Below are 144179 nucleotides of genomic sequence, written 5' to 3'. Positions count from 1 at the left end.
CGTATTATTATTATTCCTTTATCTATATGTAGATAAATATATATCCGGGAAAAAAGTACTCACTTTTTTCCCGGGGAAAAAAGTAATTTCGTGAAAAGTCATATTTTATCACCTGTCAACAGAGATAAAATGTCAAATTTTTTTCCCGTCACAGAAAAAAGATTATTTTTTCACATGTCAAAATCTCACATTCAGCTGATTTCAACTAATCCCACTGCTTTATTCCAGCTTATCATTCGGGATTATACTGATTGAACAACGCATGTTCTGATGAACTAGTAGAATCCGTAAATTTTCTATAGTTACGACATATTGATAAGTGAATATACTACTTGACGACGTGGTATAAACGTTTTGGTGTTTCGCCTCCTGCCATATTGTGATCATTTCCATAGTAACATTCTTGGACGTTCGCCAAAAAATAAAAGTCAAACTCAGTGAAACGTCATTGAATTATCAAAATGCAGTGCTTTGGTTATAGTTATCGAAATTATTCGTTATATAATCGTAACCAATACCACTCGAGCATAGATAATATATTTCGGTTATACGAACTTCTTCACTCGACGTAGTTCGCGAAACAGAACTCGAGCTACACTCTCGTGATGTTTCAGTGTATAATCGAATATTGTCTATCTTGTAATATTATAAATGATAACACTGCTTCCCCGTCGATAAATAAAATAATACGATAAAGAAATAAAGCGAAATCCTTTTAAAATGTTGAAAAAATAATATTCCCAAATACCTTCAAATTTTATCGAATAGTTTTTTATTTTCAGCACTCAAACTTGTTAATTCGGGGCAAAAACATTCAAACAAACCGAATATAGATAGAATCGCTCGTCCTAAAACAGACTAGTGAATTTATCAATCGGTTTGTATTCACATTTTTGTGAAATGAAAAAGTTTTCGTGGAAAAGAAAAAATATAAACATTGAAAATTCAATTTAATTTTTTCAAAATCGATGTCAAACATATATAGAAGAAATACACTGCGCAAAAAAATTAACGCACATTCTGAAAATCTCAATTTTAATGAAAGTTAACTCTACATTGACTTTATAACTTATTTTTTATGTTCTCTCGGGAAGGTTTTGAACGAAACAAGACACATTAAATGGAAGAAAAATTCAGGATTTCACCGAATCTTATGTGAAAGAATAGCAATAACAATTTTCAAAATACTGGAATGCTGATAAGTGCTTTACATTTATCTATAGACAGGGACCGTATTCTCGACAAGTGATCTTTCAAAACGTAGTTATACGTACATTAATTGTCAGAGCACTGAAAGTGCGAATATACGTTTTGAAAGATCACTTGTTGAGAAAACGGTCCCAGTGTTCCCCCTAAGGGCGTTTTAGGTGCATTAATGAATAAGCCCTCAGATGCTTCTGACTGCACATCGGTGCTTTCCTCATTTTTCAAATACCTATGTTTGTGACTAGCCTTATCCTTACTTTTTTCTTATAACGTGAAAAAATTAATTGACAACAATAAAACAAAGTTCCATCACTTAATCAGAGGAAAATCCTCCAGTGATCGCGATAAGAGGGTTGCTTATGTAGGATTTCACGTATACCTACTTATGCGTTTCGTCCCTGGCACACACACCGGACTCATCAGTGTGACTTTGGTATTATTGTGTGTGCCGTGTCACAGACGCTTGGGGAATTTATTATTATCGGGAGCCGCCGGGATTCGAACCCGGGACCTTTGTCGTATCTCGATGCGTGAGTCTACCTCTTAACGTCTAGGCTACCGAATGCTGTGTATATATTGTTGCTATGTGGAGCTTTATGAGAAGCCGCCACATGACTCCCTCCCCAGTGACGGAGGAACGAAACTTTGCGTGTTACGAGGTCATCGGTGCAGCTGGGTGATTGCCGCCTAATCAGAGCTGCACCTCGCAGGCATCGTACGGACGGTGAATGCCGCCTATTCACGTCCGGCATACCGCGGCAGACCAAGGAGCACGTATTGCACGTCATGGGAATGGGCGTCTAGAGTTCCGTTTGGAAATTGCAGATATATGGGAGCTACGCATCAACCTTCTGCTTTCCAGGACACATCGTTTAGATGGCCATTCCCATCACGTCGGGCTTGCTTGCTGTGACGACGGAAACTCGAGGCTTGGCGTGCCATCGGCTCTAGTGTCCGATGGACACCCCAGTAGCCGTAACGTTGAGCGGGGCAGTGAGTCGCCTCTGCGCTCCAACGCCGCAGTTTTCCGCCATCACGTCGGGGTCACCAATGTAGGATTTCACGTATACCTACTTATGCGTTTCGTCCCTGGCACACACACCGGACTCATCAGTGTGACTTTGGTATTATTGTGTGTGCCGTGTCACAGACGCTTGGGGAATTTATTATTATCGGGAGCCGCCGGGATTCGAACCCGGGACCTTTGTCGTATCTCGATGCGTGAGTCTACCTCTTAACGTCTAGGCTACCGAATGCTGTGTATATATTGTTGCTATGTGGAGCTTTATGAGAAGCCGCCACACTTATTACACCACAAACTCAAAATATAGATAGATCACCTAATTCATTCATTTCGATGAACAACGCTAAAAATACTTCGAAGACGTCGAGATTTCGAGTTTCCAGCTCCCTTTGTCACCGACCAAGCTCGAATCCACGATTTATAAATTTAGACGTAACAGCATTACATACCAGCCTGAAAAATGCAGACGACGATTGTGTAAAAGGTCGTTTCTATTTGTTGCGCACTAAAAATATTCTGTCTGACTTAAGGCGCCGGGACGCTCCCCTGCGGAGATCGCCGACTTCCTATTCTCGTCTCGCTCCTGCAGCTCCGAGAATTATTTGTTGTCTTTTTTTACTATATACAACGCAATGCAAGCGGACTCACGGAATCCAGATAAGATTTTACATTTCGATCACTTTGTTTAATTCTTTCGTGTTTTAAAAAAATCTGTTCAATTGAGAATATTTTCTTTAGAATATAGATAGATAGATAGATAGATAATTTACTGATGCTCCTTTACAAAAATTCATTGTATTGCACACGTCACAGGATTCAGTAAAAAATACAACAACTTCGAAATGGTTTAAAGTATTTCTCATCATTGTCAGAATATAAATATAGTAGAAATAACTCAATAAAGTTATACAATTCTTAAATGATACAGAGTATCATTGTCAAAATATAAAATATAAATGCATTACTCAATAAAGTAATACGGCTATGAATGATATAAAATACCATTCCTCATGACAACATTACAACACAAAAAATAAATTAATTTAAAAGAGATTAAAAATTCAAACAACTGGACAGGAACTCTTGGACACTCCAGAACGCATGCTGCCGCAAAAATTCACCGACAGCTTGCTCAAACTTTTTGAGACTGAGCCTTTTCACCTCTTCAGGTATCTTATTGAAAAGTTTATGAGAAATGAAATTAGGTCCATTCTTGTATTTTTCTAGTCGCATATACTTAGATTTTATGTTGTTTCTATATCGTGTGTTATAATCATGGGTATCACCAAACTTCGGAAGATCCCTGTTATTTTTATATGCATGAACAAGACATTCATAAATATAAATAGAGGGAAATGTCAGGATTTTAAGTTTTTTGAAGGGACCTACGCAATCATCCCTGTAGTTAAAACCAGCAACTATTCTAACTGCTTTTCTTTGCAATCTGAAAATACTTTCCCTACTAGAACAGTTACCCCAGATCAGTAATCAGTAAACAGATGTGACTCGACCAGACTATGATAGGCAACCTTAATAACATTCTTTGACACAATGTTGGCCAAGTTACGGAGCAAGAAGGTATTTTTTATTATTTTGGATGCTGTTTCATTGACATGAGAGATCCAGGTGAGACTTGGATCTAGATGAACTCCCAGAAACCTTACCGATTCACTGGTATTATGATTTGAAATCCCTCTCAAATTGAACAACATGGTTTCTGTCTTTTCTGCATTGCGAACTGGCATGTTTGATACAAACAGGCTCTCAGCTCTCTCAGCTCTGCCGCTCTCGCAAGCTGTTCAACCCCATGCAGTAACTGAAGTTTCCAGTAATAATAATATAATTTATTTTCCCAATCTAAATACAATTCGAAAAGAAAACAAGTCAAACCAAATATAGAATTAAATATAGAAATGAAATGAGAAATGACCGAAAGAGACCATGGGCGCCCGCAGAAATTTTTCTCAGGGGGGGCAAAATGAAAAATTTCAAAAACGATAAGGCGTCCATGATTGTCATTGAAAACCGGAAAATTGTTGAGAATCCATTGTTTTCCTTTTTTCCATGCCTTTTGGATTGTGAAAGTAATATTGAGGGTGTTGAGCTGAAAAATGAGGCAATCAAAATCTCAGGGGGGCCTATGCAGGGTTAGAATCATTTAGAGGGGCACTACAGGTATATCGAAAACCGTTAGAAATGTGGCTTAAATTGCGTTATCTTCGTTTATCTTCGAAAAAACTAAAAATCGAGATTTTCTTTTTTCTGTATAGCTAATTTGTTTCTGGAGATGACTTCACGAAAAATTCTTCAATATAGAGATTCTAATGGTGAGGTCAGATTTTTTTTGTTTTCCATTTTTTCATAGACGCGATAGTCAATTTTTTTTCTTTTGGACGCCATATTGGCTCTCCCCATGGGGTAATGAAGAAAAAATTACGAATTCAACAACACTCAACACTATAAAAATATTTAGCCGAGCTACGCAAATTTGAAATCCCTTTTATTTTTTTGTTTGAGTAGTAGGCTGGTGCCAGAATGGTCAAATGCTTGTAGTAAGACCTCTAAGCTGACTCAGAACAGGTCTTCAAACGTTCTGTTGAGTCTTCGTTTTGCAGATATAAGTTATCTTCCAAAAAATCCGATAATTTTGAATCGCTATAATTTTCGAACGTATGATGTTAGTATTATTAGTTGATATGCGTATGTAAGTGTTGATAATTGTTGAAGAAATTAGACAAAATTTCGCTGAGAACATTTCGAAGGGCACAAATTTATCCACGAAACTACTATCTTTCGAAGATGTGCTCAACCAATTTTCCACGAATTCCCATCTCACCCATATAATCATAAAATCTTATTTCTGATGAAAATAGCATATGCGGAATCTGATATAAATGTTTTTCTTCTTTTGTAATTTCATTTCAGTTTGAATTCGCAATAAAATATTGTTTTTATATTTGAATTGTAATGTTTCTTTGCTTACTCGAGAGATGGCTGCGTATTTCTACAGTGACTTTATTACCACAGTGGCGACAACTCCTGTCTCATTTTCTATTGGTTGGCCGCCATGTTTCGTCGGAGTTGCGCAGATTGCAGATTTAGACTGTTTATGTTTATTTGTCAAAACGTGTTCAGCAGTTGAGTTGTCAAGTTTGTGGAAATTACCGGCTTCGATTTTCGATTATACGAATTTTTCATATTTCAAAATGCCTGGTTGTGCAAGTTAGAAGTTAAAGATAACCAATATTTTCGATCTGTATCTTTGGAAAAATAGATAGCATGATTCAGTTAATTTGCAATGTCGTACCTTGGATAGAATTCATGAAACATAATGCTACTTTCTAAAGAAATTGAGACCCATAATATGAAATATTGCCGTAAGTTACAGATATATAATTCAAAAATACCGCCAAAAACGTCTTGACGAAACATGGCGGACTCTTGACTTTTTTATGGCCAGTTGTCGCCACAGTGGTAATATAGTCACTGTACGTATTTCTCTTGGGACCTACCGTTCTACCGTCAACTCGCCATGCTCCATTCTGAAGATGAAAGGTGCATATGGCAGGAAACATACTGATGATCGGTGTTACCGCCACAATCTTCAAAGGGAGAGCCCACCTTCAAAATTGACTGAGAACTCCTCGCCAAAGAGTACTTCTAACTACTACTGAATCTCAAACGGTGTTTCATCAACGGGAATATGACAAATCTTTGTGGTGAAGCATGACGTTATTTCATAACAGGTTTGAGCCTGAAGACTTTTTTGAAATGATGATAAATTTTTTCTATCAACTCCAAACTACTCAATCTAAAAGAATATGTGCAATAGTTTCGGAGATTGGCCTCTATCGGGTGTCCCAAATTCATTGTCTAGTGAGGGGATCTTAGAATCCCTTTGAGCTAGAAAAAAATTAATATCTCATTTTCGGGATCGATTATTGAGAGAATTCATTTGGTGAAAACCGCAACCTCATAAATTCAACCGCTATCAAGACATAAGAAAAAATTTGAAAATGGTATTATCAACATGAAATAAAAACATTCTACAGGCACTTTTATCCATTAGTGTAAAAAAAAATTTTTAGTGCAATTAGTTTAGAAGTTATAATACAAACTGAAATTTTTCTGAATATACATTTCTGTAACGAAGAAAATCGTTTTTTTCCTTTATCGAAAATATATAACATGATATATAAATTTCTCATCAAACTATATAAACCAATTCTTATCAAGATCGATTTTCACAGTACAAATCACCAGGTGTCTATCTATGATAATCTGTGAACTTCAGTTGATTAAAATATTTGGTGGCCACTGAGGTTTCCGAATTTAACACAAAATAACTTCAAAACTAATTGCAATAAAAAAATTGATTCTACTGAAAAAGGTGCCTGTCCAATATATTGTTTCATGTTGATAGCACCAGTAGAAAGAAGTTATGAGAACTTTTCATTTCACGCCATTTTCCAATTATCTCTTAAAGCTTCAAAATAATTGAATTTATGATACGATACAGACAGAAAAAAATTTTGAAAAAAACTATGTTTGGTTAGTCTTTTATTCTCGCCCGCTAATGCTATCATCGATTTATGCAATGCACAGACACATCGGTTTTTACTTCTCCAATATTATATCCATCAATTATAATTTCGAATTCATAGAAACAGCGAAAAAATCTTTACCTAATTAGTTCGGTTAGAAATCAGCCAAACACACACGACCCGATTTTCGATGTAAATATACAAATTCCAAACATCGCAGACACATTCAGCTCCCCCTTGTATCTCGATTGGTCTAAAAATATATGAGGTTAATAGATCCTCCGGGAAGTCGAGCACAATGTGACACATTTCCCGAATGCAAGCAATATTATTATTATTTGTTCCCCAGTATTCTTCTCTCACTCTACAGGAAAAAGGATGCAAATAACGAGTCAAATCATTGTAGCTAGCAAGGGAATCAAAATTAGTGAAGGAAAAGTTAGCAACAAGAGATCTGGTGCATTTGATTGTCTGCTACTACCAAAAATCTAGTTTGAGAATTCCAAATATCCAAGTTATTTCTCGAAATGTTCGAAGAGAACAGTAACTCATCTATACAGGGTGAGTCTTTGACTTGTACATATATTTTAACCGAAGATTTCTGAGGTCAAAAGAAACACTTTTTTCCTTTCTAGTTTTCTTCCGATTCGGCCTGGTTACAAAGATACAGGCTGTTGAAAATCGATAAAAGTTACCTATTCAAAAACTATTCTTGTTGAACAGAACTATGAAGTTTTTCATGTAGATGTAAAATAACATATTCCCATTTAGAATATAGAATATTCTATAGAACAAAATCGTGCGAGAATATATCATTCTATGATCATAGAATACTGATTTGAAACGCACTCTAGAAACAGATTGAATGAAATTGACCCTTCGTATAACATAAATTCATTAAATCTCGAATAACTCTTGAAATATTGAATTTGAGAGCATAATCATGTTTGGACACTACCCTTATTTATCACCGTAGAATCCAACGAAATCACAAAAAAATAGGGTACTAATTTGAAAATCGAAAGTTATGATCAAATTTTGTTCACAATTTTTGGCACAATATTTGAAACATCCTGTGATTATATACCCCTAATTCAAGATATGCACGATATTCCAACATCATTCTAGTTTGAGAAAAAGAATTGAGTATACGTATAGGATATTCACAGTAAAAATAATTCACGTAATTGTGACTAAGGAAATTCTCTCTTTTTTTCGGTTTTTTCTTAATATTTTGGAAACTATGAGGACTAACGCAATAATTTCAGCAAATAGTAATTGAGAATGGAAATCTTGATGATATCTGAAACATAAAATGAAAAAAAAGTTTTTTTTGGAAATTTTTTTTTTAATTCTTAGGCCATCATAAATAATGTCATATTCCGAATTATCAGATTTCAAATCGCCCCGTTCTCCAGAAACGTCTAATAGGCCGTCGAACTTGAAACACCCTGTATAATCACTAATTGAATTATTATGCATCTAACAGTGAACAACTTCTGGGAATAATTTGGATCAATTATATTGGTGAGTTTTTGAACTTTCAGTTTTTAAATTTTTCAGGAGCAATTCTCATTTGGTGGTGATCGTCTTATTATCGTGAGATAAACACATGCTCTATTCTGGTGGATTTAACACTATTTTCATTATTGGGGTATTAGGGGCTGTTTAATCAATGATTTATTTTATTTTTACATTTTAGATGGGCTGTTTTGGGGGAAAATGGTTCATTATGACGGGTTCAGCTTGTATATTCTGAAGGGTTTCAAATCATAAGATCTCACCGAGATGTTCAGACAAATTATAATAAAATTTTAACAGATGGTGTTTGCATTTTGCATTTCAAGATGTTTCGCACTGCTGGATATTTCTATTCGGTGTGCACTATTTTCGATGAATCTTGATTCTGTTCAGAATTTTACTTCTGGCAATTAGAATTATTTCCATGAGTTCACGTTTGTCGTGTATGCGAAGAGATCCAAGAAAGAATTTTAACAATTTTACGGTCACAAGCGTTTTACCTGGCTCAAGAGTGCGGTCGACGACATGGGACATAATGAACGTGATGGAATTCGCAGTTTGTACTTACTTGAAGGAGTCTCTGATATCTCATGGATATTGTGATACTTGTTTTGATTCTCCTTCCTAAATTTTATCTAATATTTTATTTTCGAGTACCATCTTTTTTTAAAAATCGACCTGAGAATGATAGATTAAAAGCTATAAAACTCATAAAAAAAAGTTATTCCATTAGACTGACAAACATCATTAATAATACTCACATATAATACAGGAAAAGAAAACAAGCAAAAAGGTAACTACAATAGAGGCATACCTAATATGAGAAAATGTTAGATAGAAAAATCAGATATGAAATAGAGGAAATGCTTAGTGAAGAAGTATTCAGGACCATATTTCCACAAATGTTACAATATGAAAATAGATAAAGATGACAATATGTATAGCAGCATAAAAACATTTAATAATTTAAGATTGAAAGGCTTTTGACAGAGTTCAAATAGAGGAGCTGAGGAAATTGCTGGAAGGACAACCAACAATGATGAAAACACTGACGTGAAGTCAGAAACTCTTGGAGACCACCCAAATATATGAGCCGTAATTGGCGCATGAATGACTAGCACTCAAAAGCTCCTCAATTCAAGTAATTCAGGAATTCATTTGTTATTACATATTCTGCTTCAATTTTCTATTATTATGATGGTGAGATCAACACAAAATTTGACATGAAGCTTGAAATTGTTATTTATATATCTTTTGATAATAATGATAATATTATTTGCTCGTAAAATCGTAACTCCGTGGGATATGCTGTCCCTGAAATATTAGGTTTTTTTTCTGATGATGCTTTCAATATGAACTTTCACTCTGAGCTCGAAATTGTTATCCTAAATATAAATAATATACAGGGTGTTTCCTAAACATGCGGCAAAAATTCAGGGGGTTGTTCCTTGGACTATTTTAAGCATGTTTTGTCCTTGGATGATTTTTGAAAAACCTCTTTGTTTCGAAGATACAGGGCGAACAACATTTTTCATATTTTTAAAATTAATAATAGTTTAAATAAAAATGCGTACCGCACTGTGTTTACTAAGTAGGTACAATTTATTTTTAAATTTGTTTAACAACATTCCAATTACTAAAAACGGCCAGTTTTTTGACTAAAAATTGATAAGTGCAGATGGTAAAGGAATACAGATTAAACACGGTTTTCATTTGAATTCGTTTTGTGATGTATTAGCAATTAACATTTTATCTTTGACTATTATGAATCGGCAGTCAATGAGGAGAAGATTGGATGCTTGTATGCTGGCTAGAGGTGGTCATTTTCAACAGTTTTTGTAGGTTGAGTTGAATTTTCATGTAATTTTTCATAATAAAATGTTATTATCTGAAATTTTGTTTCCCCTATATCTTCGAAACAAATAGGTTTTTCAAAAATCATCAAAGGACAAAATATTCTTAGAATAGTCCAAGGAACAACCCCCTGAATTTTTGCCGCATGTTTAGGAAACACCCTGTATACTATAAATCATGTGCCAATCCTTATCCCGATCACCACATTTTTCGCGAAAATATGGGTATTTCTTTTACAATTTTTTTTTTAATTTTCTATGGTTCTTATTTGATCAACTTGAAATTTTTATTTCATATCGACAATCAAAATCTAAACTCCTTTTTTTGTGTGGCCACGAAAATATTGGGTTTTTCTTTTTCTTTCTTTAGAGCGATCTATATGAAATTTCGCACGAAAATTGAAATTATTTTTTTACTTACTATAGCAAATTTTTATTTTGAGCAAATTCAAAGTTTTGAAATTAACAGGAAAATTTACATTTTAGACGACCATTGGGCATCTGAAAATTTCGAGTTTTTAAGCCTTCATTTAGTAGATATCGTCTTTACGTAAGACGGACAGAATACAGTTCGTCATCAACGTATCAAACCTAATTAAAACTTTAAATAATTAAAAATAATTGAAACTTATCTTTTCAAACCATTACCGACTCAAAATTTGAAAATGAAATTCATTTTGACAAAATTATATCTGTAGTTTTGACAACAGATTTTTTCAAATCTGCTACAATTTTTGAGGAATAAATTTTTTTGAAAATTTAGATTTTTAGAGAGAATTGTTTGTTTATGTGGTCTCTAAGTCGGCCCATTTGTTTATAGGATCAACTGATTTTTAGATAAAGCAAGGTGAGAGTGAAAAACTTATTGTTAAGAGAATAATTTCAAGCCCCAATTGGGGCTTCAAATGGAACCCGGGAGGATATGAAAATGCGAGCCCAAAGCGCGTCCGCCATTTTGAGTCGGACTAAAAAAAAAATACGAATAACTAATTCATTGCCTTTGCATTTCTGTTGCCGAATTGACCTTTCCTTACACTTTTAGTTACCAGATGCTTTTGGGTATGACGATACATTTTAATTTCTTGGATAGTGTAAAATAATGCTGATAGTTATCAATTTTCTTATTTAACTATTTGCATCATCTAGGTAATTGTTCTTGCTGTTCATTGTATATTTATTGCCTATTAATTAATTTAATTCACTTTTACTCTTGCCAAGATGCACTTTCTGCGAATTGTCCAAATATATTGGGATTAACGCCATGTCAGAAAAAGCTTCAAAATGAATCAAAATTACTTACAACCTTATCATCCAAGATTTCCTATGTCAATATTTTAGTCCGGGAGCCAGTAACAAATATACATGACCAAGTACCTCTCCAACGGTAATTAGTAGAATGCATCAACTATGACTCCGCTGGGGGGTGAGCGGTAGCAGCCTTCCAAGCACGAAGAAAAAAAAATACATTCAATAATTTCTTTCCAACTAGAAATTTGTCAAAGCTTCTCCAAAATTTCGACGAAAAACAACAATCAGCTGGCTATAGCATAGTTATACCTACGTCAGCAGCCTCGAACATGCAGGAAAAAATTTATATTTTCAATGATTTCCTCTCAAACAAAAATTTACCGGATTATAGTTTATACAGGGTGGCCACTTTTTCAATGGGATTGTATTGGTAACTCTTAAACCAAAAGAGTTAGAAGGTCGGTCAAATGGAGAAAAAGTTGCATGCATAGAAGCATTATCAAGCAGTTCAAACAAATCGAGATTATCAGGGCCGGTTATTGAGATATCATAAAAAAAGTAAATTCTGTCATTTTGATTTTTTTTCCCACTTTATTTCAAATATTATCAAAAAATTTTACAGGAATTTTTTATTCGACAATAAATTGTTCTCAATTTGACGTAATCAGATTTCGTATCCAACGTTTCGTGCTCTCTGGGCCACCCTCAACCTCATTTTTTTCAATACGGACCTGTATATTTTATGACACTTTCCGAAATAACTTTTAACGCTGAATTCAACGATATATCATACAATGTCATTCAAAGTTGATTTTCAGATGATTTCGACCCATATCCAAGTTTCCTTGGGTCGGATCTGTATTACATTTCGGTACCTTTAGTTTAATTAACAACAAGCAATACATTTCGATGAGAAAATCAACTTACTCATCTTGAACTAAATGGAACATATCAGAATCAAATCAAGAAACAAGTAATAATTATTAACATATTTCTATTCATAATAATTAAACGAATTATCATTTTATGAAAGAAAAATCGAATGATTATTCGAAAGTAAATGAAAATGAATGAAGTAAGTGTTCGAAATGTCCACCATTTTGTAAAATGCACTTAACGGTTCTGGAACCCATACTTCTCATACATTTGCTTATTTCGTCTTCTTGAATACCTTCCAATACATTCTCAATCTTCTCGCGAGAAATCACTATTGTTGGATTTGTCATTTGTTCCAGAATCGAACTTTATTTTGATATCATTACGATATAAGCTTTGCAAGGCTTGGTATTCAAATTTAAAATCATTGTATTCGCGTCTCTTTACTATTTTATTAACAGCAGTTTTTGATAAATATGCAAAGAAAATTGGATAAGGGATAAAATCACCTGAAAATCAACTTTGAATGACATTGTATGATATATCGTTGAATTCAGCGTTAAAAGTTATTTCGAAAAGTGTCATAAAATATACAGGTCCGTCTTGAAAAAAATTAGGTTGAGGGTGGCCCAGAGAGCACGAAACGTTGGATACGAAATCTGATTACGTCAAATTGAGAACAATTTACTGTCGAATAAAAAATTCCTGTAACATTTTTTGATAATATTTGAAATAAAGTGGAAAAAAAAGACAAATCAAAATGACAGAATTTACTTTTTTTATGATATCTCGAAAACCGGCCCTGATAATCTCGATTTGTTTGAACTGCTTGATAATGCTTCTATGCATGCAACTTTTTCTCCATTTGACCGACCTTCTAACTCTTATGGTTTAAGAGTTACCAATACAATCCCATTGAAAAAGTGGCCACCCTGTATGCAACTATGGATAAATATATAGGTCAGCTGGCTTTATCTTGGTGGAAAAACCGCCAGCTGCTTTGAATTTATTACGCATGCATGTATTGCCCATTTAAGTGCATCAGCTGACCAGGTTTCCTCGACTTACATCTAGCTGATTTTTTTATTTATCACAGCACTATATAAATAATCAGCTGAAAAATAGGGAAGGTGCCTTAGTGGCAAGCAGGCCTGTTTTTCTATAGAATCAAGGATAGTATGTCAGTTCCTCACAGTACCGATGAAGAGGACATATTCCGCACGCTCGTATTTTCATGATATCATCATTGTTTATTTTTATTGCCTTTTGTTCCTACAGTCTGCATAATAAACATCGGATTGACTGAGAATATCATTAGACCCGAAGCACAGGGATAGATCATCATCCATTTTAAGGGGGGACGGATATCCCCGATGTAAGGGGTTGTCCATTGATCACGTGATCTTTTTTTAGCATTTTTTAACCCCCCCTCCCCCATTGGTGATACGTAGTGAGGTTTAAGACCACCCCCCCTCCCCCTTCTCAACATCACGTGTATTTTTAGTACCTACAACGAATCTTAAAATTTTCTGAATATTATCTTAATTTAAATACAGGTATAAACTATAATCTTATTTTCTCTAATTCTGTGGTTATTCCGTTCATTCTTCCACATCTTGTAGAACAAAATCGTGCGAGAATATATCAGAAACGCACAGTTTTCATGTTTATATTTTATTATTCTATGTTGGTACTCCGAACTTTCCGCCACGGCTTTATCTGTCAATTCATCAATTTGCCTTAAAGAAATCAGTTCTGCCAACCAACATTTTTCAATGCAAAAATTACTAAAATATATTTATGGAAATATTTCATTAATTTCAATGAAAATGCAATGAATTAGAGAAAATAATGTATAATACTCGTACAGAAGGCTCATTCTACCACTCGTTCATTCCAAAACTCGCCACTTCGTGGCTCGTTTTTGAATTTTGAACTCGTGGAAGAATATCAATGCCTTCTGCACTTGTATTATAAATAACTATTATTCTGAAATTTAGGACTATAATAAAAATGTCTACACCTGGTTGCAAATTTTTTTTGATTGCCATAACAATAATAATAAACGAAGAGTGTCATCAGAGGAAAAACATGTATTGTACTAGTACATGAATATATTTAATGTATATTGTCCTCGGACCACGGATTAGCAAGACATTCTTCAACACTAACAACTGGATAAGCATCTTGCAGGTCAGTTGTTGGCACTGTGCTTTGCACTACACGCCGCGCCGTGTCGCTTAATATTTGTTTAAAAATCGCGCGTTTGACGAAAAAATAAATACACGTGATATCTTACTACACCCCCCCTCCCCCTTGTGTTATTTTCGTGATTTTTATCAAACCCCTCCCCCCCCTTTCAAGCCTCACGTGATTAATGGACAACCCCTAAAATAAATAATCCACGTTGTTTCATGAGATGAGTGAAAAAAATTCTATAGGTATTTTTTGTATATATGTATTTCTATATTTCGAGATTATCACTCCCATCCCCACTTCACGACTGTCCTGCCAGCACGAGTCACGTCAATATTACCATTCGCTCTATATAGGTAAACTACTCGCTCTGCTCGCCGAATACGATATTTTACAACTTCCAGATGAAGGAAGTGCTCGGAAGTCTTGAAGTCTTGGAGACAAATATCCAGAAAGATAAAGATTCGATGGAAATTCAATTTCGAATAGAATAATTGCAAACTTTCGTGCGACAAGAAGTCTATAATGAAAAAGAAGAAAATTGTACCTCCAATTTTCTGATTTTTTCTGAATGCCCGATAGTTTTTTTTTCTTACATTCCAATTAATTTATTATTATTTATATCCAAATTGGGCAGAGTTCTGTGATTTACGAACATTCAATTCGTGTATGTTTTCAATTCATTTGTGAACTGTGAATTGTGGGTTTTTTTTGTAGATAGGCTGATTCATTCTAAGTCGATTTCTCTTCTCAATAAAAGTTCAATGATGACCCGAAGTGGGACTGTAAACAATACTTAATAATTTGTATTGGACGCATTCGCCAATTTGGAAACATTCTGCTTGTATTCTGACTTGGCAAATATCCGGATTTCATTCTCGAATTTTCTCTGGTTCTGGTTACGCAGAAATTATTTTGTCACATCTTAATGCAGTATTTCATTTAGATCCAATGTTTCGGTCGAATTATCAGGAAAACAATATTTTGAATGGAAACCCCAAGTCAAATTATGCCCATTAAAACATGCAAACGCGGCATTCAAAAGATACGAATCTATCCAGGAAATTTCGAGTTCTCATTCTCTCAAAAATGATTGTACAGGGTGGGCAAATTTCGATGTTTTAGCACTACAACTTTTGAACCAGAGGAGATAGACAAAATCTGATACCCACTTCTCGATCTCTTTTTCTGAGAAACTAACAAGGGTAGTATTCAGTTTTGGCCACCTTATTTTGTTTTCGAGTTATAAGCGAAAATTGGAAAAATGGCGATATCGAAAAACATTTATATCTCCGCTAATACTGATGATAGAGCTCTGAAATTAAAACATTATACAGGCACTTTTTTACGTAGAATCCAGTGGCGTGCTCGTATTTCCAAAAGGGTTTTTAATTACGAAGCTATGACCCAAAGTTATGTTTTTTCGAATGGGAACACTAGATTTTTGTGTCATTTTCTGAAAGCTTGATTTTTCCTGATTTCAAAAATATATAACATCGTATGATTTGGATCAATATAAATAATAGAAAATGGCCAAAAAAGAGTCTCAATATTTCTATGGTTTCAACTGTTGATGAACACAGAAAAATTGAGCTTTCTATAACAAGAGCAGTGTCCTTCCGTCAATCTGATTATTTCTATGCTTTTCACTTATTTCTACAAAATTCGAATCTAGATATGTTTTATAAATTTTTTATCTAAAACTTGATTTGGAAATAACGAAGAAACCCCAAGATCGAATTTTTCAATCGAAAGAGTTGTATTGAGATGCATGTATCAGGAGATTATTTACATAGGTCTCCAGAATCAATACGCACAAGTACCAATCCATTTTAAACAGCATATGAAACAATGCATATATGATTGAACTTTCAATTACGAAGGGACAAACAAGAAATAATATTTAACCTAATAATGATAACAATTGCACAATGCACAGTCGACACCTCTTCTCGATATTTCAATAGATGAATATTTGAAACTGTGTTCAAGCTACCTAGGAAACTTTTTCCAAGTTCGTTTATCTTTTCGAAACTATTTGTATAAAATAAATATAGATTCGAATTTTGTAGAAATAAGTGAAAAGCACAGAAATAATCAGATTGACCGAAGGACACTGCTCTTGTTATAGAAAGGCTCAACAACAGTTGAAACCATAGAAATATTGAGACTCTTAAGTAAAAAAAGGTTTTTGACCATTTTCTGTTATTTATTTTGATACGAATTATACGATGTTATATATTTTTGAAATCAGGAAAAATTAAGCTGTCAAAAAATGGCACAGAAATCTAGTGTTTCCATTTGAAAAAACATAACTTTGGGTCATAGCTTCGTAATTAAAAACCCTTTTGAAAATACGAGCACGCCACTGGATTCTACGTAAAAAAGTGCCTGTATAATGTTTTAATTTCAGAGCTTTATCCTCAGTATTAGCGGAGATATAAATGTTTTTCGATATCGCCATTTTTCCAATTTTCGCTTATAACTCGAAAACAAAAGAAGGTGGCCAAAAATGAATACTACCCTTGTTAGTTTCTTAGAAAAAGAGATCGAGAAGTGGGTATCAGATTTTGTCTATCTCCTCTGGTTCAAAAGTTGTAGTGCTAAAACATCGAAATTTGCCCACCCTGTACAGTGCATCCCATTTTGGGCGAGACAGCCAGGTTTCTCGCTTGTTATTTAAGATAGAGCCTTGCGGTTTTCACGTTCCTGTCCTACTTTTTCGTGAAACTCAAGTTGGTCTAACCAGATTTTGCATAACTGTTTCCGTTCAAGAGATACAGGGTGATTTTCAAAAAATTGATACTTTTCGGACCCCTCCTTTATCTCCGAAGTTAGTGGAAATAATGCTGAGGTAAAAACTACATCTGAATCAGAATTCTGCGTAGAATCCAGTGGTGTACTCAATTTTTTTTTCGGCGTATGGTTTTGAAGATTCAACACAAACCTATATTTTTTTAATGGAACACCCTGCATATTATTACTTCGTTGGATTCGTAATTTTTTTCGTTCGAAATGATGTATGATACTATGTAGGTATGACGTTCAGAAATATAAAAAACACTAAAACATCAAATAATGATGGTTTTTTTGTTAATGGGTCATGAATTTCCCAAGTTTCAATAAGAGGATTATTACTTTTGATTTTCAAAAAGTAGTAGGTCATTGATGATACAAACATTCTTGTTGTTATTATGGCTACTATGCATTTGGCAGCATTGTTTTATCAAGCAAGCATTGGAAAGAAAAAACCAATCTGACCTAGCTGTCATCGCAATGCATTATTATTATTGATTCTTTTTTTAAATGGGAAATCCATTGCCCATTAACAAAAAAACCATCATTATTTGATGTTTTAGTGTTTTTTTATATTTATGAACATCCTACCTACATAGTATCATACATCATTTTGAAGGAAAAAAAATTACGAATCCAACGAAGTAATAATATACAGGGTGTTTCATTAAAAAAAATATAGGTTTGTGTTGAATCTTTAAAACCATACCCCGAAAAAAAAAATTGAGTACGCCACTGGATTCTACGCAGAATTCTGATTCAGATGTAGTTTTTACCTCAGCATTATTTCTACTAACTTCGGAGATAAAGGAGGGGTCCGAAAAGTATCAATTTCCAAAATCGCCCTGTATCTCTTGAACGGAAACAGTTATGCAAAATCTGATTAGACCAACTTGAGTTTCACGAAAAAGTAGGACAGGAACGTGAAAACCGCAAGGCTCTATCTTAAATAACAAGCGAGAAACCTGGCTGTCTCACCCAAAATGGGATGCACTGTATGTACATAAACTATTGCTGGAATAGGTACAGCACCAATCTTGCGTCAAAATATACACATTTTTATGTATATTTGGTTGTGTAGTGATTGCATCAAATTGTTTTGTTTTTAACAGTTATAGTTTTTTAAAAAAGTTCTTAATATTTGTGCTCTTTTTATGAACAATCGTATATATAAATTTTGAAACTTTAAAATGAGCCATTTCATCTAATTCTAGTTCATAATTATTGCGATCATCATTGTGGCGTTCTGAGCCAATTTTAAAGGTACGCACTTTCTTAGAGGATCACGGTGTACGGTGTCTAATCCCGGGATATCTGATGGAATCATCAGTTTAGCACTAACTGATGCCTGCCAAATACACCTACACCTACCATATCCGATCTCCATAGCCGATAGTGGTGACTTAACCGTAGAACGGTCACATTTTAAGGTCAATAATTATCATTCAAAAATGTTGAAATGTTGAAAAACCTAACGGTGTTAAACCCGGAGATCTTGGTGGCCACTGAATATTTCAATTACCTGAAGTTCACAGATCATCTTAGATAGGAACTTGGTCCATTTGCCATGTGAAAATGAAATTTTTGATGATTTTTGTAGTTTGATGAAAAAATTTTATATCATGTAATATATTTTGAAAAGGAAAACTTTGAGTGATTTCAATTGTTATATATATTTATGGTCACTTAGAAACACAACATTGTATTATAAATTCAAAACTGATCGCAATATATAACAAACGATTACACGGAAAAAAGCGGCTGTAGACCGTTTTTGTTATATGTTGATAAAACCAGTAATTAAGAAGTTATGAGAACTTTTCATTTCAAGCCATTTTTCAATTTTCTCTTATAAGTTGAAAATAATTGAATATATGAGGTTGCCACGGGCGTAGTAAGGGCGGGGGTTTTGGGGGTTCAAAGCTATAAGGGGACAAAATAAAATTAGTCGTTTTCATACGTCATGAAGTAGGCAGGGGCGGATCCAGACGATGTTTGAGGGGGGGGGGGGGGGGGCGCATAGAAAGTCACGGCTCATATAGGTTACCAAAATAGCGGATTTTTTGTTGGTCAAGTGTTTTTTTTATAGAAAAATGGATTTTAGTAAATCATATCACATTCAGTTTCCAAAATTTTTGTAGGACAAAAACAAGGAAAAATTTCAAATATTCCATAAATATATTCCGTAAATTTATTTCATAAGAAAACCCAGGCGCAAGAAAGTATAAGGTGTAGTAAAAAGAAATCCATTATTATTTCATAAATAACAGGGCTTCAATTACCATAGTTAACACAGTTGTGCTTTAGGTGAACAGCTCTTGGTAGATAATTCCCTGCCAATCTCACTTAATACATAGCAAAACCTTCCTGGCCGTTTCCGAAGGCTCATCGCGTTTCGACCACGACCGTTTTTGCTTGACGTTGTCATAAATGATCCACTTTTCACCACCAGGTACTAAGCGTTTCAAAAATAGGGCGATTTTGATCCATGTCAATTGGCCAGTGGCCTTTCAGTGCGTGGTGCATCTTTGACATCGAAATTACCGGAACGGAATCGACGAAACCAAAACTGCACGTGATTGGCTATTACAGTATAAAGGCAAAAACACTATTTACATTTTCAGCCGCCTGACTGGTATTTTTGTCTTTCTTCTTCTTCCGGTCCCATATACAGCTTGTACGTTGGGGTCAATGTCCCATCTCTTCAATTAATGGCTGCCAAAGTTAGCATGTTGTTCTCCGCCATTCGGAATAACGTCTCTGCATCCTGGACTCTACACCAATCTCTAATATTTCGCAGCCAAGAGTGTTGTTTTCTTCCGGGGCCTCTCCTTCCCTCTATTTTACCCTGGATAATAAGTTTAGGGATAGAGTAACGGTCTCCTCGTAGGATATGTCCCAAGTAAGACACCTTTTTCTGCCTTACGATGTTCAGCAGTTGTCTTTCTCCACTCCGGCTCGTCTCAATACCTCCTGATTTGTCAGATGGTCAGTCCAAGGTATTCGTAACAATCTGCGCAACGTCCACATCTCAAATGCTTCTATGCGGTTAAGGGATTTGACTTTCAGAGACCATGTTTCTGACCCATATAGGAGCACTGGCCACACGTAGCAATGAACAACTCGCAGACGTAGTTCAAGTGGTAGAGTCCTCTGAAGCAGGAGATTCTTAAGTTTTGAAAAAGTTTCCTTTGCCATTCCAATCCTTAGCTTGACCTCCTCATCGCAGTCCCATTTTTCGTTAACCACAGCGCCCAAGTATTTAAATCGAACTACTCGTTCGATATCTTCGCCATTTGATGATAGAGTAGTGTCTTTTATATCTTTTCGGCTGACAATCATCATTTTCGTTTTGGTTTTAATGTTCAAAGCAAATGCAGTGCCTACCTCGTTAAGCTTGTTGAGTAGAATCTGCAGATCTTCTATGCTATTTGCTAGAATGGCGGTGTCGTCAGCGTATCGGATATTGGTAATAGGTTTTCCGTTGATCTTTATACCTCTTGTTTCATCTTCTAATGCCAGTTGAAAAATCTTTTCTACATAAATATTGAACAAGATTGGAGACAAGATACATCCCTCTCTGACACCCTTAAGGATTGTGAAGGATTCCGTTGACAGTGTGTTGTTAATTTTAATTTCAGCCGTTTGGTACAGCTGTCTAATTATTTGGATATTCTTTTCCTCGACACCAATCTCACCCAGTCTCCGCAGTAACAGGTCATGTTTTACATTGTCAAATGCGCGTTGGTAATCGATGAAGGAGACAAACACACTTTGCTGTTGGTCATAGCATTTCTGTATGAGAAGTTTCATCGAGAATAGTGCTTCTCTCGTTCCCAATCCTCTCACAAATCCAAATTGTGTTTCCCCGCTCATTTCCTCGCATTTACTGTATATTCTGGCGTGTATTATGCGCAGGAATACTTTTAGTGCATGACTCAACAGGCTAATAAGCCTAAAATCTTCACATTGCTTAGGGTTATTCTTCTTTGGAATAGCGACGAAGGTTGATTTCAGCCAATCAGTTGGAATATGTCCTGATACGTAGATTTTGTTAAATAGGTACGTAAGCTGTTTTGTATTGACTTGCTTCAGAACTTCCGCATAGACGTTGTCGTGTCCTGGGCACCTATTGTTTTTCATTGTGTTCAAGGCTTTCCTTACCTCAGCTTCAAGTATTTCCGGCCCGTCTAATTGGTGTGTTATTGTTGTTAAATTATCCCTGTTGTCATCAAACAGAGTTGAGGCGTATTTCTTCCATGTTTCTGTCAGTTCTCCTTCCTCTAGAATTAGTTTTCCGTGTTCGTTATGGAGGGCTGACAGCGGAGTCTTCCTTCTTGTTCCTGTGATTTGTCTTGATTTCTTGTGGAAGTTGAAACTATCATGAAGTATATGCAGGCTCTCTGCCTCTTCGCATTCTTTGGCGATCCATAGTTCTTTCGCCTCTTTAATTTTCTGTCTTATAATGCGATTAATTTCTTTATAACGGTCTTGATGGTTTTTGGCAAGGCGTCGGATTTCCATTAGGCTCAGAATCTCCTTTGTCATCCACGGTTTGTGTTTTGTCGTCTCCTCATAACCTATTATGGATTCAGTGGCTGCTTCAATGTTTGCTCTTAATTTTGTCCAGATGTCGTTGGGGTTCTCTTCTGTTGTGGGGTCAGATATCAGACACAATCTGTTGAGCTCCTGTTTCAAATTTTCGCGTATATTCGGCTCATGCGTTTTTCCTATATCAGGTTTTCTCTTTTTTGTTGGTTTTTTCAGCAGTTTGCATCGCAAGCTGATGTTAGCGACAAGTGGGTTGTGGTCAGATCCGATATCTGCGCCTGGATATGTTATTACGTGAGTTATGCTGTTCTGAAATCTCTGATTAACCAGGAAAAAATCAATTTGGTTTCTGTATCGATCCCCTGGCGATTTCCAAGTGTAAAGACGTCGTGGGGGGAGTTTAAAGTATGTGTTCTTGATCATTAAATTTTCTTCACGACACAAACGGATTAGTGTGTCTCCACGTTCATTCCTTTCTCCTAGTCCAAAAGAACCAGACACTCCCGCGACAGAGCCCTTTCCAACCTTCGCATTAAAATCACCCATAACCATGATGATCTCCTGTGGTTTCAGTGACCTCTTGACCTCCTGGATTTGCTCGTAGAATTGCTCGACCTCCGCATCGGGCTTATCTGATGTAGGCGCATATACCTGTATCAGGTTTATGTTGACAGGTCTTGCGCTTAGTTGAAGGAGCATTATCCTGTCAGAACACGCCACCACATTTCTAACGGATTTGTTCATTTCATCAGTCAAAATGAATCCTACTCCGTTTCGGTGATTAGGGTCGTCATTGCCCGCGTAGTAAAATACTGCACCGTTCTTTTGACATATGCCACTACCTGGCCACCTGGTATCACTTACGCCTGATATGTCTAGTCTAAGTCTAGTCATTTCTTGGATGGCATTGTCTAGTTTTCCAGATTCAAATAATGTTCGAGTGTTCCATGTACCTATGCGTTTTTTCATCATGTTAAGCCGGGGGATTCTTAGCACCCTCTGGTGATTTAACACCTGCCCGGGACTGAGGGCCATATTTCTTGATTTCCTTACCATGATGAAGAGAGTGGACAAATGATGTCCTGGGGATATCTACGTAGATCTTTAATGCAGTAGTTTCCCGTGGCTTTCTGCATTCCCATGCCGTTGACAATTCTTAGTTCTTCCACCTTTTGAGGTGATTTCTCACCTCAGGGACAAGAGAGTGCCCCAAACCTTAGTTGTTCTTCCACCTTCGATAAGAAGCTGTTGGCAATTCTAAGGGGAGTCGCTTTTACCGGCGACCACTCGGTGGGCTGATTGCAAGAGTTGTTAGTTCTTGGGCGGTGGGGTCGCTACTTCCCTACGCCCATATTTTTGTCTTTATCTAAGAAAAACTATAAAATATAGGGTATTTTCTTTTTCTAGTATCCATCATTGTGGCGCGCTCAAACTTAATTGAGTCAACTCATCACAAAAACGTCAAAATGCTTTTGTAGTGCGAAATCTCATCTTTTTAACGCCATTGTGCAACCCGATCGGACTTGTACAACGCAAGATACAGATAACTAAAGCCATCTATTGAACAAATAATGAATTCCTTTTTACTACACCTATTAAATTAAGACATATCATCAAATATTAAAAATTCTAGTCTCGTATTTTTTTGACTATCGTATCTTTCAACATTAAGACTGCTGCAAATGGTTCTATGTATATGCATTAATGCCAATACATCCAACCTGTCTTCAACCATTCTAGTTCATATCCAATCTTTCACCCTTGTGAGTGCCCACGCATATTTTTCGATTTTTCAGGATACATTTTTATATTTATAAGGTCCGCGATTGTACCGAATAAAAAAAAGGAAATGGTTTATGTTAGAAGTGTCATTTTGATATTCAAAAGTGCAAAAATGATGGGAGAGTGAAGAATTATTAATTGTAACCTATGATTTCTTATACATATATTAAGTGTTGCATATGACATGGATAATGAACATCCACCCACATTATCTAGTGGTTAATTACATCAAATATAGGGGAGAGTTGGGTAAGTGAGCCATAGGGAGCAAGTGCGTCTTTAGCAATATCTCTTATGACTGGCTTTATATCTGGCAAAAATGAATACAGTCCACGAGTGTATCAACTACTGACAAATAGTAAAATAGTTAATATGGAAATTAATCGTAATACAACTCTTGCTCTGTTATATTTCAGATGAATTAATTAAATAGAGATTTTTCATAATTTGCATGAAGGGAAATCCTATATATTTCATGGTGTACATCATACAACATCCAACTTTTTTTGAAAACATTAATTTCAGTTCAGATTGGGGCAAGTGAATCTTGAGTTCTAAAGAAATCACTAATATTTACCCTAGAAAGACCAACTCGAAAAAAAAAGCAAAAACAAAGCAGTCAAAGGGAGACTACACGAGCATTGATTAATATTACTCTAAGAAAAAATTCAGAAAGATGGTGCTGGAAATTCTGAGTGGATAAGTAGGTGGAAATAAAGATTGAAAACTGGATATAATTCGTTGATATTTCCAGGATATGGGTATAATTCTGAACTTTGAATTTTGTTTTCTTTCTGTTTTCTCTTTTGCACCTTTCAAATTGATTTTCTTTATTTTTGGCGTCATATGTAATTATTGAGTTCATGTAGGGTTAGTTGAACAGACGTTTGGGACAGTGACGTACCCAAGGGGGGGGGGGGGATAAGGGGGATATATCCCCCCCCAGGAGGAATATCCATTATATGTATCAACCTCATATATCATATATCTTATTAGATATGAGTAAGCAAAATTCTTTAGAAAACTTTTTTTTTTATCCCCCTAAGGCTTATGTCTGGGTACGCCACTGGTTTGGGGTATGAAATACTCAGAACGAACTGAACCTCGCCCTCTACATATAAATGTTAAAACAACTGTAATCAAATTTCTATTCAAGAAAAGTTCTTCATTATTATTATTTAATAGGGCTGAACCAAAATCTTCGAATGAGAAAAAAAAATCTAAGAAAGAAACTAACCGGCCAAACCACCATTAAAATCAGATGAAGAGAAAAACAAAATATGCGTTTATCATAATGGATCATAAGAAGATAATTTTCACGAAGAATGAATAATTGTTTTATTCGTATTATTGAAGAATTGAACTTAAGGTGTCTCAGTTGGCCCACCATCCCCTATCAAGTATTCTAACAACGATTTGCAGACTGTGGTTTTAAATTTTTTAAATTTCTTGTTTCGTGTAGATCTGTGAAGTGTTAGGTTAGGTTTTTTTGCTACATAAGGCACTTTGACATGTAGTTCTTGTTTCATTTCCTACTGGCTAAATTCATCATGAATGTAGCCATACTATAAGATCCACGAACAATCTGCAAAGAAAAGAACATTAGAGTGGTATAGGTTCATACATATCTATGCAATTGTTAGAAAAAATGTTTCGTGCATTCTGTCAGTCATTTTGGATAAGAATATTTCAGGCTTTTTATTCATGGTTTTTCAGTTATTTCATCTCATCTTTCATCCTTCCCTTTTAACACTCATTCATCACGATAATGTATTTTTGAGTCAGAAATGATCCCAAACGATAAGTTTCGACTCACTGATGATGCAATTAAATTCAATTATGTCCATTTGTCCGTCCATCCGGTCGTAAATTTTTGTCTAGGTATGGATTTTGATTTTTTGAATGTCGCGAGGGTAGTTCAGAATGTTGTTTTCCTGTTCGTGAACATTTATAGAAGTACTTACAGGAAGAATTTTTATCGAATTCTTTTCGAATATATCTCAGTATTCACAAAAGAGCACAAAGAATATAACGATTTCTGAACATTTTTGAATTTTCATGATTAAATGGCATAAACTTCTAAACACAAATGAGATAAAAAATGTCAAAAGATAATACGCAGTATCGCCATTATAACCATTTTTAATTATCAATAATAATATCAGTAGATCTTTTTTGACAATAACTGGAATATTTGAAGCAAAATGATAAACTAGTGAAAAATTGAGCAAGACAGTATTTGTTCTGCGCGTATTGAAATCAGAACTAAGCCTTGAATTTTTGAAAGCAATTTATTTTTCCAACTTTCAGTCGGTAATGAGCTATGGTTTTATGTTCTGGAGGAATGGTCGGCATGTGACGTCCATCTTTCACCTTCAGAAGATGGCTGTTAGGGCTCTCTTTGGCTTGAGGTACCGCAAATCCTGCCGTGGAATATTCAGAGAAAATAACATGCCTACACTTATAAATGTTTGCAATTCCTGTTCCGAAATTAAAGTCTTTTCGACGAGTTCAGGAAGAGTAATGCATATAGGACTAGACATCAATTCTTTACGTTACCGCAACATTGTTCATCTCTCAGAGGAATTGTACATATATGTACTTGAAACTAAATGAAAAACTTGCAACCAAATTACTTCAATTATTTTCAAAAGGTGTGATCTACAGCTTGTGGCTACGACTAGAACTATACTCTGTTTACAAATTTTTGAGCAGTAACATTGAATATTGATTTCATTTTGTATTATACACACATATGTATGAATTCTCTTGTGTGAATTTTGTCATTTCCATTGTTTGTACAGTTATTATTGGTGAATAAATGTATATCCTATTCTAATCGTATGAAAATAAAATATAATTAATTTCAATCACAGGACGGAGTTCAGGTGTTCTGTTATATTGTATAATTCCTATTGGAAAACCCTATCATACTTCATGAATGTACATTTCTAGGCCTTTTGATAGAAGAAAACTAGTGACGATCTGCTACAATGCACAACTCCACTCAATGAGTTTCGGCCAAGCTTAGAGATGACACCTCTAGTGCCATACCGCCCATACCCAATGTCTATATATATATATATCAGGTGTGTGAATAAGTCTTTCCCGTTTTTTGTAAGAGATGGCGCCACCAATACTGTGCGAGTATTTAATGGTTACATATGTCATAATCAAAGCTTATTCATCTGTCAACAATTCCACACTAACACATTAGTTGAAATTTTTTCGCATCATAAATTTTTGAAATCGTGAAAATGTCGAAATTTGAGCCGAGTCGACGTCATTTGCGGGAAGTTTCACTTTATTGGTTCAATTTGAAGAAATCTGCTGCCGAGGCGCATCGGTTGCTTCAGGAAGCTTATGGAGAAGGTTGTGTCGATGATTCAAGTGTTCGCGGATGGTTTCGACGCTTCAAAAGTGGCGATTTCGACGTGGAAGACAAGGAGCGTTTATTTGTAATTCTGATTAGTTTTCGAAGTAATACTGAAACTTTGCATTCCCTACCACCCTCTGTATCGTGTGATGTGATGGAATGATAAATCTTTCGTCGATCGTACGCAGGAACATTATTTATCAGCGTTCAATATTCTTCATCCGTTAGAATTTTTTTACGCACTATTGCAATATAATTTATCAGAAGAAGAAATTTCTGTATTATCATCGGAGTAAGTGCTGGGTACTGGGGGTAACCACCTTCCCAACACAAGATATTTAATTTAAATTTGGCATATATATTCCAATCTTAAGTTTTCATCATGTGATATGCTAATTTTGAATGCAAATCTACAGGGTGATATTCTTTCTAGAAGGGTGCCGCTTCTTTCCACCAGAACTTTCTTTGGTGAACCACTGGTAGAAAAATGTAAAAAGAAACTGTGGTACAGTACTACACTTTATGATTTCTTGTCGGTTCTTGTCAAACAATTCTTCAGAAATCTTCAGGAAAATTCAGATCATCATAAGATCCAGTGAACTGTGATGAATAAATAATTAATTATAAGTTTTGGTACATATTTACCCAATCTGTCGAGAAGATCAATAAAGATTCGATGTTGTTATATGCATCACAAAATAGTAGGACTACAAGAAGCACCCTGTATCTCGAAAACAAAACATTTGCGGGCTCATGTATAGGAAATTCTATTCTTAAAATCATTCAAGGAATTTTTCATTTTCTTCGTATTTCGTTATCAAACCTTTCTTTCACATATTACTGATATGAGTAAACGTTGTCTTAAAAAAAAAGTTTCTCCGCCCCAAGAAAGAAGATTACGCCCTTGTAAGAAAGAGTGCATATTGAGATTCCCATAATGAAAAATTCGAGAAGCTTTTGAGTGCAATATAAGACATTGTGCTTTATTTCGTTTTGTTGTCGGTTTGTTTATCTAGATAAGTGTTCTGATATTCTCCTGATGAAATTCAGAATGTTTTTTGGAGAGGCTTTCAGTCACTACAGATCAATCAAATGATCATTTGACAGGTATAATATAACTAACGAGGACAATGAGAAAAGATTAACAGAATAGGAGAAAGATCAATTTTTCAATTTTGTTCTATCTTTTTGAACACTTTAACACGATTTTTACAAATATATTCAGCTCATCTTAGACCAATATCTAAGCTTTGTTTCATCGAAATCAGATGACAACCTTAAAAAAAGAGTATATTTCGAGAGAAATCGATGAAAATTTATTTCATTTTGAACAGTATGCCATTAACGATCGAAAACGATATAAGTCAAATAGCCAACACCGCTACAGTTGCAGCACCATATTCTTTCAATGAAATTTTCGAAAATTTGCGGATGTATGTCCCCGAAAACTTCAAGAATGCCATCTTCAAGGTCTTGAATTGATTCGAATCGAATCGAATCGAATATCGTCATCGATCTCATCTTCCACGTGGCCCGAAAGAAAACAGACTAAAGTTGTTGAATCACAAGTAGTCGGTGGCCAATTGTGATCACCTCTTCAGAAATAACACGGCCAGGAAACTTTTCTTGCAAAATTTCAATTGTTGCGTTGCTTGTTTTGCACGTAGCATCGTCTTGTTAAAAATAAACGTCGGCGTCGTCAACACCAATATCTTCCAATTGCTGTGTAGTGTCGATTGTGGAGTGCTAAATTCCAAGATCGCCGAGGAATCGACAAACCTGGGTTCGTCTACGGTCTAAAGTAGCAATATTGTCAGTTGTTCATGAGCGACACACACCGTTTCAATTCTTCACGTCGCTAACTTGTACCAACATCTCAAAATTTTCCACAAGTTCCACTATTGCCAGACAAGAGAATGATTTGGTATGGCGAAACGTGTCTGCTAAATTTTTAAAATTTTCATTGTGAATTTTAACAATTTCACCACGTTGTTGAAGTTTGTATCCTTCTATTTTTAGTAATGGCGTAGTTTTAACTTGTCAAATGTCAAAAGATGAAGGCTTCAAAATGACTATACAAAACGAAACCTCTTATTTTAAAAACCTTTACCTACTAGTAGTTAACTATTTTCAATACTATATCATTTATCACTTCACTTTGTTGGAAATATTTTACTGAGAAAACGACACAGCTTATACAAAAAATTCCGGAAAAGCCACGGTCATCTCGTAGTATTTCTCCTAGCTGATCGTCAGTTCAACCACATGAGTGTGAAAAAAATGATTATATATCATATACGTTTTTTACACTCATGTGGTTGAACCGATGATCACCAATTCATTGTTTAAATTAAATATTTATGTGGAAAAAATTTACTTACAAAAAGTAAATATTGTTTGTTGACATTGAGAAGAGGGTTTATTTTGAAATGAATCGGAATTTGAACATTCCCAAGAAACAACATATAGTTTTGACGCATTCGTGGTGGAATTTTGTACCAAGGTAAAGATTTAACGGTTTCCACAAGTTTTTCATGCTGCAATTTAGATTTAACGTCAATTAACGATTACATCATACTGTTCGCTACTGACCTCATCTTCTAAAAATTGCCCAACGCGACAAAACATATACATATAGAAAAAACAAGCCAACGTCATTATCATATTTGCATATGGGTCAGCCTACAAAGTAAAAGAATGATCATTTTCTTCAATTTAAGTGAAATCAACAGAACTTACGATTATAGTAAGGAATACCTGTATTGCCATCAAGAGTGTCATAAGTATAGCTTGGGCAAGGAAAGTATACCCAACACACTCATTCATATCTTTCACACACCTGTAAAAACTGAGGAATAATCTGAATACTTTTTAGATTATCTTATTATAATTGTATATGAAATGAATATCGACTGAACGAACACTACCAATAACGTGAAAATTTTCATTAGTTTCTTCACAATTATAGTTTCGGTATTCTTATATTACGACAATAGGTGAAAACAATCCACTATATTCAGTAGTTATATCCCAAGCACTTGCCTAATATTCGATAATTTTACAAGCTCGAGGGGTGTGTGAAGGACTATTTTTCGGAAAAAATTTCCATTAATTTTAATTGTTCAAATACTAACTATAGTTTGAATAAATAAAATTTTTTCGAAAATCATCCCTAATGTTTTCGATCCCGAATATATTTTTTTTTTGGGCGTCTACTTGTAGTTCGGTAGACAAAGCAAAAAAAAAAAGGCTACTGGAAAAAATTAGGAACTTTATGAAAATTCTACAGGTTGTTCGGGGGTGCTGCGGGATGACTCTGTCAAATTATCCTGTGTTAACTTGAGGAGAGCCGAAAAACCTCAACATTATCGAACTTTTTTCGGGTTTTTGCTCATAACTTCTTATTCTTCTTATTAGTTTTCGACCAAAACGTTCATTTTTAAAGTTTTAGAGCATCAAAATTAGATGTATTCTCTTAAAATGGCAGAAATTGGCAAAAAACAAAGGTTTTCCTCTATCTCGTTGTCAGTATCAACTTCGTAGGTATCAGGCCGAGGGAGGCTTCCTCAGTGCTTGCATACTGCGGAGCACATCAGACCAGCCTTTTCACAGCTAGCGGTGGTGCACCTAGTTATGACCATATGCAGCGTACTTTTCGGAGCTGTTGTTGTTGTGGTGTTGGGAACCATCATCTGATACATCTATAGCATCATCTTCTTCCCAATACCAAAGGGTGCTGAGGTGGTGTCTCAAAGCGTGCAGGAAAAGTATGACCTGGGGCCCATGTTTGAGATAGTGGGAAAATAAAGGACATTTGGGGTATCTGGAAGTAGACACTCTTCTTTGAAAACCCCAAAGCATTCAGCAACACTGGAAGATCAATATCTTCCTCCGTAATTACTACAATGTCGTACTCCTCGGAAACTGAAACAGCAGTCTGTACGTTCAAAGTATCTGCGTCTTCTACTGCCTGCTTGACTTGGATTCCCTTGGTTTCCAGTTCACCCTTTAGTATACAATTCATCTTTTTTATGTCATTGGAGCGAAAATTTTCTTGCGTGATGGTATTGACTGGGGTTGTCTTGGAAAACACAAACTTAGTAGAGGGGTTCAGCAAGGAACGCCGATAACATTCTACTATCTTGGTGCTTTGGTAGCTGATCCCACTAGAATAACCATCAAGAAAAACTGATATTGCTCCCAAAGTGCTTTTTGATGTAGTCCACGTAATTTTGACAGACTACCTGGAATGTTGCACTGACGAAAGGAAAGAATACAACTTCATTTTTTACCAATTTGTGCCACTATGACATTGACCTACACTTCACAAAAACAGGCACTTATTGGAAGATGCATCCCTCCTTCCTATGTTTCAGTATGTCGATATTGATGAGTGATTAGTAAAATTACCATAGAACCGATGGTAATTGATAGTTAAAGGGCCAAAAACTTCGTTTTTCGCCAATTTTTTGCCAATTTGAGAAAATTCCTCTAATTTTGATCGGCTGTATCTCGGTTAATATTAAGTTCAGGAAAAAGTTTCTGAATATTGAATTATAGGGAATTTAATGCTCAACAACTTTGAAAATGAACTTTTTAGAAAACTAATTAGGTTAGAAGTTATGAGCAAAAAACCATAAAATATATATAAAAACCGGAAGGTTCTTCGGCCCTCCTCAAGTTAACACAGAATCCTTGTATTGGATAACTTGACAGAGTTATCCCTTAGCACCGCCAAACAACCTCTAGAAGTTTCATTAAGTTCGGAATTTTTTCCAGGTGAAATGTAAATGTGACTATTGATATTTCAAAAATAAATTCTATATTCAATTCTTCAATGGGAATTAAAGCAATGCAAAATATTGGTAAAACGATCCCATGTCCTTTTTATCATTCTGAAGAAAATTAAGAAGTGTTTTCCATTCCATAATTATCAAACCACAATCAATTAATCTTTATCAATCATTTTATGTATATGCGAAGTGAGAGTTATCATATTATTATTTTTTAATTCACCTTTGGTTTTCAGGACTTCAAATTAAGTTTATGATTTTATATCATTCAAGAACTTTTTTGGCACTGGGTAAAACCTACGAAGTCATGTAGAATAGGTGACATTTTATTATTTTGTGAATGAAGGCGAAAAGGGAATTATGAGAATTAGGGATTCATTTTATGATTCGTTCCTTAAAAAAAACGGCTAAAAATGTTATAGCCAGTGAAGTAAAAAAAAAGTATCTATCACTCAGAAATATGAGAGTAAAAAGGACAAGGATACGATATTGCGAGTATTTTAAATGGAAAACACAAAGTTTTTTCTATCTTACCAATCCTAAAATGAATCCAATTTTTTGTAAATCAGTTTTTGAATTGTTGGTTAATGAATATTTCAAACATTTTTCAAATAGTTACTTTGAAGTATTTCATCTCTTGGTAAAAGACCCCCAATGCCCAATACTAATTTTTTGCATTCTGCAAACTTGACTTCCCGTTAGAGCGGCCTTTTAGTCTTTGCCTAGTTGAAACGATTTCATATGTTTGATGGAAGTAAACCACACGAGTTCCCTCTACCAGGACTGAATAAGTTCCACGTCAAAAGTTTTGAATCTTATGTGTAATTGGTAGTATCCGTTATCAGCAGATACTCACCCAAATATCTCGGAGTAATATTTAATCAAAGGTTCAAAACATCCTTCGGAGTCGATGTTCATTTCATCGATTTTATTTAATTGATATCTAAGATCCTGAATTCTCAACGAAAGGACCAGAGGAATATGAAGGAACCCTGTATAAGACGCGATATAAAAAGGCACCACTATCGTATGGCTGATATTGGTATGCAAAGTTATCAAAATTTCAAATAAACTATCCTCGACATCAAGAGGATACCATAAATAGTGAAGCAGTCCGCAAATGTAACCTTTTCCACCTGTCTTTTTTCTTCCTTCGCAGTGTCTTTCAAACAAGTAATTGCCTAATCCCACAACTACGTTAAGTGCCATAACTCCATAATACGAGATCCAAATGGTGTTATTGAGGATTATATACATCCTGGCTAACTTCTCGGGTACCTCATTGGTAATCTGGTTCATCTTATCCAGCAATCTTCTAAATCTGCCTCCGAAAACCAGAAAAGTAGTAAACATGAACTGGAGAATAATAGCACAAACGATCGTTAGGAATGAATCCATTAGCTCTTGATGTAGACCATCTGAAATTTCAGTTATATATCCTTGATTATGAGTTCGAAAAAACTCTTATCGTGGTGATGGACACAATCAAATCAGTTATTTATGTATTTGATTTTATACTGAAATCGGCGATTTCAACAGTTAACTAAAGTTTAATGATAACCTATACCCAAAATAGAATTCACAGGGAGTAAGTATTGAAGTCGATTTCTGAAAATGCGTTTAAGAAATGTGAGTATATTAGGAAAATTCGGTGGCGTAAATGTATTAGGTAGGTTGGAATCTTTTTTGTTTGCGATCCAATTAATTTCGATAAATAATACATATTTTGTTTTTCATTGTCTTATTCCCGGAATGTGTGCAGAAAGCAAACATTTTGGAATTTAGTTCAATAACGATTTGAACAATTCTGAAGAGCGCCACCGTAACGAACTCTGGTGAGTTCTAACCGAAGCAACAGCTGGACTTTCTCAAAAAGAAAGAAAATCGAATCAGTATATACATCAGGGTTTCTAGACATTTTAATTACGAAGGGTTTCACAAAACTTTGATTGACCGATGAACTCGTTGATTGCAGTTTGAAATATATAGAAGTATCAGAATGAGCTGAAATTGAACACAGAAATGATTTGATTAAGCGAATCACCACGATAAAGGTTTTATGAACCCACCCTATGCTCTTTGGATGCACAATCCAAGACGGTAAAACTTAAAGTTTGAGGTTATGTTTAAGTTTCGTTCATAAATATTACGTAGGAGATCAATATCACATTTTCTAATGCTTTCGTTAAATGAATTTTTTATTGCGATGTTATTTTATGATTTATCATGAATCATGATATAGACATAGAATAGTTTTTCAAACCTGTGTAACCCTTGTAAAGGAATCCGAAGACTCCGATGAAAAAAGGCATCGTTAAGATGGACCAAAAAATCGTATATTTCAGTGCAACATTGTCGTAATCATACTCATCCCCTTTTTTGAAAAATGCAATATGATGATTATGGATCTCATATAAAGCATCGAAGATTCCAGTCTGATTCCAAATAGGAAATATGTATACTTTCTTAACCATACTGAAATATTCAAGATGAAAATTTTCCTATCTTTCCCAAATCATATATTAGTTCAACCTTTTTTTTCTCTAACAGGACTCTGTGTGCCCCTTCAGAGTCTAAGAACTTGTGCGAGTGAGAATAAAGTTGATTTATTGGTTGAATCAAAAATCCATTAGGTACTTCGATATCTTTCTCAATATGCGAATGGAGAGTTTAGAACATTAGTTAATTGATATTATCAAGTCTTCATATGTTGAATTCTCACGTTCTAATGATTTTTAATGGACTGTGAATAGATGAAGCTACTATTGCTTCTACTTCCTGTCGATGGAAAATAAGAAGTTCAGCATACGCAAACAGGAATATCAAAAATTAAGCCTATGGGGAACTAGTAGAATATTCCAAAGGAAAATTACAGAATGAAAGAGTAGATGTAAATTTCTATTTGGCTGATATCGTTTTCCATCGTTATTGACAAATCTTCCTCTACATTGAAATAAACATTCATTAATTTCTCTTAAAATATACTCGTTTTCTTTGATATCAAAATGATGGAATGCTGATAAGTGATTTAATACTTGGTATTTCCACTCCTTGCGTTAATTACAGCTCGGCAACGACGGTTCATACTCAAAATGAGTGATCTTAAAATGTTCTGATCTAATCCTTCCCAGATTTCTCTGAGTTGGATTCCTAAGTCATTAAGAGTAGCTGGATGATTGTCTGAACTTCTCAGCCTTCTATTGAGGTTGTCCCAAACCTGCTCAATCGGATTGAGATCTGGACTTCTTGCTGGCCACTCCATTCGAGAGACTTCAACCTCTTCAAGGTACTCCTGAACGATGCGTGCACGATGGGGTCTGGCATTATCGTCCATAAAAATGAAATTTTCACCAATGTATGGGGCAAATGGCACTACATGCTCTTCAAGAATGTTCCTTATATACCTATCACCATTCATAGCTCCATTATCAACGACCACTAGGTCTGCGCGAGCAGTCAAAGATATTCCACCCCATATCATGATCGATCCTCCCCCGAAACCAGTAGTATTCAGCGGTTGCAAACCGTTGTCTCAACGAAGAAACTCTCAAGTAACGTTCTTGAATGGCAGTTGTTACCCGTGGTCTACCCTGTCCTGGTCTTCGGACTTTCATACCTGTCTCCCTGAATCGCTGCAACATTCTGGACACACTTGTATGGAAAACTCCAAACCTTTCTGCAATTCTTGTGTATGTCCACCCTTCTTCTCGCAAAACTACCGCTTGGGCACATTCCTCTTGGGTCAAATTGCGTGTTTCGCATTGCATAGCGATCGAGTGTAGAAAACCAAACGAAAGAAAAACTATTGATCACAAGAATTGATCGAGATCAACTGATTTCAGAATGCAGCCAATACATTCAAAATCTGATAATCTCATCTTTTTTGATTCCTGCTGGGAAAAACATCTGTATTGAAGAAAAACGTTGAAAGTGGATAACATATGCATGGATAATTCTGATGAAATTAATTATCATTGAGGACACCTTCAGTTGTAGAATAAATTTGAGATTTCCATAATGTGCGTTAATTTTTTTGCGCAGTGTAGTATTATCAGTTATTTTTAGCATCCTATATAATCTAAACAGTTGATTTTAGAGTGGTGATGCAATGAAGACATTTGATCAGCATCACGATTTCTGAAACATTTAATAAATTCGAGCAAATTCGCCAAAGTTCAATTTCTCTTTGATGTGGTGCGTGGTCCTTTTCATCTCGATCGAATGAGCAGTAAAAATTAAAAAAAAAGGAACAAACCTTCTAACAGCCATAATAGAATGTTGCGTCATATAATAAAATCAAATGAATTTAGGTTTTCCACATTGAAGGCCGTATTTAAAATACTAAAATAGCATTTTCATTATCTTATTTCTCGAATCCAATTTAATAAAATTGATTTAAATTGTGTTTATTCTTATCGACCAGCACGTGACTGCGAACACCAATTAGGGCAATTTGACGTCATAGCACTGAAATGTTTAGAACATAGACAAATTAATCTTATCTAGAACTAGTTTATCTATGGTTTAGATGATACAATAATCAAACCCACTTGACTGTCAATATCAGCTGATTTTATTTCAGTTTGACAGACCGTTAGCATGTGGTGGTCATAGATAAACTAGTTAGTTTGTCTATGGTGGTGACTCTTTTATGCCGTGGCGTCACCATAATATCGTGACAGAATGAAGCGTTTCAGCAGGAATTTTGAATTTTTTTTTTATTTATGTATTGTTTATTGGTACTTTTTATATTTTTCCATGAAAATTTTTTTTCGTGTTTATATAGGGCTTATCTACAAATTAAAAGCAATTTCAAAATATAGGCAACATCCCTATTAACAAATCCCTAGTCGGACTTTGCCTGTTAACGATCCGAACCTACTATGCAAATTTCATGTTTCTAGGTCAAGTTTTCGTTCGAAATTTATTATACAACCGAATACGATCAATATCTTCCAATTCCGGTGTAATGTCGTTTGTGAAATGCTAAATTTCCAAGAACGGTGAAAAATCAATAAACCTGGGTTTCCATCAACTACGGGCTACAACAGCAATATTCTCAGTTATTCTTGAGCGACACACACGGTTTCAATTCTTCACGTCACTAACTTGTACCAGTTGTACCAACATCTAAAGTTTTCCCACAAGTTCCACTATTGCCGTACAAGAAAGTGGTTTAATATTGCGAAGCATGTCTCCTTATTTTTTCAAATTTTTGTAGTGAATTTTAACAATTAACGTTTTGAAGCTTATATCGTTCCATTTTTGGTAATGACGTAGTTTTTACTTGTCAAATGTCAAAAGATGACAGCTTCAAAAATGATACCTCTTATTTTGAAACCATTGACTGCTGCGTAACTACTTTCTATACAATATCATTTTTCACTTTGTAAGAAATATTTTGTTGAGAAAACGAAAGAGGCTATACAAAAAATGTCGAAAGTGCCAAGGTAATCTTATAGTAATTCTTCCGGATGACCATCAGTTCAACCAGATGAGGGTGAAAGAAATAATATACTTTTTTCACACTCATGTGTTGGAACTAATGATCACCAATTTATTTTTTAAACTAAATATTTATATAAAAAGAGATTTACTTACAAAAAGTAAATATTCTTTGTTGACCTTGAGAAGAGGTTTTATTCTGAAATGGATCGGAATTTGAACAGTTCCAAGAAAAAACCTATAGTTTTGTCGCATCCGTGGTGGAATTTTGTACCAAGGTAAGAATTTAACACTTTCCACAAGTTTTTCATGCTGCAATATAAATATTTAACGTCAATTAATAATAGCATCATTCTGTTTACTACTGACCTCATCTTCTAAAAATTGCCCAACGCGACAAAAAATATACAGATATAAAAAACAACCCAACGTCATCAACGTTGCATACGGATCTTCCTAAAAAGTGAAATAATGATAATTCCCTTTATTTGAAGTGAAATCAACAGAACTTACGGTTATAGTAATGAATACCATTGTTGCTGTAAAAAGTGTCGTAAGTAAACATTGGGCAATGAAAGTATATCCAACACTCTCATTCATATCTTTCACACACCTGTAAAAATTGAGGAATAATCTTATTACTTTCATAGATTATCTTATTATAAATATGAAATAAAAATCAACTGAACGAACACTACTAATAACGCGAAAATTTTCATTTCTTCACAACTATAATTGGTATTCTTACAATAAGTGAAAACAATCCACAATATTCAGTAGTTATATCCCGAGTGCTTGCCAAATATTTGATAATTTGGCAAGCAGGGTTATAGGAAGGACGATTTTCAGAGAAAAATTTCACTCAATTTTAATTGTTCTAATACTAATAGTCTAAGAGCCAGTGGACGGCAGACCACACATATTTTTAGGAAAGCCTAAAATTTCCTCAGTGAGTCTGTTGTACGTACCAACCATGATGTGGGGGCTAGCTAAGCGCGGTTGCGGTGGCCTCAGTTACAATCGGGAACGACAGATGTGAATTTTATAGACTGAAAAAATAATTTAGGAAAGCTGAGGTTTGGATATGTCAAAATACACACTTATAGCTAAGATGCATAGAAAACCTGGTGTGTCTACTTATACCTGTAAAACTTTCAGACAAAACGGGAGATTTTCAGATTTATACCTACTTGATTTCAAGGGATCGCGGTCTGTTTCAGATGGCGCATACATCGTTTACATGTACATTTGACATTCCTCTCAATTCTCGACTCTCGTGAATCAAGGGCGAAGATCTTTTTTTTCTTGGGGGGGATAATCGAAAAAAAAATTTTTGACGACAACTTTTACTCATATCTGTAATGTTAGAAAAAGAAGTTTGAACCAAATTACTCGAAATAATTTTTTTTTATTACTAATTCGGTTTGTTCTTACCTTATACTGGGTGTTCTCAAATAAGAGTTACGAAAGAAAATGAGAAACTACTTGGATAATTTTGAAAAAAAAGTTTCATGAATATGAGCCCACAAACGCTTTGCTTTCATACAGGTTGTTTCTAGTGTGTCGTACAGCTTATCAAATATTTATTAATCTTCGCTACAGATTGGGTAAATACATACCAAAACTTATAATTAATTCATTCATTAGAGCTTACTAGCTGGATCTTTATAATAATTTGGATTTTCCTGAGGATTACTAGACATTTTTTCTCGAAATCGATAGCAGATACGACAAAACTATAACAAACCAAAAAGTGTAGTACTGGACCAGAGTTTTTTTCTAGATTTTTCTAAACTAACAGCCTTTCACCAAAATATAGTTTTGGAGGAAGGAAGCAGGCATCCTTCCAGAAAAAATATCACCCTGTAGATTTGCATTCAAAATTAGCATATCACATGGTGAAAACTTTAAACTGGAATATCTATGGCCAATTCAAATTAAATATCTTGTGAAGGGAAGGTTATACGAGAAAAACACTTAAACTTTAACACATGTATCTCAAAACAAAATGTTTGGGGACTCATTTTATAGGACTTTTTTTCTTAAAATGATCCGGAAATCTGTCATTTTCATATGTATCTCTAATTTAGGAACACCGTGTAATTACCCCCAGTATCCCCCATTTCTACGCTCTTGTCGTGAACTTTGAGTATAGAACACTAATATTTTATATTCTATGGTCTGTCATTATATTCCATTCATTTAAGTAAAAATTCCATATGAACTGAATTGTAATTTATTGTGAATGTTTGCAGTGTCTAAAATCAGTATTTCCTTTTTAAACGGCACCTGGCAGATAGCGGGAATTCGAAAATTTTTGAAGAGCGCCCCCTTACAGAACTCTGGTGAAGCAGAACACCAAAGCAACAGGGACCGTGTTCTCGACAAGTGATCTTTCAAAACGTATACGTTCTTTCAGTGCTAATTACACTGAATGAACGTATACGTTTTGAAAGTCTCTCTCTCTCTGGGTCTCTCAAAATGTCTGAAACAAAATCGAATCAGTAAACACACCAGGTATTCTATGCATCTTACTTATAGCTATTCAAAACTGAAACGGCAGACGATTATCGCGGTTCAAAAGTGGGGGCAGAAATTTTCAAAATTGAAAAATAATTTGTGTCGAAAGTATATTAAGAAACTTAAAATTCATATATATTATACTTTGAAGTTCCAGAAGTTTAAACTTCTGAAGGCAGACCGGTACGTCGGTTCCTTCGATCTGGCAGACAGAAAAATCTTTCTCCCCGCGAGTACTTATAAAAATACAGGTGGTCCAGATTTAGTTCAATTACTTTGGCTTCGGATGGAACAACTTTTTTCGTGAAAAGAAATTCATATAAACATATATCCTAACAAGCTTCGTTTTAGAGATACAAGGTGTTGTGGCGGCTTCTCATAAAGCTCAATAAAACACAGCTTTCGGTGGCCTAGAGGCTAAGAGTGTAGACTCACTCACCGAGATGCGACAAGTTTCCGGGTTCGAGTCCCGGCGGCTCCCGATAATAATAAATTCCCCAAGCGTCTGTGACACGGCACACACAATTATACCAAAGTCACACTGATGAGTCCGGTGTGTGTGCCAGGGACGAAACGCATAAGTAGGCATATAAGAAATCCCACAGTGTTAAAGCTTGTGGAGCAGGATATTTCTATGGAATTTAGTGAAATATCGTGCCACTGATATGCTTTCATTTCCGCGACCCTTATGTCAAATTTGATGGTTCATGTTGGGACAAAATTCACTAGACGAAGGACGCTTGTAGAGACGTTTTGATCATTTTAATTCAAATCCTATTCAAAATTATTGTGTGAAACACGTTGGCAGTAGCGACGCCAGCTTTCAAAAACAGGGGTGGCCAAGAGGGGGCCTGATTTTTTTTGGGGGGGCCAAAGTAAAGCGGAATTAATATTCTGCTAATCTTTAGCCTTAGTATGTCAAATTTTCAACTCGCGTTCTTCTGGTCATTACGAAAAATTATGCTTTTCCCAATTGGTTGCACAAATAACTATTATGTGTTGGTTCCATTGTTTTTTTCAATGTTTTTATGGTGGCAAGATTTGGAATTGGCTTTTCAAATTCAATTGAAGAAAGTTTATCTTTTCTCTTTATTTACCCTTCTCTACATTAGTCCTCTGTGAGAAATTTAAAGGTTATATAAATAATTGTAAGAACCTGTTGTCCTATCGCTGTTTCATCGATATTATCTCCCAATTTAATTCAACCTTCAATATTTCTAGTGAATAAATGCATTATTAGTGCTTATATTTCTTTTGAATTTTTTTCAAATATTATTTCATTGTTGTTGATTTCAAAAACAGGAAGTCATTGAGAGGAAATTGTGTGCAATAAGAATAATTTCTCAATAAAATATGAGTATTCTGTATGTTGAGAGTGAGATATGATTACTTCAAACATTTTGTTTTTCTATAATGTTTTTGGTGCAATTACTCGCGAATAGGCATTGCGCCTAGTGTAACGCAGCTTAAGAGAGCTGACACTACCCAATTCATTTTATGCAGGTTCGAATCGGAGAAAAGGAAACGATTTCACATTTTGTTTGATGGGAGGTTAACCATACTAGTTCCCTCTATAACGACTGAAGAAGTCTGTATATTGACAGTGAGTTAAAGATTTTTATGAGATTATGTTCTCCATTATGTTTTTGTATGTGTGCAACGAGATTACAGTATATTCCGGTTATAACGACATTGAGGGGACCGTGAATATTAGATCGTTATATCCGATGGTTGTTATATCCAAACATTTATATAAAGAACGCAGAAGTAGGATTTATCTGTGTATTTTATTTTGAGAAAGTTCACTACACACAAAACGACAACAAATATGTACATATGAGTATATGGATAATATCATCATAATACATAGTGTGAATACATGTTATTGAACTTATACATATACAATTCAACAGTAATAGGCTTAAAAAAATTAGTAATTTTGCTTTGTTTTTCAAATCTATAATTTTCATAGAAGACACGTTCTAGTCTTTGGTCAATCATAGAAATACTGTTTAATAATTTCTGGTCATTTAGTCATTTATAAGTAACGAATTTTTTCAAAATTGATACTGCTTGTAGGGCCTCGGCACATGATGGCACTGAACACAAAAAATTATCACCTTCATCGTCGTTTTCATCTACTGGCTCGCCATCGTTCTCAATATTCTTGACAATATCCGCTTCATTTAAGTCTTCGCAGGTTTCTAATTCTATGTCAACATCTATAAGCTCCAAAAGTTCATAATCTGATAATACTGTATTAATACAACGTTGCCTAAGTTGGGCCAAGGGAATGTTATCTTCTTCATCAGAATCATTTTGATCTGCCATTTCATTTGTTGATATAAAGCCTGCATGACGAAAACATCCTTGAATGGTTTTAGGTGTTACCTTTTCCCACGCAGCCAACACCATTAAAACTGCGTCTAATAGTGTTATAGCAGTTTCTTTTTCCAGTTCTATATTTTTTATAGTTTCCAACAGTTGCATTTTACGGTAGTGAGTTTTTAGTGAATTGATTACACCTTGATCCATCGGTTGTAAAACTGCAGTGCAATTTGGAGGCAAGAAACACAACTTAATTGATTCCAAATCTTCAACCTTTGGATGCGCAGGACAATTATCCACAACTAACAAAATTTTTCTTGAAGATTTTTTCAGTTCATTGTCCCAGTCATGAAGAAATTTTATGAATAAATCGCTGGTCATCCATGATTTTTTGTTATGTTCATAAACAACAGGCAAGTTTTTCACATTCTTAAAACACCTAGGATTTTTCAATTTTCCAATAACAAGCAATTTTCGCTTTTCACTTCCACTCATGTTTGCCGCAACCATAACAGTAATTCGGTCCTTACTCATTTTTCCTCCAGAGCATTTTTCTCCTTTGAACCTCATTGTTTCATCATAAGTCATTTTATAGAAAAGCCCAGTCTCGTCTGCATTGAAGATATCATCGTCCGAATATCCCTTTCTGATTTGTTGAAAAACATTCTTCAACCATGATTCTGGAACAGCTTTACACACGCTTGCCTCTTCTCCTGATATAAGGTGTGTGAATAAGTCTTTCCCGTTTTTTTTCAAATTTTGAGCCTTTATTGTGAAAAAATGGTTACAAATGAATTATTGAAAATATTGGCCATCGCTAGCTACAACTTTTCCCCATCTTCCTGGCAACATACGAATCCCGTTGCGAAAAAATTCGACCGGTTTGGCCTCTATCCAGTCATCCACCCATTTTTTGGCTTCCTCGTAGGAATGGAAGTGCTGGTCAGCCAGGCCATGCGTCATCGATCTGAAGACATGGTAATCAGACGGAGCAATGTCTGGACTATACGGCGGGTGGGGTAGGACTTCCCATTTGAGCGTTTCTAAGTATGTTTTCACCGGCTGTGCAACATGTGGGCGAGCATTGTCATGTTGCAAAATAACTTTGTCGTGCCTGTCGGAGTATTGTGGCCGTTTTTCTCGCAGTGCGCGGCTCAAACGCATCAATTGTCGTCGATAGACCTCGCCTATGATCCTTTCATTTGGTTTCAGAAGCTCATAGTCAACCACACCTAGCTGGTCCCACCATATACAGAGCATGAGCTTGGCGCCATGAATATTTGGCTTGGCCGTCGATGATGATGCATGGCCGGGTAGTCCCCATGATTTTCTTCGCTTCTGATTATCGTAACGGATCCACTTTTCATCGCCAGTCACGATACGATGCAGAAAACCCTTTCTTTTATGTCGCTGAAGCAGCTGTTCGCAAGTGAAAAAACGCCGTTCGTCGTCTCTCAGCTTCAGTTCGTACGGCACCCAATTTCCTTGCTTTTGGATCATTCTCATGGCTTTCAAACGCTTGGAAATGGTTGTTCGGTCAACTCCCAATGCTTCAGCAAGTTCTTCTTGCGTTTGACACGAATCTTCATCAAGCAAAGTCGCCAATTCTTGATCTTCAAAGATTTGCGGCCGCCCGGAACGCTCCTTGTCTTCCACGTCGAAATCGCAACTTTTGAAGCGTCGAAACCATCCGCGAACACTTGAATCATCGACACAACCTTCTCCATAAGCTTCCTGAAGCAACCGATGCGCCTCGGCAGCAGATTTCTTCAAATTGAACCAATAAAGTGAAACTTCCCGCAAATGACGTCGACTCGGCTCAAATTTCGACATTTTCACGATTTCAAAAATTTATGATGCGAAAAAATTTCAACTAATGTGTTAGTGTGGAATTGTTGACAGATAAATAAGCTTTGATTATGACATATGTAACCATTAAATACTCGCACAGTATTGGTGGCGCCATCTCTTACAAAAAACGGGAAAGACTTATTCACACACCTGATATTTTTCCAAAGATAATGTTATGGCGAACTCGGAATCTATTAATCCATCCCTCCGAACAGTGGAAGTTTTCTTTTTTTAAAAGGATACCAATCTCGTTCGCTTTTTGCCTTAAAATCGGGCCAGTTATGGGAACATTTTTGGCGCATTGATTTTTAAACCACTCCAATAGGCACTTGTCCAAGTTTTCATGAGGTATCCGGCGGAGCTTTTTTGATTTCAAAGTGCACTGATTAAATGCTTCTTTAATTTTTTTTTTATTTTACCACATCGTTGAAATTGTTGAATGTGCAACGCCAAATTCCAAAGCCAACTGGGTATTACTCTCTCCATTTTCTATTCGAGCTACTATAGCTCCCTTCTCTTCAATAGAGAGTGAGATTTTGAATATTAAACGAAATGCTTTGAAGAACAATGTCATAATTACCGGGTTGAAGTTGGATGATTCGGATCTGCTGGGCTCGGTTCTCGGTCAGCTGAATTCTATTCTTGGTATTAATCTGACACATATAGAGATCAACAATATATACAGGCTGAGTAAGAATAAGTCGATAGTAAAGATAGAATTTATATCTTTTCTGGCCAAATCGAAAAAAAATTGAAAACCGCCGAAATCTTAAAGGTAGCAGTGTGTATATTAACGAAGATCTCTGTGAAGAGGACCGTGCTGATTTCAGGTTGCTCAGGCAACAAAGAGATCTGGCCAGGGCAAAGAACTATAGAGCTCATATGCAAGCAAGGTGTTTGATAGTTAATGGCAGAAAGTTCACCATCGAACAATTGAAAGGACCGGCCGCAAGTATACAGTCTCCCCCTTTTGAAGAGGACTCCAGCGCGGAATCCACAAATCTACCTACAATAAATTCTGAATTAGTGTCCAACGCATCAAATAGTCCTGCTCCTGTGGCGGTATATAACACGTTGTTGAGCGAGCAAGAAAATCTTTCGGTAGACGAGGATCCAGGGATCAACAAAGAAAGTTTGTCCACTGATCGACTCTTAGACAGGCAAAATGACCTAGCAGAGTTGGGACGAACGAGATCACAATCCGTTGGAAGCACAAAGAAGACCGATGGCACTAAACTGAAGAGAGGTGGTTGAAGACGCTGGTGAGGCTTCATACCATTGTTCTTGTTTGTTTTCTTCCTGTATTAGAATTTGTTTTGTTTTTTCTTATTCAACTCTTTGTCCTATAAATCCTGAAGAATATACATAAAAAAAGATTGAAATTCATCAACAGCAAAGTAAGTATGGAACAAGAAATTATGAGAAACATCATAGACCTAGAGCCCTCAAAAGAATTGGACAAAGAAATTAATTATATCTTGCGCCCAGAATTTATGATGTATTGCCAGCAAACCTTAAGAAAAACTGCCACCACAAGAAATTTATAAAACAAACAAAAATTTGAATCTACGAAAAAAAAAGATTGTTCTGCAGGGATTTAGTTAATCAAGCGTGATGTAATCAAAATATCCCTGGAAATGCCTTGGGATTTTCATTTGGTTGGTCATTGATGATCATGATTTTGTTTGATAGTATATATGTATATATTCTTTTGATTGAGAATAATGTTTGATAATAATATAAACATTACACCTACATACAAGCTACCTATTTATACCTAATGTCGACATCCTAGGAGATGGCGCAGATGGGCCCCAATCGAGCAAATGCCTTTGGATCGGACAGGAATTCCATACAATTACTTTGGGATATTTAAATATATTTCTTTTCTTTTATTGGAAAATTGCAAGAAATATTTTTTGGTTCATTATTGTATCACGCACAGATAGATTATCTATCTCTGTGATTAAGTTTATTTGTAACAGAGAGTTCTCAAATAAACATTATTATATTATGTTTCTCTGTTATGTTCTTGGCAATTGTTGAAACGATTTCATATTTTGTTTGATGGAAGTAAACCACACGAGTTCCCTCTACCAGGACTGAAGAAGTTCCACGTCAAAAATTTTAAATTTTATGTGCAATTAGTAGTATCTGTTATTAGTTGAAACTCACCCAAATATCTCGGTGTAATATTTAATCAAAGGTTCAAAACATTCTTTGGAGTCAATATTCATTTCATCGATTTTATTTAATTGATGTCTAAGATCCTGAATTCTTAACGAAAGGACCAGAGGAACATGGAGGAACCCTGTGAAAGATGCGACATAAAAAGGCACAAATATCGTATGGACGAGATTGGAATGCAAAATCATCAGAATTTCAAATAAAGTATCCTCCACATCAAGAGGATACCATAAATAGTGAATCAGTCCGCAAATGTAACCTTTTCCACCTGTCTTTTCTCTTCCTTCGCAGTGTCTTCCAGACAAGTAATTGCCTAATCCCACAGCTATGCTAAGTGCCATAATTCCATAATACGAGATCCAAGTAGTGTTATTGAGGATTATATACATCCTGGATATCTTCTCGGGTACTTCATTGGTCAACTGGTTCATCTTATACAGCAATCTTCTAAACCTGCCTTCGTAAACCAGAAAAGTAGCAAACATGAACTGGAAAATTATTGCACAAATGATCGTTTGGAATGAATCCATTAGCTCTTGACGTAGACCATCTGAAATTTAAGTTAAGCTATATATCTTTGATTGTGATTTCCAAAAAAATCTTATCGTGGTGATGGATATAATCAAATCAGTTATGTATTCTATTGTATACAGAAATCGACGATTTCAACATATTACCAATGTTTAATGATACCTCAAAATAGAATTCCAGGGAGTAGTTATTGAAGTCGATTTTTAAAAATGCGTTCAAGAAATGTGAGTATATTAGGAAAATTCGGTAGCGTAAATGTATTAGGTAGGTTGAAATCTTTGTTTGCGATCCAATAAATTTCGATGAATAATACTGTTTTGTTATTCATTGATCTATTCCCGGAATGTGTGCAGAAAGCAAACATTTTGGAATATAGCTTAATAACGATTGTCTTATCGTGAATACCCGTAAATTCAAAGAGATCGGAAAATCAAATTTATTTAATAATTAATTTCACTGCAAGAGTGCAAGGCATAAAGGCAATCGTGGTATTCATAACATGTGATGCTTGTAAGGTATTAGTGGCTTTTCATGGAAAATACCAAGTGTACTTGGTATTGCACTCAAAATTGAAGTACCTAACAAGTCTTTCAGTGCAAATTTTCATTTGCGTATCTCCGTATTACACTAGATCTTTAACGTGCGTTCATTTAAATTCGTGGTCAACAGTGCTGTGAAGAAATTACTAATTAGAGTTGATTTTCTGTGATTACAAGTAGCGCCTAGTTTGTATCTTGTACCATATCACTAAATTTGTTTACTTACTTCAAATCTGGTACAAGCGAAGCGCTACTTGTAATCACAGAAAATCAACTCTAATTTCCCCACAGCACTCTTGATGGCGAACGCTTGTCATAGGTCTGAGCTGATTTTTGATAGATGACTGGCACTATTACGACTAATATGCCTAGAAATCCTGGTGAGCCTACCTACTTATAGTTGTAAAAATAAACGGGAGATTTATGCCTACTTGATTTTGCGAGATCACTAGAGTTTCAGCTGGCGTTATTCTCGACGTTTGTAACCTTTGAGTATAGAAAAATAATATTTTATATTGTATGCTCTTGACAATCTTCTATACTATGTATAGACATAGACCAATAGCCGTCTGTCCTCATAATCCAATAAATCCAATAAACTTTGATTGACCGATGAACTCGTTGATCGCCGTTTCAATCTATGAAAGTGTCAAAATGAGTTGAAATTGTACACATAAATGATTTGATTAGACCTAAGAACATTAATAAGAGGACCGGAAATCGCCTTGTAACTGATGCATTTGTTTTGATGCCAACATTCGTCGCTCCTTGTCTAACGGGACACTATAGCAGTAGCGTAACATAATTCGATTAATTTCGAAATTATCAATTCATGCTCAAAAATAGTTTGCGATGTGATTCATTCATAAAATTATTTCGTGTTTCAAAAGTGTCAATGTTTTTCTCAGTTTAATAATTTAGCTATTGTCAAGTTATGAAAAAAGAATTCCTGATAAAGCATTCAACAATCAAATCAGGATTCTCCACGCCTATGATTCGCACACACAATTGGCTAGCTCGATTGTGATTGGTGACACTAAACTTCCATCTCTCTTTTATTCGGAATTAGGCAAATCAACAGGATAAAAATTTTATGAAACCCACTATTAGTCTATGCTTTTTTGATGCTCATTCGAGGACGGCAAACCTTGAAAGTTGAGGTTATATTTAAGTTTTGTTCATAAATATTATGCAGGAAATCAATATCACATTCTCTAATGCTTTCTTTTGATGAATTTTAGATTGCGATGTTATTTTATGGTTCATTATTAAGATGTCTAAAAACCTGGTGTATGGACTGATTAGCTTTTGTTTTGCCAATCTTGAGAATATTAGTTTAAGCTTCTGATTGGCTAGGATCGGGTTTTAATTGATGTATCCTGTCAAAATCAAAGGAAAAAAGATCGAAAGGAAAGGTATGATATTGCGGCGCCGCCACGAAATAAAACTAATATTTTCAATTTGGTCGAATGTCATTCAAAATTTCGAATGTCATTCAAAAATTGATGAGTGCATTCACCATGTTTTTAGACATCTTATTCATTATGAATCATTGATGTAGACATAAAATAGTTTTTCAAACCTGCGTAACCCTTGTAAAGGAATCCGAAGACTCCGATGAAATAAGGCATCACAAAGATGGACCATAAAATCATATATTTCAGTGCAACATAGTCGTAGTTCTCCCCTTTTTTGAGAAATACAATATGATGTTTATGGATCTCATATAGAGCTTCAAAGATTCCGCTCTGATTCCAAATAGGAAATATGTGTACTTTTTTAGCCATATTGAAATATTCAAGCTGAAAATTTTCCTATCTTTCCCAAATCTTTTATCAGTTCAACCTTTTTTTTCCTACCAGGACTCTGTGTGTCCTTTCAGATGCCTGGAGCTTGTGCGAATTAGAATACAGATGATTTACTGGTTGAATCAAAAATCCATTACGTACTTCGATTACTTTTTTTGGTAAAACATAGATAGTATAGCAAGAAGTGGATAATTGAGTATTGGAGAAAAAAATGAAGGGTTCACAATTTTTTCCAAAAAATTTGTTAATAATGCAGCAAAAAGATCGGTAGCGTAAGTAGCTCCGCTGATGATAAGTATCAGTTTGGTAACGTTAGTATACTCTGCTGGACGGGTTGCTCCTTTTCTTGACAGCAATATGTTCTGTGGGCCCTTCTTGAAGGTTACTTTTTGATGAGAGACAAATTTCTATTAAAATATCGATTTTTATTTCCAAGTTTGCTAACGGTATTATTACTATTTTCTTCTTCAATATATGTGAAATTCATTCAGAGTAACATTTCAGAATGTTAATAAACATATATGTTTCAGTTCCCATCATTATTATTATATTTGCAATTTAAATTTCGTCCCAAAATCACTGTCACAACTGTCCCTAATTCAAAAAGTAGCATAAAATAAATTCGCTACCAAAGATGGCGACCGCTCCGTAGCGAAAACTGATAGAGTGCGTTCAGGAGATAATTCATAGAATATTGACAACTGTTGTTCATAAATATTATGCAGAAGATCAATATCACATTTTCTAATGCTTTCGTTTGATGAATATTAGATTGCGATGTTATTTTATGGTTCATTATGAATCATTGATGTAGACATAAAATAGTTTTTCAAACCTGCGTAACCCTTGTAAAGGAATCCGAAGACTCCGATGAAATAAGGCATCACAAAGATGGACCATAAAATCATATATTTCAGTACAACATAGTCGTAGTCATCCCCTTTTTTTAAAAATGCAATATGATGATTATGGATCTCATATAGAGCTTCGAAGATTCTGCTCTGATTCCAAATAGGAAATATGTGTACTTTCTTAACCATACTGAAATATTCAAGATGAAAATTTTCCTATCTTTCCCAAATCATATATTAGTTCAACCTTTTTTTTTTCTCTAATAGGACCCTGTGTGCCCCTTCAGAGTCTTAGAACTTGTGCGAGTGAGAATAAAGTTGATTTATTGGTTGAATCAAAAATCCATTATGTACTTCGATAACTTTCTCAATATGCGAATGGAGAAAAGTTTAGAGCATTAGTTTATTGATATTATCAAGTCTTCATATGTTGAATTCTCACGTCCTAATGATAGAAAAAATATTCATTTTTCTTGGACTAATAGATTCTACTTTCGGAATGAATAAAATTTTGAGTTTCCGAAATCTAAGTTCCGTTATCAAAATGCATTTCTAACTATTCTGAACAGATTTGATTTCGTGTTTGTCAGTCCATCTGTGTGTACCCAAACCCTTTTAACGGCTTCAATTTCTACAATTCTTATCAGAATTTTGTGTCGCTATTGTGTTTCGGTCCCATCCAAATTTCAGCCTTTCCGGATAAAGAGTAAAAGTTGAATGCGCAAAATTGTATGTTTATGAATTTTTTTTTGTTTGATATGGGTATTGGGACCGAGTCATATCATAAAAATTCCCATCATGATCTCAATATTCCACCAATTGTAGTTCAGCAAATCGAAGTTCTATTTCAGAAAACGGAACATACATTTCAGAATAGGAAAGTATAATTCAGAAAAGAAAAATTGGATTTCAGAATAGTTAAGAAGTTGGGATTCAGAAAAGCAAAGTTGTAATTCAGAATAGTGAATTGAATTTCAGAAACAGAAAATTATATTTCAGAAAAGGAAAATTTCATTTCAAAAGCTATCGATTCAATTTAATCAGTTATATACTAACTGCCAAAGAAACTGCCACACCCAGAAGGAGCTGTTTAAATTTCAAATTTTTTTTGGTAAAACATAGTAGGTATTGCAAAGAGTAAATAATTGAAAATTGGAGAAAAAACTAAGGGTTTACAATTTTTTTCAAAAATAAAATAGCTCCGGTACTGATAAGTATCAGTTTAGTAACGTTAGTATTCTCTGCTGGACGAGTTGCTCCTTTTCTTGACAGCAATATGTTCTGTGGGGTCCTTCTTGAAGGTTACGTTTTGATGAGAAACAATTTTCTGTTATATTATCGATTTTTATTTCCAAGTTTGCTTACGGTATTATTACTACATATTTGCTCCTTCAATATATGGGAAATTTATTCTGAATATCATTTCAGAATGTTAATAAACATATATGTTTCAGTTTCCATAATTGCTATATTTGAAATTTAAATTTCGTCCCAAAATCACTGGCACAACTGTCACTAATATCAACATGTTATCAAAGATGGCGACCGCTCCGTAGCGGAAACTGATAGAATGCGTTCAGCAAATAATTCAATGAATATTGACAACTGTTCCACAACTGTTGAGTCTGCTTAACGCACCCATTGCGTTCGTCCAACACTTCTCGGCATTGCTGCGATAGATGGTCTATTTCTTCTTGAGCGATACTATCCCAAGCTACCTGTACTTCATCTCTCAGGGTCACCAAAGTCCGTGGGGGCTGGGGTAAATTTCCAAGCCTTCTACTAATGATGTCGCAAACAAGGTCTATGGGCGAAATATTGGGGGATCTGGGCGGCCATGGAAAACGATTCACATGGGTCGCTTCGAAAAAGTTTAAACAACTCTGGCAACATGAGGTCGGGCATTATCTTGATGAAATATTGGATTCTCGAGCCGGTTAAGGTAAGGGAGTAAGAATAACGCATCGCTGTCGAGGTGTCCTACTTGCATGTGCAATAGCACCCCATACCATAACTCCTACTGTTCTGTGTACATGACGCTCAACATCAAACTGAGGTTCACATCTTTCACCCCGACGTCGTCTAAACTTCTTCGGCCATTATGTACACCCAAAGAGACTCGAGGTCTGTCAGAAAAGACGACCTGATGCCATTTCATATTCCAAGGTAAACGTTCTCTGCACCACTGTAATCGTTGCCGGCGATGCTCAACCGTCAGTGGTAACACAACATGGGGTCGATAATGCTGCAGTCCAAAAGACCTTATCCGGCGGTAAACCGTTCGGACAGTTACAGGATGGCCTTGTTCTCCTAACCACTCATCAGCCAAAGATCGAGTTGTCGCAAATCGTTCTCTAATGGCCATAAGTCTAAGACGTCACTCTTGAACATCATTTGGGACCCTTCGACGTCCGGTGCCTAATCTTCTTCGATTTTGGGCATTATCTAACCACGCTTGACAATATCCCACAACAGTAGTTAGATTTCTGTTCGTACGGTTAGCTATTTCTCGAAAGGACAACCCCGCCTCCTGTAGACCAATAATTCGACCTCTTTCAAATCCACTTAGCTGATGATAAATTCCGCGTACACGTGCTTTAGGCATTTTAACCACAACTAAACATCAACTTCGTATCTCCTCGAACAGCTGGTTTATTGTAAAATTTAAACAAAAATTAGCAAAAATTGTTTACACGAAAAAACCTTCACGTTGTCAAAATTCAATCATTTACTCCTTGCTATACTATCGATGTTTTACGAAAAAAAATTCGAAGCCTATTTGTGGGCTTGGAAGAGACCAATATTAAGCAGCGGTGCTACAGTAGGAGTGGGATAAATGAATAACCCTATTAAGGGACACTCCTGGTCTTGCTAAGGAAAATAAATTTGTGATGCTTTCACCGAATTATACCAAGAAGCTCTTGAAGCTAGGACGAGCTGAGCTTCGGGTAATGGTGGGACTACGGACTGATCACTGTCGGGACAAATTCCTTTTGTACCGCATGGGTAGGTCACTAGATATGAGTTGCAGGCTCTGTGGAAAGGAGGTAGAAACAGCCAAATACATAGTGGGCATATGTCCAGGATTGACTCGCCTAAGAACCACTTATATGGGAAAGTCAGTCCTGGATACTCATTGAAGAAGCCCTCCAACATAAATATGTCAGCGTATTTCGTAAAGAAATACACAAACTAATCACCTTGTTACATCCACCTTTCGCCTGAGTGTTTGATTAAATTTTATTTCATTGTTTTTTATCGAGCTCACAAATAGGCAACTCGATTGCCTCTGTGAGATTCACATCATTGCATTGTGTATTTTCGATCAATAAATAAATAAACAATCAATACATTGGCCCCGTATATGTTTAGATAATATCACGAAGTCGAGCGAACGCAATGGAAACTCAGATTTTCATTAGAAAAAGAAATGTTTGGATGTTTTTGTTCATTGATATGGTCGAATGCCTCGGTAGCACAGTGGATCAACAGTCGACTGTGGTGCCGAAGGCACCGGGTTCGAATCCTGGTTAGGTCATGGATGTTGTGTATGTCTGGTGGTGGTAAATGAATTTGATAGAAGTTTATATAAGAAGTTTATAGAAAAAATTTGGATAATGACTGGATGGTGATTCTCCAAGGTCAAAAAACTAAAATAAAAAAAAACTGATATGGTCGAGAGGATAATGCGACACCAGTTTGAGAATAGTAGTCGGTTGAATTAGAAAAAAGTGAAAATTGAAGAATCTCTCCACGATAAGAATCCCATTGAAATTACATTTTTGGTGATTTTTGGAAGTTATTACAAAAAACTTGGTGGAAAGTAACCTAAAAAAAAAAGATTTGAGGAATTCTAACCTTTGATTTTCATATATTGCAACTACATAGGAAAAATCGTAATTGGATCTATTGGAGTAGCAATCGAGAATTAAATCTTCCATCGCCTTTATTGGTAATCTCCTGGAACAACCTGAGGATGGAATCTGGATTCAACGAGTACTTTCAGGCCTGATGCCGGTGATATTTTCCCGTGATCGGCCCGGGCTAGATAGATTCATTCACCTGCTGGGACGACGACTGCCGCTAGAGACATTTTCCGGTAATCGTCGGACTCTCCGACATTGGAAATCAGGTCGTACAAAGTTTATTTGTATTTTTCTTTTGATATTTCCCAGATAATATTTCGAGGCTTGATAATGAGAATTGGTTCGCCGATATTTACTTTATAGTGGAGGATTCCACTCCTTTTCGTTCAGAATCATTACATATGGAGAAATGAAGGGTGTTGTCGAAAACCCCCCCAATGTGACCAAAAATTGCAAGCATAATTTTCTTTGGTGACAGTATGCCTTCCACCTCTCTAAGGAGATGATGAAGGGCGTCTACAATAGATCTACCCGTCCTATAGGCGAACTGTTTTTTATGGAGCTCCAGATTTCTCCTTATATTGTTATTATATTGTTGAGACGAGGTGTACGACAGGGAGAAACAATGTCACCAAAATTATTTACATTGGCCATGGAAGACGTGTTCAAGGAACTCAACTGGCAAGACAAAGGTATAAAGATAGATGGTGAATATCTTAATCATCTACAGTTTGCTGATGATATAGTGTTCATTGCATCCAGTGAAGAAGAACTGAGAGAAATGTTGGAAGAACTAAATAACAAATCCAAGGCTATCGGTTTGAAAATGAACATCTCAAAAACGAAATACATGACTAATGAAACCACAAATGACAGTTACATACTAAGAATAGGCAATGATGTCATAGAGAGAACAGAATCGTATATTTATTCAGGTCAAGAACTAACACTATCGAAAGAAAATCTCAAAGCCGATCTAGCGAGAATATCATTAGCTTGGTCGGCGTTTAGCAAACTTCGTAATATTCTAACATCGAGAATACCAAACACCTTGAAAGTACGCACATTTGATCTGTGTATTCTTCCTGTGCTTACATACGGATCAGAAACTTGGGCACTGAACAAAGAAATTCTCTACAAATTCCAGGTCACTCAAAGAGCCATGGAGAGACGAATGTTAAATGTAAATCTACGAGACCATATAAGAAACGAAGAAATCTCAATCTCGGGTGACAGACGTAGTCACCCTAATATGTAAACTGAAGTGGAGTTGGGCTGGACCTCAAAGGAAAGAAAAGATAGAGGTGCCTTATAGCATTTGTTGACATCGCTATAACATTTTTGTTTACAAACACTTATAATGTACTGCGTTGCCATTCTGAGGAAGAAGTAAACTTTTCTCCGTTCTGTCGCATAGATGTTTTGCGAATATTCTGTGGATTTGGCAACACGGTTCTGTTGTTGTTATTGCACGTGACAACTAGAGGTGCGTTAAGGGTTAACTATTCATTTTAATTTCACGTTTGTAATCGGCGTTATTTCATAGAAGTTTGTGAAGTTTAAGTTACATATTGTTAATTTTAATCATGGTAAATACTCGAAAAACATGTATAGTGTGTGAAACATCGGAAATGAAAACCTAACCTATCATAGGTAAGTTCATGTTTTGAGTCCATAGGCGTAGAATATATCTCGTCTATGGCGTAGTATTTGTGAGATATCGAAAACTTAATTCAATGCTAACATTTGTAGGTTTCCTTCAAATAGAGAATTCAGCAAAATATGGTGCCACGCGTTAAGATTGCAAATGAACAATTTGCCGAAATATGCATATGTTTGTTCCAAACATTTCAGCACCGAAAACTTAATAAGAGGCAGTAAGAGAACCATTGACTACGCCACTGAAATGTTTACCGCCCCTCTAGTTGTCAATTTTGCAGATTTGTTGTTGTCCTATCGCACTTTATCATCATACTGTTGCAATTGATTACAATACAACGCCATTTACTTCTAAGGGCACCTCTATCTTTTCTTTCCTCTGAGGGCTGGACACTTAACCAGAGTGTCAGACAATCGCTGGACTCGCAGAATTGTGGAATGGCGGCCACGCAGCAATTCGAGAAGTAGAGGGCGACCGCAAACAAGATGGACTGATGATATAAAAAGACTTCTGGGCACAAACTGGGGACAGCTAGCTCAAAACCAGGAAACTTGGAAGAAGTTGGAGGAAAAATATATAGAGAGATGGACAAAGCTAAGGGAGGCTTAATCCGACAATGGGTTGTTAGCTGAGAATGATGATGATGATTGTTGTCTATTATTTTCTCCATGGTCTTCAGGAGAAATGGGGTGAGACATAAGGGCCGATAGGATTTTGACTCCTAGGAGTCCTTCGTGCTTACTTTGGGTATGAATAGCACCCTAGCTTCCCTCCATGATTTTCGAATATAGCCCCTCACATAACTAGCCTTGAACATCTCAGCTATCAGGGGTATAATAAATTCAACCCCTTTCTGGAGCATGGCCGGAAAATTTCAAATCTTTGTGATTAGTCTACCATTCTTTTGATAATTCCATCTCGAGGGGTTATATACTTCCCCAGCGTGAACATCATCTCTGGTTCTAATTCGCATAGATCCAGAAAAAAAGAGTCTCCACTACTACTCTTAGGTTCTCTTTAGGATCATTCATGAAGTTCCCGCATGGATTCTTAATTTGGCCAATTGGGCTGGAGTAATCTTTAGATAGTGTCCTTTGAAGTCTGGCTGCAGGGGCTGTTTTGCCTATTCCCTCATAGAAGCTTGTCCAGGGCTGACTTTTGGCCTTTCTAACTTCTTTGTTGTAATCAGTCAGGGCCAATTGATAGTCATCCCAACTGCCTGTCGCTTGGAACTGTTGAAGACTTTCCTAGTCCCTCTCTTAAGGTTATCCAATTTATTATTTCTCCCAGGGGACGTATCTGGAGATCGTCTTTTTTCTGAGTGGACAGCTACTTTAATATGCTCGCCTCAAACACGATGTGTACATTTTACTTGATTAAAAAACTGAGAGATATTGCGTATTTTTGAAACAGCTACGAATACTTTACGACGCATTGGTACAATCTCAACTCTCATAAGGCATTTAGGATGGGGTGGTGACTAATCAACTCTTCATTGGTGGACTTTTTAAAAGATGAGATGATAGCAGAAAATTACCAAGATAAGTCAACTTCCCGATTAAGAAAACAAACTCCCGATTATGAGGAAAAATTACCGATTATGAGAAAAATTTCCCAAATGAGACCAATTAACCAAAATTGATTGTGGAATAATCGTGGAAAGAACCGTATTTTATTTTATTACTGTTGTTAAAATCATATTTTTATTTTATAACTGTAAACAGGTATTCTACAGACAACTCTCACTTTATTTTAATTTGAACTTGCACTTATCGTATTTGAATAAACTTTTTATTATTATTACTGACCCATTACAATAGATCGTTTGATATAAGGTATTTGGGAGGCCTGTAATTTGGCCCCCTTTAATCCAGAGCTCTTGTATCAGCCCTAGGTCAATGTCCCTTCACGATGTTCTTCCACATAAGGCACTGGAAGCTGCCTGGAGATTTAGCTGAAGGCAGGTCGTACTTTCTTGGTCCTATAACGTCCCACGAGTAGCTAGGGAAATCCAATCACCAGAAGAAGAGTCCCTCATGCTCCTGGAGGGCATTACTAAAAACCAGAGGTTTCCTGGTATCCAGAGTTACCTTCTAATATGGCTAAGAGCCACCTTTGAAATATCAAACAGAGAATGGGTTCGAATGGGAACTCATTTTCACGACTTAATCACTTCAACAGCTTCAGCCTTTTGATTATGGAAGGTCAGGTAAAACTGTTGCTATAATTCAACATATTTCTTGTTAAAAAAATACAATGTTAAAATGATTTTTTATTGATATTTTTCTAATCTTAATATCACAGCAGTAGTTGATAAATGCGAAAATACTCTTATCGATAATAATAATCATAAATATATTCTTATAAACAACTACAGAACTGCATCATAAAATTAAAATAAATAATAATGCAAATATAAGTAAGCTTTTAGGAATCTGGGTTTCTAAATTTGGATATGGGTAATATCATAATTACCTAACAGTAATAAACTTTTTTTTTAAATAAAGCTTTTGACTTCAAAAACTCATTGAACACAATAAGAAAGGACAATAAAACATCAACAAAACATATGGCAATTGGTATCAAACACTTTCAGAAACAAAGATATTTAAACATAACTGTTATGAGTTTCAAGAAACATCTTCAATGTTCAATGAAATCTTCCATTTGAATTGAATCGAATGAACTACAACTTTCCATGATTATTGATTCGAAATCAGATTTAAATTTTATACTAATTTCACAAATGAATATCTTTCATACAGAAATAATTTTGAAAAAGATAAACAGTTAATAATAATTCAAAAGAGTCAATACATAATCGGAATTAATTATATCTACATATCCACAAACTTGTTTTCTTACAAGATTAAATATAAACTTTTAACCTTAAACAAATTCTCATCTGAAATTTCAGAACTATTTTATTATATGAAAATAAAATCCAAAGTTTTGACTGTCAAGTAAAAAATATATCATCATGATATAACAACTGTCTAGAATAATGTGTAATGAAATTCAATTCTGGAGAATGATACAATAATATTTTCTTGAAATGTAAGTTCCATTAAGTCAAATGAAAAGTCGGAACAATAGTATACAACATGGACAGAAAACAGAGTTTGGAGAAAAAACAAGCAGATCCGAAAAACAAGCAAAATTTTCAGAAAAAAATGTCCACAATAAAAGAAGGTGAAAGTTTAATGATGTAATAAAATATGAAGATATGAAACATATGTACTATATTAAAACTCCCATATTGATTGATACTCCTAAGTTTGATTCCGTGCTACATCAATTGATTATCTAAGATAAATTCTGAAGGGAATCCATAGTGAATATTCATATCAAATCCCTCCGACATTATATGTTTTAAATCACAATACCCTTTTGGAACCCATATTGAGCCATATCCAAGTAAATGATAAAATAAATGAGATTTGTCATTGCCCTGTGATATTGTCCTTATTACATTTTAATTGTGGTAATTAATTATATCTATTTATTATTGCCCCAAAGAGATGTTTACATCTCTAACAATTCTCTGAAAAGGTAAACTAAAAATATGAAAACATCAACGTATAAATAAAAATTTAAGTTAATATTTGATCTGCAGTAAGTACCTACTTCGTACTAAGATGCAAATTGATAAGTCGAAAGTCAAATCGGCAGGTATGGGGTATTTGTCATTTGTCACGACCCAATTTGTTTTCTCTTGCATACCACCATAAATTTTATCCTAAGCCGACATCCAGAGACATCATGACCAGAAATCCAAGCATTGCACTCCATGTTGCCAGTTTACCATTTCCACTGAAAAAATTAAGAAATAGGTTGAGAAATCTCAACCAAGCACTGATAACATAAAAATAAAATTTAAAAAGCACTGATTGTGCGTTAGGAGGTTTCGAACGTTCGTTCATCATACGCCCATTGCGCCCTTGCCGACCCCATAACTGCAAATACTTATGAATGATATGCGATTTATTATGATTTTATTGTCAACAACAATATGACATAATAATATATTACATCTTGAAAAAAAACTCGTCATCCATTGCCGACCATCATGACAGTTTCTACCCCCTGCCTGACAGCCTTAAACACTAATAATGTAATAATACCTTTCATATTGAAATGAAATTTTTCATTTCATATAACATGGCTATGAACGTAAAAAAAAAAATTCTTTAATGGATTTCTTAAAAGATCGCAATCGACTAAGCACTCGCGCTCGCAACTACAGCGGACTTTCAATGTGTCTGGCAAGATGTAAAAACCATTAAAACTGTCCAGCTATTGAGGTTACATTTTTTTTAGGTCACCAAGTAACATATATAAAATTTAGCTTTTAGATTATAACGAAAGTAATTATAAAAGTTTAGGTGTATCTATCAGGGGGTAGCAACTGTCATAAACCGAGTGCTAAATAAAGCTTATTTATTATTATTTATTCAAGTGTCCGGCCATGGATGACGAATTATCCCGGAGAAAATATTAGAAAATAAGCTTTACACTTTAACACCAAGGAAGCTTTCTCGGCAGCTTATTGGTGAAAGTGCTGCACTAGTAATTCGGAGGTTATGAGTTCGATTCCCGCTCGCGGAGGTACTTTTTCCGGAATTAAAAATTGTCTGTCATGCTAATATATTTTCAGACGAAAAATCATTGTTTCAAATTCATCTTTGCTTGATATTGTTCGGTTGGTCGAAAGATTAAAAAAAAACTGAATGGACTAGTTTAGTGATGTTGATAATACTATATTTGACACGATAGAATTAAAATATAGAGCAAAACTGATAAATCAGTGAAAAAATTTTGAAAATCCATCAATAAATGACTGAGAAATAGATTATTTAAATTTACGTATTTTAGCGCGGAACGTCTTTGGTCTGTGACGTCACGGCTCTTGCCTGTGATCGCTACACCATAAATTACGTTTAAATACTTAGCCGCGCCAAGGCCGTCGCGCCGTTTGTAGTTGTACAGTGTAGTTTTAACTCGAGTTTTGTTTTTATGTCACCATAATGGAAGAAGGCTTCGTGGAAGGACAAAGTGACAATTTGCCTAAAATAGATATATTCGCAGTGATGGAGTTTTTTTCTTCAAATCCATCTTATGTCAGTGCAGAAATAAAAGGAGTTAAACTTTTCAAGTAAGTATCTACTTTTGAGTTTGCTTCATCATGGTTCAACTTATCGATGATTTATTCAAAAAACGTTTCATAAACAGTTTGTATTTGAGTACTGGTTGTTGAAGTCTATCAATGGCAAAACATATTTATGTGAGGAGTAAAAAGTAAAAAGAGAAAAAAGTAATTTATATGTATGTATAAAGTAAGTTATTTCAGCCATCGTGTAACGAACAAAACACGACACGAACGGTACAAGTGATTGTACACCAATGAATTCGTAAGCACTCTGCGAATACCAGTCGTCCAGTGTGTGACGTCACGACACTTACACGTACTATGAAATTATTCTTCCAAGCGCAACTTCAAAGTCCCTTAACTTTTTCATTCTAAAAGATATTTCAATGATTCTTCCACATTTTTGTTTCATTTTACTTAAATTTTTAGAATTAATCCTTAACAAAAAAAATTAAAACTAGTCCATTCTGCAGATGTTGCAATATATTGATGATGACTTGGAGGAAAGGTGAATAGAATCATGATGATCACCGATAGTGAAATTAGTTCCCTTTCAACATCAATTTTCTATTAAATTTGATTCTGGCAGAAGCGGTTCATCGATATGCGGGTGGAACTTTCAGCTTCCTCGGTAGTTATTTAGTGAGAGCGCTGGACTAGTAATTTGGAGGTTGTGGGATTGATTCTTGCTCGAGTAGGTGCTTTTTCCGGAACTAAAAACTGTCTGACAATATATAGGTAAATTCTCTTAATTATTTTCTGATGAAAAATCATTATTTCAAAGTTATAATTTAACGTACCATTATATATTATACAACTTAATGTTACCTGCCAAAGTAACCACAACCCAACTATATGGCCGCTGGTCGTTTATACCAGTACAGGGGAAGTAAACAGAAAAATTTTCAGCTTTTATGAAATGGCAAAGGTCTGGTCGTCATGGGCACTTAGGCTAGTATATTGAGAAGACTTGCTCTAGAATCAACTTGAATATGACGGTATAAAAAACAAGTACCAAGCGCTGTGTCCCATATCTGGAACCTATATTCAATGTATTATCGACTCATTTGCGCAATATTTATTTATTTATTTAATATATACAATGTTCTACAGGTTTAAACCCAGCTACAGAACAAGCTATCACAGCTGAGGGAAGATTTGGGAGTTTATAGTGGGAAACTTCTGTGTTTTTAACGATTTTTTTGCTTTCTCTTAATTGTTTTTCCTCTTCCTTTATTTAGCTTATCCTTGGCATTTCACTTTGGCTCCCCCCATCTCTTTAGTATTATATTGTATGAGCTTAATTTTTGTATTCGATTTTTTTTTATACAAAATATTTTTATGGTAGATACTGAAAGGGTTACCTTTCAAACCTTCCAGATTTAGAGCTTGGAAGTACACTATGTACGTAACGTCACAAATCCTGAAAGACTGGCCGATTTTCGTTTCATACACCTGTACAGATTTGTCGAAAGTACTAGAAAAAATGCCGTTTCTCCTAATATTATATTAAGTCCCCGAAAAAGGAATTGTCACTACTCTACCGTCAGGTTTCAGGGGAGCTTTCATGAAGGAAATTAGCGCCCGCAACTTAAATCATCAGGTTCTAGACATTCACGAATTTTGAAATTTCTGGTCATAATTCGAGTGTAGACTGTGTAGAGTGAATATTATTTTAAAGTAATATAAGACTTGGATCAATGGTAGCAGAACCCATTATTCAAATGATTATTGAAGTAACAAAATAGTCGTTGATTATGTTACTCAAAATACGCTACTTACATTTGACGAATAATTTCCTACAGAAAAGTATAATTCCAGAGCCGTTCAGCATAAATGTAAATAACGAAACGTGAATCCTTACCTTCAAGCTAAACGAAGACTTCTTCAACGGAGAATAAGAAATTAGTGTTGCAGAAAACTATTCAGTTAATACCAATTTAAAAAAAATCTAAATCACAGAAAATATTTCGAAAGCTAGAACTTATCAACAGATCGAGGAATATAAAAGTTGCCAATTCGTTAAAAGATTCGTCGTAACAGTTCTTAAAATGATATTCATTAAAAAAAAAAACGAAATAGTACTAATGATTAAAAGATTGTATGAAGATTACTCTAATAGTCGGACTGCAACAAAAAAAGAGCATAAGTATAAGAAAGGAATTTTATTTACTGAACTATAATTGTAGACAGAATTGGAAAATTCCATGGGCTAGTTTTTTTTTTTTTCAAAAAACAGTTTCTTGAATAAGCAACTATACCAGATTATTTGTATCAACTTACTTTGTGTTAGCTTCTGGTATTATGTCGTCGATCACAACATATATCATCGCTCCTGCTGCAAATGCTAAAGCATAGGGAAGGGCAGGTCGAGCATAAGCAACCGCCATTGCCCCAAGTACTCCGAATATAGGCTCAACCATACCGCTAAGTTGTCCATACCTGTAAAATTTGTATTTATCAACAAATATATTTTGTGATCATTCCGTTGCATTCTAGTTCATTATTTCTGATTATGTATTAACTATTAAAAAAAAAAAGCATGAATACTTCAACTTTGGAAATGAAAAAAAAAAGTCAAGTGGCTCTGATGTTAAATTATGAGAGTAGGTTAACGTAAACAATTTATTTCGTTTCATAATCGTGAAAGAAAGATGAATATGGCTCTTTCAGGCCATTTTGAGGTAAACCTTTGATTTTATTATTTGATTTTTCTCTGGAATATTTGAATTTATGGAAATTAATTTTTCTTCATTTCATTGGATAATGAATTTTCATTCATTATACAGGGTGTCTACTTTAAAAAGTCCAAAACTTCAAGGCGGAATTCTACAAGTGATTTTCAACAAAAAATCTCATTTAACACATGGTCGAAATATTGACGATATTTCTTCAATTTAACATTTTGTGTTTTCACGAAATATCTAAATTTTTTTATAAAATAAATCACAGTACAGTTATCCTTGTTGCCGTATCAAATTTGATTACATATCTCAAAAAACATGAAATTGTATATAACACAAGAATTTTTTGTGCCAAAAATGTCTTACTTTGGGTGTGGTAAGCCGATAAACATTACGATTCTTAGTTGAACAATATCAATCAAATTGTTTCAATAGATTTATCGATGGAAAATGAATGATGTTTTCTTTTCAGCAAAAACTATCCCATTTAGTGACATATGAACTTTTGTACTAGCTGCTTGTTTTCGGTTGGGAAGTATTTATTTTGTAAGTTTCGCTTTACTCAGTTGGGTGACTTTGAATATGTGCAGGTTTCTTCATGATGACCCCCCCCCCTTAGACCGCGCTTGAGATCATCTCGGGTTTGAACGCGTATTTGTAAACTTTGACTTTTAATGTGTTCCAGGCATAAAAATCCAAAGGAGTAAGATCAGGGCTTATTAGTGGAAATCTTACTGGACCGTACTTTCCACCATTGTTCCGTCTATTATGAGCCACCAAGGAGCCCTGATCTTACTCCTTTGCATTTTTATTCGGTGACCGTTTAGACGATGTATTGCTGAAGGCGTTCTTGGAAGTTCGTAGACTACCTCCTCAGAGTGATACACATAGATAGAGGGAGCATACGTCATTTTCAGTAAGCGAGTTTTGTCTCCAACTGAAATATCAGATTTGATATAAGGGGCGCGGAAATAATGATAATAATAACTTCATTGACAGAACTAACGTTATTTACAAATTATACGGTCATAGCAGAATACGCATTTCGACAGCTGCAGATTCAGTAGTAGACAAAATCGCTTAAGTAAAAACTTGTCTGCGAAATGAAAATATATCAGTGATATGATATTTCACACAATTCCATAGACGTATTCTGCTCCAGTAAAGTTAAGGAAATTCAGAGCTTCGAGACTGTTTCAAAAGTTTCAATTTTTTTTCAGCAATTTTTCAAATATGGTAGATCAAAATGTTGACTCACTTATCTAATTTTTTTTTTTTGCTCAACTTTTGTGGAGCACTATATACATTCCACTCAATTCCATATTCCATTCAACGTCTATGCTCAATTCAGAAAACAAACTTCAACCTCGCCAAAAAACGTGAAACAACTGATGGCACTAGGCGCGCAATAGTTGCCAAACCTTGTATTTCAGCAGGTACATAGAGAAGATAATAAATATTCTGCTTACTATAAATTTGACAATTAGGAAAAAAAATCGTATTCTAAATATTCAAATTTGAATATTCAATCGGGAATCACTCAAATATATTTCATTTAATATAATATACATTCATAACGATATAGTGAAATTGGTGGAGTTCAAAATACATCACAATCCGACAACTTAATCTAACCATGTTGGGGACATGTAAAAATATATATGTATGTTTATTACTCTAAGAGAACGTTCACATGACAAGCGCTCAACGCGCGTTGAATGAGCGCTGGATAATTGGATACCGTTCACATGGTACGCGCTTGCCAAGCGCTGAACGCGCGTTACCGCATTGAAAATTGAACTTTTTTTAAGTTTTGATAGGTAATTATAGAACGAATAGTTTCTATTATTCATCAATTAAAACTGAGAACTGGCTTTTTACTGAGCCGTATTTGAAAAACAATTGAAAACATGTATTTCAGTAAAAAAACACTCATTTTATGAAAATAGAACTAGAGTAACTTTTTCTAGTTACATAGAAACATAGCATATCTTTCAAGACAGAGAAATTCCAGCATCCGTTGGCAACTTCGTCGACTTTCTTTGTATCGTAGTGTTCAACTACTGAATTAATACCTAAAAGGTGGTGGAAAGAAACCCCTTGATCCCTAGGGAAGTCGATGATTTTTTTACATATAATTCACATCGCTAAAAGTAATCTACATTCCAAATATGGTTATGCTCCGACGCGAACTTCCGGAGATACGAATTTTCGAAATTTAAGGGTTGAAAAAACTACCCCTGGATCCCAAGGGTAGTCAATAATTTTTCCACAGTTTATAACATCGCTAATAGTAATCTACATGCAATATATGGTTATGCTCCGACGCGTACTTCCGGAGATATAAATTTTTCAAATTAGACAGATGATAATTTGAATAAAAACGTTGCTAAAATATCCCGATGTCTATAGAAAATCCATATTTCCTCCAACGGATACAGCAGGTAGAATACAGTTGTTTAAAGTTTTTTAATAGACTGCTTGATGAAATCAAAGAAATAAATAATTATAATTAGAACCATATAGTATAGAAGATTTCTGCTGTTAAGTGGTAGGTGAATGTTATTTCGATACTATTTCCCTTCATTTGTATTTGTCCTACGTGTATCTCATGATTTCTAAATAAAGAACTATTATCATTTTAATGTGGTCACATAATACATTTTTTTCTTCATTAGCATCTCCTTCACAGGATATGATGACGAGTTCTTCACAAGCCCGTCTCCTTGAGTTTTTATCTGAATATACACTACATGTCATGTCGCATATTGCAGAACAATTCTCAATTTCATCTATGAATAATTCCATTTTGAAATATTTCTGACCGAACGGATCGAAGGAATAAACGCAAATACGTCTCTGGCATCTATCAGCTCGTGCAAGCGCGCTCATCAGAACGGTTACATTAGAAACCTATGATCTCAAAGCGTGAGCCAACGCGCGCTTACTACGGTCAAGCGCTAGAACAGCGCTCTACGCGCGCTCCATAAAAACGCGCGTTGGCATGTGTACGCTTCGAAGAAAATTCATGTACTCGGAAACGCGCGTTGTCAAAACACGCGTTGAGCGCTTGTCATGTGAACGGGCTCTTAGACTACCTCCAATATCGCTCTGTCAATTTGAGTTAGAAACGGAATCAAGTGCCCCTCATTTAAATATATACAAAAAATTGGAAAATATAAAAATATGGAGTAGGTATATACATATTGTTAAAATACTAAGGCTCAGATCTAATTTTATTCTTCACGTTGAAAAACGTAGGGTTTCCCACACCAACTTTGCTCTATATCTCTAAAACGATAATTACTTTCTATGATACGTTACGACTATCATATCAACCATAAAAATTACTGAAAAAATGTAGGGGGAAGCAAACAAAAGTATAGAAACATTTGGCTAATTTCAGGGCTGACACGTACACGTTTGTCCACCCAATAATTTCATTTGTTCACCCCCCAGAAACCCAAAAAATCTACCTTTCGAAATTACGTGTGAAGTTGGCACCCCAAAAGCGTAATTAGATTCATATTATTCTCCTCTTCTTCTTCATTAGAAGATAGATTTATATAAAGATTACAATTATTTTTAAAATATGTTCAAAGTTCAAATGTTTCAACTCTTTTCTATGCTATGCAAGTCTGTTAATTCTCTACGTTTAGACAATGCCTTTAAAATAAAAAAAATGCATATATGCATACAATATTGAAACAAACAACAAAAAGTCCAAAGAAAAGTAGCATTCGAAGAGAAAGAATAAAAATTTAAAAGAAATTCACACACGATGTAACCAATCGTCATAACCGTTTTTGAACGCGTTGACAGTCACTGAACCAACCACTGATGAAGGCAAACTGTACAAGTATCAAACACCCAGTTCACCAAAAAATGCCACCTCTGCACGGTCCTGAAATTCTCCTTCTTCAGCTTCTAAGCGTGTCCACGTAGTCTCCGGTCAGTATTCATATCGAACAGATGGTTCAGATTAACACCCCAAAAGTTATGTAGGACTCGGTAGGTCATCTCGAGCTCTCCTATCAGCGAAAGTTGGCAAATCCATAATAGCAAGCCTCTCGGAATATGATGGACGTGCGGGACCATAGGGCAGTCGCGTAGCTCGGCGCTGGACATTCTCCAGCAAAGACAGGTCACGGCTCAACACCGAACTCCACACAGGACCAGCGTACTCCAAGTCCAGGTCTGGGGGCACACCTACCAAACGCCTTATGAATCAAGAACAAAGATCTCTTGGCTTAATTCGTGGCGTAAAATATATGATCCGACCATCCCAAATTCTCCATCACAATCACCTCGAGATCACAATGGCTACTAACAGCTGAGATGAAATGGCCATTCAAAAAATATGTCTGGCGGGGATTTCGAGCACCTAAGAGTAGGACCACACATTTTGTAAAATTCAGTGGCAGATGCCACTTCTCACACCATCGCAACAAAAAATCAAGATCTTGCTGAAGCTTGTTGCCTGCTATTGTCGGGTCATTATATGTATAATTTGGTGTCATCAGCTAATTGGGAGCAAAAAGACTTTATATTTCTTGGTAGATCGGATATGTAAATGAGAAATAGTATAGGGCCTGAAACTGGCCCCTGAGGTACTCCACTAAGCGCGAACCCTGAACGTTCGGTTGGAAAGGAAGCTAAGAATCCAGGAGAGAAGTTGTCCTCGAATACCTAAGTGGTCCAGTTTTTTCAAAAGGTGTTCATGCGGTACCTTGGGGTTGCATCAAAAGCATGAATCAATGAGTATTGAAATATTCATTTAGAAATTCATCGGACAATTGCATCAAAATAATTCATAACCTCGGTCAATAGTCCAAAAAATTGTTGATAATACTTCTGAATTAATAGACAATATTTTTGAAACATTGATTTATTCGGCTTCAGAAGGAAACAATATCGTTTTATCAAACCCCTTTGAAAGCTTCAAAACAATATAAACGGCTAAAATATTCAGAGCAAAACAGCTATTTCATAAAACCAGATAATTATTGCATTGGTAATATTTAAGATAACAAAAATCTTAGTGGCAATGTTGGTGTGTCTATGAAAAAGTGTGAACGGCAAATTATACCTCATTCTGGACCTCCCGAATATTCTTTCTAATATGCTCAACTACATGAATTATGAAGAAAATGGTGACAATATTTCGAGCATTTCCAACACTGCTTAGTGGGAAAAATTAAGAATAATTATAGAAGTAATACAGTATTAGCATTATTTGTCTATTTCGACGATTTTGACACGGGTAATCCCCTTGGCACAAAAGCTGGGGTGCATAAATTAGGAGATGTTTATTTCAAGTTTGCTGGAGTACCTCCTGCTTATGCTTCTCGTCTGGAGCATATACAGGATGTCCCATAAGTGGCACGTCACAGTGACACCGGAGGTAGGTCAGCTAAAGAGGGACCTAACTAGCTTAACATGACCCCAGTAAAAGTTGCATGGTTTTCGAGTTATTACCAAATTACGTTTTTTAGTGAATTTTCACCTTTTTTAACATTGTCAGGGTCAGAATTCTGCTGGAAAGCTCTCGAAGCTTTTTTTTTTTGTTGTAATGGAATCTTAAATAGTTATTTAAGATGACATGAGTATGATTCTGTCAAAAAGTTATGTGGATTTCCGTAAATTAATGGATAAATCTTGATTTCAATTGCTAGCAAAACGAGAACTTCGACTTTGGACACCTGCTGTGAAAAAAAAATCCTTGAAACAAAACGACCAAGTAACATAAAAAAATTGGGCATTTTAGACAGATTTAGAAATGGTACAATACACGAATCTTATGCCCATAAAACTAGGTATTTTCATCATTTTACCGATGCCCTACTTAACTAAGTTGAAACTAGGAACCCCGCTATCAGGTATTTTTGCCGCTTGCTATGACATTACATTTGATACCGGGCTTTGTTATTATTTGTTAAAGTCACAATAGGGAGAAAGATGGATTAGGGGAAGCGAAAAAGGAATATTATTGAAAAAAAAAGGTAAATTAATTAAAAACAGACTTAACTTTCGATTATTTATTTAATTCTTGAATCTAACTTACAGTAAATGTTCAAACTGTTTCCCTCGGACTCTAATGCATAAATGACACCGTTTTATAAAATTACGATTCAATTTTCTTGAACTAATTTCCGATATGGTCCGGGCTGCGTCGAATACGCGTTCACGCAATTCTTCCTCGCTTCTTATTGGTTTTGCATACACTTTGTCCTTTAAACATCCCCAATAAAAAAAATCCAGTGGATTCAAATCCGGGGATCGCGGTGGCCACAGTATGGGTCCTAATCGCCCAATCCACCTGTTATATTTAAGAATTAAATAAATAATCGAAAGTTAAGTCTGTTTTTAATTAATTTACCTTTTTTTTCAATAATATTCCTTTTTCGCTTCCCCTAATCCATCTTTTTCCCTATTGTGACTTTAACAAATAATAACAAAGCCCGGTATCAAATGTAATGTCATAGCAAGCGGCAAAATTACCTGATAGCGGGGTTCCTAGTTTCAACTTAGTTAAGTAGGGCATCGGTAAAATGATGAAAATACCTAGTTTTATGGGCATAAGATTCGTGTATTGTACCATTTCTAAATCTGTCTAAAATGCCCAATTTTTTTATGTTACTTGGTCGTTTTGTTTCAAGGATTTTTTTTTCACAGCAGGTGTCCAAAGTCGAAGTTCTCGTTTTGCTAGCAATTGAAATCAAGATTTATCCATTAATTTACGGAAATCCACATAACTTTTTGACAGAATCATACTCATGTCATCTTAAATAACTATTTAAGATTCCATTACAACAAAAAAAATAAGCTTCGAGAGCTTTCCAGCAGAATTCTGACCCTGACCTTGTTAAAAAAGGTGAAAATTCACTAAAAAACGTAATTTGGTAATAACTCGAAAACCATGCAACTTTTACTGGGGTCATGTTAGGCTGGTTAGGTCCCTCTTTAGCTGACCTACCTCCGGTGTCACTGTGACGTGCCACTTATGGGTCACCCTGTATTATTGTGGGAACTCTTTTTTTCTCCATACTGAGTTCTTTTCTCTAATCACAGCAGTGTTCACTCCGTACATTAAAGAATTAAAATTTCTGGAAGATATGGAAATTACTGATTGTGAGAAAGAGATATTCAGGGTTAGAACTATATAGAGGGACACAACAGGGATATCAAAACCATTAGAAATACATGCTTAAATTACAAAAACTTGATTTATTCAGGGATGGGTGTATGAGGTATGAACAGATCTGAAATGGTTCCCGAGATATCTTCAAAAAACTAAAAATCGAGATTTTTTTTTCTGTATAACTCATTTGTTACTGAAGATAACATGAAGATTCTAATGGTAGCATCAAATTTTTCTGTTTTCCATTGTTTCAGAGACACGATAGTCAATTTGTTTCTTATTAGGGATTCACGGCTTGGATTGATATTCAAGCTACTTGGTTCAAGCTCAAGTAGCTTGACCTTGACACGAAATCAACTCAATTTCTAGCCAAGTAGTAGTTGACTACTCAACTTGAACTCGAGTTGATTTCAAGGCAAGCTCAAGTTGCTCAAGCTACCTGATCTTGAGCTCAATGTATCACACTCTACAAAATTATGGAGTCTAGCTACGCAAATTTTAACTTCCTTTTTATTTTTTTGTTTGAGTAGTAGGCTGGTGCCAGAATTGTCAAATAACTTTTTACTTCGTTCAGTTGTTATGTGAAAGCATCACTTAATTTTTGTAAAAACCTGAATCCTGTTGGATAAATAGCGTCCTATCAATTACATAATCATGCTGATACAAACAATCTACGTAGCGTACAACTGGCAATGTCTCTAGAAATGGTTCTACATGATTTAAAAAACTCAAGTGAAGGTTTCAACATTACTTTGTAATTCTTCTCACATTGGTTTTCCTTTTTATAGCTGTTTACTATTTTAGTTTCTATTAATTGATAATTGAGTTGCATTAGGTTGATATCGTATATTTTGAAACAAGAATGAACAAAAAAAAACATAATAACAAAATAATTAGAAAAATAACTACAAAAACGGCTCGAAATGTCCTCCATTTTGATCTGGACATTTTCTTGCTCGTTTCTTAATATCTCAAATTGCTTTCCGAATCACATTTGGATTGTTATCAATTTTCTGGCTAGCCTCTTCTATTTTTCTGATTAGCTGATCCCGAGTATTGATTTCAGAGGAATAAACCAACGATATCATGTGACCCCAGACATAATAATCCACGGGATTAAAATCAGGGGATCTTGAAGGCAAATTAAGAGGGCCTCCCGACCAATCCATGAATTACCGAAATTGTTATTTAAAAAGTCTCGAACGATTAGCCTATAATGTGGCGATGCACCATCGTGCTGAATGTATATGCCAGCAGTCTTCACATTCTCATCATGGAGCAAAACTGGTAACACATTTTCCAAAAATTCCATGTTTACTTCGCCAGTTAAACGTGCAGGTAGAGAATATGGTCCTATTATTTTATTATAAACACCGCACTATACGTTCAAGGAAAATTTATGTTAAGAATGAGATTGTCTTGTGAGAAATGGATTTTTTGTTGCCCAGATATGATGATTTCTAGAATTAAAAACACCATCACGCGTTAATTGGGCTTCATCTGTGAACAGACATCTATTCAATATTTGAGGATGTCCTAGTACCCATCTACTGAAGTTCATTCTAGGAATATTGTCCGCATTTTCTAATCTCTGTACTTTTTGAATGTGAAAAGGATAAAGGCGATGTTTTTTCAATCTACTCCGAACTATGGTATGAGGAATTAAGGGCATTACTAGTCCTTCCGGTACTTATTTGTGGATTATTTCGAACTGTCTCCTTTCATGATTTTCATTACATTTCAATGTTGGAAATCGCCCATGTCTTCGTATGTAATTGGAAACTTCCCCAAATGTTTCATTATTCGGTACTCTTCCGTCAGGAAATCGCCTTTCATACTCCCTTTAAGCTTCTACTCCATTTCCTCAACAAAAACCATAAACAGATATAATGTCGGCATATTCCCCATTTAAAAATGCATAAGGCATTTTTTTAATTCAAAAAAACACTAAATCACTGATAACATGAGGAAACTATGAATATGATCTGAATTATCCTAAACAACAATGGTCTTCTGTCAAAGTGATGGTTGTCAACCTACTTGATTGAATACGAAATTTGATGATTATTCGCAGTAGTGAAAACGGATCCGCTAAAAAAAAAACAATAGACTTTACACACAAAAGGGGATTATGCTCTCAATAACTAACTTATAGATTCATCACTAAAAGTTATTTTAAAACACTTCCAGCAAACCAAATTCTTAAAAACTTCACGTTTACGTTGAAACGGGCAGTTATGAGAAACGACGAGAGAGTAACTCAAAAATTAAAACTGAAATGGTATACAGCTATAAAAAGGAAAACCAATGTGAAAATGAATTACAAAGTAATGTTGAAATAATTATGGATTCAATATTTTTGATAATTCATTGTTAAACGTCACTTCAAACCACTTTCAGGTATCCAAGTTCTCAAAAACTTCACTTTTATGTTGAAAATTTGTGCAGTAAAACTGTCTGCGCGGAAATTTGAAGTACACGTCCCACTTTAGTTTTTAGTGGTGTTTCCGAATATTAAAACAGATTCCGATGTAAAGGAAGTTGTTTCAAGGATTCAAACGATTCATAATTTTTTGTTAACCCGGACCTGGATTTCCAAGGCGGTTATCTATAATAATAATAATATTTATTGATCCTTTTTGACAAATAAATGTATAGGATAGGTCAAGAGAATTAACATTGGCAGTTTGAACAAAACTCACTAATTAGTACATCAGAAAGGTAATCGCTCACCGAATAATAACATTTCCTCATCAACATTTTTAAATGTCTTTAGACTAAGAGACTGAATACTATGCGGTAAGTGATTGTAAGTGACTTTTATGTATTGATATATGGTAGAAAATTCAAACTTTTTGGCATGATATTTTGGGATATACAATATGTCCTGATTTCTGGTGTTGTAAGCATGAAAGTTTGATAGTTTCACTATATCTCTTTCATTTTCCTTTACATACATATAGGTTCTCAACCGTCAACCGTCTCCTTATGGTACTATAAGTACCACAAGGAGACGGTTGCATTCCTCAAATTTTAGGGCATGAAGGCCTCAAAGAGTACCTCGGCTATCATCGGGACACGCAGCTACCAGTCGGTAATGAGCAGAATACCACCAAGACTGTCTTTTACCACAATGGCGCAACGTACTTTTTTCGGACAAGTCACGATTCGGTTTACAAAGGGTTTGGAGAGGTCCAGGCAGACTAGAGAGACTCAATTTCGCCCAGGAAGTTGTGCCCTTTCGAGGCGGATCAATAATGTGCTAGGGAGTATATTGTTCCGTCGCCGTATCCCTCTTATTATCGTTGAAAAACAATAACTGATGCCATCTACGTAGAAAACATCATTGAACCAATCATTGTTCCTCTGCGCAACGAATTTGGGGGTAATTTCATTGATCAGGGTGATAACGCTCCACCCGCACACGAAGGTTTCAAAACATTCATCAAGAGAACAATATCCACAGAATGAACTGGCCAGCAAACTCACCAGACATGAATCCAATTGAGCATGTATGGGATTACTAAGGGAGAGCAATAACCAATCGCCAAACACACAATTTTGTGTGTTGGGGATTTTTCAGGAATTCAGTTTAAGCCTTCAGGAAGAATATAATAGACCGATATGTCTGATTATTTCATTAATGACTTGATTCGTGGGATGTCAGGCGTATAGGGCAGTTGATTGAAAATAGAGGTGATAATACGGATAAGTGAAATTGAATTCAGTTGTGAAAGAACTATAATCAATCAAAAATAAATAATCGATAAATTTAGATTTTTTCTTATTTTTCCTATTCTGTCACATCCTGCATGAAACACAGAGTAACAAACAACGATGTTCTACCAAATATATTGCAGTTGAAATGGAGGAAAATATTCATCTCATTTCCATTTCCAGAACAAAGATTGTTTATTTCTTGAGAAACCTAGGTAGGGGCAAGACGATTGACGATGTGTGTATATGAACAGTCAAATCGCAACTTAAACGGTTTCGTAGTCAGGAAAATAATAGGTAAGTAAACTTTTTTCTTTTTGAATTTTCTATGTTTTAGATGAAATCATAAAGAAGCCCATTAAGAAGGATTACCACCACGTGGCTTTCCGCGTATCAGTGAAATATTAGGTAACCATTCATTTCCACTCTAGCGTTCCTGCGATGACCAAACTTTGGACGGTGTACGAAGTTGTACATTCATTTCCTCTTCTTTCTCTTTACGAAGCATATAATTAGAGGGCAGCACAGTATGATGGTCGATTATTTTGTCACAAAATTATAGTTTTACCTATTTTGTAATGATTTTTCACAAACATTTTAAAAATATATCAGTGCTTTGTACATTGAACATATCATCAATTCTTTTGCGAGAAACGAATTACCATTTATAAATTTGACCATAAATCACAGATATATTGTGAAGAAATTAAAGAGTTCGCTCAAAGATCGCTCAAAAAGTACATTCTCATATATTGCGACATGGTTTTACATATTGTTGAATCAAGGTGGAGGAGATTAAAAAAGAAAACAATTCCAGCATAACCCGGAAAAATGTTGATAAGACATAAAAATTTCAAGTTTCGTATCAAATTTCAAGCTGATCACTTCATGAGAACAGAAAATTCAAGATGAATATTAAATTATGAATCCCCTATATTTCCGTAACAATATATTCGATCGGGATGACATTTCACGTGTATATTGCAAAAATAGAACTATAGACAATTCATATAGAAATCAACAAAAAAAATTTTGTGAATAGTTAAATAATAGCAATTTCAAAACAAAATTTTGTCATCAGAAAATTAAAAGAATATTGAAAAAAATAAAGAAATCATTTTTCCATTCGCCAGTTGCGATTTTGGAGACCACATACACTGTGTCCGTAAAGTATGGAACAAATTCATTTTTAGCTAAACAGATCATTTTAAGAAGATTTTGAGAAATAATCCTGAAAAACGTCGATTCTTTATTTTAATTTACCGTATTTTAAAATAATAATCAAATATAAAGGGTGAATTACTTTCGAGTAGTGACGTCACCGTCATTTTTTTTAATGGAATACCCTCATTTTGTGTCAATTTTCCGATTACTCTAGCTGAGCTGATTCCAAAAATGTATCACATATCACATGTTGATTGCAATTGGTACAGGATGGACAAAATACAATAGTTTTGTGTGTGCTCATAAAGTAACGCGTAATATTCTTTATTAGTTAAATAAACAATATTATCAAAAGTACTCATTGTCTAGCGGCAATAAACAAATAATGACATTTCAAAAAAAAAAAACTAGACGACTATGTTTTTTTTTAAATTGATAAGAAATAATGTCTTTCATATTCTGTCTGCTAGACCAGTACCAAACATGTTTGGAAAGAGCTCATTTTTATTAATCTACAAATGTAACAAACTACAGGGTGTTACATTCAAAAAGATTGAAATGGTCTGTTTAGCTAAGAATGAATTTGTTTCATACTTTACGGAGACAGTGTATATACCCCCATATACCGTTATATCGTATCCAATGTCACAATTGTAGAATAAATGAAAGAGTGTCCAAAAAGGTCCTGACTTCACATCAGTGCTCATTAATTTTTTCATCAATTTTTGTATTTTATACATTCTACAATGTAAAATGTGAAAATTTGTTTTCTTTGATCGATTACAAAAATTTATCATTGAAAATAATAAACCAAAATAAAAATTATCTATATTGATTTTGGTATTGATATTTGGCAATTTTTTTTTGCACATGTTATAAAACCATGAAATGAATATTTTGTAGTGAGAGCAATTCCTCCACTAACTTTCGGAATTAACGCTTCAAGAAACTGTTCTTTATTTTTTATTTTAGACCCGATGTAGCAACAAAAAAAATTACGAAAAAGTGTCTTCTTCATCTGTAGATAGCCCATAAAATACAAATCAACATAAATAGAATCTTTTCATGAAATTAATATCTGACATTATCACGAACGAATTTTTCCGCGGTCCCATTCAACACATGTTTGTGTTATTTACTACATGAGCATTTATTATTAACAATATCTTGATCGAACTATGAAATTTTTGAGCAATCAGAAGAAAAAACACGCGATTTACAACATTTGCAGGTATAAATTGTTGATTAATGGAAGTTCGGAGTAATAAAAAATGTATTAAAAAAATTATACATTTTTTATGATAGCCATAAAAATCCATATGAACTATAGAATCTAGAATCATTCAAAATTTACTCACCATAAACTTTTCCAAGTTGAAAATCCAGATGCTTGCAATGGCAATGCAACCGCTAGACCTTCAGGAAAATTCTGGATGCCTATTCCAATTGCAAGATTCCTGAAAATTCATAGAATTAATGACAATTGAAATTATCCGATAAATTTGTAAGGATGACATAAACTAACCGATTCCACCAAAAAAGATACAAACTGTAGATATATAACTGGTATGATAAGTTGTCATCGAATAAGAAATAATGTTATAATTCTCAGTATTCACTGTTTTTCATTGGTAAATGTACATACGTTACAACGAGGTAGAGCTACCCTAGACGAATCCAAAAACCCCATATAGGATAGGGAAGTTATATCTTCCCATAGCCGAGATACAGGATGGTTTATGAATTCACCAATATTTTCAATTCTTTATAACTTTTGAACCATCTAGTATATTTGATTGATATTTGGAACGCACATTTCACTTCATTAGTTGCATCGATTGAAATAATTTAAAAAATTAGTTCCGTATTAGAAAAATATGGAACTTTTCACACCCTGTAAGTGGAATATTGGAATTTGATGGAAATATTCGAAAAGAGCGGAAATGTTTCAAGGAGGATTAGTATATTTAAATGTGCCGCACGTCATTCAACTCATCGAAAATTTCGGCCAAAAATTTAGTACAATACTGGAATTTTACTAACTTATCAGAAAAATCGTACATTGAAATTAAATTGGAAAATTTTTTGTTTCGCTGATTGAATATTTGTATTTCCTGATTTCTGACAAATTTTCCAGAACTGCATGGCTTGTGTTATGACAAATAAGCTACAATGAATAAATTACTAAACACAAATAAATGAACATTTATCATTTCAAGAAAGTCTTCATCGATGTTCAGGTTACAAATTTCTTGGGAATCATTCAGTTTTGATGTTGGAAACTGACCATTTTCACGAATATAATCGAAAACTGAAGAAAAAAATTAGTGATGTGGTAATCTTTTTTTAGGGAATTTTGTTTGGAATTCCCATACATCCGCTCTACCATTACCGTCACAAAAACCATACACAACACAAACAACACATCAGCATATTCTTGATTCGAAAATTTATGATGCATCATTATGTTCGATTTCAAAATTGAAAACAAACCCCAATACCTCAAAAAAATGTCTGTACCATAGTGTAATAAACATAGATAGAGGGAGTATACGCAATTGTTACATATCCCCAACATGATTAGAATACGTTGTCGGATTGTGATATATTTTCAAATCCGCAATTTTACTATATCGTTATGAATATACAGGGTGTTTCCTAAACATGCGGCAAAAATTCAGGGGGTTGTTCCTTGGACTATTCTAAGAATATTTTGTCCTTTGATGATTTTTGAAAAACCTATTTGTTTCGAAGATATAGGGGAAACAAAATTTCAGATAATAACATTTTATTATGAAAAATTACATGAAAATTCAACTCAACCTACAAAAACTGTTGAAAATGACCACCTCTAGCCAGCATACAAGCATCCAATCTTCTCCTCATTGACTGCCGAACCCTTTCAAAAACACCAGGATCATTTCTTATTAAGTTACACCCAGCAATGATCCGATTTCGCAAGTCTTCCACATTTTCTACTGGAGTGGTATAAACTAATGATTTTAGATGGCCCCATAGGAAATAATCTAAGGGGTTTAAGTCCGTTTTTAGTAATTGGAATGTTGTTAAACAAATTTAAAAATAAATTGTACCTACTTAGTAAACACAGTGCGGTACGCATTTTTATTTAAACTATTATTAATTTTAAAAATATGAAAAATGTTGTTCGCCCTGTATCTTCGAAACAAAGAGGTTCTTCAAAAATCATCCAAGGACAAAACATGCTTAAAATAGTCCAAGGAACAACCCCCTGAATTTTTGCCGCATGTTTAGGAAACACCCTGTATATTATATTGAATGAAATATATTTATTAGAGTGATTCCCGATTGAATATGCAAATTTGAATATTTGGAATCCGATATTTTTCCTAATTGTCGAATTCATGATAAGCAGAATATTTATTATTTTCTGTATCTATCGGCTGAAATCCAAGGTTTGGCAATTTTTGCTCTCCTAGTGTCATCGGTGGCCAGACGTCGTTTAGCGCGCTCGAAGTTTGTTTTCTGAATTTCTGATATATTTAGGTATTCATTTCAATATATATTGAGTTGATATTAAACGTTGATTCACTATGGGACATAAGTTGTGCATTCTATGATATGTTTTCATTTCTGCGCGCTTTATGTCATATTTGATAGTTTATGTTGGGGACATAATTTGCTTACTGAAAAAGACATATGCTTCCTCTATCTATGTTTATTAATCTGAGTGAAATTCCACTATTGAACTAAATTTTTGGCCGAAATTTTCGATGAGTTGAATTACCTGCGGCACATTAAAATCTAGTAATCCCAATTGAAAATTTGTTGCTTTGTCCGAATATTTCCATCTAATCCCACTATTTCACTATATATATAGGGTGTTGAATCTCAGCTTGTGAAAAGTTCCATATTTTTCTAATAGGGATTCAATTTTTTAATTAATTTACAGATTAATCGATGAACCTAATGAAGTGAATTTTACTTTCCAAATATCATTCAAATTTACTGGGTGGTTCAAAAGTTATAAAGAATTGAAAATATTGGGGATGATTAGACCTATCATATACAGGGTGAGTCTTTGACTTGTACATATATTTCAACCGAAGATTCCTGAGGTCAAAAGAAACACTTTTTTCCTTTATAGTTTTTTCCGATTCGGCCCGGTTACAAAGATACAGGCTGTTGAAAATCGATAAAAAAAAGTGATTTTCAGCTATATCTCGTAAATGGTTCTATTGAAGGAAATGATTTTTGGAATATAGCTTTTCCTTGATGTGATACATCTTCTCCGAACACAAGATTCCCTACACATCTTTCAGTTTCTTCATTATGAACATTACATCACATAAAAATACCAGAAATTCGAAGAACCCAACTCTTAAAAGTAATTTGAACGTTCATTGAACAATATTTGGCTAATTTGGAAAATAAAAGTATTCTTCATATTTTCTCCTACAAAGCGCCGTTTTCGAGTAACTTGATCTTAAAAAAAAAAATTATCTGTGAAATTCGAAAAATTGGGTACTTTGGCTAAATGCAACTCTGTTCTGTTGTGGAAAAAAAACCACAGAAATGAATATTTACTATGATGTCATGTCTCAGATTTTAGAATTGAAGTACTAGCCAACTTAGTTTGAAAATGAAGTTATTTGAATAAGCTCCCCTCAACTCTTCTATTTGATTACAAATTACTGAGCTTTGACACAGCTCTTATAATAAGAAGATACTTCATTAAAATCAACATTCTATTTTGAAAAGTCCAAATCATCCATCAAGCCAATGTTCAAAAAAGTTTTCACAAAATAGTCCTATTATAATGACAACAGTCAATATCCCACTAAAGACTGCTGCTATCGAACAATACTGTATTCTTCGAGGGTCATTCAAACTCAGATCGAAACATACCACTAAGTACATACTGGACAAATTTTCATGTGATTGAGATTAAATACTTTTATTCTTTTGCTGTTCCATGAATTCATCCTAGAGCATATGATTGACATACTTCCAAGAGTGCCATAATTGTTTTAATATGAAAACAAATAGGTGAGTTGAAAGAAACAGGATATTCAACTGTGGATATTATTGAATTTATTTTCAATGGCAAAATCAAGAAGAATCAAGTAGTAGAGTTGGCTATAATGTAGGTACATATTATAGAACAAATTTGATTACAAATGGAATCTAACATTTTCCATTGATTACAGAGCCATAAAACTTCATTTCCATATTTTCACACTGATGGCTCCAAAAATATTGAAGCAGATCATTATTTTTATGAGATAGTTGGAACAAATCAAATGTTTCATTTCATAAAGGAATTACTTTCTATCAGAATGCACACTTATTTATTTTGTATCCACACAATTATTTTGGAAATTGTTTTTATATTTCTCGGAAATATGTATGGAACTTCAATATTCTGTTGGGATTCTTCAAATCTTCGATGATTTTCATTTCATGATAGCATAATATCAAAATCATAATAACAACAACAGTGTAAATGAATATTTTAGGTTAGAACATAGATTATTCGAACTGCTGTGTTTAAATTTGCAACACTCGAAATTTGAGGTTCAAACTTAAAACCACAGACTACTAGCACAGATTACTAGTTAGAGTAGTTAGTCTGTGTTAGAACTCAGATGAATATTATTTATTTGAGAATGTGAGGTTAAATTGTACGGAATGAAATAAACAACGATATATTATAAATGCGATATAATAAATGAATGGATATAAATTATGAATATCAGAGCTAAGCTAATATGGGTGGTAGCGAGCTCAATTCGTTGTGATTATCGAAAATGAAATGGATAATCAACAGAAAAACATTTAATCTTTATCGTCAATGAAATTGGGATAACTCATTTATTGTATTATAAATACTACTTTGTTCAACAAATGGAATGTTAAAAGTGAGTTTATGATGGTTTTTCCAATCTAGTATCTTATTTCCAAGGTTCAAATTGTATATCTTATACTTGCGAAAACTTCAGTGTTCCGGGTACCAGGGGTGAATTAGCTCATTATTAAAATTTAAAATGGCTATATCTTTTTAACAGGGCCGAATCGGAAAAAATGGTAAATGAAAAAAGTGTTTCTTTTGACCTCAAGAATCTTCGGTTAAAATATATGTACAAGTCAAAGACTCACCCTGTATAGATTTTTTGGACTCGTCTAGGGTAGCTCAGGTTAACCTATGTACATTCACCAATGAAAGACCCTGTATATTGGATCCGTAAAAGTAAAGTGAGAAATTTGGTTTATTTGGAATGACTAAATACAATACCGATTAGATATAGGTACTTCATAGAAATATATAATACTCCATGCTAGTAAATAAATAAATATTCAAAATGAATTCAATAATTCATGAATACTGCTAAATTTTTTCGAACCATACGATATTTCAACTTCGAGAATATTATTTTTGGACGATAGAACGACATTAGTCAAGTACCGCGTTTATTGCTAGATTATTTTTCTGGTTGCTAAGATATACAGAACAGTAAATGAATAAGTTCAGCGAACGGTAAGTTATAATGATATATATTTTTGAAATTAGGAAAAAGTAAGCTTTCAAAAAATGGCACAGAAATCTAGTGTTCCCATTAAAAAAAAACATAACTTTGGGTCATAGATTCGTATTTAAAGACCCTTTTGAGAAGATATGCACGCCACTGGATTCTACATGAAAAAGTGCCTGTATAATGTTTTAATTTCAGAACTCTATCAGCAGTATTAGCGGAGATGTAAATGTTTTTAGATATCGCCATTTTTCCAATTTTCGCTTATAACTCGAAAACAAAAGAAGGTGGTCAAAAATGAATACTACCCTTGATAGTTTTACAGAAAAAGAGACCGAGAATAGGGTCAGATTTTATCTCCTCTGGTTTAAGAGTTTTAGTGCTAAAACATCGAAATTTGCCCACCCTGTACAGTATATCGAAAGTCACTTGGAGTAAGCCGTAATATTTCGATTATACAAGGGTTGTCCAAGTTTCCAGAAATTCCTTTTGGGGCCAGTGAATTTATTGCCTAACAATACTTTCGAATAAACCCCGGTATTTAGCGGATCGCGGTATCCACTTCAAAAGGACATCTGGTCAAGCGTTTTTATGGACAACTTCATGTGACTTTGGATATACTATACCCTCGTAACGAAGTTTAGAATTCTGGGGAATAACTACAGAACAGCCGATTTCCCAAGCACTTTGAATTTATTTTTCTTCAGAAGATTCGATATCGCTCATTTTTGAATTATATTATAGGTGAATTCAGTTAATTATTGTCGCCTTGACAATCTACAATCAATAAACTCTCATCACCAAGACAACGACTTCTATTATACTCCAACAAAGCATTGACATTAAAGACTCGAATGACTATTTTAATTTTTTGGATAATTATTCTGTAGTTTAAGTCAAAAGTGGTATCTATCATGCAATGAACGCTATAAGTATCTCGAAGTTAAGGACTATCGATCTCAGACAAGAATTGGAAACGTCGCTGCGCTGCTCCTCCAAATTATTGCTTTCGATCGGTAAATAAAAATAATAGAGATCAGTGATCGAGAAAGTAGATCAGACATCTACAAAATACTGTGTGAAGCAGAGGAATCAACACCTTCACAACTTCACAAGGAGCAAATTTCATACAACCACCAGACAAACCAAGAAAAACTGTAAAGATGAAGAGAGAAGCCCCTGCATGGAAGACATTTCAACGAGGTGAACCAGGATCATGTCGACATTGAAGCGTCGAACTATTGGCTCACATCAGGTGCGATGTATCCAGAAACGGAAGGTTTTTTTTTTAGCCATCCAAGATCAAGTGATCTCAACGTTACTGCGAGCATATCATTAAGGATCGAACTATTACTGACGATTGATGCCGATATGGGTGTCCAACGAATGAGACAATCCAACATATCACGGGAGGATGTCCAATGTTTGCAGGAAATGAATATAAAAAGAGACACGATGCAGTAGGAAAAATACTACACCAAGAATTGGCAACCATGTTAGAACTAATTCATTCTGAAAAAGTGTCATACTACAAGTACCAACCGGAGACCATCCTGGAAAACGAACGCTATAAACTGTACTGGGATCGAACAGTTTTGACTGATAAAACAGTCCCTCACAACAAACCAGATATGCTACTAGTCGATAAAAATCAAAAGACAGCAATACCAAATAACAACAACATGCGCCAAAAGGAGGTCGAAAAAATTTCAAAATATAGGGACCTCGAATTTCAGATAAAGCTTAAAGAAAAAAATGATGAAAAGGTGAAAAGGGAAATTTTGCTCCATTGTTCTTGGAAATATCAACGAGAACTATTCCCATTTTCATCTCAACAACTGGAATAGTACCCACAAATCTCAAGAGAAATATCAAGCAATTAGGACTTGGTGAGTATATTTGTAATATAATGCAAAAAGATGTTCTTTTAGGTATTGCAAGGACTGTGAGAAAATTTCTAAGAGGCGACGGACAGGTCCAAGGATCGGCGAGATCGCGTGTAAGAGGACCAGAAGTTCGACGAGAACCAGGGGGACCTCAAGGTCCGGACACGGCCGAGCTCTACCCTTCTGATATTTTAAATATTTGGGATTGGGTGAATGTTCCTCTAAGCGAGGAGTGAGAAGCTGACGGCCTACTCATATAGGCAAAAGTCGGGATAATAACACACTTTATTTCCGAAGTAATGACATTGTCATTATGGAAAATATCAAATGTCCTCAACGTTCTAGTTACATAATACAGGGTGCGGCACGGAGGATGGATGGTTTTAAAAAAATAATAAAAGCGTTAATTTTTACTCAAAAACACATTTATTGACGGAATCAGATTCTCAAGGAAATAGCATTTGAGACAGTCAAGTGTGGAAAATCACATCAGGCATGTGGTGGCCGAAATCGGTGATGCAGTGCTGGAGGCGCTCTTGGAAGTTCGCGTAGACTCTCTCTCAACTTGGGCAACTTCCACGCGAATAGCCCTTTTCAATTCGTCCAGAGTTCGGGGCTTGGTCTCGTATACTCTAGCCTTGAGGTGTCCCCATAAGAAAAAATCGCATATGGATAAATCTGGGGACCGGGGAGGCCAATGAACATCGCCAAACCTGGAAATAAGGCGACCAGGGAAGAGAGGGCGAATAACGTCCATTTATGCTCTGGCTGTGTGGGCGGTCGCCTCACCGAACGATCACTGAGGCGAAGTGCAGCAGCATGTTTCCGAGCAGATCTCGACGGACTGCGAAGAATGGCTTGTCGAACGCGTTCAACATTTTCAGGCGTTCGAACTGTTCGCACAGGTCCTCTTGGTCTTCTGTTGATCAGTTCACCACGTCTGCGAAGTGATTCAACCCAACGAAGGATGGTGTTTCGAGAGGGAATAGCTCTATTCTGATGAATGTGGAAATGGCGACGAAACTCACGCTGCACGACCGTGACTGACTCATTATTTCGGACGAAACTATCATAGGCGAAAACACGATGCTCCACCGTCCAAGGCTCCATGACGACAACTGGTAAATAAATGCTAGGAACACACGAGTCTAACGGCACCTTCCCCACTTCTCTCGTCCTCAGTGGGGGAAAGTTATGCCCATCTGAAAAACGTCCGCCCACCGTGCCGCACCTTGTATATGATACTATTTTTATGAAATTGAAATCTTTCCATTTCATATAATACATATTTCGAAAGAATTGGTTTACTCATTACGATTATTTCGAGTGATATACTTTAGGTGCAAGGAAAATATGCCCTAGTCATAAAAATGCATTGAATATCTGTTTCCTCATTTTCTTTGTTCAAGGTTCAAGAATATTCAATCATAATAATACCACAAATATAAAATTTTGCTGATCAAATTTCTCCATAGTAGGTACTATGAAAATTATATTACCAGTCAATTTCCAAGCATTTGCATGATAATCATGAATGAGTCTTCAGGAAAAACAATATGTTATGACTGAAACGGTCAAATTGCAATGGATTATATTAGACACATTTCATTCTGATTTTTAAATCTCAATAAACTTGAATATAAGGGGATTTGAATGTTGAAACAGGGGGTGAATAACCCACCTGAACTCCTTCTTGTGATTGATTTTCTGCGATATGAATTTTATTTTTCCTTCTTATGTTAATTGTAGCTAACAAAGGCCATTATTATTACAAGAAGGAAATTTTGAAATTTGCTCTGGTAACGTGATATAAAAGCGAAATACACGATTTGAAAAATACTAAACAATTTGTTAATATGCCGTTTCGAAATGTATCCAATTTCTGATGCCGAAAATGTTGTCATAGCATTACCATATTGTTTTGGTGGGTTAGGTTCCTACTTGTTTTATAGCGGTGAAGTAATGTTCATTAAGGTGGTTTTATTATTTTTTTTTGTGTAAGCGTTTTGAAATATATCAATAATATATGGAAATATGAGTGGAATTGATTTTGGTGAGCACTCAAGTAACGAAAACAATATAATAACGACAAAATATTTCATCTTATTTGAATTTGGACTAGTCGTTAGAAATAACTTTTGACTCAACATCCGAAAATGACTAACATTTGTTCAAAACGATAGCACCATGTTCTCTAGAATAAGCGTGTAAAAAACCCATAGGTATACAGGGTGGCCACTTTTTCAATGGGATTGTATTGGTAACTTTTAAATCATAAGAGTTAGAAGGTCGGTCAAATGGAGAAAAAGTTGCATGCATAGAAGCATTATCAAGCAGTTTAAACAAATCGAGATTATCAGGTCCGGATTTCGAGATATCATAAGAAAAGTAAATTATGTCATTTTGATTTTTCTTTTTTTCCCACTTTATTTCAAATATTATCAAAAAATGTTACAGGAACTTTTTATTCGACAGTGAATTATCCTCAATTTGACGTAATCAGATTTCGTATCCAACGTTTCGTACTCTCTGGGCCACCCTCAACCTCATTTTTTTCAATACGGACCTGCATATTTTATGACATTTTTCGAAATAACTTTTAACGCTGAATTCAACGATATATCATACAATGTCATTCAAAGTTGATTTTCAGGTGATTTTGACCCTCATCCAAATTTAATGGTGTTTATGTAAGAAAAAACAAGTCTATTAACGATATCAATGTTCTGACCCAAATTCAATCGAACCCAGAAAAAAAATCGAGAACTGTGGCCAGTGAATGGAATTTTTCAAAAACTGCTGGTAATAAAATAGTCAAGAGACGCGAATACAATGATTTTAAATTTTAATACCAAGCCTTGCAAAAATTATATCGTAATAATAATAAAGTTCGAATTTGTAATTTGTTTCAACGATTCAAATGACAAATACAACAATAGTGATACCTCGCGAGAAAATTGAGAATGTTTTGGAAGGTATTCAAGGAGACCAAACAAGCAAATGAATAAGAAGTATGGGTTCCAGAACCGTAAAATGCATTTTACAAAATGGTGGACTTTTCGAACACTTACTTCATTAATTTTCATTTACTTTCGAATAATCATTTGATTTTTCTTTCATTAAATGATACTTTCGTTTAATTATTATGAATTGAAATATTCAAATGATTATTATAAAAGTAGAACCAAGAAACCAGTATACTGGTTTCTTGCTTTGATTCTAATATGTTCCATTTAGTTCAAGATGGGTAAGTTGATTTTCTTATCGAAATTTATTGCATATTGCATATTGTTAATTAAACTAAATGAAGGTAATACAGAACCGACACGAAGAAAATTGGATAAGGGTCAAAATCAACTGAAAATCTACTTTGAATGACATTGTATGATACATCGTTGAATTCAGCGTTAAAAGTTATTTCGAAAAATGTCATAAAATATGCAGGTCCGTATTGAAAAAAATGAGGTTGAGGGTGGCCCAGAGAGTACGAAACGTTGGATACGAAATCTGATTACGTCAAATTGAGGATAATTTACTGTCGAATAAAAAGTTCCTGTAACATTTTTTGATAATATTTGAAATAAAGTGGGAAAAAAAGAAAAATCAAAATGACATAATTTACTTTTCTTATGATATCTCGAAAGCCGGCCCTGATAATCTCGATTTGTTTGAACTGCTTGACAATGCTTCTATGCATGCAACTTTTTCTCCATTTGACCGACCTTCTAACTCTTATGGTTTAAAAGTTACCAATACAATCCCATTGAAAAAGTGGCCACCCTGTATAAGCTTCAAGCAGAGAAACTTAATATCATTCTCCTCAGACCTCAATCGGTCCGAGCGTCAAAAAAATGTTATGACAGGTGACCAACCAACCGACCACCAGGTTAACAGCTAAAAAATTCCTGCACGGTTACTAAGTATACATCTTGCCTATTATCAGCTCGGATTTAAGGTCTGAAATATATTTTAATATATTCTCAATTCGGATTTCGTTTCAAATAATTTGAGTAATAAAAGTTGATTTTTGAACAATTGAAATCACCTATAATCTGAATTATACGGGAGATTCAAACTTCAGTATCAAGTGTTCAGGGGCGTATTTTCAAGGTAAAATAAGATTATTTTTCCATAAGTCTGCAAACGCTTCATTACCCAACTACAGGGCGTAAAAATTTCAAGATTCTTTGCAATTCTATACAATTGAAAATCAGCTTGATATCTTTGCATAATTGTTTTGAGAAGTAGATATTTTTGAAATGACATCTTTATCTGAATTTTAATTTTTTTCGGAACAAGTTGAAAATACTCTATTGAGTACTCTTGGAATGCGAAAATTGGTTTTTATGAATTTTATGGATTCCGAAAGAGGACTAGGTAATTTTTGCTATCGTTAACCTATGAACATAGAACACCTGTGAGTATAGGAACAATCTTTTTACTTTTGAGAGAAATATATAATTATTTCCGAAATAAAAACGCTCATTTTGAATACAACCTATTTATAAAAGATGAATATTAATTGCATTTGATTCAGTTTTAGAATATGGGCAATGGTCTTGATTAAAATCAAAATATAAGCTGCAGTAGTTCATGAACAATTGGTAGTAGGTTATTATTCGCTGATAAAAATGCAAATGAATGGAGCTATATCGATATTAGTGAGATACTAGAGGTAGTTCAAGGATTTAATTTTCAGGACAAGGTAGTATTTTAAATTCGAAAAAATCCACTGTAAAATTTATTAATTACTGATTGTTATCTTTTTTTCTGTATATCTTATAGGTGATATTGGACAAATCATTCAAGAGCAGAAAAATAAAACAGCACAGAAGAATCCAACCGACTGAGTATCTAATTGCGCCGAAAGATTTCAACATTGTTTTAAATGAACTGTTACAACTGTGTCTTCGGTACGTAAATAATTTATTCTTTTGGAGATAACTATATTCCTCTGTAGTACAATGGTCTCTAATGAATTTGTAATTTCAAATGTAATACAATTTTTTCCATTGTTAATTTGTTGCTTTTTCTCTATTATATTTCATTTTGTTGGGAAGAGTAATAAATTTGTTTTTATACATGCTGTATTTTGATTATTTGTAAAAGGAATATTTCAATCGTATTCAATGAATATCCAGCAACGGAATTCGAACCTAGAATCATTACGAATAAAAATAAATTAAAAGAACTAGAACTTAGCGTTGAACATTTTTTGTGTTATCAGTATCATTGTGGAAATTGCATGATTATGTATGAAGGAAGTAGAAATTGTGAAATTTTTTTTCGCGTTATTCGATCCGATCGCTCCATTATTTCGTCATAATATCTGTAATTTTCAGATTCAGCGGGAATTTCGTGCGATCATTTGTTTTTGGATAAAACATCACCATTGTTGTGTGTGTGTTGTTTTTATGGGTCACAGTAACAAAGCCTACAGAGATCATAGCCGTCTAGTATAAGCTCTTCTAAGCTCAATGAATTTCAAGTTGACTTTTCCTCGTATTCATATTCAAATGAATTATTTTGTTTCTTGGGGTAAATGTTAAGAAGGAATTACACGACGCCAATAAAATTTGCGCTTGTAATGCAGTTTCCATAGGTAGGGTGATATTAGTATTTTGTAGGAATTTCCAGTTGGCTCAACATCTTCATAGCCAAATGATTTCATTTGTTTTTTTCTTTTTGAGATTTTTTCTCTCGGTGAGGGCCGAATAGATCAGCGCTTATAACAGATATTCCTCATAATGATTTAGATGATTTTTCGTTCATAATATACAGGGTGGTTCAGATTTTAATTCAATAACTTTGGCGTCGGATAGAACAGTTCTTTTCGTAATTCACATAGACATATCCTAACAAGCTTCGTTTCCGAGATATAAGTTGTTAAAGTTTGAAAAACGTTATTCACTTATAACTCTAGTATTATTACATTCATTGTTTTAATTTTTAGGTATTGTAGTCTAGATAATGTAATGTTTTTAATTAGGTAAGAATCACCTGCCAAAGTTATTCAGTAGATGATACTTTTCCTATTGAAAATCCACACCACTGTCTTTTTTCGAAAAAATTATTTCATTTATGAAATCAACAGAGTTCATTAACAAAAAAGTCCCTGAATATTTTTCGTAGAATGTACCACTTTCGAGATGATCGAAATAATAAATAATGACGAGATGATCGAGTACAAAGCAAACACTACGAAAATCTACAAAAATTAATTTTTAAAATTTTCCCATTTCAGTAGATAAATACATTTTACCTGGAAAAAATTCCGAACTTAATGAAACTTCTACAGGTTGTTCGGGGGTGCCGTGACATGACTCTGTCAAGTTATCCAACACGACGACCCTGTGCTTACTTGAGGAGGGCCGAAGAACCTCAACGTTTTCGGACATTTTTCAGTTTTTTGCTCATAACTTCTAAACTAAGTAGTTTTCGACCAGAACGTTCATTTTCAATGTTGTAGACAATTAAATGTTATACACATTTTTGCGATTATTTTCAATTATGTCTGATAAATCCTCTTTCTATACATCATTAGTAGAATCAACACTGAAATTCTGTATATCCATTTGGTGATGTGCCTACGAAAATGTCTTATACAGGGTCTTAAATTTTCCTAGTCCGGATCTGATTTACTCGGTTTCAGAAATATTGAAGAACGGCGATAGTAAAGGGAGACAAAACTTCAAAAATTGAAATTATTCGGTGGATTTCTTGAAGAGTTATTGAAATAAAAAAATTTCACTCATAATGGAATGTTTATTGATCACCCTGTATGACCGTGCCGAGCAGAGATTTATAATTTTTATAATGAATTGATTCTTTGTGGTTTCGAAAATGGGAAAAAATCATGATGTTCACGTACAGGGTGATCCAATATTCACGAAAATAGGAAATGTCTGAAATTTTTCTAGTCCGGATCTGATTTACTCGAATTCAGAAATATTGAAGGAAAGCGATAGGAAAGGGTGACAAAACATCAAAATTTGAAATTATTCGGTCGATTAGTTAAAGAGTTATTCAATAGTGAAATTTCACTCATAAGATGAACATCACCCTGTATATCCCAAACGAAGGCACTCAGGCGATTGAAACCTCTTGATACGGCTCCTCCTTGATGACTTTAATTCATGGTATTCGTTTGTCGCATTCTTCCCGGGACACCCTGTATAACTCACAGATCTCTCAAAATTCAGCTCTACAAATATTGTCCAGGAAACCACGGTTATATCCCACTTTTTAATTATATTTCAATCTCAGTTATTTAACTTGAGAAATCTATATATTTCGTCCAGTCTGTACATTTCAAATCGACACTCGAGAGTTCGAAGAAATCCAATGACCACGGCTAGAAAGCCTTTGGCATAATATGAATTTTATATTATTTTGAATTATTCTGTGAGAGAAGTGGAACCAACATTGGTCAATATTAGGTTTTCACTATTATTCGTTTGTAAGAGTTCGTCATTGCGGAATGTCCTTATTTATTAATTCTTTTGGAATGAAGGATAATATATGTATGATATAACTTTCCGAACAAACATTTATTTTTTATGAATTTTCACTTAAAAATATACAAAAAGTTTTGGCAAAGGCTAAAAATGTGATTCTTTTAAAATTAAAAATAAAGACGTAAAAAAGTATTTTGAATTCTTACATGTGGTTGAAAAGGACGGTAAATCAAAGGAACGTTTGATATTGCTTCACTCATCATAGAAATGTTGTGGATTTTCGAACACGCTGAGAAGATGGGAGCGGTTCAACTTTATATGATCACGAAAAAGCCACGTGGTATAAACCCCTCTTAAGAGTACCCGGCAATTGCCGAAATGGAAAATAATGAACCCTAATACATAATAGTTCTCTAACTTCCTGAATATGCCCAATAGGGATGGTGCCTATATTTTGAAATTGCTTTTAATTTGTAGATAAGCCCTATATAAACACAAAAAAAAAATATTTTCATGGAAAAATATAGAAAGTACCAATAAAAAATACGTAAATAAAAAAGTTTTCAAAATTCCCGCTGAAACTCCCCATTATGCCACGGTATTATGGTGACATCACTGCATTAAAGAGTCACCACCATAGACAAACTAACTACATAGTTTATCTATGAGCACCACGTGCTAACGGTCTGTCAAACTGAACTAATATCAGCTGATATTGACAGTCAAGTCGGTTTGATTATATCATCTGACGTTCTAAACCATAGATAAACTAGTTCTAGATAATATTAGTTTGTCTATGTTCTAAACGTTTCAGTGCTATGACGTCAAATTGCCCTGATTGACGTTCGCAGTCACGTGCTAGTCGATAAGAATTAACACAATTTAAATAAATTTTATTAAATTGAGTTCGAGAAATAAGATAATGAAGATGCTATTTAATGTGGAAAACCTGAATTCATTTGATTTTATAATATGACGCAACATTCCTATTAGTCACCAAATAAAAAAAAAACTACCATGCATTCAACCTCAAGGTGGCGTAGAAACGAATGCTTGAATCTCGAAATAGACTATGTATCCATTCAATGGTTCGTATAACGTGTAAAAAAATTTTGAAATATAGGGGATACAAAATCAAACCTGTATAACTTTGCGAGTCGCTGATTTTTTCAGGGGTTTATCACATCGGAATAACGATTCCGCATGCCAAATATGGTCATGCTCAGGAAAACGGTTCAAGTTATAAAAATTTGAAATATAGAGGATGTATTCCTTTGTGAGCCGTTGAGTTTTTCAGTGGATGTTCACATCGTAATAACGATGTCAAATGACAAATATGGTTATGCTCCACCGGCCTGAACTTGGCAGCCACTTTTCAACAGCCAAATGACCAGTGGCGCTGATAGAAATTAAAACTTAGGAAACTACCCCTTAGACAGCCTGCAAATCAATGTGCTTCGGATATGTTATTCTGTAGCTATTGAAGAGTAAGTATGCCAAATATAACCTCGGCTAAACATTTTTTAATGTTTCATTCGTGAAAATACTGGTATGTACCTCGTCGTTTCAATTATCAGCATAATTCATATTCATCTATAATAAGATTTGTGCATTGAATTGTCATAAATACTTGATTGAAGTCGTTCAAGTGTACTCAAGAATCAAATTCTTGCGTTGCACCCCAAAAACAGATCGTTTCGTTAGTTTTAATTTCTACCGACGCCACTGGTCGTTTGGCTCCTGGAATGAATTCGGCTGCTGAAGAGTGGCTGTCAAGTTCACGCCAGTTTATGCGCCGGAAAACAATTTCAGAGTTATAAAATTCTGAAATATAGAGGATGAAAAATCAACCTCTGTATTCCTTTGCGAGTAGCTGATTTTTTCAGTGGTTTATGACATCGGAATAACAATTTCACATGCCAAATAAGCTTATGCTCCGAAAAACAATTACATAGTTAGAAAATTTTGAAATATAGGGGATGAAAAATCAACCCCTGTATGACTTCGCGAGTCGCTGTTTCTTTCGTGGCCAATAATATCGGTATAACGACTTTACATGCCAAATATGGTTATGCTCCAACGAAATAAAGAAATTCACGAATGAAAATTTCATTAATTCCCTGAAATAAATTCGATAATCAATATTTCTGTATTGCATTCCATTGTTTCGCTCCAAAATCATCCACTCTGAAATCTCCATGTCCTCTTTTGCATGATGTAACTTTATTTCAATACAGAATGATTCAACACCTCTTCCGAGGTCAGCACCCTGTCGTGATGGAAGGGCTTGTAGTTACTGCCTGCTGTAAGGTAGACAGTGAAACTAAGACTGACCAGAAAATGTATGTGGCGTGGCTAATCCCAGCCTGGTAGCTTCCCCATACTTCATGTTCCCAAACAGTGCATTCCTGCCAATACCTTGCCTACTCCTAAGAACATCCTATAATCTCTACCCTTCCAAGCGACAGGTTTAAGCAGAACGAGCAACACGAGAAGAGAAGGTGTCCACTAAAGAAGAGATAGAGGCGCAGAACCGACCAGACAGAGGCCATAAAGTTAGGTGGAAATAATTGACAGGTCTAGCAGAACGAGACACAAGGGCCGAGAAGAAAGCAAGAAGATGCAACTTTTGGCTGTGAGTACGTGGTAGAATAGGGGCTACTTATGTTGTCGCGAGCGCCAGTTTAGGTCCTCAAGTGTAATTCTTGGTACACTATTCGAGGAGTAACTATGACTTTAATGACCTTGAATCTCAGGAAACGAGGATAACCAAAAAGTATGTTAGTACTCTGCTCAACCCCACTGCTCACAGTCAGAACTACTAAACACCCTTTAAAAAACCCCCCATCCTTATAATTTCCCTGCACAAACTAACGCTGATCCTATGCTGTGAGGTTTTACTTAAGCTGTGCAAGTTCACAAAGGTCGCAAGACTCTTGGGTCGAGACCAGGGTCAAGAGGCGTCTCCTTCCCTGTGATTAAGTTCTAGGGGAGGAGGCTTGCCGACCAAGTCTCTGCGAGGAACTACCTCAGGCTTGGGTTCCGCAATCAGAGCTATGGGGAAAACCACAGAACGAGGCAGCTCATTTATGGGTAGTTGCCTTACGCTTTTTTAGACTACCTGTTGAATGACATTCCGCCGTAGAATACCAAACCTTTGGTGACGCGGCCGCACTGAAGCTGAACGCGTGAGAGGAAGATTGGCGTCCTTGGAACCTTTCTCTACGGGTTCGGCGGAGGTGTAATGGAGGTTTTTAGTGAGTATGCCCCCCAGGAGAGCCTCACACTACCCAGCAGGTGCCGACAGTGTTTTTACACTTGCCGAGATTTGTTAGGTGTCCATAAGGTGGATTTCCCTCAAATAAAAAAAAAAGAAGAGGGATGAATCAACTCTATGACCTATTAGACGTTTATTGAAAATAAATCATAATTTTGAACTGAAAATTTTCATATTGGGGTTTGAGACAATTATCTTTCTCCCTAAAATATTTTCAGACCTTTACAACTTCCGGTTATAACAGAAACATACTACTACTTTCTTATTTCAAATGGCACACAAAGTATATACAGATTCAGCAATATGCCATAACATGTGTATAAACTCAACAGTTTCTTCGAAAAAAAATTTTCAGCCATCTGTTTCGGTAATAGCATAAGTTAGAACTCTTTCATTCGGTGTGATAGATCTTTGTTATTATACAGAGTGTTCCAATGGAAAGAATCGACCCCTTACATTTCTCACATGTTACTGTACAGTAGATGCTTGAAAACACAACCCCCTATGAGGAGCTACAACCCCAAGAATTGAATAGGGAACAGGGGTCGACTGATACCTCATATTAAAGGGTTCCAAATTCCTTTGTACAAATGGCCTAGTCAATATTTTAGAGCAATGGTTTAGGCGAAAAAAAATATATGTTTGTTGGACCAAATAAGACGTTGTGGGACCAAATAAAAAGCAAGGTATAAGGGAAGAACCGGAAGCTCAGGATATTGTTCGGTTTGTACCTTCAAGATGGCGGAACTGGAGAGACCACGTGGAAAGAATGAGCAACGATCGATGGGCAAAGTAGGCAAAGAAAGCCAATTTCAAAGCGGCCGACCACCAAAGGGATGACATGAAAGTTGGACGTCCATATCGCAAGAGGTTGGATGAAGAGAAGATAACAAGACATGATCTTAAAAATAAGGAAGAAGAAGAAGCATTGAGAATATGTGACGTACATTCTGAAAGACTTCGTACATCACAATTTCCCGTATCAACATTCACCGACGAAATACATTGTTGCCTTCTTTCTTTGAGGTACCTTAAGGTTTCCTTTACATCTAGATTTGATTTGATTGGATAGGTCAACAGCTGTGAAAATGGTGTTCTCAGTTGCAGAACGTGTGAAATTAATCGATTTGTACTATACCAATGGAAAAAGTGCGAGGGCTGCCCAAGACTTTTTACCCAAAATCATCCCGGTCATTCTTTGCGACACCAATAAGATGTATGTTTAGCGGAGAAGTTCAGGTAGAATGTTTCTGTGGCGGCTTCTCATAAAGCCCACTTAACAACAATAAACACAGCGCTCGGTGTCCTAGAGGTAAAGAGTGTAAACTCCCTCACCGAGTTGCGACAAGGTGCCGGGTTCGAGTCCCGGCGGCTCCCGATAATAATAAATTACCCAAGCGTCTGTGACACGGCACACACAAATATACCAAAGTCACACTGATGAGTCCGGTGTGTATGCCAGGGACGAAACGCATAAGTAGGCATATGTGAAATGCTACATTTCCATTCAGTGATCAGATCTGACGTTGCTTATCTTTTCTATGGGGATACCTGAAATCATAAATTTATCAAACAGCACCTACTAGATGGGAAAGAATACTTCAGGAAAGCACTCACTTACGACCGCAAGTCTTCCAAAATGTTTATGAAATGTTCCAATTACGTTTGTATATCTTATGTAAGCGAATTGTGCTCAGTTTGAATATTTAATTTGAAAAAATGTTTCCTTGCGTACATTAAATACAAAGCGAATAACAAACATATATTTGGTTTTTATGGCTGAACAATTACTCTGGAACTGTCGATTAGGCCATTTCTACAAGGGAAATTTAAAGCCCTTCAATATGAGGAATCATTCGACTCTTATTCCCTATTCCAATTCTTGGGGTCCATCCTCATAGATGGTGCCTTTTTCAAGCACCCACTGTACAGTAACATATGTCCCCATAAGAACATTAATGAACGTATTCATGTAAATTCCGCCATTTATTATATTAGGAGAAATACCAGGGGTGGCTCCTTTTCATTGGTTCATCCAATTGTAGATTTTTGCCCTCTAGTGTTACAGAAAGAAGGTGTACTTATGTTGTTGATATCTGTGGGGAAAATATGTGTTGTTTATTCTCATCTCGTTTCTTTTACAAAAATCGTTTAATAAGTCTCCATTTTCTTTCAACAAGAATTCGTTTGACTCCAACAATTTTCTCCAATTCGATCCCGGCATTAAAATCACCAACAATTATTATTTACAGTACAGTAGTGTTACGGTAGTGTTTTGTAGCATTCTATAGAAACTATCTGATTCTCCTCTTTCTTCTTTTGGCTTAGACATATCCGGGGAGTAGATAATTACAAAATTCAGATGCTCCTCGGAAAAGGTGAGAATCGCCCTTAATATTATGTCATCACATAGTCGATGGTTTCTATGAGGTGTAGTAAAAATAAATCCATTATTTTTGCACGAAAAACAAGGCTTTAATTACCATAGTTAGAATGATTTGATTCTTGTCAAATATGCGCCGTTTTATTCCACAAGTTGTTGTCATTTTGAAGCTTATCTCATGATAACTCTCTCGTAGAAGCCCCCATCCCAATTAACAAAGTATCGAGACAGACAATTTTCACAATGGAATGGAACACACCCAATAATTAATAAATATCTCAAATTTCAGTTGTTAACATGTTTTCAGCATAGAGAATGAGCACAAAATATATTTCGAGCAATGCATTTTTTATCTTTGGGCATAATTTTTCAGCTTTTTTTGCTTGTTTCACTAATGAATTAATAATAATGATAATAATAATAATTTATTCCTCCTTTAAGACATCATACAAATGTATAAGAATAGCCAACAAGAAAAAAAATAAAACAACACATTAAAAATTGAAGAGAACTATGCTAGTAAAAGTGAGTATTAAAAAAGTCTTAAATGACAGAATTAGTAAAGAACTCTTAAATATTATAAAAGCAATTGTCAATCAACATTGATTTTACTTCTTTCTTAAATTGTTCTTCACCAAGTCTCTTAAAATGTTTATGCAAGTGATTATATAATTTAATTCCTGTGAAGGTATGTGACGAATACTTTTTAGTATTATGCTTGGGAATACATAAAATATCCCCATGCCTAGTATTGTAGCTATGAAGATCTGTACATGTTTTAAGTTTTTTTGAATTTTGGTGAACATAAATTAGACAATTTAACATTTTCCCTGAATATAGGGCGACATGAGTCTCGAGGACTCAGGTTGAAAATGAGACGAAGTATTCTCTTCTGTGCAACAAATACACGCCCAGCATCTGGGGATGAACCCCATAGAACCACGTTATAGCAAAAATGACTATATACACTGCTAAAATACACCCCAACGAGAGAATCTAATGATAGTGAACTCTTGAGGCGAGAAATAGCAAAGTAGGATTTACTTATTTTGTTACATACGTGATCAATGTGGAAGGACCATCTCAACCTACTGTCCACACGTACTCCCAGAAAACTGACACACTCCGATGACCTGAGGCTGAAGTCCGAAAGGTCTACAGTAAAATAAAGACCGTCCCTTATCTGGAATTTGATGATCTTGATTTTATCCAAATTCACAATCAAAGAGTTCCCTCGGCACCAGTCAATAAATCGTTTGATAAGAGATTCACAAATCCTCATCAGTTCTTCAAGATTGCGAGCTTTAATTGCCAAGGAGGTATCATCAGCAAAGAGAATTATAATGCAAGCCACAATATTCTGAGGAAGCTCGTTGATGAATAAGAGAAAAAGAAGTGGCCCCAAGACTGAACCCTGGGGGATACCTAATTTTGGATAATATCTTTGGGAATGGGAGCCACTCTGCTTAACCACCATAGACCGGTTTGAAAGAAAACTGAGAATCCAATCGAGGAATACTCCTCGGAAACCCATTTAATACATTTTCTCAATAAGAAACGCTGGTTGAAGGCAATCAAATGCTCGAGTTAAATCGAAAAATACTCCGGCAACCTGATACCCATCATCTAATGAGGAAAAAACGAATTCGAGAAATTCACAGCAGGCACTCTGGGTGGATCTTCCAGCTCTAAAGCCATGCTGACAACTTTAGGATGGAAAATCTAGAAAGATAATCATACATTCGACGGCAGACTATCCTCTCTATTACCTTCGATAGCTGACTTAATAAAGGTATTTTCCAAGTCATTAATACTACCCCTTTTATGAACTGGTTTTTCCACTGTTTGCTTTAAAACTACTGGAAATTTACCCAAGGAAACAGAGAAATTAATTAAATCCGAAAATACTCCGCAATAAGGGGAGAAATGTATTTGAACACTTTAGAAGAAATATTATCGGGCCCAGATTAGGCACGATTTTTCAAACCTGAGACCACAGATATGATCTTCGGGAACAACAGGAAAAAAAATAAAAATTCGAGTTAACTAATTTTTGGGTGGTGTATGAGTTCGAAATTTAATTTCCATATCCACCTCGTAATGAGAGCTCACCCATTGTGGAAAAATAGTTCCCAAATGCGTTGGCGACCTCATTGGGAGCTGAAATAGTCTGTTCATTAATCGTAAGCGTAATATCATTGACACGACTTCGGTTCTTAGTACCTAATTCTTTATTTACAAGGGTCCATAAAATTTTGTTGCGATTGGTTGATTCAGAAAGAATATTATCATTATAATTTTGTTTAGAAATTTTCTGTAACCGATTGTATGCTGTTTTAGCTTTCTTGTAATTTATCAAAGCATCTCGGGATTTCAAGTTCTTAAAAACCCAGTGAAGATTCCTCAAATGGTCTCTTGCTTGAAGTATTGAGGAATCTATCCACCTCGGTCGACACCGAGAAGAAGAAGGCAATGATCTCAAGGGACAAGTAGCTTCAACCGAAGAAGTTAATAAATCCAAAAATATTTGAAATCTAGTATCTATTGTGTCGAAATTATACAATACTTGAAAGTTTGTATTTGAAATCATGGAGAAAAGATTCTCCAAATTTGAGTGGGATATCAATTTGAAATTTATAAAATTCTTTTCAACAAGTTTGTCATTACAAAGATAGTCGAGAATGAGAGCTTTATGGTGACAAATAAAGGGCTCGTGAACAGACACCGAAATGCTCATCCTGTTAGCATTAGTAGCTATATAGTCAACTTTGCTAGACGAAGTTTTTGCGTGTTTATTTGTAAAGACTCTCGTAGGCTCCAAGGAATCCTCTATTAAACCAAAAGTGAAAAGTTTCTCCAAGAGTCATTAACTGAAAGGAAATCAATATTCAGATCACCACACAAAAACAAAATTTCTGAAATGGAAATACAGTAGTTAAGAACATATTCTAATGTCTTCAAGAATAGGGGAATATAACCTGACGGAGGTCGATAAACACTCAATACGCAATAGGTAGTTTTTTTAGTCTTGATTTTTGTAGCACATAATTCACAATGCATCTCAATAGAGTACTTATCAATATTCAGGCGTTGCACCTTATATCCCGATTTAACATAGATAGCACTACCTCCATGTTCTCGACCAGGTCTAGAGTAAAATGAAGCGACCTGATAACCAGATAAAGTCATATACTCAAAACGATCCGATGTGCACCAGTGTTCCACGACACTAATACAATCGGGATCTGAAGAACTGAGGAAGGGCTCCAAGTTGTTCAATTTATTTGGAAGACTTTGTACATTTAATTGTACAATTCTCATTGAATTAATTTCTTCAATGGTGTACTGCTGTATTGAAGATTCAGACTTACCAATATAAGTATCATCTATGTGATATTGTGATTCATCGTTCTTCCCGCCAGAGCTGTGGATCTATAAGTTTGGTTTCGTATTCAGAAGGAAAAGATATCTTGAATGATGAGTATATCATTCGAGGATCATCATACGAGAGCACTTGGTAATCCCACTTTAAGAATAAACGCTCATTCCACCAATTCTGTTCGTAACTGCTTCTCTGTGAGATTTCCTCAACTTTGGAACCGCATCCCCGTGGAGATATCTCATAAGCCTACTTTCAGATCATTCAAAATGAGCCTCAAAAGATACTTAAAACAGACCATCGGTTGAGGTGTTTTTCTTCCTGGTTGTTGTTTCGTCGATATCTTCCCTCATTTTCCTTTTCAATTCATCCCTCCTTTATCCCTAACAGGTAACACAAACATTATATGGATTTTCTTTTTTTTCAAATTATGTTTAGTGAACTCATACATGTAATGGAAATGCTGATTTGTAGAGGGTTGGCAGGAAGACATCGCTCACCGATATGCCCACCCATTGCACATTTTTATACACACTTCTGTTATATATGAATTTGCAATAAAGAGTTCTAATAATAAATAATAATAATAATAATATATGTCAGGCTGCTTAGATTTTAGTTTTTCGCATGTTAAATTTGTAGCAATATCACCGAGAATAGTTATTTATAATACAAGTGCAGAAGGCATTGATATTCTTCCACGAGTTCAAAATTCAAAAACGAGCCACGAAGTGGCGAGTTTTGGAATGAACGAGTGGTAGAATGAGCCTTCTGTACGAGTATTATACATTATTTTCTCTAATTCATTGCATTTTCATTGAAATTAATGAAATATTTCCATAAATATAATTTAGTGATTTTTGCATTGAAAAATGTTGGTTGGCAGAACTGATTTCTTTAAGGCAGATTGATGAATTGACAGATAAAGCCGTTGCGGAAAGTTCGGAGTGCCAACATAGAATAATAAAATATAACCATAAAAACAGTGCGTTTCTGATATATTCTCGCACGATTTTGTTCTACAAGATGTGGAAGAATGAACGGAATAACCACAGAATTAGAGAAATTTATTTATATCTTCAACTGACGTAGAGGGGCTGAATCTAGAAATGTGATAATAATTTCTTGGAGCACTTTGAAGAGCAGTGGAATTAAACGAACCAATAATTGGCCTGTTTAAGAGTAGATTTTATTTGATTTTCATTATCTTTACTCCTAGTTATTTTTTTTTGCTTAGATTTTTTCTTATTCTCAACTGTGGTCAATTGAGAAGAAACACTACGAGGCAGTTCCAAGGCGCCAGCCCCAGCAGTGCTCACCCGATAAGGTGTATTTGTAGCACCCACGTCTGCTGGAATCCCCATCATGTTTATCGATAAGCGAATTAATTTGTTTATTTTGTTTTACCACTAAATCTTTCAAGCTGAATATTTCAGAAACAAGTGGTGGTAATGCCTTTTCGACTGCAAGCTGAACAATAGAATTCAATTTACTTGTTTGATCTTTCAAGTTAGCTTGTACCGGGTTTTTCACCATAATTTGACCCCCCCTTTAACTTTGTCACTAGAAGAGGTACAAAAAAATATTTTCTACAAAAGTTTCACGAATTTGACTAGTGTTTTTTTAAATGAATTCACAAAACGAAATATATACAGAGTAAGCAACATATTGATAGCAACTTCATTTTTTCAAATGGAACACCCTGTATATTTTTCTATATTTGACTAGCTGTTTTTCCCCTGATTTCGAATATATAACATATGTTTGGCCTATCTCTCTCATTCTGAGTGCCACAGAGTTTCAAATTATAAAAACCTGCACCTGGCAAAAGTAATCAATTTTCAAGTGGAAGGCTGCGATAACCCAAAATGCCCTTTTTTGAGTTATCTCGTTGGCAACGATATGACATACGTTTTTCACTATAAATTGGAATTGGATCATTTGGATGCAACTCCATATATTCTCTCCTTGTAGCTTTCTTATTTTTATTGTTCTCCACATAAAGCTTAAATATTTCAATATATTTTCCGCTTCTGTGTAGTGCATATTCGATGAATAGTTTTATTCAATGATAAACGTATGTTATATATCGTAGCCAACGAGATAACTCAAAAAAGAGCATTTGAGTTATCGCAGCCTTCCACTTGGAAATTTATTACTTCTGCCTGGTGGTTCTTAGAATTTGAAACTCTGTGGTACTCAATCATCATCATCATCCAAATTCCAATTTATACTGAAAAACGTATGTCATATCGTTGCCAACGATATAACTCAAAAAAAAGCATTTTGAGTTATGGCAGCCTATCACTTGAAAACTGATTACTTAGCTGGCCTGGTGGTTCTTAAAATTTGAAACTCTGTGGTACTCAGAATAAGAGAGATAGGCCAAACATATGTTATATATTTGAAATCAGAGGAAAAAGAGCTAGTCAAATATATAAAAATATACAGAGTGTTCCATTTGAAAAAATGAAGTTGGTATCAATATGTTGCCCACTGTGTATATATTTCGTTTTGTGAAATCATTTCAAAAAACATTAGTCGATTTCGAGAAACTTTTTTAGAAAACATTTTTTTGTACCTCTTCTAGTGACAAAATTAAAGGGGGGTAAAATTATGGTGAAAAACCCGGTACATGTAACGTTGAACCATGGAAATCGGAAGTCGATTCACAATTTTCACACTTCCACTTATTTTGCGTTCCATCTTCACGCATTTCATAGAACTTCTCATTTGGAATGCTAGAGCACCCGATATGATAACTAAGGCTGATGATACAGTATCGTTCATTCATAAAAAAAGGTACTCTTGAATATTTCATATAATAGCAAATTATGATCATCTACTAGACCTTCACTATATTTTCAAGAATATTTTCACTCTTTATTTATTTATAAATTAAATTTTTCGAACTTTGTCCAACTGATTTCATGCCCTTCTTGGAAATATACACAATGATTTTAAATACGAAATACAAAGTGATATTTTCAACCTGAACCCTTTAAATGATTAATAATGAATCCGGTCCTGGAATATTGAAATAATTAATATCTCTCTATTCTCGACCTCGGCATGTGTCAATAACATCCCAAGGTTCAAAAATTTCGCCGATGAGTTTGGTTCTGCTGATGGTTTATTATTTCCATGAATTGCAGGTTCCTGAATTTTCTATAATTAATTAATTTTCTTCTGTTATTCCTCTTTTCAACTTTTCAATTTCATATGAAATCGTATTTTTTAACTCAAAATTACCTTGTCCAATTTATCATAGGATGTTTTGTTGATTTGATCAAAAAACGCCCTAAATTATTTAAAATTATCAACAAGCTCTATAGTAAGAAGACGACGCAGTACTTAATGTTCTTAATAACTAGTTGAAACCGCCTATTCAATTTCGATAAAATTAACGCTTGGCAATTTTTTAATTCACTACAAATAGAAAGCACGAGATTCTGGTGGCAAACTTCAAATTCAGATTCAGCACCCCAAAAACATATAAAATCGAAGAAATCAAAATCACTCCGAAAAGTGGTTTTGCAGAGACAGTTAAAATAAGTCAATTTAAGTACGTTTAAGCCAGAATTGTTAATCGGATTTGTAGGAAGTTTTATATACAACTTTGTTTCTGTATAGGAAGGTCATACACGAAAAATTGATATTTTCCGGGTTATATGGATAAAACCGCCAAAAATTTTTCACCTTTTTTAGGCATTTTGTTCAATGTTCCGTCACAAAATTTTTATGGGAAACCTCAGATTCGGATTCAGCAGCCAAAAAAAGCCCATAAAATCGAAGATATCAAAACTATCCCAAAACTTTCTTGTGGAAAACATATATTGACTAAACATATTTTCTTAGGAATATCCTCGCGTCTACTAGGCTACAAGCCTAAAGCAGAGCGAGTTTAATTAATTTTTTTTTAATTATGGACTTTCAACTATTTTTCCACAAGCATTTTAAGTCACAAAGAGTAACATTCACACACAGTGCAGGAAAACCCCCTGCTGAAAAAATAGCAGGGGATTTTTCACAAGTATTAAGAAATAAATCAAATTCTGTTATGTCTCTATGCAACGAACGCCCAATTAAGGTCAAGGATGAGATAACTATGGTAACGACATGCAGAATTACGTCTGCCATTCATGTGTATGTGAATAATTAATCAAATCTTTTGAGTTACAGTTTATTTCAAGCGCTTGTAGAATAGTATATTGTGCAACAAGTGGGGAAAGTCCAACTTTTCTCGCGAGTGTGGAAGTTTGTGGCACGAGCCTGAAAGGCGAGTGCCGCAAACACACGAGCGAGAAAAGGACTTTCTCCACATGTTGCACACTATACTTTTCCTACAACTTCACAAATTTCAATAATTCAAGTAATGGACTTGATTCAAATCAAAATGACCTTCGTTGACAGTATGTGCTAATTTATTGCGTTTCCATAGAAACGACTCAAAAGCCCAATTTCATTGGTCTTCCAAGCGAGGTGTGGGCAAAGTGCCGTGGGGAATAATATTTCCCACAGTATGAGCAATACATAGTTTTGAAATTGAGTAAGCTATGAAGAAAACGCTACTTTCCATAGCAATTGTAGGAAAAAAATGTTGTTCCTAACTCTTGCAGAAATAGTCTTTCTCTAATTCTGTGGTTATTCCGTTCATTCTTCCACATCTTGTAGAACAAAATCGTGCGAGAATATATCAGAAACGCACAGTTTTCATGGTTATATTTTATTATTCTATGTTGGTACTCCGAACTTTCCGCCACGGCTTTATCTGTCAATTCATCAATTTGCCTTAAAGAAATCAGTTCTGCCAACCAACATTTTTCAATGCAAAAATCACTGAATGATATTTATGAAAATATTTCATTAATTTCAATAAAATGCAATGAATTAGAGAAAATAATGTATAACACTCGTACAGAAGGCTCATTCTACCACTCGTTCATTCCAAAACTCGCCACTTCGTGGCTCGTTTTTGAATTTTGAACTCGTGGAAGAATACCAATGCCTTCTGCACTTGTATTATAAATAAATATTCCAGCATGAAACTGCCGTTAAAGTACCACTTTCTGCACTTGGAAAATAACTATTATCGAACGATGGCACAGTGGCACACACGGTTTGTATTGGAAAATAATAAACTAATATTGTAGACTAAATCTACGCAAAAAAAAGTTTCGCCTAATTCGTTGAATATGAAAATATGAACAATAATAACTCACCTCGCATTTTCGAATGTTGCAGAAGGAGAACTTCCAATAGCAGCAAAATCCACCCCCACAGCCAATCCTTCTGGAATATTGTGAACTGTGATGGCTATCACCAAAAGGAGAATTCTCCTCCATTGTCCGTGCTGTATTTCTTCAATAACAGATGCATCCTCGAAACTCTGTTTAGAAACTTCTTTTTCAATACTTCGAGTTGTACCTTTCCGATTACCTACTGAAATCGAAAAAAAGACCAATTCAGTATCATCGATCGGACTGAATGTTATGATTTATAACATTTAATGTTAAAAGAACATAAACTTGATTAATATGAATATGTGCATAGGTATTTAATTCCGAAATATAATCATGAATAGTTCTTACGAGTCTCTATATAATGTTTTTGTTGTTATCAATAAAAAACACCAAGTATGTGCTATCGTTGTATTCCATATAGAAATATAAACTGAGGGGTAGGTACAACAGGGCTGTCAAATGTGAGAACCTTCTTTATATATCATTGGAAAGGTACTTTGATATTATTCAAAGCAATTTTTTTATTATATTATATTTATGTTGTCAAATAAGCTAGATATTGGCTGTATACGATAACTTGGGACACCCAGTATACAATTAATAATAAGATTTTTCTTTGTTCCTCGCATTACTAATAAAACTAATAAACGGAGTCATTAAAGATTCTAGCATTCTCGAAAAACTAAATTTTGCTATTCCAAGACCATCCTCTAGAGTTAGAAATACATTTTATCATTTTATATGCCGACACCTCGTACGAATACATTGAAGTATTCACCTCTTTATAATTTGTGTGATGCCTGTAATACTGTAAGTTCTCACTTGGATATTTTTAATTATAATATATCAGATCTCATTATTTTGACTGACTGAGCATTTTTTGTTATCTTTTTTTTTAGAATATGTAACATTATTTTTCTTATGCTCCTTGTTCTGTAGTTGGGTTTAAACCTGTAGAACATTGTATATGCATTAAATAAATAAAATAAATAAATAAATAAATTACATTACAGACATAGTACAAAACATCGTAAATCTAGGTTGACATGGCTAGTGGATCACAGCTGTGGTTCAAGAATACTTGGAAAACGACCCGTGTCAACGGAAGAGTCGAGCGAATATTCACGAAATGAACGATTTATCCTAGTTGACATGGGTAGTGAAGCTCAAGCGAGGTTAGTTATGTGTGGAGATCGACTCGTGTCAACGGAAGAGTTGTAAAACTATTCTCGAAACGGACGGTTTCGAACGTAAAATCGGATACCAAACATGTTGGATATTTAACGTGTTCGTGGTCTTGGAGCGTAGTGGAAGAAGACAAGGGTTATTTTCGATTTTTTTTTTGTACTGAATTGTACTGTACTAGTTTTGTGATACTTTATAACATTGATTTTTTTTTGTTACATACGACTTTGAAAATATTTCCCAAAACATGTTTATTGGGTTTCAATGGATAAAATAAATTTTCAATACATGTACTAAATATCACAAAATTCAGTTAAAAGCCAGGCCAGCACCTGTCATAATTTTTTTGGGTTTCACAGAAATACTCAAAAATTAGAAAAAAACTCATCCCAGCACATCTGTATTTCGATTTTGTGCTGCACTTATGGGAAGTTGTGCTGCTGACATTTCCGTAAAAAAAAATTGAAGAAAGTTAGTCGTGCACTTTCGTTTTTCTTCGGCGAAAATTGCTTCAGATACTTTTGGTACATTTGTGCAGTTGCCTTGTTCTGGTCAGATTTTCAGAAATAAATCTCTACTTTTTCTTCAAAGGATGTAAATCAACACACAGGGTCCTCGTGTTGTATAACTTGACAGAATAATCCCACAGCAACCCCCATACAACCTTCAGAAGTTTCATTAAGATCGGAAATTTTTCCAGCAGACCCCACTTTTTTTGATTCGTCACCGGACTATTATTTTGATCGACTGTATATCAATTGATATTGGGTTTAATAAAAAGTCTGTGAATACAAAATTGTAGATAATTTGATGGTCTACAACTTGGAAAATGAACGTTCTGGTTGAAAACTACTTAGTTCAGAAATTATGAGCAAAAAACTGAAAAAAGTCCGAAAATGTTGAGGTTCTGTGGCCATCCTCAAGTTAGCACAAGGTCCTCGTGTTGGATAACTTGACAGAGTCATGCCACAGCACCCCCGAACAACCTGTAAGTTTCATTAAGTTCGGAATTTTTCCAGGAAAAATTTATTTATCTACTGGACTATTATGCTTGGTTTATTAATTTCTATTTGTAACGTTCGACTCTTCCGAAGGTTCTAGCATGGGGCAAGAACTCCTCTGTTTTCCTGATTTGCGAGTCGATATAAGTCTTCGTTTGAAATCACTCCGACTTATCGGAATCGAAGCTCCGTAACATACCTAATATTAACCCAGTTCACTCTTTCCGAAATCCGAATAGAACAAGAAGCAATTTGACTCGTACTTCCTCAAAGCCTCTCCCGATGTCATCAAATTATTATTATTATTAAACAAAATTACAGAGTTGAGGTACATTGAACCTATAAACTCTAACTGAAAATTATCCATAATACAACTGTAGAGAAAGAGAAAAAAAAACTGAGATAAGTGAAATTTACAAAAAGCTACAAGAATGATATTATCAACAACCAAATTCAAATGCAACTCATTTCAGGTGGTTTGAATTCGATACCAATCTACAGAACTCTCAACTCTCGATCGAAACACTTTGAGGAGGCTTGCGATCATCAGATAGCTAGCGTAGATTTGGTGAAGAATAAAACTTAACGAACGGGCGTGTGTGACGAGCTTTATGACACTTGTTTGTTGTTCATTTTAATTAAATTCCAATTTTCAATAGATGGTTGAGGCCAGCTCATAAGGAACAAGAAATGAAAAATATGTAGTTCTGTAGCCTCAACTCAATAGGTGCTTTCCAGCCAACGTCAGGAGCTCCTCGGTACAGCTCCAAAGCGTACCGAAGCGCACTTTTAGTGTTCAAGTAAACAGGGCATCGAGCCCTCGCGTTACCTTCCCCTTTCCCCTGAAGCACCCCCCGCATTTGCGGGGCTTCGAGCCCTGACAGATGTGAGAGAGAAAGAAGACCGTTACCACGCATAAAGTACGAGACAGCTGCAGAACGCTAGTTTGTTTACGTTCAATTTGACAGTTTCGTTTTGGCGCGTTCCACTAGCTGCTTTCCAGTCAGGTGCGTGTCACCCCGGGGCTCGGCGCACTAGAGCTTCGAGCCCTTTTTATGAGTGGAACGCGCCAAAACGAAACTGTCAAATTCAACGTAAACAAACCAGCGTTCTACAGATGTCTCGTACTTTATGCGAAGTAACGGTATTCTTTCTCTCTCACACCTGTCAGGGCTGGAAGCCCCGCAAATGCGGGGGGTGCTTCAGGGGAAAGGGGAAGGTAACGCGAGGGCTCGACGCCTTGTTTACTGGAACACTACAAGTGCGCTTCGGAGCTGTACCGAGGAGCTCTTGATGTTGGCTGGAAAGCACCTATTCATAGCAAGGGCTCAAAGCTCTAGTGCGCCGAGCCCCGGGGTGACACGCACCTGACTCGAAATCAGCTAATATCGCCGATTGTTACAATCACTCTCTCTCTTTCTCATCCCTATGTTCACAGTGGAAAGTTGTACATACAGCAATAAGCTGATGCATAATCACAGAAATACAGTCCGCCAAAGACGCTCGGTAGTACAGTGGATTAAAAAGTCGACTATGGTGTTAGAAAGTACCAGGTTCGAATCCTGGCTAGGTCATGGATGTTGTACATGTCTGATGATGGTTAGGTTAGCAGTCGATGCCTTCAACAACAAAAAAAAAACAGTCCGCTAATTCGTAACTTGTTCCATTTCACATTAGATAGATAGATAGAATTGTTTATTGTTGTTTGATTATTCAGTATAAGTATAAAAATCCAAGTATTTTATCAGAAACTACGGGTATCCCAAACCGTGGTAGAAATAAGATATTACTTTGCATCCCACCAAAGTTACTGCTTTGATAAGCGTGCCCTTAACAACACTACTGATCATTATGACCATTACGAGGGTGGTCTGATAAGTACGGCCAAATGGTGTGATTATCGAAAATCAAATTTACTATCGTGGAGTACATCGTCTCAGATGGCTATTGTTAAAATTTCAGCTGAATCGGACTTTTGGTTTTGTTTTGATCGCGTGTGGAAGTGAGCGTATCCGGGAATTTCAGAGAGATGGAAAAAGAACAATATCGATCGGTGATTTGATTCTTGATTTTGGAAATTAAAACCCGCAGCTATGTACAGTGACTCTTCTCCTTTGATGGCGACCGTAAAAAATTGGTTCAACAAGTTTCAACATGATCGCACATCGGTTTTTGATGAGCAATGTCCAGGTACCCCGAAAAAGGCTACTACTAATGATAACGTGATTGATGTCAGTTTTCTGGTTTTCACAAGATGTGATCTACATCGACTATCTGGAGAAGGGCAGAATAGTAGTCCGGGAGCCAGGTGCAAATTTGGTTGATTATTTCCTCTCGAGAGATACTTGGTGAGATGCATCAGATAATAGTAATGAAAAGCCTCGTGAGCGTCAGCTACGACTCGGTTGGGGGGGGGAGAGCGGCGGCAGCCCCCCAAACACGAAGAAAAAAAAATACATTCAGTCATTTCCTCCAAATGAAAATTTGTCAAATTGCAACTAACCCAATATCTAGACGAAAAAATACAATTAGCTGGCTTATAGCATGCTGGATTATACGTCAGCTGGTGCCTCAAACATGAAAAAAAAAATTATATTTTCAATGACAGCTCTGACAGCGACTCTGATACTGAATCAGACAGTGGAAGTAACTAAATATTATTGTGCAACATGTGGAGAATAGTTATTTATAATACAAGTGCAGAAGGCATTGATATTCTTCCACGAGTTCAAAATTCAAAAACGAGCCACGAAGTGGCGAGTTTTGGAATGAACGAGTGGTAGAATGAGCCTTCTGTACGAGTATTATACATTATTTTCTCTAATTCATTGCATTTTCATTGAAATTGATGAAATATTTCCATAAATATAATTTAGTGATTTTTGCATTGAAAAATTTTGGTTGGCAGAACTGATTTCTTCAAGGCAGATTGATGAATTGACAGATAAAGCCGTGGCGGAAAGTTCGGAGTGCCAACATAGAATAATAAAATATAACCATGAAAACTGTGCATTTCTGATATATTCTCGCACGATTTTGTTGTACAAGATGTGGAAGAATGAACGGAATAACCACAGAATTAGAGAATAGTTATTTATAATACAAGTGCAGAAGGCATTGATATTCTTCCACGAGCTCAAAATTCGAAAACGAGCCACGAAGTGGCGAGTTTTGGAATGAACGAGTGGTAGAATGAGCCTTCTGTACGAGTATTATACATTATTTTCTCTAATTCATTGCATATTTATTGAAATTAATGAAATATTTCCATAAATATCATTTAGTGATTTTTGCATTGAAATATGTTGGTTGGCAGAACTGATTTCTTCAAGGCAAATTGATGAATTGACAGATAAAGTCGTGGTGGAAAGTTCGGAGTACCAACATATGATAATAAAATATAACCATGAAAACTGTGCGTTTCTGATATATTCTCGCACGATTTTGTTCTACAAGATGTGGAAGAATGAACGGAATAACCACAGAATTAGAGAATAGTTATTTATAATACAAGTGCAGAAGGCATTGATATTCTTCCACGAGCTCAAAATTCGAAAACGAGCCACGAAGTGGCGAGTTTTGGAATGAACGAGTGGTAGAATGAGCCTTCTGTACGAGTATTATACATTATTTTCTCTAATTCATTGCATATTTATTGAAATTAATGAAATATTTCCATAAATATCATTTAGTGATTTTTGCATTGAAATATGTTGGTTGGCAGAACTGATTTCTTCAAGGCAAATTGATGAATTGACAGATAAAGTCGTGGTGGAAAGTTCGGAGTACCAACATATGATAATAAAATATAACCATGAAAACTGTGCGTTTCTGATATATTCTCGCACGATTTTGTTCTACAAGATGTGGAAGAATGAACGGAATAACCACAGAATTAGAGAATGTCCTTTTCTCGCGAGTGTGGTACTCTCTGATTCATTATCAGAGTCGCTGTCAGAGCTGTCATTGAAATTTTTTTTTTCATGTTTGAGGCACCACCTGACGTATAATTCATCATGCTATAGCCAGCTGATTGTATTTTTTCGTCTAGATATTGGATTAGCTACAATTTGACAAATTTGCAGATTTTTTTTTTCTTCGTGTTTGGGGGGCTGCCGCCGCTCTCCCCCCCACCAGAGTCGCAGCTGACGTTCACGAGGCTTTTTATTACTATTACCTGATGCATTCTACTAATTACCGTTTGAGAGGAAGTTGATCATGTATATCTGTTACTGGCTCCCGGACTAGAACGATCAGAGGCAGACTTCCCAAAAACGCATGAAGTAGATTGAGATTTAGCTTAAGAACTCTCTGAGATCTCTGAGCTCGAGACTTATACTGATAAGATTTTGTCATATGGAGCTTTCCATACTAGGGCCAACAGTCCGTTATGCACTTGGCGTGTTAAATGAGGTGAAAAAACAATATCAAAGGAGTTGGTACGAATGTAATTTAATAAGGAATCCTACTGGTCCTAAAATATAATGAATGCTCGACTCTGGGAACCCCTTTACTTTATAACTTTGCGACCTCTAAGATGTTGTATCATACAGCAGTACTGGCATGGTGAAACATGGATTGAACAGGTGGAATTCTTTCATACTGAACTTGATGTTATTCAGTTCTAACTATATCATGAAAACCTGGCACTTGATATGAATAAGTCAATCTTCATTAATTTGTATAAGCACAAGGATTCAATACTGGCATTGCTTTTAATAGCCAGGCTTTGTGCTCTAATAGCACCCACTCATGTACGTCGGACAAGCATGAATAACCTAATTCGTCGGAAAGTTCATTCATAAGGTCTCTTTTAGGTTGAACAAGCTATATTCCAAATTGTCCTCGCATTTTAAAGGAGTCCTTGCTCAAATTCATACATTTGTATGAATACGGGGATTTTTTATTTTATTTTTTTTCAATTTTGGGAGAATACGTAATTATTAAGGTAGTGAAAAAAAATTAAAAACTAACCAAACAATCCTCTGAATTCATATTCATATTTCTTAGGAAATAATTGATCATTTACATTTTTAACGACAGGATTTAAGTATGCCTGAGCACCGAAACTACATAAATCTACAAAGGAAGTAATTGTTGTTGTATAACAGAACACAGTTTACGAAGGATATAGTTGTTATTCATGTCTTGGTAATTCTTTACTTTAACGCCCCCTCGTATTTTTCACTTACTATTTTGTTTCATAAATGAATATTTAATGTATGTATATATGTAGCATGAGACTCATCCGGGTGGAATGAATTTTGGAAAAATCGCAGTAATTTGACTGTAACCTTAGTATGAACCAATATCTGCCTGCAAAGGAACCTATTGATTTACAAGGTTTTCCAATAAGAGGTTTGATTTCGAATAGCCGCTATCGGAGCAGCTGTCACTTTTGAAGCTGTCATCTTTTGACATTAGGCTTTCCACAAACAACAGTATTATACAGAGTGGGCCAAATTGGAGACTATCGAATTAGAAGTCCTATTTCTTTACTAGATACCGATACTGATACCTCATGAGATATCACTATGAAAATATTTTTCTGATCATATTTCGAAAGGGCTGAAAATTATTATTCTAGAAAATACTTGATATTTTTCCGAAGTCCCAACAAGTGGCCGGCTAGGTGGCCTGACCTTATGTAAGATTATATCTTATAATCTTCCCCAAAGGTAATAGTCCATGACGTTAGGTCAGCCGGCCACCTGTTGGGACTTCAAACTTGACTTCAGAAGAATATCAAGGATACTACATTTTTAGAATGATAATTTTCAGCTCTATCGAAATATGTATTTAGAAATGTACGGGGTGTCCCATTAGAGAGATATTTCCATAGCGATATCTCATATATCAGTTTGCGGAAAATTCAATTAACGTCATAGAATTCTACATAAAAACATTATTGGAATGTTTTTAAAGAAATGAAAAATTTTCAAAAGAAAAAATATAAAGCAATATTTCGAAAATGAAGATTCTCGAAAAACACTCTGTAATTATGTAACGGTGATAACTATAGAGTTGCAGTTCTCGCGAATGAGTTCATGTTATCTGTATCTCGCGTTGTATAAGCCCGATCGGATTCCACTAGATGGCTTTAGAAAGATGATATTTCTTACTACATTCTGACAGTTTTGTGATAAATTGACTCAATTAAGTTTAAGCGCGCCACAAAGATGGACACTGGCAAAAAGACAATACGCTTCATTTTACAGTTTTCTTCGATAAAGCCAAAAATGCAAGCCAATGAAAAAAAATACTGTAATAGCCAATCACGTTCAATTTGGGACATTATAGAGTCCTGTTTCGATTGCTCAAGAGTGCACAATAAACCGTTTGGAACACCATTTGCATAAGGCTGGTCTCAGGAAGATGCTAGATGTATGAGTACCACACGAGTTGACGCAAAAAACCGCATGGGCCGAATTTCCACTGCGAATCACTGCTGCATCGCAACCAAATCGCCCCATTTTGAAACGCTTAGTGACTGGTGATGAAAAGTGGATAATTTACGACAACGTCAAGCAGAAACGGTCGTGGTCGAAACGCGGTGAGCCTACGGAAACGACCAGGAAGGTTTGGCTTTATGTTTAGTGGAATTGGCATCTACGAATAGCTGCTCCCATAAAGCACAACAGTTACCTCGGAACTGTAGTTATCGAACAAAACAGCGCATATTTGACATAAATTGGATCATTCTAATTAAGGTTTTTCAAGCCTTGTTCTTCATGCAAAAATAATGGATTTTTTTTACTACACCTTATACTTTTTGGCGCCTGAGTTTTCTTATGAAATAAATCTACATATATTTATGAAATATGTGAAATTTTTTGAACTTGTTTTTGTCCTACAAAAATTTTGGAAACTAGATATGATATGATTTACTAAAATCCATATTTCTATAAAAAATATGATATGATATTCATAAGAGATCATAGAGTGCCAGAATGGTCGTCACGGTGAGATGACTACTTTTACTCACATCCCGTTTTGGAGCTCCATAGTGCGAAAGAGTCTTTTTGTGAATAATATTGAAGCGTTTGTGAAGTTGAAATTGTAAAAATAGTTTGTGATTGTTGAGATTTTTTGTGATTTTTGAGTTTGTGTGGCAAATTGTTTCATGTGTCGATGGTGACCAGCCAAGTACATTGTTAAAAGATGGATGATAATGATGATAACAGATCATAGAAATGAAGTGAAGTGAAAACTTTTGTGGAAAGAGTAAATCAGATCAAATCTTCGTGCGAAAAAACTGAAAATTGTATGAACATTTGGCATAGAAGTTTAGTTCATAGGGATTCTGAAACAATAAAGCAATTAGTTGCCAAAAATTTGGCCACTAAAGTTAATATTAGAAATTGTGTAAATCATAAGCAGTGTGATTCTTATATAGCTGGAAAATTGTCGAAAAAACCTTTTCTCTATTTCAGTATCGTAAAGAGTTCATTGCACTATTAAAAACAGTGCTGTAATGAACTAATTACAGCATTGTTATCAGTTATATTTTTCCTTTTCTGGTTGTCTACACTGACTCCCGATCCTATCAAATTTCAGCACACGTAAATTGTTAATATAATATAATTTGGATATAGTGAAATAATGTGGTACATCATTCGCAGTTTCTGGTGGTGTTAAATCGATTTCGTCAGACATAATTCAGGAATTTAATGCGTAATTATAAATTATTTCAAAATTCGAAACGTAAAATTCAAATTGAAATTCCGTAATCTGTCAATTACAATATACAATACAAAAGTCACTAGGATGTATAATCTAAATTTTCCACTGAATTTCGACAATAAAATAAAACAAAATAATATCCACTGAATTATTTAATTGTTAGCAACCTTAGAATACTCGAATATTTTTCTGACAATGTCGAATTTTATTCCTATATAAGTTTCCGAAAAGCTCTGTACTCTTATCAGTCAGAAATGATGAAGCCACAGTGTGCCGAAACAATTGCTGCTACCAATTAACCCATTACAGCCCCGTGGCAACTTAAGTTGCCACGGCGCATTCGACTACATTCTATGCGCACGCGCATAGATATTGAAGTTCCATTGGTAAATTCCGGTCATGTGATATGTCCTGTCTCGAATAGCACAAACGTCAGTCAGATATTGTCAAACAGTGAGTTAGTGTATAACGATTTATTCAGAGCTCTTGAACTTTTTCATTCACCATAATGGCCGTCGATGAGAGATTGTAAGTATTCTATTTCAATAATGCATGCACATTTGTATTTTTGTACCAGTTTTATTCAATATGAATTCAGCAGTATATTTCTTCTTCACAGTAATATTTTCATGCAATATTTTGCTTTTGCCATACGGGCAAAGTTTGATGGCAACTAAAGTGGCCAACGGGAACACGTGACAACGGTTTCTGCAATATTTACATTTCTTACTGAATGATTTCGACAGGTATACTCGTGGAAGATCAGGCACTGGATTACTTCTTCATGAATTAATTGACCTTATCGAGAACGATGAGGACATATCAGCCACCAATATAGCCATATGTCCACCTGATGAACTTCCTGGTGCAGATACAGATAAGGACTCTGATTTATCGGATGAAGAGGTAGTTGGAGATTTTGACCACCTTCCTGCCCGTATATTACGCTCTCAGGTGGAAATGCAGAATCCAGAAATCGATGATGATCACGGCAATCCAGTCGTCCAAGATGAGAACCATTCAGAAGAACCTAGACCGACGACTTCTTCGCAGACAAGAGTAAGAAGCACCAAACGTAAGCGTCCCACAGAACGTACTTGGAAGCCGAAAATGAATGGGTTATCTTCAAGTATTCCTGAACTTGAATGCGAATACCGACCGGTAGCAGAAGATCTTCTGAAAGAAACGGTAAAAAGCCCTATTGAGGCTTTTAGGGCTTACTTCTCGGAAGATTTATTGAGTCATATCGTAACCGAAACTAATCGTTATGCTATGCAGAAACTCGTTCACAACCTGAATGCCACTGCTGAAGAAATGATTACATTTGTCGGAATTATGTTGATGTCAGGTTACCACCCTCTTCCATATAGAAGACTCTACTGGAAACAAGATCCAGATGTTCATTCGCACTTAGTTTCCGATGCCATCCGTCGAAACCGATTCGATGAACTGATAAGTTTTATTCACCTTGCCAACAATGAAAACAATGATGGAAGTGATAAAATGTACAAGGTCCGACCTATTTTTGATCACCTCAACAACTCTTTCAAACAAATCAGTCCTGGGCCCACTATTAGTATCGACGAGAGTATGATTCCTTATTACGGAAGGCATGGGTGCAAACAGTTTATTCGCGGAAAACCTATCAGATTTGGGTTCAAGTTATGGGTTGCCGCGGATCCATCTGGATACATCCATCATGTTGAACCCTATTGTGGAAGTTCAACTCGTCTTCCAGAAACTGGACTCGGTCAAGGAGGTGACGTAGTAATTGGACTTGTAGACCACATGAAATTGTCAAAGGGTATTCGACTCTACTTTGACAATCTTTTTACATCGGTTGGGTTGTTGGAAGAGCTTAGTTCTAGAGGACTTGGTGGAACTGGTACTCTGCGTGAGAATCGCTGTAGTGTTTCAATGAAACTTCCAGATAAAAAAACGTGGAAAAATAAACCCAGAGGTGAAACATCCACCAGTTCTTCAGGAGATATTTTAGCAGTCCGTTGGAATGACAACAATGTTGTTACTGTACTTACTAATTGTGATAATGTACATCCTATGTCAAAGTCAAACCGATACTCCAGAATTGAAAAGAAGGTCATTTCTGTCAAAGTACCAGGTCCTATTGCTCGTTACAATAGTAACATGGGTGGAGTAGATCTTTCTGATCAATTTTTGGCTTCCTACCGAAACAGAATCAGGTCGAAAAAATGGTGGTGGCCTTATTTCTCTTGGACTGTGGATGTATGCAGCACACAAGGTTGGTTACTGTATCGTCGCCTTGGGCATGATATTCCTCTATTGGATTTCAGACGTCAGTGTGCTATTTTCATTCTGAAGTCTTACGGCAGTCCTCCAATGGTAGCAGGAGTTCGATCATCTCTAGAGTTCACACCAGCTCTCGAAGAAATAAGAAAAGATCGAACAGATCATTTCATCGAAAAAGGTGAATCCAAGTATCGCCGTTGTAAAGTATGTGGCAGGCGTACAATTTTTGTATGCAAGAAGTGTGAAGTTCCTGTTCATCCTGATGAGTGTTTCAAAATTTTTCATGATGTAAAATAATAATATTTTATGTAATTTCATAGGAAATATTATACGGTTGAATCACAATAGATGTATACGATTGATATGCTAGTTTTATTGTACTTTGGAAAATTTCTTCATGAATTATCCCAGTGGCAACTTAAGTTGCCGCTTCATAGTAACTCTCCTGCATGTTCGATCATTATTTTTATAACACAATATCACTTTTTGAGTCTAAATAACTCATCAGACAAAGTTTCAGTTGAAAATCTTCACGGGGGAATTATGGGCTTTAATGGGTTAAATAATTCAGTGGAAATTATTTTGTTTTCTTTTCTTTTTAATGAATTTCCGTCAAGTAAGGACCCAATCCATCTTATATTAATTTCGACAATATTTCACAAAACTTGACTGAAATAGATAAAATGTCGTCTAATACCCGTTGCAGAAGGCAATTCCAACATTCATGCGTTCGAAAACACGCTCCTTATCGAATTTCGCATTCGTGTTGGAATAGGAACCCATTCTGCAACTTGTTTTAGAATATCTATTCCCCAGTTGTCGCATTCAAAAACTGAGGAACTATGGAACTATTGGAGGTAACCATGTTGAAGAATAAAGTAGTATGTTTAAGAAGAAATGAACTTTTACTAGTTAGGCCTAGGACTGATTAAGTGAAATATATTATTCAGAAAATAGTAATAACAAGCTCCCAGGGAATAAATTATGATTCACATTTAATATAGGCTCAGCGGAGGCATCGAATTATTTAAAATTCAAACTGGTAATTTGCGAATATCTTATATCCTCAAAACAGAATTAATTTTGGCATACCAATCGCACACCCAAGAATATTGAATAACAATCGAGAATTTCAAGGTGGAAGATCCTTTTTTTTGTATGTTATGTCGAGGCCAACCACAAAATCCTATAGAACCCTTTCAGAGTGTACTTCCTTGGGTAAGTACATACCTTTCTTTTTTTTTAATTTGAGGAAGGAAGTAGTTCGTTCACCAAAAATTAAATTGAATACTTGAATACAAACAGGTTTTGAAAATATTCCTCTTCAGTTCATCAAAAATTGTCGGAATGATTAATAATCGGAAAAGAAATATGGCTCATTATACGAACAATTATATTAATGTAGAACCTTATTAAAGCTGTAAAAATAACGATGCGAATCATACATAACCATTATTGTAGTATTTTGCATGTTTCGCCGAAATCGACCTATAAATAATGACCTCATTAGACATTATAATTATTAAATACCATTATGCTTAAGGAACCCATCTATAATGAATATTTCATATAAATTGATTTGAGATAGTTCAAGTCAAGAAAGGTGCCACTCAAATCGCCTAGTTCAATGAACGATTTTTAATAATATCTTATTTAAATAATTGAAAGATTTAAAACATGGATATTTATGCAAAGTGAAAGGGTATCTCCAAGACAATTTTATTCAATGGATGAACATCAAGTGATAAATAGGCAAAAAATTTTTTGTGAAACAATAAATTCATCTTGACGATGTTCCAAATGTCGTTCGAATCGTCGATGAGAATTAAGTAATTAATTATGCACATCAACTTTCCATTGATCGATTCCCGCTACTTTTCTGACATACTAGTAGAATTCAGGTTTTCTGATACCGAAAGAGAGATGATCCACATAATTTCAGAATTCATAATTTTTTTTATACAAATAAATGATATAGAGGTAAGGGAATCCTGAAAACAAGATTGATTTGAAAATGTAGAATAAAGTAATTTATTTTCTGCTATATCCATATAGTTTAGATCCCCTTACTTTGCATCAAACAAAGTCTGAATAACATGAGATAATATTAAAAAAAAATTTCCACATAACACTGAAAGCAATTGAATATTTAGAAAATACATTATTTTTCACCAAGAATTCCTACCCCCTAAGGTTTTCCAGATATGGAATTTTGAATATTTGATGAAATACAAATAATCCCTCAGATATTTTTCACCTAGAAGTCCTACCCCCCAAGGTTTTCCAGATATAGAATTTTGAATGTTTGATAAAGTACAAATAATCCCTGTTTTTATAATGGATTCAGTCATATCATTATTATGTAACAATCAGAAACAGAAATAAATCAAATGTAACCTGGACATCTTCATGTGTTTAAAAAAATTAGTACTTATTTTTAGAAATAATCTGCCCCTAATTTTAAGATCCACTCTGATATTTAAAAAAACTAACTGTTCATTTGCAGAAACAATGAACAATTGATTTCCTTCAATCTAAATATTAATTTGAAGAGGATTGACTTCCTTACCATTGGAAAGCCCTTCAGTTTACTTACTCCAAGTTGTATAAGCTGCAAGGAATTGGGACGCGACAATATTTTTCTTATCAATACTCAGAAAAACATTGGCAACTACCATGTGCATTACTCCCAATATATCCTATCGGAATTGAATAAAACCTCAGTGTCCCAATTACTTTGCAGCTCATGTGCACCATATCATAGAATTTAAATAAACCTTTCTTTTACATCCTACGCTGATAACTCCTATTTCAATTTTTCATTAAATTGTAGGAAGAATATTTTTGAAAGGAAATTTTATTCTTAATATTAAGTCTTCAGACTATGTTTAACACAATCTGTACTCATTGCATATTCCTGCTTTCAAAATATTATGTTCCTAATCTAGATTCTCCTTAATGAATAGCAAACAGCACAATTCACAATTTATTTGAATAAAATATATATAAATATGCATTTATATATAAAATGACTTTTATTGAGGTATGGCTACTATAGTTTATATTTATGCTGTTGTATATTAAACTTACCCCTTCGACGTTGATGAACTCCACCTGCATCCGGAAACCCGTCAATGGCAGTCGTGTCTGGTAAAACATAGTGAGCTTCTCTCTGTATACTATTTCTGCGATCTTTTCGAGAATGAGACGACGAATTGAGCGCTATAAAAATTGAGATGTCAGTATATCCTTGAATAAAGCAGTGCTCCACAATATAACATAATATCAATCAAAATAATCTCATGTTATCTTAAAATTTATACTGAAATCAGTTAAACTCAGTTACCTAGCATTACATTAGGTGAACTTAATCCTAGGTACGTAATGAGAAGATCAGTACTATAAACGAAAAGTGCTCCCAGTAGGAATCCCACACTCACTGGGGCAAAAGCATATTCTCCGTTCAATCCATAATATTTTGAATCTACAGCCATTTCTATAGCTGGGGCAAGGAGAGACCAAAATGATGCTGCTGTCATTACCCCTGCAGCAAATCCCAAACTGGCATCAAGCAGTTTTCGCTATAAGGAGAATATTTCAGTTGTTTACATTGGAGAAATGTTAGGTTATATTGTCACTACCTGTGAGCCTTGAATGAATACTACGACAGCAGCTCCTGCAGCAGTTAACCCCCATGTAAAGAGGGTTCCCAGGAATGCTTGCATAACAGGTCCATAACCCTGAATCATTATTTTTGGTGATTTACCTAATGCTAGCGCTAACCAAACAAAATCACGGACCGACACCGACTGCCATTAGACCGGGAATACTCCGGAGTTCAAATATCGTTCAATTCTCTTAGTTGACATGCGCAGCGTTAATTCCAATTCGAATAATTCTTCTTTCAAATTCTAAAAAGTTAACATAAGAAATTCACGTATATTTGAAGAAATATCACCTTGGAAATCATAAGTTTTGTAATTCAATATTATCTTCAACAAAATGTGCGTGAATAATTGGAATATCTTCAAGCATTCTATTGAATTCGTCACAAACGTGATCGAGGTGAAAGAATGTATAGGAGTCACCATCAATAATTATAATTATGTATCTCCTTGAAGAATTGTGTATGCTCCTATACCTATATTCACTAGTACCTACCTGTTTATCCCATTTTCGAGTTATTAGATATTTTCAAATTATGCATCCTAATGGAAGTTACGTCGTTATAAATTGAGAAATAATCGTTATAGATCGGCATAATCAAAGAAATGAATTCACAGTTAGGTAGGTACTTTCATTTCTATTTCAGTTCAAATCACAAATGAAATATTCATAAAATAATAGTAAAGGTAGGTATGTGACAATTAAAGTTTTTTCATTATCTATAATAATAACTATTCTTATGCGAACCTCAGGTATATTACAGGGGAGCTAGTAAACTTCTCTTCTTGCTACCCTAAAATATAGATGCTGTAGCAAATCCTCCTAATAATACAGTGCGCATCAAAAATATGGATCAACATTCAACCCTTTCAAACCCCTCACGTGAAAAATTAGAATGTGTGAAACACTGCGCTTCAGTTATGATCTTAAGTAGGTATGATATTAGTACGTATTTACTGAAACTTTTCGATAAAATGTTTCAATTCAACATTCCAACGCTCATGGCTGAAAAGAAAAGGAACATAACATATGGCGTTCAAATGCGCCCGGTATCATATCATACGATGAATGTCTTACTTTCAGAAAATTCGAATTCAAGTTGCTTTCAATCGTTGCTCAAATTTGAGTTCATTGTTTTAAAAAACGGAAAAGAAATGCCTCAGTTAAATGAAAAACAGAGAATTGAAATTTTAATGACTATCGGGTAGGGCGATAGAGTCCTTAGTCAACAGAAGGTTTGTGATATTTTTAGTGCCAAATATTCAGAAAGACCAATCACAAGGTCAACGGTTAGTAAAGTTGAAAGTAAATTCACGGAATACGGACATGTTAGACATATTCAAAATGCCAGACGACCCAGAATATCTGAAGACACAAAACTGAATGTCTTGGTGGAAATTGAAGAAAATCCTCACAGTACTTCCCGGCAGTTAGCGGAACATAATAATATTTCTAAGAAGACTGCTTCACGCATTTTGAAGGCAGAAAAATATCACCCTTATAAAATTCAGCTATATCAGGGATTAAACGAAGATGATCATGATCGACGGAATCAGTTTTGTGAAATTATGCAAGATGCATTGAACCTGAATCCGCAATTCATCGAAAAATTGTTTTTTTTAACCCACGTTTTCTCTGACGGGAACAGTGAACCGACAGAATTGCAGGTTTTAGAGCCGAGAAAATCCGCATTAGATGATAAAAGCACATACGCAACACCCACAGAATAGTTATTTATAATACAAGTGTAGAAGGCATTGATATTCTTCCACGAGTTCAAAATTCAAAAACGAGCCACGAAGTGGCGAGTTTTGGAATGAACGAGTGGTAGAATGAGCCTTCTGTACGAGTATTATACATTATTCTCTCTAATTCATTGCATTTTCATTGAAATTAATGAAATATTTCCATAAATATATCTTAGTGATTTTTGCATTGAAAAATGTTGGTTGGCAGAACTGATTTCTTTAAGGCAAATTGATGAATTGACAGATAAAGCCGTGGCGGAAAGTTCGGAGTACCAACATAGAATAATATACAGTCCATTCAGGAATTATTGACATCCCGGGTGGCTTTGGAAAATCGAAATTAAGTTGGTACTGGCTCATTCAGTAACATTTTGAATTGCAGATTTCGGGTTGGCATTGGAAATGTCATTGACAGGAGGTTAGATTTCAGTTCGTTTGTGTTATTGGTTTTGATCGAAGAAATTTTGAAACTTAAAAGTTGTATCAATTTCAAACATACATTGATTAGTTTATTTGAGTATTTCTCACAGTACTGTTTGAAAAAAGAAGAAGGCAAGTCATTACAACCTTGATTATTAGTGGAAGAAAACCTGTGCAATACGATTTCACCTTCAAAGAATCATTGAATGATTTGATTGTTACCAAAAGCCGAGCCAAAAGCAACTAATATATCAGCCTGGATGAAATTTGACCAAAAAGCATCTGGATTTCAATCAATCAAAGACAACATTACATAAACTTAATTGGTTACAAGTTCAAAACAGTTAATGAAAGGAAAATTCTTATTGATAAACAGAAAAATATAATAAGTTGAGTACGATTTTATGTTGAATACAGAGAATATTTGCAACATAATGCGAAATTCATTTATCTGGGTTATTTGAAAATGCCAGCATTATTCAACAGTGGACTCTAGAAAGAAAACAAAATGTTTTTCAAGTATATTCAAGGGTAAAAGTAGAAGGAGTACTATTTTGAATGCTGGATATTTGGATTTTTACCTGGATGTTTTGTTTTGACAGTGGTGATCATGAGGATTATATAAATCTATGAAGAGAGAATTATTTTATAATTGGATTGCTAAACAAAGTCTTGGCATTGCATCTATAGTTTATTTATATTCTATATTGAAATTAAGTATTGTTATATCTGTTTTTTGTTCTTCAATGAGTAATCCAAAAATCTAATAAATCCCAATTGATTTATAGAATTTTTACTGAGTATTTAATCGAAAAATATATTCAGAAGAGTAACTTCAAGAATTTCTTCACCGCTTACCCACTTGAAGATAATAATAGAATGCAATAAAATTTTAAAATTCACAAATTAAAAATAATTTCATTCAAAAATGCTTTTAGTTAGTGAGTCAATGCTGTTATGGGTAAAATAATTTATGTAATTCAATAGAAACTAGTATAAAAGCATTTCAATAAAAAACAGAAAACTCGAGTACAAATAGTACCTATATTTTTCATACAAGTTTAATCAATCATTCATGTCATGAACAGCCTCAATAAATAGTGACTTTAGAAAGTAATTTGCACATCAGCTGATAAATTGGTTCCAATTTTGAAAGTTACAGTACAACTGTGATGTCAAAATTTTTCATATACTAAATGGATTCTTTGAATTTTATTACTGTCTTATTATGATATGGCTCTTCCATTCACTAAGCTACACTATTCAAATTTATCAACCAGTTTTTTCTGTTTTCTTCACCAGTTTAGACACCACAGTTGAAATGATCCAGAAGAGTTATTTGATAAGAATTTTGCAAGCAGGTTGGTATCCAGTGTCCATCAGTAATGCAACCATTTTTGAAGAGCCTTTAGTGAAAAGGAATATGCATATTTTAATGATCTTCAATGGGATCTTTCATGGGCGACTGTTAAATGAATAGATATCTCTTCATTGGATTTCCTCGAAATGAGATAGCATTTCACTATATTTCTACGTTATATAATCTGAATTTCAATTTATGAAATCATGACTGTATGCGTCCCTTCGTAATAATCGTAATTTCGAAAATTCAGGATCTTTTGGATACAAAAATGATGAAAATAATTCAAACTGGTTATTTATTTGATCTATGATGAACCATAGCCATTTTTAGTGATATTTTTGTAACCAGAAATAAAGCCGCGACTAGACGTTCATGGCCTACTTCGATGTCAATAATTCCTGAATGGACTGTAGTATATAACATTACTAGCAAGGTAAGAGGGTTTTTACTGGCGAATGGAGGATATAATTGACGAGCCGCAGGCGAGTCAGTTACCTCCTTGAGCCTGTAAAACCCGTTACCTTGCGTGTATTGTTTTATATTTTATTTGTTCCTCATTTGTAAAAAGGTTAGATAAATTCCAAAAAAATCTCAATAATTTGTCTCAAGTGTCGTAAGCTATCACAGACATAAGTCTATGTAAGCTATGGAAGCGTTGCCATGAACATGTCTGTTTATTTTACTTCACATTTGTTTTGGCGAAAACGAGAATGAATGTACCAAAAGAAATTATTGAGGCAGCCAGTAGTGTAGCTTCAAGTTTATTACCTGCAAAATCAGCTTCAAGGTACGAGCGAGAATACGACGACTTCAAAAAGTGGCAAAACAAAAATAGTGTGATTGGGGTAACTGAAGATGTTTTGTTGGTCTACTTGAATCAACTATCAGCTAGATTCAGCCCTAATACTTTATGGGGGAAATGGTCTATGCTGAAAAGCTGCTTGGAAATGAAAGAAAATGCCCCTGTTCGCAGGTTTGTTTTCCTTTGAAAATTTATTGAAAAATATGACGTTTAGTTGTCATTTGCAGATTTCAAAAGGTAATAGCATTTCTGAAACGAAAAAATGAGCGTTATACGCCAAAAAACGCCAAGGTATTAAGTAAAGAAGAGGCTGAACAATTTCTTTTACATGCTCCTGATGACCAGTGGTTGCTGGCGAAAATTGTAACAATATTTAGGATTTTTGGATGTTGTCGATGTGACATACCGACATGGAAAGTGCATTTCCCTTAATGCTGGCCAGCACACTATTGGTGGTATCCCAAAGCAAATAGCGAAATATTTAGGTTTAAAAGACCCAGAGTTATACACCGGCCACTCTTTCCGCAGAACTGGAGCCACTATGGTTGCGGATTCGGGTGGAGATATTTTAGCACTAAAGCGTGCAGGAGGGTGGAAGAGCACCGAAATTGCGATGAGTTATATAGATGATTCGGTCAACAAAAAAATCGAAATGTCTAGCAAATTATTTGGTAGTACGGAGAGTACAAATGTTCTGCAGTCCTCGAGTTCAGCAGTTTCTGAGTCAACAGATGGTTCATCATCATCAGTATCAACTCTTTCATCATCAAAAATCTGTGTTACTGGAAATAACAATTGTACCATGATTTTCAACATATATGACGATAAAACAAAATTTTCTAATGTAAATAATACAACTAACTTGTAAAAATTTTGCAAGTCAACTGTCAGTTTTACAAGTTAGTGACTTGATAAAATAAACTTTCTTGATTAATATTGTGTTTTTGGAAACTGACGTTTACAAATGAGAAACAAATAAAAATATAACCATGAAAACTGTGCGTTTCTGATATATTCTCGCACGATTTTGTTCTACAAGATGTGGAAGAATGAACGGAATAACCACAGAATTAGAGAAAGGAAATGTATGGGCTGGGATCATTGACGCCAGAATAATCGGGCCTTTTTTTTTCGTTGGAAACCTCAACGGTGCAAGGTATTTAGAATTCCTACGGAATTAGCTTTTACCCACTCTTGCCAATATTTTTCCGAATGAAAACGACCCAAACATCGCCAAATTGCACAATATGGTTTCAACAGGATGGAGCACCTGCGCACTATGCGCTTCCTGTGCGCGAGTTCCTGGACAATGCGTTTCCTGAGAGATGGATTGGAAGACGCGGTCCCATAGAGTAGCCAGCCAGGTCTCCAGATCTGACACCGCTCGATTTTTTTCTTATGGGGCTACCTGAAATCGAAAGTGTACATTAATAGGCCCGAAAATTTGGAAAACTTGAAAAACCAAATAAGGTTCGAGATAAGTAGAATAACTCCAGAAACTCTTCAGAAGGTACAGGAAGAATGTGTCAACGCTTTGATTATTGTATCCAGAACGATGGTGATCATTTTGAACATTTAATTTAGCTTATTCTCCGGGTGGTACTTCAATGCCGAAATAAATTTCCAATGTCACTCCATTTTTTTTCTCCATTGAAGGGTTCGTAGGGGTTGAAAGTTGTGCATGAACAAAACCGTAATGGTTGACTTTCATTTGGTGACAAATTTCATCAGTTACCATCGTCTCAAAGTAAATGAGCCATGACAAAGTGCACATACTGAAAACTTTTTTGAACTAACTAATTTTTCAAAAAAAAAATTCTGCACGCCTGTAAAGAAGATACCACATGACCCACTTTCCCTATTAAAAAAATTTAGAGGGTTGATGGGTATGGCACAGGGTGCAACAAAAATCCTTCAAAATGCATAAAATTTGGTAAAAGTGAAACAAAAATTGACCTGTTTCAGAATTTTGTTGCCAAATATTTTTCTTCTGAGAAAATGAATTTGTTCCATAATTTTGACGCGCACTGTAACTGTCACTGTAAAATTCAGGTGTTACTTAAGCCTGTTTATAATTTCGAAGATGTTCTCAGTAGTATTACTATACAAGTGATTAGCGATAAGTTTGTCGATTCATTTAATTACAAAATTGAGTTGCTTGGAAACACTTTCGACTTGTGTTGTTTTCTTCATGCAACTCAGTTGAATTATGGATTCCAAGGGTGCAATTTGATCATGAATGAACAAGCTCTTGAACTCTTCTGACTTAAAGTAAGCTTTTTGAGCGCTTACCTACTCATTCAAGATACAATTACTCCCTTTTGGATGGTAGATTATTATTTATTTTTTACATCTCATATATACATACATATAAACATTTAAGCGGTCTGATAACATTGTCAACCCGAAATTTTGCAATAAGCCTCAAATGGACCCCCTAAAATTCAACTGCCCCCCCTTAAATTTGACATACTACGGCTAAAAGATTGACAGAACTTTAATTTCGCTACTTTGCCCTCCCCCCAGAAACATCCGGCCTTCTCTTGGCCACCTCTGTTTTTGAAAGCTGGCTTCGCCACTGATCTGTAGTCACTGAAATATCGACCGCAGCTTTATATTGATCTTTTCCTAGCCCACAGAAAGGCCCTGGTCCAGCAGGTGTTAACATTGTTGCAATTTTTGCAAGTTCGTCAGCTTTTTCATTTCCTTCAACCCCACAGTGCCCTGGTATGGGTACCAGGGCACTCTGGAGAGTCACCTTATTTCATCTGGCGTTACGGAACTCCCAAGCCAGCAGAGACCCCTGGCAACACGATTCCAGGGATCTCAGCGTGGTTTGGCTGTCCGCGGTGATGTAGATATGCGCCCCCTAGAGGTTCATTTTGAGACACTCCTGAGCGCATACGTAAACAGCCATTATCTCGGTCTGTAGAATCAAGGGCTCACTTCCCAGGACATTAGAGATCCTCAGTTTAGGTCCATATATCCCAATGCCGGTGCCCTTCTCTGATTTTGGTCCATCTGTGATCCATATGGATGACTTTTTGTCCAGGCGATTCACTAGGACGGTCATTTATAACCGTTTCAAAATCGTAGGTGGTTGGAATAACATCCGATTGTTTTGCGAGGAGATTTGAATCTAATTGATTCAGTATCCTCATATGTCCAACCCGGTTTCCAGGAAGGAGCTTTCCATTAAGGGAAATTCTTATTGCTTCCAGCAGGCTACATTTCCTCACGTGTAGATGTAAGGGAGCCAAGTCCAGTATGACCTCTAGCGCTGCTGTGGGAGCTGTGCGCATAGCTCCTGTGACACCAATGCACGCCAGCCTTTGCCGTTTCTGCAACCAGCTACATGTGGTGGCCTCCTCGGTTTTTGTCCACCATTCTAGAGATGCATAGGTGACAATAGGGCGTACCACCGCTGTGTATAACCACAGTTCCATTTTCGGTTTCACTCCTCATGTCTTTCCAAAGAGTCTTTTGCAGGCCCACATAGCCGCCGTGGCTCTGGAAAGAGTCTTATCTATATGTTTCCCCCAGTTCAGTTTACTGTCCAGGATAACACTTAGATATTTGCACTCATTAGAGAAGTGCAGAGTCTGACCATTCAGGACCAGAGCTCTGAGGTCGAGATTCCTTCTTTTAGTGAACGGAATTATTGATGTTTTCGAGGGGTTGACGTAAGCCCCTCTTCCTCGCACCAGTTTTCAATAATTTTGAGAGCAAGTTGCATTCGGCTACTTAGTGAGCACCCATGCTTGCCTCTTATAGTCACCACTATGTCATCGGCGTGAGCCAGGACGTTAAAGCCGCCACCTGCTGTAAGCCTCTCCAGGAGGCCATCCATGACCAAGCTCCACAGCAAGGGTGATAGAACCCCTCCCTGAGGGCATCACCTGCACATCAGCACGGTCACTTCGATTTCTCCCAGATAGGCTGTAACGGTTTGTCCTTTCAACATAGCTGATATCCACTTAAGAGTGGAGGGCTCTTTCCCTTTCCTTTTGGCTGCATTGCATATGAAGGCATGTAGGGTATTGTCAAAGACCCCTCCGATATCCCCAAACATTGCAAGCAGAATCTATTTTGCGTTGAGGGTGCCTTCCACCTCTCTGAGGAGATGATGAAGGGCGTCTACAGTAGATATGCCCGCCCTATAGGCAAACTGTTTGTTGTGGAGCTTTGAGCTTAGCTTCCCCTTATATTATTATCTATTATTTTCTCCATAGTCTTCAGGAGAAAAGAGGTGAGGCATATGGGTTGATAGGATTTGGGCTCCGGAGAGCCTTTTCGACCCTCTTTGGGTATGAATACTACCCTCGCCTCCCTCCATGATTTCGGGATATAACCCCTTGCAAAGCTGGCCTCAAAGAGCTCAGTTATCGGGTCCATAAGGACTTCAACACCTTTCTGAAGTATGGCTGGAAATATACCATCCATGCCTGCTGATTTGAAGGGCTGAAAGCTCTTTATCGCCCATTCAATTCTTTGTGGTGTGAATAGTCTACCAGCTTCCTGAAAATCCCGCCTGGTGGGATTATATACTTCCCCAGCGGGAGCCCCATCTTCAATGGTAGTCTGCCTGGAGCCAGTAAAATGAGTCTCTAATAGAGCTCTTAGGCTCTCTTGAGGATCATTCGTAAATTCCCCACATGGCTTCTTTATTTGGCCAATTGGGTTGGAGTGATCCTTAGATAGTACTTTTTGAAGACTAGCTGCTGGGGCTGTTTTATCTATTCCCTCGCAGAAAATTCTCCAGGACTGCCTTTTGGTTTTCCTGACCTCTTTGTTGTAGTTGGCCAGGGCCAGTCTGTAGGCATTCCAGCTGCCTCCCCGTTTAGCCTTATTGAATGCTTTCCTTGAGGTTTTCAAGATGATTGTTCCACCAGAGGACGTCTCTGGAGATCGTTTTGTTCCTGAGTGGACAACTGTTTTCAAATGCTCTCGTCAGACCCGATGTGAAGTGAGCAGAGGCGTTCTCTCGATCCTCATTGGAACTGATGTTGTATTTCAGGCCTTTCAGTTCAGAACTTAGGCGGGCTACATTAAGTTCCCAATCTGTCTTTCTGGGTTTCCTGCACTCAACATCAGCTGAAGCAGTTGCTTCAACGTCGAATTCAATTGCGATATGGTCTGACATGGATGGTTTTTCTGAGACCCTCCAGTTCTTAACCATCCCCGCAATTAAAGGTGTCGCCAGTGTAAGGTCAATTACTTCCCTTCTGATCGCATTCATGAAGGTTGGGCCTTTACCCACATTCACTATCTCTATGCAAATCCTCACCTCTATGAATCATATCTGTGCTGCCCCATTTGTGGTCTGCGTTCGCATCGCAGCTCAGAATCAATTGTTTCTTCTCCCTGCGGCACAATTCGATGAGGCGTTGTACTTCCCCCGGTGGTGGGCTGATGGCGTCTCCTGGAAAATATCCTGAGGCGATAACCAGCTGCCTCTTGATGCTCTCAGTTCGCACCTCAACCAATGCCGCAGCAAGATCCCTTGTCAGGATCTCTGTAAGTGAAAAACAGGTTAGTCCCCTTCTGAGTATTATTAAGGCTCTTGGACTTACTGACTCATCACAGTTATCGTCTGATATACTTTGTTTGGTAAGCCTCTTACTTGGCCTCCATTAATCCAGGGCTCTTGTATCAGCCCTTTATCGATATGCCTTCTAGACGTTCTCCAGCATAGGACGCTAGAGGCTGCCTTCGAGTGCTGGAGGTTTATCTGAAGGCATGTCAGACATCTGCCCCTTATGAGGTTGGATGTCCGCTAGGCTCTTCGGAGGGAATCGCAGGTTTTAGCCCGTCGGGCCCCCCTTCTGTCGCCTTTGCGGCACAGCCATCCTCCCATAGCTGGTGGTCGTTTTTGAGGCCTCTTCATTGCCTGGAGGCTTCATCACTTTCTCCGTTACCTCCCCTTTGGGCATTTTCGGCGCCGGACCATAGGTTGAGGCCTGAGGTGCTTCTCTCCTCTCAACCGTTGCCTTTGGTCCCTTAGGGCGAAGATTCAATTGGCCGAATAGATAATTTATTCGCCAATTCTCTCGACCGATGCTCTGTCAGCCGAGATGACAATCTCTAGCATGGGTCCTGATGGTCCCCTTCGGAAGAACCCGTTTTGAACCCTCCATTCTGATTCTCAACCACCTTGAAAATTTCCTCGGTGGAGAGATCCTGACTGTCTGTGAGTTAGCCGACCGGGTGAGGCAGTTCTGCCTCTTCAGCGATCCTCAGGTCAGCTCCCTTCCAGGGCTGTATACTTCTGAGCCACTCAACAGTGGCTTTATCAGAGCATGTCAGACCAAGTCGGCCTGGCCTCATGTGCAATTGCTGGAACTTAGGCTTTATAGCGTCTTCTTTTTCCATGCTCCACGATCGATTTTTTGATGGCCTTCAATTGGTCCATTTCCAAAATCACCTCTAGATACTTCCTATCCATTATACCCACCTTCAGACCAGCAGTAACCTGGCTATAGGTGGGCCCACCGTGTGTAGGAGTCTTGGGAGCTCCCGAGGGCTGAGCCCTGGAAGCTCCCGAGAACTGAACTTTGGAAGCCCCCGAGGACTGAGCCCCAGAAACTCCTTAGGACTGTGCGGCTTTTGAAGCCTCGCACTCTTGGCCTCTTTGCCTTTAGGTGTGCCGTCCTCCGACCTATTTCTCTTAGTGCCGGGGCCTGTTGCCTGCCTGGGACCAATTGGTTTGGAGGCTTCTTTCCTGGCATCGTCAGGAGCCATCCCTTTCTTTATGAGGAACCTCATCCTCTTGCTGGCAGCCCCAGAGAGTCTAGGTCTCCTAACCGCCAGCTTTTCGAGGCCAGCTACGACCTCTTCATCGCTCCTCTTCAGCAGCATTTCCTCCGTCATGGGCCCAGGGCTTGCACCCTGTTCCTCAGGCTGAGTGAGGCTTTGTTCTTCCTCATTTATTGGCACATTAGGGCAAGTGCCAGGCCCTTCTTTCACATTTTCTAGGTCCATATCAAGTCCCACGTGCAGCTAAGGAATTTCAGTCACCAGAGGCAGAGCCTCGCATGCCCCTGGAAGGCCAATTAAACCAGAGGTCGCCTGGTATCTGGAGTTTGCATATTCAGGACTAGGTCTTCCCACTAGCCATGCAGACTTCGGCATATGCTGTTTCACCTTGTCTTGGGGAAAACCTTTATTGTGTCTTTCATACACTTGGTTCAGGCGGTTAAGTAAAATCCTCCGGCATGTGTCCTCTGCTCGTGGGACATGACCACAGTCATCAGATTTCCATATGTGTATATCAGGCATGAGGGTGCTGATCCCTTGCATGCCTGGCATCGTTTACCCCGTGCAATACCCCAAGCCACGACACTACAGCAGGGTATGGGGATAACATAAACCTATAATCATCATCATCATCATCAACCAGCCCTTTGCATCCACTGCTGGATATAGGCCTCCCTCATTTCTGCCCACTGTCCTCTATTATGAGCACTCTGCATCCAGTTTGTGGTCATCCTCTTGATGTCGTCAGTCCATCGCGTGGGAGGTCTTTCCTTGTTTCTTTTGTCGGCTCTTGGCCTCCACTCGAGCAGCCTCTTCGTCCATCATCGTCCATCTACCATCCGTGCTACATGCCCAGCCCAGTTCCACTTGGGCCTAGCTATCTGATAGATAACATCTGTTACTCCTGTTCTCACCCGTAAGTCCTCATTTCTAACGTGGTCACGAATTGACACACCGAGCGTCGATCTTTCCATCTTACGTTGCGCAACTCTGAGCTTCTTAGCAGATGTGACAGTTAGAGTTAAGGTTTCGGCGCCGTAGGTCATAGCCGGCAAAATGCACTGATCAAATACCCTTCGCTTCAGACAAACCGAGAGGTTAGTCTTAAACACACTCCCAAGTCTGCCATACGCAGCCCAAGAAAGCGTTATTCTTGTTTTAAACTCGCATGTTTGGTAGTCTCTCGAGATTCGTATTTCATGACCCAGATATATGTATCTATCCACCAAATCCACATCATGGTCACCAATGGCAATATTTGCACTAGGGACCAGATTCGTCATGAATTTTGTCTTGGATATATTAATTTTCAGCCCGACCTGAGCACATACTTCCCGAAGATCTTCCAACATTTTCCTGATATCTCGTAAGTTGTCAGCGAACAGAGCTATATCATCCGCGAAGCGCAGATCTGTTAAGTTCAAGCCATCTATATTTAAACCCTTTCCGCTCCATTCAAGCATCTTGAAGGCGATCTCTAAAACAGCGATAAATAATTTGGGTGTCCCCGAGTCGTACACCTCTAGCGATTCTTATGGGGTTAGTGTTTTCGTGCAATCTAATCATCATGGTAGCATTTTTATATATATTATATACAGAGTCTTTCACGAGGAACCTCACCCATATTTATACGGGAAACTACTGAACGTATTTTCATGAAATTCAGCACTTATAAGTATTTCACGATGCTGATGAAATCTAAAATATTTTCAAGGCATGAGCACCTCCGGATTTTTCGGAAATGACGTCAACTTCCGTTTTTCAAATTAGAACACCATTTTTTTATTGCAGAAATAGATTCCTTAGAAAATTTCAAGTTATTTTGATGTAACATTTTTCAGTTTTGGTTGGAAAATTCTCTCTGAGCGGGAAAATTCGAAAAAAAATCGAAAATAGAGCTCCGCTGAAACAAGAATAACTTCGAGGTTTTTGGATGGAAAATTTTCATTTTTGGGATTTTTCAAGATGTAAGATTGATGTATCCACTTTAAGAATCGAAATCGCGATTCATGATACAGGGGGTGAAAAAATCGCTTTCAAAGTAAGGGGTGACAAAATCGTGAAAAATCAATTTTTTCAAATCAGAACCCCATTTTTTTATGGCAGATATTGAATCTACGTTAAAAAATAATGTGAGTGTATGCATCACACCCTTGCCCTAAAATGGATATTTTCTGAGTTATTCACAAAAAACTGTTTTTCATCTTGAATTTTCTTTTCCCTTCACGCCAAAAAGATGAAATTTTCAGGAACTGTTACTTAAACCATGTTTTAGATTTTACTACCCTAATATGCAAGAGAAAAAAGTTACAGGTTGTTCCTAAATAGATGGCGAATTTTGATTCGAATTTGTATCGGAAACCTCTTTATTTCAACTAATCGGCCATCGGTTTTCTCTCCAGTGATAAATAAATAATTCCTTATGAACCATATGCAAAAACTTACCATGTTTTACATTCTTTTTTTTTAATGATAGATATCATTAATTACATCTGCCAAATTCCTCTTTATTCAGTAGCATTTTGTGTTTACTATTAATTTGGTGATAATTCGTATTAAGTTATAAAATCGATCACTATGCCTAATTTTACCAATGAAGATTATTTAAATCTCATTCTACTTCATGGAGAATGTAATAAAGTTGTAGATAGAACGATTCGACTGTTCATTGAGAGGTTTCCTGACCGACCCAGACCAACGAGAGATACCATTAACAGAACCATGACAAACTTGAGAAATGTCGTATCTTTCGTTAAGAAAACTATACACAGAGAAAAAAGTGTAGTAGAAGATGAGAACAACGAAATTACAGTTCTTGCATATTTTCGTGTGAATCCTCAAAATTCTCTCAAAGATGCCGAGATTGATCTGGGATTATCTCAATCGAGTGTTTGGAGAATATTAAAAAAACATAAAATGCACCCATATAAATTCAGTAGGGTACAGCATTTGAAGGAAACTGATTTCGTCAGGAGAACAGAGTTTTTCGAAGCAATGATGATTCGATTTCAAGAGAATGAAAACTTTTTGGACTGTATAATTTGGACAGATGAATCTAAATTCACAAAGAATGGTTCTTTCAATAGGCATAACAGTCATTATTGGGATGAAGAGAACAACCACCACTTCAGACAATGGAATTTTCAAGAGACCTGGAGTTTCAATGTTTTTTGCGCCATCAAAAATAATGCAATTCTCGATGTTCACATTTATGATGGGACTTTAACTGGTAAGATGCAAACATGTGTAGTGACACATGTTTGCATTATTTAAAGAATGTTCTTCCTTAGGAGATAGATATTCTGACATATTGACTCAAATAATTGAGCCGCTAGTACAGAACCATAATGACTTATGGTATCAACAAGATGGCGCGCCTCCACACAATTCACTCAATGTGTCAAATATCCTCTACAGGCTATTTGAAGATCGATGGTTGGCGAACAATGGTCCACATCTTTGGCCACCACGTTCTCCCGATTCAACTCCTTTAGACTATTATGTTTGGGGTAGGATAAAAAATATTGTCTACTCAACTCCCCTGACTGATAAAGAGGACTGCATAGAACGAGTCAGAAATGCGTTCAGGTTTGCTTAGATTTTTAGATTCATAGTTTTGAAACTCAATTTGGTTTTTAAACACTTTTGCAGATCTCTTCCTCCCGATGAAATAAGAAGAGCAACGCACGAAGCATTCCTGAGACATATAAATAAATGTCTAGAAATTAACGGTCAAATCTTTGAGCATCTTCTCTAGTTATAACTGCGAGAGTTTGCCATGGTTCTCCTAATAGTAACTTGAAGTCGGTTTCAAGAAGGGGTGAAAAATCTACAGCATGGTTCAAATAACAGTTCCTGAAAATTTCATCTTTTTGGCGTGAAGGGAAAAGAAATAGCTGAAAATTCAAGACGAAAAATAGTTTTTTGTGAATAACTCAGAAAATATCCATTTTAGGGCAAGGGTGTGATGCATACACTCACATTATTTTTTAACGTAGATTCAATATCTGCCATAAAAAAATGGGGTTCTAATTTGAAAAAATTGATTTTTCACGATTTTGTCATCCCTAACTTTGAAAGCGATTTTTTCACCCCCTGTATCATGAATCGCGATTTCGATTTTTAAAGTGGATACATCAATCTTACATCTTGAAAAATCCCAAAAATGAAAATTTTCCATCCAAAAACCTCGAAGTTATTCTTGTTTCAGCGGAGCTCTATTTTCGATTTTTTTTTCGAATTTTCCCGCTCAGAGAGAATTTTCCAACCAAAACTGAAAAATGTTACATCAAAATAACTTGAAATTTTCTAAGGAATCTATTTCTGCAATAAAAAAATGGTGTTCTAATTTGAAAAACGGAAGTTGACGTTATTTCCGGAAAAACCGGAGGTGCTCATGCCTTGAAAATATTTTAGATTTCATCAGCATCGTGAAATACATATAAGTGCTGAATTTCATGAAAATACGTTCAGTAGTTTCCCGTATAAATATTGGTGAGGTTCCTCGTGAAAGACCCTGTATTAGTTTTGTATAACGATAGTCAACCCTACACTTTTGTAAGGAGTCCAAGACTGCACTCAACTCAACCGTATCAAAGGCCTTGTGGAAGTCCACAAAGGCCTATTAATTCTATGGATTTCTCGATCACAATTTTGATGCTCTGAAGATGGTCATTGGTTCCAAAACCTCTGCGGAACCCAGCCTGTTCTATGGGTTGATAAAAATTTAATTTGTTCCCTAAGCGTGCAGTAATAATTATCGTGGAGAGTTTATAAAGATGGCTGAGTAAGCTTTTTGGTCGATAGTTTTCCAGTTCCGCTGAACCTTGTGAATCAAGATCACGATGGCGTTGTACCAGTTCTCTGGTATGGTGCTGTTTAAGAGACAGAGATTCGCTATTTTCTTGAGTAGACAGTGACCACCTATCTTAACTGCATCGGCAACCACACAGTCCTCTTCTGGGGCTTTATTTTTTTTACTCAGAGCCAGCTTTATTTCGTCGAGAGTAATATCAGGCATTTCTTCTGACCCTTGATTACTCGTCAGTATCTCTAATTCTGTTCCCGAGTCTGAGTTAACTTCATTCTGGATTTTATATAGTATGTGGTAAAAGTCCTCAACCATACTCAAAATATCCTCTCTGTTTGTTGTAATATGCCCGTTTTTGTCCTTTACCTTCATAATTTACTTTTTTCCAGCTTCCAATCCTCTACGTAAGAAATTCATGCTTTTGTTGCTTTCTATTGTTTTTTCGATCTTATCTTGGTTATACGCTCTAATGTCACGTCTGATAGCTTTTGATACCTCTCTGTTAATCTTCTTAGTTCTTCAGCAGTAGTCATTTCTTCACTTCTCATGTCTCTTCTTTGTTTCATTTTTCGCATAGTGGCTTCGCTTGATTTCGATTCTTTCTTGGTTCTTGGGCAGTATATATTTTGACTCTCTATCAGGGCAGTATAGTGATGGTCTCGTTCAGGACATTGATATCCTCTTTTGGTTTGGTGTCATCCAGCCTATTCGAGATGTATTGCTGGAAGCAGACCATGTCCGATGGGCTCCTCCATGGTCTGTCACTGTTAGTTTTCTTGATCATCCTATGCCGTTCTTTACCGACGTCAATCACTAATTTAGCTCTTACAATCCTGTGGTCACTTCCGGTGGATACCTTGTTCAATACTGACACGTCTTTAACTATGTGACTTTTGTCGGTGATTATAAAATCTATTTCATTTTTTGTTCGTTCATCCGGAGCTATAATAACATATTATTATAATAACATATTACTATAGGCATGGGCGCAAGCAGGTGGGGGCCAGGGAGGCCATGGCCCCCCTGAGATTTTGATTACCTCATTTTTCAACACAACACCCTCAATATTACTTTCTCAATCCAAAGGCAAGGAAAAAAGGAAAGTAATCCATGCGTGTCAGTTTTTTTTTTAAATCCATATATACTCTCCTACTATCTTTAACAGATGAAGGTAAAAAAAAAGTATTGGAGAAAAAAGAAAAAAAAATTACAGATTATAAAAACAATAGTTTTTTGCGGAACTCAAGATATACCTATACGAGAGAGCAACAAGAACTCTGGAAATTTAGTGATCTTTTGAAATTCAGAGTAGACGTTGGAGATAAAGATTTAGAGATCCATTCATTCAACGCAGCTGATTTGAATTTGGACAAACTTGTAGCACAAGGTTATGATGGATGCTCAACAATGGCTGGTGAAATTCTCAGGGTTCAAAATATCATAAGAGATAAGTACAAGAAAGCAATTTATTTCCGTTGTGCCTCCCATAGGTTGAATTTAGTAATAAATGACATCAGTAAAATAACTGAGATTCGTAATAGCATTGGCACCGTTAATGACATTATAGTCTCTTTTCGAGAGAGTACCTTAAAAAGAAATCTGATTCCAAATATTCCTTTGTTTTGTGAAACTCGTTGGTCAGCTAAATATAAATCTTTGCGAGTTTTCACTGAAATCTTCAATAATATATTCAAAACTCTTTTGGTATAAAATCTGGAAAAATTTCAATGAATTCTTCATCAACAAAAAGAGCTGCTCAGTTATGGGCTGCAATAAACTCTTTCACTTTTGTGATTTGTTTGACGGTAGCAAGTAAATATTCGAATATATTGGAACCAATAGCAAATACACTACAAGGTGTTTCTATTAATTTTGTAGATATTCACCGTCATATAAGTTTAATTATAGAAATATGTGGAAAACATCGCTCAAATGATGCATGCTTCACAGAAATTTTTTCCAAAGCATCAACTATTGCTCAGAGTCTCAATATAGAGATTGGAAAACCACGAATTTGCGGTAGACAAATGTACAGATCTAATTATGAAGCAGATTCAGCTGAGGATTACTTCGAAAAATCTATATTCATCCCATATTTAGATCATTTGATTTCCGCCCTTGAAACGAGATTCTCGAAAAAACATGTAATGCTTTTTTGCCAATCGCATCTGGCAATATGTATAACATTGAAAATTTATAAAGTGAATTGAACATATGGAATGAGTATTTATCTAAATCACAAATGGATGAAAACATAAAAATTGAAGATCTTATCGGATAATGTAAATTTTCTCCTGCTATCAAAGAATGCCTTATTCTTCTTCTTACATTTTCATGTACTACTTGTGCTATAGAGCGTAGTTTCAGCGCAGAATTAAATTTTAGTTCAGAATAAAATATGATTTGTTAATTTTGATAAATTACTTACTTAATTGTTGTTTTTACATTCTGGAGCAGTTTTGTGTTATTTTGAATCATATTTTAGTATCATGTTTTAAACTTAATTGTTTGCGTCATTCAGTGTATATTTCAAGATTTATTATTATTTTTTCATTATTTTTATAAACATACTTTTATCGAGCATATAAGTATATATTTTTTATTTCGTTGATTTTTCTTTATTTATTAGCAATTATAATTAATTATTTCATTCCGTTCTCCATATTTTTTATATTTATTTTTTTGTAAATTGTTCCATTGAATGTGACTCGTTTTGAAAAGAGTAACCGTATCATTTTACATCACCCTATGTTGTTGATGTTTAAAAAAAATGTTGAAGTGGAAAACTTCATAATTTTCATTTTGCACAGTCCTCCCCCCACTTATGAATATAAATACAGAAATAGAAAGGAACGGAATGCTAATATCGCCTACGACAATCAATTTTAAATAATTTTCATTTTGCCCCCCTGAGAAAAATTTCTGCGGACGCCCATGACTATAGGTCTATGATGTGAAAATATAGTGCAGCGCCATCTGTGAAATAAATTTTGTCAAGAAGTATGTCAGTAGATTTTTGGTAGGTTTCTGAAAGATGGTGGTAGATTTTTAGTAGATTTCTGCGGCAAATTTAGTAGATTTACCATATTTCAATCTGGTCCATAGACCTGCAATAAACCGATATCAATGGTCTCTCTCTAAAGCCCAGTCCATGTTATTATAGGTCTATGATCTGGTCACGCTAGCATCGGTACCACAGATTACAGATTACTTAGTCTGTGTCGGTCATAGAGAAAGGAGGAAAAGAGTGACGACTCAGCGGTAAAATAAATAAGCGTGATTGTGGCGACCTTATGGGCAGGATATGGAACTAATGATGTTGATTCTGCGCATTTGGCGCCTTATTATTTCATAATTCGAAACATCTCACAATTTGAATGAAAACCGGCACCGAAAATTGTGAAAAAACTGTAATATCAATTACAGTTTTTTCAATATTTCAGTGAGGTTTTGCATCCAACTTAATTTTTACTTAAGTAATAATACTCAACGAATTTTGACATACTTTTTATTGCACATAATTATACAAATTGATATTTGTGAAAAGAAATTAATGAAATAATTGAATCAAATTATATACAGTCCATTCAGGAATTATTGACATCCCGGGTGGCTTTGGAAAATCGAAATTAAGTTGGTACTGGCTCATTCAGTAACATTTTGAATTGCAGATTTCGGGTTGGCATTGGAAATGTCATTGACAGGAGGTTAGATTTCAGTTTGTTTGTGTTATTGGTTTTGATCGAAGAAATTTTGAAACTTAAAAGTTGTATCAATTTCAAACACACATTGTTTAGTTTATTTGAGTATTTCTCACAGTACTGTTTGAAAAATGAAGAAGGCGAGTCATTACAACGTGGATTATTACTGGAAGAAAACCTGTGCAATACGATTTCACCTTCAAAGAATCATTGAATGATTTGATTGTTACCAAAAGCAACCAATATATCATAAAACCAATATATGGATAAAATTTGACCAAAAAGCATCTGGATTTTAATCAATCAACGTCAACATTACATAAACTTAATTGGTAAAAGTTCAAATCAGTTAATAAAAGGAAAATTCTTATTGATGAACAGAAAAATATAACAAGTTGAGTACGATTTTATGGTGAATACAGAGAATATTTGCAACAAAATGTAAATTCATTTATCTGGAGGAAACTTGGTTTTTTGAAAATGGCATGGCAGCATTATTCAACAGTGGACTAGAAGGAAAACAAAAAGTTTTTCAAGTATACTCAAGGGTAAAAGTGGAAGGATTACTATTTTGAATGCTGGACATTCGGATTTTTACCTGGATGTTTTGTTTTGACAGTGGTGATCATGAGGATTATATAAATCTATGAAGAGAGAATTATTTTATAATTGGATTGCTAAACAAAGTCTTGGCATTGCATCTATAGTTTATTTATATTTTATTGAAATTAAGTATTGTTGTATCTGTTTTTTGTTCTTCAATGAGTAATCCAAAAATCTAATAAATTCCAATTGCTTTATAGAATTTTTTTTGAGTATTTAATCGAAAATTATATTCAGAAGAGTAACTTCAAGAATTTCTTCACCTCTTACCCACTTGAAGATAATAATAGAATGCAATAAAATTTTAAAATTCATAAATTAAAAATAATTTCATGCAAAAATGCTTTTAGTGAGTGAGTTAAAGCTGTTATGGGCAAAATAATTCATGTAATTTAATACAAACTAGTATAAAAGCATTTCAATAAAAAACAGAAAACTCGAGTACAAATAGTACCTATATTTTTCATACAAGTTTAATCAATCATTCATGTCATGAACAGTTTCAATAAATAGTGACTTTAGAAAGTAATTTACACATCGGCCGATAAATTGGTTCCAATTTTGAAAATTACAGTACAACTGTGATGTCAAAATTTTTCATATACTAAATGGATTCTTTGAATTTCATTTCTGTCTTATTATGATATGGCTCTTCCATTCACTAAGCTACACTATTTAAATTTATCAACCAGTTTTTTCTGTTTTCTTCACCAGTTTAGACACCACAGTTAAAATGATCCATAAGAATTTTGCAAGCAGGTTGGTATCCAGTGTCCATCAGTAATGCAACAATTTTTGAAGAGCTTTTGGTGAAAAGGAATATGCATATTTTAATGACCTTCAATGGGAATAGATATCTCTTCATTGGGTTTCCTTGAATTGAGATAGCATTTCACTATATTTTTACGTAATATAATCTGAATTTCAATTTATGAAATCATGACTGTATGCGTCCCTTCGTAATAATCGTAATTTCGAAAATTCAGGATTTTTCGGATACAAAAATGATGAAAATAATTTAAACTGGTTATTTCTATGATGAACCATAGCAATTTTAAATTATTTTCATCATTTTTGTATCCGGAAGATCCTGAATTTTCGAAATTACGATTATTACGAAGGGACGCATACAGTCATGATTTCATAAATTGAAATTCAGATTATATAACGTAAAAAAATAGTGAAATGCTATCTCATTTCAAGGAAATCCAATGAAATCCATTTAAGAGTCGCCCATGAAAGATCCCATTGAAGATCATTAAAATATGCATATTCCTTTTCACCAAAGGCTCTTCAAAAATTGTTGCATTACTGATGGACACTAGATACCAACCTGCTTGCAATATTCTTATCAAATAACTCTTATGGATCATTTTAACTGTGGTGTCTAAACTGGTGAAGAAAACAGAAAAAACTGGTTGATAAATTTAAATAGTGTAGCTTAGTGAATGAAAGAGCCATATTATAATAAGACAGAAATAAAATTCAAAGAATCCATTTAGTATATGAAAAATTTTGACATCACAGTTGTACTGTAACTTTCAAAATTGGAACCAATTTATCAGCCGATGTGTAAATTACTTGCTAAAGTCACTATTTATTGAAACTGTTCATGACATGAATGATTGATTAAACTTGTATGAAAAATATAGGTACTATTTGTACTCGAGTTTTCTGTTTTATATTGAAATGCTTTTATACTAGTTTCTATTAAATTACATAAATTATTTTGCCCATAACAGCTTTAATTCACTCACTAAAAGCATTTTTGCATGAAATAATTTTTAATTTGTGAATTTTAAAAATTTATTGCATTCTATTATTATCTTCAAGTGGGTAAGAGGTGAAGAAATTCTTGAATATATTTTTCGATTGAATACTCAGTAAAAATTCTATAAAGCAATTGGAATTTATTAGATTTTTGGATTACTCATTGAGGAACAAAAAACAGATATAACAATACTTAATTTCAATAGAAAAGAATATAAATAAACTATAGATGCAATGCCAAGACTTTGTATAGCAATCCAATTATAAAATAATTCTCTCTTCATAGATTTATATAATCCGCATGATCACCATTGTCAAAACAAAACATCCAGGTACAAATCCAAATATTCATCATTCAATATAGCAATCCTTCCACTTTTACCCTTGAATATACTTGAAAAACTTTTTGTTTTCTTTCTAGAGTCCACTTTTGAATAATGCTACCATTTTCAAAAAACCAAGTTTCCTCCAGATAAATGAATTTCACATTTTGTTGCAAATATTCTCTGTATTCACCATAAAATCGTACTCAACTTATATTTTTCTGTTCATCAACAAGAATTTTCCTTTGATTAACTGTTTTGAACTTGTAACCAATTAAGTTTATGTAAAGTTGTCTTTGATTGATTAAAATCCAGATGCTTTTTGGTCAAATTTCATCCAGGCTGATATATTGGTTGCTTTTGGCTCGGCTTCTGGTAACAATCAAATCATTCAATGATTCTTTGAAGGTGAAATCGTATTGCACAGGTTTTCTTCCACTAATAATCCAGGTTGTAATGATTTGCCTTCTTCTTTTTCAAACAGTACTGTGAGAAATACTCAAATAAACTAATCAATGTGTGTTTGAAATTGATACAATTTTTAAGTTTCAAAATTTCTTCGATCAAAACCAATAATACAAACAAACTGAAATCAGTGAAATCTAACCTCCTGTCAATGATATTTCCAATGCCAACCCGAAATCTGCAATTCAAAATGTTACTGAATGACTGAATGAGCCAGTACCAACTTAATTTCGATTTTCCAAAGCCACCCGGGATGTCAATAGAGAGTTAT

The 144179-nt window shown here is 35.4% G+C and overlaps 4 protein-coding genes across 5 annotated transcripts; 1 reads left to right on the top strand and 3 right to left on the bottom strand.

Moving 5' to 3' along the window:
- Positions 1 to 23443: 23443 nt before the first annotated feature.
- LOC123672968 lies at positions 23444 to 38106 on the bottom strand. Its single transcript, XM_045607338.1, has 4 exons — positions 37725 to 38106; positions 37581 to 37667; positions 37368 to 37523; positions 23444 to 25182 (listed from the first exon to the last, which is right to left on the bottom strand). The coding sequence occupies exons 1-4, from the start codon at positions 37857 to 37859 to the stop codon at positions 25123 to 25125; spliced, it is 438 nt and encodes a 145-aa protein (XP_045463294.1). The 5' UTR covers positions 37860 to 38106; the 3' UTR covers positions 23444 to 25122.
- A 3659-nt stretch (positions 38107 to 41765) lies between these two features.
- On the bottom strand, positions 41766 to 44793 carry LOC123673258 (tigger transposable element-derived protein 4-like). Its single transcript, XM_045607731.1, has 2 exons — positions 44061 to 44793; positions 41766 to 42772 (listed from the first exon to the last, which is right to left on the bottom strand). Exon 2 carries the CDS (start codon positions 42645 to 42647, stop codon positions 41766 to 41768), a length of 882 nt encoding a protein of 293 aa, XP_045463687.1. The 5' UTR covers positions 42648 to 42772; positions 44061 to 44793.
- A 12818-nt stretch (positions 44794 to 57611) lies between these two features.
- On the bottom strand, positions 57612 to 121321 carry LOC123672967 (zinc transporter ZIP11). 2 transcript variants are annotated; one of them, XM_045607336.1, is made up of 7 exons: positions 121123 to 121321; positions 120828 to 121062; positions 120572 to 120703; positions 105324 to 105543; positions 76566 to 76664; positions 62785 to 62943; positions 57612 to 59165 (listed from the first exon to the last, which is right to left on the bottom strand). In XM_045607336.1, the coding sequence occupies exons 1-7, from the start codon at positions 121228 to 121230 to the stop codon at positions 59087 to 59089; spliced, it is 1032 nt and encodes a 343-aa protein (XP_045463292.1). In that variant the 5' UTR covers positions 121231 to 121321; the 3' UTR covers positions 57612 to 59086. The 2 variants fall into 2 exon arrangements, with proteins under 2 accessions (XP_045463292.1, XP_045463293.1); XM_045607337.1 differs by having other exon boundaries at positions 105324 to 105490; positions 120573 to 120703.
- Positions 115512 to 117843, top strand: LOC123672964 (piggyBac transposable element-derived protein 3-like). The gene is made up of 2 exons (XM_045607332.1): positions 115512 to 115741; positions 115960 to 117843. Exons 1-2 carry the CDS (start codon positions 115722 to 115724, stop codon positions 117776 to 117778), a joined length of 1839 nt encoding a protein of 612 aa, XP_045463288.1. The 5' UTR covers positions 115512 to 115721; the 3' UTR covers positions 117779 to 117843.
- Positions 121322 to 144179: the final 22858 nt, after the last annotated feature.

Source organism: Harmonia axyridis, chromosome 2, assembly GCF_914767665.1.
Source record: "Harmonia axyridis chromosome 2, icHarAxyr1.1, whole genome shotgun sequence".
In the NCBI taxonomy this organism is placed as follows: domain Eukaryota; kingdom Metazoa; phylum Arthropoda; class Insecta; order Coleoptera; family Coccinellidae; genus Harmonia; species Harmonia axyridis.
This window is presented reverse-complemented; position numbering and strand designations above follow the sequence as displayed.

Bases quoted from the DNA above. Each gene is read 5' to 3' on its own strand.
- LOC123672967 (XM_045607336.1), bottom strand. From the start codon at position 121,230: ATGATTCAGGGTTATGGACCTGTTATGCAAGCATTCCTGGGAACCCTC. The intron at 121,063-121,122 runs GTAGTGACAATA...TTCTCCTTATAG, and splicing joins TATTCATTCAAGGCTCACAG to CGAAAACTGCTTGATGCCAG. The intron at 105,544-120,571 runs GTAAGTTTAATA...TTTCGATTTCAG, and splicing joins AGTTCATCAACGTCGAAGGG to TAGGTAATCGGAAAGGTACA.
- LOC123672964 (XM_045607332.1), top strand. From the start codon at position 115,722: ATGGCCGTCGATGAGAGATT. The intron at 115,742-115,959 runs GTAAGTATTCTA...TGATTTCGACAG, and splicing joins ATGGCCGTCGATGAGAGATT to GTATACTCGTGGAAGATCAG.
- LOC123673258 (XM_045607731.1), bottom strand. From the start codon at position 42,647: ATGACTTATGATGAAACAATGAGGTTCAAAGGAGAAAAATGCTCTGGA.
- LOC123672968 (XM_045607338.1), bottom strand. From the start codon at position 37,859: ATGAAAGTAATAAGATTATTCCTCAATTTTTACAGGTGTGTGAAAGAT. The intron at 37,524-37,580 runs GTCAGTAGTAAA...TTTATATTGCAG, and splicing joins GGCAATTTTTAGAAGATGAG to CATGAAAAACTTGTGGAAAG. The intron at 25,183-37,367 runs GTAAGTAAATCT...TTTTCTTTGCAG, and splicing joins ACAAAGAATATTTACTTTTT to ATTGTTCGTGGATCTTATAG.